The 144,179-nt window shown below is 38.9% G+C and overlaps 9 protein-coding genes across 10 annotated transcripts; 4 read left to right on the plus strand and 5 right to left on the minus strand.

The window, feature by feature from the left end:
* Positions 1–21,050: 21,050 nt before the first annotated feature.
* On the minus strand, positions 21,051–27,025 carry LOC128378717 (NACHT, LRR and PYD domains-containing protein 3-like). The gene is made up of 7 exons (XM_053338297.1): positions 26,708–27,025; positions 26,545–26,601; positions 23,366–24,847; positions 22,696–22,915; positions 22,411–22,584; positions 22,226–22,272; positions 21,051–21,817 (listed from the first exon to the last, which is right to left on the minus strand). The coding sequence occupies exons 1-7, from the start codon at positions 26,910–26,912 to the stop codon at positions 21,279–21,281; spliced, it is 2,724 nt and encodes a 907-aa protein (XP_053194272.1). The 5' UTR covers positions 26,913–27,025; the 3' UTR covers positions 21,051–21,278.
* A 1,697-nt stretch (positions 27,026–28,722) lies between these two features.
* LOC128378966 (uncharacterized) lies at positions 28,723–32,523 on the minus strand. 2 transcript variants are annotated; one of them, XM_053338555.1, is made up of 6 exons: positions 32,449–32,523; positions 32,109–32,283; positions 31,599–31,793; positions 31,316–31,450; positions 30,768–30,923; positions 28,723–29,568 (listed from the first exon to the last, which is right to left on the minus strand). In XM_053338555.1, exons 1-6 carry the CDS (start codon positions 32,511–32,513, stop codon positions 29,326–29,328), a joined length of 969 nt encoding a protein of 322 aa, XP_053194530.1. In that variant the 5' UTR covers positions 32,514–32,523; the 3' UTR covers positions 28,723–29,325. The 2 variants fall into 2 exon arrangements, with proteins under 2 accessions (XP_053194530.1, XP_053194529.1); XM_053338554.1 differs by having other exon boundaries at positions 31,536–31,793.
* Positions 32,524–37,096: 4,573 nt separating this feature from the next.
* Positions 37,097–45,707, minus strand: LOC128378719 (growth hormone secretagogue receptor type 1-like). The gene is made up of 5 exons (XM_053338299.1): positions 45,572–45,707; positions 44,998–45,173; positions 38,723–39,524; positions 37,891–37,965; positions 37,097–37,314 (listed from the first exon to the last, which is right to left on the minus strand). Exons 1-5 carry the CDS (start codon positions 45,705–45,707, stop codon positions 37,097–37,099), a joined length of 1,407 nt encoding a protein of 468 aa, XP_053194274.1.
* Positions 45,708–49,695: 3,988 nt separating this feature from the next.
* Positions 49,696–52,982, minus strand: LOC128378890 (enoyl-CoA delta isomerase 1, mitochondrial-like). Its single transcript, XM_053338463.1, has 7 exons — positions 52,940–52,982; positions 51,593–51,703; positions 50,881–51,008; positions 50,652–50,798; positions 50,435–50,556; positions 50,136–50,314; positions 49,696–50,030 (listed from the first exon to the last, which is right to left on the minus strand). Exons 1-7 carry the CDS (start codon positions 52,980–52,982, stop codon positions 49,864–49,866), a joined length of 897 nt encoding a protein of 298 aa, XP_053194438.1. The 3' UTR covers positions 49,696–49,863.
* Positions 52,983–54,112: 1,130 nt separating this feature from the next.
* LOC128379138 (enoyl-CoA delta isomerase 1, mitochondrial-like) lies at positions 54,113–58,191 on the plus strand. The gene is made up of 7 exons (XM_053338768.1): positions 54,113–54,174; positions 55,321–55,431; positions 56,043–56,170; positions 56,253–56,399; positions 56,495–56,616; positions 56,736–56,914; positions 57,036–58,191. Exons 1-7 carry the CDS (start codon positions 54,132–54,134, stop codon positions 57,200–57,202), a joined length of 897 nt encoding a protein of 298 aa, XP_053194743.1. The 5' UTR covers positions 54,113–54,131; the 3' UTR covers positions 57,203–58,191.
* Positions 58,192–58,861: 670 nt separating this feature from the next.
* On the minus strand, positions 58,862–63,025 carry dnase1 (deoxyribonuclease I). The gene is made up of 9 exons (XM_053338302.1): positions 63,015–63,025; positions 62,058–62,196; positions 61,332–61,420; positions 61,076–61,162; positions 60,302–60,417; positions 60,024–60,136; positions 59,691–59,845; positions 59,471–59,564; positions 58,862–58,915 (listed from the first exon to the last, which is right to left on the minus strand). The coding sequence occupies exons 2-9, from the start codon at positions 62,193–62,195 to the stop codon at positions 58,862–58,864; spliced, it is 846 nt and encodes a 281-aa protein (XP_053194277.1). The 5' UTR covers position 62,196; positions 63,015–63,025.
* Positions 63,026–65,255: 2,230 nt separating this feature from the next.
* On the plus strand, positions 65,256–71,460 carry nat15 (N-acetyltransferase 15 (GCN5-related, putative)). Its single transcript, XM_053338190.1, has 7 exons — positions 65,256–65,447; positions 67,741–67,856; positions 67,955–68,084; positions 68,804–68,900; positions 69,030–69,264; positions 69,361–69,526; positions 69,617–71,460. Exons 2-6 carry the CDS (start codon positions 67,747–67,749, stop codon positions 69,515–69,517), a joined length of 729 nt encoding a protein of 242 aa, XP_053194165.1. The 5' UTR covers positions 65,256–65,447; positions 67,741–67,746; the 3' UTR covers positions 69,518–69,526; positions 69,617–71,460.
* Positions 71,461–75,076: 3,616 nt separating this feature from the next.
* carhsp1 (calcium regulated heat stable protein 1) lies at positions 75,077–101,437 on the plus strand. The gene is made up of 5 exons (XM_053338457.1): positions 75,077–75,238; positions 95,412–95,613; positions 96,880–96,988; positions 98,540–98,662; positions 100,546–101,437. The coding sequence occupies exons 2-5, from the start codon at positions 95,514–95,516 to the stop codon at positions 100,706–100,708; spliced, it is 495 nt and encodes a 164-aa protein (XP_053194432.1). The 5' UTR covers positions 75,077–75,238; positions 95,412–95,513; the 3' UTR covers positions 100,709–101,437.
* A 6,235-nt stretch (positions 101,438–107,672) lies between these two features.
* LOC128378523 (neurabin-2-like) lies at positions 107,673–140,552 on the plus strand. The gene is made up of 15 exons (XM_053338083.1): positions 107,673–107,728; positions 115,297–115,701; positions 116,256–116,482; positions 116,719–117,057; positions 117,203–117,877; positions 131,087–131,219; positions 131,780–131,900; positions 133,278–133,382; positions 133,707–133,842; positions 136,848–136,991; positions 137,440–137,493; positions 137,680–137,811; positions 137,978–138,075; positions 138,161–138,257; positions 139,784–140,552. The coding sequence occupies exons 2-15, from the start codon at positions 115,383–115,385 to the stop codon at positions 139,835–139,837; spliced, it is 2,634 nt and encodes an 877-aa protein (XP_053194058.1). The 5' UTR covers positions 107,673–107,728; positions 115,297–115,382; the 3' UTR covers positions 139,838–140,552.
* Positions 140,553–144,179: the final 3,627 nt, after the last annotated feature.

Below are 144,179 nucleotides of genomic sequence, written 5' to 3' on the forward strand. Positions count from 1 at the left end.
TCTTAAATATGACTGAACATTATCAGTAACAATAGTGACGGACAGGCAGTAACGACAGTGATTTGCAGCAGTCATCTTCACGTCGGTTTGTGTGAAACTCTTCATCCTGTTGATCGATGACGTGGGATCATACAGCAGGATCACTGAGACCATGATTATTGATTAGAACATTTTATAACTGAGGCAGAGCTTTGATTATGATGGATATGGTGATGATTTATTTGTCTGTTTTCATCTTTAGTAAGAGTCGGATTTCCACTCCTCTTCCATATCTGGAAGAAAAGAAGAATATGAGCAAAATATTACATTTAGGAGTTGGAGGTATGGAAGTAGAAATTCCTCTGCATGTCCAAATTCATCAATTTCAAATTCAAAATTCATCAAATTCAATGATTTCATTCATTTATTCATCAAGTATGTGTGGTTTCCTTTTCTTGCCACATATTCGCACAACTTTCAAATGAAACTCTGAAGTGGAAGAATTGAACACAATAGCACAGATTATGTGACTACAAAAATGGTTAAGTAGCCTATTTTATAACATAATGCAACTTTTTTTTAACACTTTTGATCATAACATAAATAGTATAACTAAGCAGAAAAAGCATTAAACCAGAAAAACGGACTCATTACCTTCACCTAAACTCCTTCTGCCCATGAGTCCAACAAACATCTCCCCTTTATTTCCTTGAGTTATGGAGAAGAAATACAGTCATGAGAGAAATCACATTATCATAAAGTTGGTGGTAATAGCAACAATAACAAAAACGCAAGACAACACTTCTTCTTCTTTATGGTGTGATTATACTCACTTTTCCTGCCCAGTCTCACAGGTTGAGACGCCCCTGAAATAAAGGAGGAAGAAAAAGAAATGTTGTAGTGATATTGGAAGAGCACAGCAGGGGAGCTATGAGTGTCAAGATAGGAGTATTATACTGGAGATTGAAAATATACAATCTGATCATTCATTTTAAAACCGCAAAGCACAATAATGTGTTTGGGTATTTGTTTGTATACCCGAGCTTCTGCCCATCAGGCCGTGGAACTGCTGTGCTTTGGACCGCTTGATGAGGTCTGCCAGCCGGATGGATAGTCCTCTGTCTAGTGGGTAGCCCTACACACACACACACACACACACAAGGCAGGAATGTAAGACCTTCACTGTACTGTACTGCTTGACTGGAATAGCTGGAGCTGTCTGTGGTGCTGAAACCATGCAGAGCTCATTATGTGAAAAACGATCCAATGAAAGGAGAGTGTAAATGAAAGTTCACTTTGCACAATCCTGTAAATTTATCTCCAACTCATTTATTTTCAACTAAAGATTTAAAGGTTCCGTAATCACAATATCATCACTCTCTACATCTCATGTTCTGTTTGAAAATCCTGGAGACCCCCAACCCTCTTTAACAGTGATTCATTTCCTTCTATCAGCTTGATACTTCATGACTTTTTTTAATTTCCTGAGGATTTCTCATGAACATGATTTGGAGCTGATGGCATGTTTAAGAAAATGGTGTATCACTTCTATCAGCTGTAAAACATGGTTAAACACAATGTATTTTAGTATTATTTATATCAGTGATTGGTGTTGACAGTACCAACCTCCTAAAACCCAAATATGTCAGCTTCAATTTCTGTTGTTGAATTTGTATAACTCTCTGAGGTCTAGAGCATAGTGTGCTTTTATTTGTCTGTGAATGACTTTTTTGCCAAAAAAGATATAATATAGATCGTCAAGAATAACCAATGTAAAATATAAAATGTGAAATATTTCCTCACCACACATTAAAAACAATGTTATGGTTTTGTCATTACATTTGCGGTTTGTGGCTATGAAAAGGGTTATCACTTCAATATTTTTCTCTATATTGGATTTTAATAACAGCCAAATGAAGAGTGTAATAAACTTATGACCTCCAGTCAATACAGCTGTGCTGACTGGGTGCCTCTCTTCATGGTGCTGACAGCTTTAACAAAAACATACAAAAGATAAAAAGATAAAAATGGGTCTCTTTGTCTTTTTGGAGATTTAACTAAAATCTAAATATTTCTTCAGTTTCAGAATCATCAAATATTATTGTGAGTAAAAGTCCCAGCTATGATTTAGTGGAATAGTAGAGTAAAAGCCACATTAGAGGAGCTAGAAAGCAACATAAAATGACTATAAATGTGCTATTATGTTCTGCTTTAAGTCTCATTCAGAGTTTGGTTTGATTATGAAACCATTTTCATTCAAATGTACGACCTGTCCACCTTTATTCCCTGTGGATCCTTTTAAAAGACATGGAAAAACACTTCTCTACGATATAGATAAAACTCAATAAAGCTCCTTAAAATCATCTTTACTTTATCTATTTACTTTACCTGCCAGTTCTCCACAGCAAAGACCGCACCGTCCTCTTCTTCATTGGAGAGAGGGCTTCCCAGCGCGCCGAAAACCTGCACGAACACGACCACCAACAACACAACTACAAACTTCAGAGCCTCCATCGTCACCTTTAAAAAAAAATGCCCAAAATCAAAGCTGAGGATGGTCAAGAAGAACCTTCCCGATACGGACGCATACAGGAGCCAAGTCACTTCAAACCAAAAGACTGTTTGGTTGTAGGTGGTTTTCTGCACTTTTACGCGCTGGTCCTGACTCAAGCTTCTGCGTTTGCTCTTTTAAAGTCTCTACTTGCTCCTCCCCAATTCCTCCAACATCATATTGAATAGAATACATCCCGCAGGTTATTTTTGTCTCAGTCAGACTTGATGTGCGTAACCAGTGAGTAAACTCCACCTTATCTTACGCCAGCTGACCACTTCTCAAAGTGTGAAGGATGGATGTGTTGATTTGATTGTTTCTGTTACTCACGTGTGATTTGAGTTTGATTCATGAGCTCATTAAGCAGCAATTATGGTATGAATGAACAGAGTGGAGCGTGAAAAGTGGATGTATGATATCTTAGATTTAGGTGTTGGTTGGATTATTCCTATCAATAGTTTACTCGACCTGATGATCTGGCAACCATAAACTTCCAACGGTGTTATTATGCATTATTGACTATAGCAACAGTAATTTCATTTCATATTATAGTAATTTCCAGGCATTAGGTGTTGTTAGCTGATGTATGATTGTTGCTCAGACTTGCTGTTTAATTTAATACTGTTGATGAGTTACAGAGCAGCACATTACCTACAGGTTTCTACACATTTATTGTGACAGTCTCCAATTAAAATAAATATTATTTTTACTGACGTGAGCAAGGACACAGTACAAAATACTTTTAACATATTTGTCATTCCTTGTAGAAATTGAATTACATAAATTTGCTCGACCACTAACTTTGAATACAATACACACAAAAAGACTAAAACGCTAAATAAAATGACAAACCTCAACTCTACTCTACAAAGATTCATAGATGAGAATCCATACTTGTTGGAAATGTTTTGTTCTCATTTATTATTTTTAAAATGTTCACATTTTGGTCTCAGATTTATAGTTAAGTCAATACAATCAATACAATAAAAAAAGTAAAAGTCAGGCTCTTATATGTTTGTGCCCACATGTTCCTATGAAAGACCACAACACGTAACAAGTGCACATACACAATTCATTAAAACCAAACGTACGCTTTAACCCCAGTGTGTGCTTGAGTTATCAGGTCAATGAACCAAAAGGAAGGAGCAAAAAGTAGCCACAGGCAGAAGACATGACATGCTTTATTTTATCAGTTGTACACCACAATACGCCAAACCAAATCACAAATAAACACTGGCATGGTTATATTTTCAATTTCAGGCCTGCCTTCAAACCTGAACCAGATCACAATCATGTTTCCTGTCGTCTTTATGGTTTGTGTCACCTTGTCCAGGTGCAATTTGATTTGCGACGGTGATATATTCCTGCTTTGTTTGTGTGACTCTGCAGGTGGGTGGTGTAGATGAATTTATACTTTAAATGATCACTGCAGCGACAGCCTCTAACCGGAATTTATCTCTCTCTTGCACGCTTTTTTCTTTGGACACACAAACACCTGGAATAAATTACATTGCATTTTATATTTTTGGTATTTCCAATATCTCCAGACTCGTGCAATTAATAAAACTGTGGATTTCCTGGGTTGTAAAAACTGTAATAGTCACCCGTGACTCATAGGTCATACAGCGCCTATAAAAAGGTATCCAACCCCTCCCATAGAAGGTTTCATGTTTCATTGTTTGACAAAATTGAATCAAAGTGGATTTAATGTGGTTTCTTGACACTAATCAACAGAAAGAGACCCTTCTAATGTCAATGAGAACAGACCTCAACAAATCTGATGATCTAAAGTTATAAATATCAAATACCAAATGCTTGTTTGCATCAGTCCTACAAACCTGAATCATGCCTGGTGTTGTCAGTTGGTTTCAGAAGTCTCATAATTAGTTGACTGGACATCTCCAGTGTACAGTCTTACTTACTTTTTCAAGCAAGACATGGAGCCCAAGCGCAAAGCCCAAAGCTCCACAGGAATTAGGGCTGGGACTACCGTGTCCGGGAGGTGCGAACCAACATTACAACATGTGAAACACTTTTACAAAGCTTGAGATAAATTTACATTTTGGAAAACATTTTTACATATCATAAAACAAAATTACATTACCATAACACTTTTACAAGTCCCGAAACAAATGTACAAATATCAACCGAAAGGGAATGTACCAACTTTAGGGGTTGAACCGTTTTGTGGCAAACACCGACCACATGAAAAACAAAACCGTGTTAAGCGGCTCATACGTTGTCCACAAAACGGGCAAAACATCACTCGATCGCTGTCCCATCTTGGCTCACCATGAACTCTACCGAAGACAACAACAGCTCGTATTGGCTGCTCCCCGTTATCACTTCCGGTTCAACCCCAGAGTTGGTACATTCCCTTTTCGGTTGATATTTGTAAATTTGTTTCAGGACGCCGCTTGTAAATTTGTTTTGCCGTTTGTGCCCATGACTCCGCCTCATGCCCATATAAGTAGAATTCATGTTTTTATTTTTCCCTGCATGCACCTGAAATTTTCAAGATGGCACTGCCCAGAGCCGAATCTGTTGGCTTCCGAGCAGCAGTCCACAAACCAATGGGTGACATCACGGATGTTACATCCATTTCTTTTATACAGTCTATGGTTGGTATCGGTATCACTTTAAGGGTACTTGGATTGGTACTAGTAGTATAATTTTTTAAACAACACCCAGCGCTAACAGCAATGCCTGCGAAACAACGTCTAAAGGTCCATTCAACCATTGACACATCAGTATGAGTGTTTGACACATGGATGCTCCAATCACAGAAGAGAAGAGGTAGAATCGTTTGTACCTTTGCATCAACATTATTTCTAAGAGCCCATCCATGCTGCCTCAAACCACACAAACACACTCCTTCCTTCGATTAGTCCTTTTATAACAGCTGTCCAGAGATTAGCCTTGCGGACACTTAACCTTTATCAAGGGATGGTCACAAGGGAGTTTACTGAGCTTTTCCAAAAGACTGAATTCCTCCTGAAGACAGATGAAGGGAATTAACCCTGGGTTCCATACAGATGCAGATTAGAATATGCTTCACAGAAGTGCAACACACACCCATGCATATATACACAACACACCCTGATTCATACCTCAGTGCACAATCAAGCTCTGCATGTATATTTCAGAGAGATAATGACAAGCTTGAAGCATCCAAATAGAGCTTTCCCTAGATCATCTGCTCCACTTGTAATGTACTGACAACCTGCTGTTCAGCCTTTCTATCACCATCTCATTCAAGTATTCTTTGTAACATGTAGTGTGCTGAAACTGATTGTTCTCACTATGAAGTTGTTCTGCACGTGTTGCTGGTGTTTTTCACCTCATCAAACACTGTCTTAGCACAACTTGTAAGGACATACTGTTATACTTATATCATGTTTAATGTGGTGCATGTGTCAAATGTATTTTTTTGTCAAAGCACATCATCTCATAGTCTACTTTAATGAAAAATAACACCCTGCAGCAAATTGGAGCAACATACATCAGGAGTCTCATCAATATGTTTTATTCATGCGTACCTGCTCATTCACTTCAGGGTCATGGAGCTGACCCTCAATCAGTCGTCTTTAAACTTTGGCATCCATTACTGACCAGTAATTTACATATCTACTTTTCTATTCTAATGACAGTGGTTGTTACACATTTGATCGGAGCTATACTAGCTGCAATCAGGCTTCTTTGACAATCAGGACCTATTGACAATAAAAGACAAAGAAACCTATTTTCCTGCTGATATAAAGCCAGTGCTAGTCCGAGAAGAGTCTTTATGAAATTGTCTTTAGGCTCAAACCTTTTTCTTTTGTTAAATCTTTTTATGTTTGAACAAAAAATCATATCAAATATCAATCAAATGTTTATATGTGCCTGTTTGGTCATTTCTGGGCATCATATGGGTGTGCTTATGGGAGGAATGGCGCAGCTGATGCAGATTAGCAATTTTGGTGCTTATTTTGGCATGAAACTGTGTTTGCGATAAAACCTGCTCAGACCACCGCCTCTTGCACACAGATACAGGGAAATATTCGTGGCCTCAGAGTCTTTCAGTTTGCAAAACATTTTTTTTATTTACTGCAGATTGACTAACAAATTGACAAACTGATTTCTTAATTAGGACTCTTACCAATAATATCATCCACGAGTGTAATACAGTGACATGGAGTTTGGAAATATGTTATGTTGTCACTGAGCTTCCCACAACTTGTAAAAAAGTATTTTACCATGTTTAATATAATATTCAGTTTACAAAAACTGATGTGTAGTTAAAATTTGCATTTGTAAACAAATGAGATAGACCATGCACACTTTTGATGTTGATTATTGATGATATTATTTCCTTTGGACAGAGAGATGCTAGGTATTTCCTCTTGTTTCCAGTCTTAATGCTAAACTAAGCTAACCACCTGCTAGCTGTAGCTAAATATTTGCTGCAGTTAGAAAGCAAACAGTTGAGCTATTCTTTTAAGGGTATAATACAAATGATGAGAATGATTAAGACATGGATATAAATCTGCAGAATCAGGTATTACACACATTCACTTTTTAGCTATATGATCACAATCTTGGAAAGCTGTTCATAACTACAGTAATGTTTTCATTCAGACAATGCACACTCTACAGTATTGCTTCATGCTAGTGTTGTGTGTCGTTCGCGAACGTGTCGTTCGAACGAACAAATCTTTTGAGTGAACGAAGTGAACTGAATCACTTCATGAATTGTTTCGTTCCTTTCTCAGTTCAGTTCAGTTGAGCTCAGCCGCGAGCATGGCTGCCGGTCGGGAGTGGAACTGCCGCGACTCACTCACTCGTTCACTGCGAACGAATCACTCAGTGAACGACAACACTTTGACTGACTCTGAGTGATTCTGTTTCCCCTTCGCGGGGATACGCTTTCATGCCAATAGCATCAATTTCTCCAAGCTAACGGCTAACGAAAACAAACACACACACACGCCCCCATCCCCATTATCGTAATGGACTTAGGCACACATAAAGTAATGAGAGGAGAGGAGAGGATGATGTTAGCGGTACAGGTACTGAACGTCCCTTAGTCAGTGAGTGACTGACACAGCGCCACTTTCAGCACAGTACGTGAACGAGATTCATGTCCTTAGCATGTCGTTCAATGATTCGTTCGCGAACGTGATTCGCCGTCATTCAGTTCATGATTCAGCCCACTTTCAGCACAGTACGGGAACGAGATTCACGTCCTCAGCATGTCGTTCAATGAATCGTTCGCGAACGAATCACGTTCGCGAACTGCTGAAAGTGGCGCTGTGTCAGTCACTCACTGACTCAGGGCACTGAGGGCTGAGGAGTTGATTCACGTTCAGTACATGTACTGCTAACATTAGCGCTGTGTTGCTAACATCAGTGTAGCATCATGTTATGTTATTTTATTGTGCACAGAGGACACTTTCACTGTGTAATATTTTTAGTGCATGTATAAGCAGCGCTGCGTCTCCCGCTTGTATAATATAGTCCTTGAACGCACCGTCCCTCAGTAAGTGAACGTGAAACTCAGGGCTGAATCATGAACTGAATGACGGATTATTTGGCTGTTTATCTGTTCAGGGAGTTGGAGAGCACTGAACGATTCGGTGAACGAATCTTTTGAACGAATCATTTTAATGAACGGATTCTAAAGATTCAGTACAGTAAAAAGAACTGCCGTTCACATCACTACTTCATGCCATTTGCAAGTAGAAAATTAGATTAGATTAGATTAAAAGTGTCAAACAGCATGAATGTAGTTTTTTGGCGTTGTGTCAAATACCTGCACTGTGCTCAGACTGGAGATGGCTTGCCTTGAAATGATTCTGGACTGTTCATGGATCATGCATCACAGAACAAAATGACCAAGTCATTATCTCAGTTATGTTTAACCATTCTACCATGATGACCAAGTGACTCACATAATTGTTGAAATGAATGTTCATTTTGAGAATGATGTCAGTACCACTCAATGAAATAGTATAGAACATGGTTTGAGGATATACATTGATAATAATATAACAGATATATATATTTGAATATTTTAAATGTATATAAATTGATCTGTATTATTATTATTACATTTTTTTTCTGATAAAGTAGGTTGAAGTATCTTTAATGATTGGAATTTTTGGGAAGTTTTTCCTGTTGCATTTCATTGATGTAAGGGTTGAAAAGACACTGAATATAATCGATCTTGAATAATAATAAAAAAAACACAGTAGATGTAGTCGATCAGCAGAAAAACAGGAATATTAGAAATAAAATAACTTCCAAAATCCAACTAAATTAAACTAAACTTCCACATCAGGGAGCAGGGAGGGTGCACACCTCTGGCCAAAGGCTGCTTAACCTTTTAAACATAGTATCTTTAAAAGATCATTTCATTTAAAGATACTATGTTTAAAATTTAACAATGACCAACTCTAGTACACATATTTAACTTAATATATGTTCCTAAGAATCATTAGAAACCTACACTCGACTGTTCCTTTTGAAGTTCTGTTGCTGTTGCCTATCAACGAAACACCAAGGAAAGAGGATGTGCACCTGATGACCTCAGTGAAGCGTTAACCTCTACCCCTACTCAAGGAATGACTGCCAATTACAGTACGGGATTGTAAAACCAAGTCCTATGAGCTCAACTATTTGGCAGAATTGCAGCAATTCCTGAGAAAATTGTAAACATTTTAAAACATGCCCATTGTCAAAAAATCCTGGATGCACATAAAAACCAATCGTGTTGGTGCACTCCAGTTTCCTTCTGGTAACTGTAACCATCTCTCTCCCTTCATTTCCTGTCATCTCCACACTGTCCCAACAATAAAGACATAAAATATGTAATACTCCACCAGATTTAATCAAATATTATTATTATATTTACAAAATATCCTGCCAGGGCATTAGCAACCATGAGGACATGGAGGTCATGTCTCCAGAATTTGGAGGTTTTACCTTGGAAGTAATACAGTGAACAACTTAAACTTAGTGACTATTTTTAGGCTGATACTACTACTTTACTACTTTTTACGGTCATTACAAAGGGTATTAATTCATCACAACAGAGGATTCAAAACCACTTTGGGAAATAAAATTGTAATCATTTCTCTAGGACTTTTAATAATTTAATCTGGTACTCATTTAGGCTAACTAATAACCTGCACCAATAACCCATGTGGTATTAAAATGAGGTATGTGTAAGTAATGGGTGTGAAATTTTTTTTTTTTTTTTTAAAAGGGACACTTAAAAGTCATCTCTGAATAATTAAGTCACTAGTGGTCAAAGCATTAGTGCAGGAAGGGGGGTGCTGCCTGGGCTGCAGCGCTCCTTATCAGAGCGTCAGCTCCTCCTGCACAGTTTGACACATTTAGCTCTGATGCACATACATAGCAAAATCTCAGTCATACAAAACTCTCCCAGGTTAGACCTGGGAAACTGGAAAGGTTTCTTTTAGACTCATTAGTGCTCTTTTCCATTGGTCATTGACACACAAGTTTTAACCAATCTCAGGAATCTGACTAAAGTACCATCTAAACTCAGTCATGGTTTCACCATGTATAATGCTCTAATAAGTGCTAACAAAAACAACATATATGAATAAATCTGAAGGTGACTGGTCAAACAGAACGTTGCTACGGTAGTAATGTGCCCATTGACCTAGAAACAGTCCTATTGTCACTGGCCATATAAATCAACTCCAATTAGAGTTTGTTTCTCTATTATCCTTATGTAGCATGACTTATTTCTACTCACACCAGAATATTGTGCATGCCTGGGTCAAAGGTGGACAAAACCACTTTGAAACCCTTGACAACCCTTGGTGTTTGGAAGAACACATTAAGTGAACGCACACCCAAAGTAAGTTTACATGAGTCTTTGGCATGTTCAATGGCAGGAGACATTAATAAAAAGGCAGTATTAGCCCAGTGCATCTCTCTGATCAGCTCTCTCAGGGACCATATCGATGCCACTTGGTGGTCATCAATACCTACCAAGAAAACTACCTACAGCTTCCATTTCAGCAGCTGTTTGCCAATGAACGTCTCAAGGGAGAACTTTGAGAGCATATTAGACCATTAACACTGCTGGGTTTCATATCTGCACTGATTTAAGCCCCTCTGCATTGACTCTCAGATAAAACATATTACTTTCTAGATATTTTTCAAGTCTTAGGGTGGGAAAGACATTTAGATATCTACAACGCATTATGACTCATTTGGATATAAAAACTTAAATTAACATCCTACAAGTTAAGAAACTCTGAGTTATAATCACTGGAGAGTCATCACATGTTCCTTTGAAAACCACAGATACGATTGCGGGCTGGCTGCCCTAAGCCATGGGAGAGATTTGGCAAGATGAGCTGCGTAAGATGAGAAACGTGGATTTTGACTGAGGGTATATTTCTTAAAGGCATGATTTGGGCTCAGGGTTTTCCCTGACAACATATTAGATCTGACATTATCTTGATGGCATCAGCCAAGAATGCAGCAAGAGTAATCAAGGATGCCACTAGGGTAAAAGTCAGCACAAAGAATTTGTTTCATGCAGGCTTTAAATGTCTGTTGTGATTGCATATTAAATTGAATTTATATCTAGTAAGTATCTTAATAATATTATTTGCTATTATTTTTTAAATCTCTACATTTAACTTCGGTTCCAACACAAACTCTGAATTGTTTCAAACACAAACCTTTTTCTCCCTCTTTTTAGCTTCCAGTCAATGCTTTTGTTTGTCATTGCTTTTGTTTTTTACAGCGACTCCGGTGAGCCATATGCAGACAAAGACAAAGCTAATCTTAAATCCAGTTAACCACCAAGGGAGCCTTTTTGCTAAAGAAAATAGGTGACATCACTCTGGCTGTCACTACTTTCTCCAGGGATAAGCAAGGACAACGCACCTGGTGGTGTGCAAACACACTGCAATATTTATTTAATCCATTTAATGATCATTTCTTTTTACTTTTTCCTTCCATGTCCTCACGACTCTAGTTTTTGGAAGGTGCAGAAGCTGCCAAGAAAAAAGTGTTAATGAGTGTTAATCACTTAATACTGATATAATGATGATACCCAGATGAAAAAGAGAAGGGAAAAATGCAGTTAAAGAAACAACTTAAACATGCAACAGATTAACACATGGAAAAAACTTAGCAACAACAACGGTTACAGAACAGACAGTTGTTTATGGGCATGCAGGACAAGCTGACATTAGCTGGCACTTGTTGGCAAGGTAGAAAAAAATGTTTCAAATAAAGCTCAGAACAGGTTGAAGCCCCCGCTTTTGACTTGTAGGGAGCATTTCTATATTTGTTTACCTTGAGTTTTGGATCATGTTTTAACATGTTTAACATAAATTATAAGTGTATAAATAACAGAAAACCAGAAAAAGCATAACATGTTCCCTTTAAAAATCTGGCAACTGACTGTTCATTAAACCATACCCACGTTAGCAACTTTTACTACATCCATCTTTCCATGGCACACATGCAGTTTATAACAGTGGCATATATATACAAAGATATTCTACAATAATTTCGAAACAGTGCTTCTTCAATCTTAAACAGTAGTTTAACAAAAGCAGGCTTTTCATTTCAAGCTGACATCCACCAGTTTTGGAATGACAGCTGCTACTGATTTTATCAGCTGTAGCTAGCTGGTGTAAAATGCTAAATGCTAAACACTAAAACTCTGAGAGGTGGTTGAAACCTCCATATCCAGCATTTTATTGTTTCCAGCTGATTCATTTTAAAACAAGAAAAGGGTCTTAAAAATGTGCTTCATGACTGAATACAGTATATTGTGCTAAAAGATCAAAGCTAAAGCTGCATGTCCCAGGCAAAAAGTTACTATCCTCACAAGCTGATGATTGATGTAGAGGACATGGAAATAAAGGAGCAGCACTGTTCATGTATTTAAGGGTTGATCAAGCCCTAGCGCAGTATTAAAAATAAAAAATAACAACGAACACAGCAGTTAGATTTCTGCTTTAATGTGTGTATTTTCAAACAGTATGCTTCACTTTTACAAGTGAAAAGGAAAATGTAATACTGTTTAATTTTGATAACAGAGATGCTAACTCTAAGCTTATTTTTCTAATTAGCTAACGGCATGTGTCTTACCTTTTGAAAACAGCACTGGGGAAAGCTAGTTAAGCTGATGTTTGTAGCTTACGTTAGCTTACGAAGGCTAACACACTTTTGTTCTTGTTTTTGTCTCTTGTGGTTGCCGTTAGACAGACAAGCTAATGTTTGTAGCTTATGTTAGAACAGGCAAACACGCACTTCTGTTCTTGTGTTTTTTCTCTTGCTGTTGTGTTCCACGCTCTAACATGAAGTTTGACAGGCCAGATGGTAAACTATCATTAAAGTTTTATTTTTTTATTTTTTTAATGAATTGTTCACTGGATTTATGCTTGTAAAGCCAGATGTGTTCCGTCAACAAATTCCATTTGGACCAGCTCATGACTTTAGTGGGATGCCGTCCTCCACCTTTCCCCAAAATGCTCCACTGTATTCCATATGACACAAAGACACAGTGGTATAACCACCCTGTCAGCCACACTGTATATGAGTAGTGGCGGGTAAAAATTGAAAAGGAGCCATTTAATCTCAGGTCCAGAATTGGGGCGACAAGAGACAGCTTCGTCTGAGGCTGCCAATCATTTTACTACAGGTCCAATCAGACTGAGATCAGACTCATCTAACCTCTCCCTCATCTCATCTCTCTCTGTCTGTCAGCAAGGTCCAGACCATAGGGAAAGACATTAGGACAAATAATAACAAAGAAAAGTATTCCCACACTTGAATTGCTACTTTGAATTAAACATGGCTTCATACCATGAGGCTACTTTTTGAATGTAGCTTCATATCAGACTACACTAAATATGTCAATTACGCAGGGATCTGTCTTTCTTTGTCAAAAGCTCTCTTTTTCCATCTCCTTGTCCATCATTACTCTGTCTTTTTACTTCTTTTATTTTTACATGTTGGGCCAATACAGCTGGACATTTTAATTGTAAAAAAAATAGGTCTAATTAAGCGGAATCATAAAGTGGAGCCACAGCAGCTGAGCATCCTATTCCCTATTCCCAAAGTGTCTTCAAAGGTCTTGTGGAGTATTATTGCATATGTGGAGAAAAAGTTGTATGAAGCCTTTTTCAGCTCCAGGGGTGGAGACAGTTGGGTCTGATGACAAGTTTGAAAATGGAAAGATTCTAGGAGTGCTTGAGGCTATAGAGGCTCAAGGCTACATTAGATGCTACTGTGAACACACCTAAATCTATACAGTCAAGTGAATTGAGTTGAGTTGTATTGTAATAAAGGGGGCAGGTTCTTGACAAGGAATGCTTAGAATAAAAAAGATCACTTTTGGCTCATGACCATCATAAGTCTTGATGGTGTTATAGGAGTGCAAATGCTAAATAAGTGGAGTATTCTTTTAATCACAGGATTATGCTCTGATCCAAAGCTCCTCCTCTGCACGTCAAGGTGTCCTAAAAGTCCCCCTCCACTCAAAAAAATAGTTTTTAGTCATATACTTTATACTATATACTTACCATTATTAGCAATAAAAATCTGATTTTGCTGTCACATTCTGAGAATCCAAGACCAAGAGTTGTAACAGCAGTATTTCAGCTTTGACATATCATAATAGGAAATAAAGTAAAGTGAAGCATAAGTAAATGAGTTTATACGCCAAGAAGTACACCATAAATTAGACATAATGAGTCTCCAGCCACGCTATCAGCTCTGTGAGGCTGAGCTTTGAGCTAAAACACCAGCATACTGAAATGATGAGATGATTTTAATATCTAGACATTATACTAAAAAACACAGATGTGGTTTATTGTGATATTCTCTGTGTAGCCACTTTTAAATTATTTGTATGTGACATTTGTGAGGCTGATTTCAAAGAGAAAACAGTAAATACATGTTTGAGGCTGCATTTTCCTTGAACAGTTATCAAAAATCTCTTTACCAGCCAGTTAAACATGGTCTGTAATTTAACTAGATTTCTGGCTGCTGAACAACTCATACTATACCACTGTGGCTCAGGCAGTGTTTAAAAATTAGTTACCTGATTCTTATTACATCTTAGGTGTTTTTTCCATCCTGTTGTTTTCTTCTCTTGTCAGAAACTAAAGCATTATAGTTTCACATGCATTATTGCAAAGCTAGAAAAACTGTCTGTCAGGTTATGAAATGTCAGCAAAAACAGCTATTGTTCCCTCAAGTATGTAACTTCATGTATGTTTATACATGCATGTGACAATATGTGCATACTAGCTATCGCAGTTTTTCAACCCAGAAGCACTGAATCCATATCGTATTAATTTGCTCCATATGTTATGGGTCTCTGCTGAAATACTGCAGGTAATGAATACTGCTTGTAAACATGACTGGATGCTTTCCCCCTCTTCATAATTAGATCACTCAATCATTTGCTGCAGAGACTTTTGCCTTGCTGGGGGCTTTGTGTGTGTGTTATAGAGAGCAGAGACAGAGGTGTGTGTGTGCAGTGTACTTAAAGGTCTATGTTGTATGAGAGTACTTCTGTGTGCACAAAGGTGTGTGTATTTAGCATGTGCATCTGTGCAGACAACGTGTTGGGGTGTATGTAATGTGAAATGTTTTGTGGCTTGTTCAATGTAGCTTAGTATTGAGATGTGTATTGAATGTGTGCCAGAAGGCGAGATACACGCCGCTAATTTCCCCATCGTGACCTGGGATCACTTGTATGGAACTAATGCTGCTTTGTTTTTGCTAATTGCACTCAGCATTAGTCAGAGTTTCTACACAGGAGAAAGACTAAACGAACAAGTGATTACATGCATATTTTTTTTCAAGTTCAAAGAGCATTACTTTGTATGACCTGCTCAACAATCAACCTCACCGCTTTCAAACATTACAGCAGTAAATGTCCACAACAGTGGCAGTTCTAGCTTGTGCAGCGCCCTGGGCCCCTTTTCAGCCCACCCCCCAAATATATATATATATATAGATAGATAGATAGATAGATAGATAGATAGATAGATAGATAGATAGATAGATAGATAGATAATCATATAAAATCATAAAAATCACAAATGCCAAAAATGAAGTATGAAGTACAGAAAAAATCTAGTACTATATTAAATTAAAATAAAATAAAGTATCAGATTATCAAGAATTATAATTCACCCTACCACTTCGTCCAAGCACGTCATCATTTGTTTTTCATCTTATTGAGAACCAAATAAGAAGATTGATACCACTCTGTTTGTACGGTAAATACATATTGCAATCAGCATCTGGTTAGCTTAGCATAAAGATTGGAAACAGGAGGAACAGCTAGCCTGGCTCCATCCAAAGGTAGCAAAATCTGCCTTCTATCATCGCTGAAGCTCACAAATAAACATGTTATATTTAGTTTGTCAAATATGTACTAAAAATGCTGAGAACACTTGTTAGGAAACCAGCAGAGACCCCCAGAACAAGACACCTGTAAAATAGACAATCTGTTTCCTTCTCTGTACAGTCTTCGTGCTAAGCTTAGCTAACTAGCAGCTGGCTCCAGCTTCATATTCAACATAGAAAGAAAATAAGTGTATATCCCTAAATGTTGAACCGAACACACACACACACACACACACACACACACACACACACACACACACACACACACACACACACACACACACACACACAGTGTTCATGCCCTGCATCATATCCCACTCAATGTGTGCTAACTAATACCCTTTATAATAACCAGATGACTGTTTGGTGAACAACTGCCCTGCACACTGTCATTATAATTACTATTAATGAATAAGAAAGTCCAGACTGACAGCATTTGATTGATTGTATTTTCCAAGTCATACTCACAAAGGTTCTGGAGGAGGATGGAAGTGTTATTTATATTGTGAATTATAAAGTGTACGGTGGTAGAGAGATTGGATTTATCAGGGAAATTGAAAATGCACACAGCTGTATCAACAATGGAGAAAGGAAGGTAAGGAAAGACTGGTGAGTGAGTGATGAGTAAATGTGTTCTGCAGATATGTTGTACACCAGATTGGCTTATCATGTCTGTTCCCAAGTGAGTGAATGGAACAAAATGAAGTGGCCCTTAAGTGTCTTGAATGTAACAATGGTGCATGGAACTAGAGAAGAAAGGGATATTTTTACTCCCCACTTAAAAACTCATTTCATAATTGTAGTATATCTGCTGTTGAAGCACCAGGGCTAAAGGTGCAATGGTAAAAGGATAAAAAAGAATATTTGTACCGTAGGAGCATTACAGTTGTTGATGCTTCGTTTGGGTGTTACTTAGGTGATGCCAGGGTGCAATATGGAGGTGTGGGAGGTCATAAATGTCACCAGTCATGTATTCAAATAAGGAAGCAAAAAAAGCCTTAAACACAACCAATCACACATAAAGTTGTTATCGGGAATGAAAGAGCAAATAGTTGCCCCTTCACACATCTTTTACTCTTTCTGTTACTTAGTCTGTTTGGTATTCGCTAATATCTAAACACTCCACTTTTTACCAGAGCTTTTTCACTGGAAATAGCTGCCTGCTGTGCCTGTAAAAAGGGGTTACATGTTGGACAGACTACCAAAGATGAAAATCATTATTTGTGGGTTTATCACTAAACCTTTCATATCAGACATACACTACTGATGCCTTGTTTGGATTTTTTTTTTAAATGCTGATTACTGCCGCTTTAAAGATTCCAGACATGTTTTAAGACATAAAATACTCTGATTTGAATAATTTCTGTCTGATATGGTTTCTAATACAAAACAAAATTAATCATTTTGTTTGTATATGAATATGCAAATATTGTTCATTTCAAATGTGCTGGACACAAGATGTCTCCTACCTCACTGTAAAGTCCATTTTCAGTGTATGTGCACTGGAGGCTGTAAGTTTCTTCATCACATTTGTGTAAATTGTATAAACTATATACTACCACGACTGGCTCCAAACTAATTGTGATGTCACAACTAATCTTAACTCAGATGACTGGAAGAAACAGACAAACTTTCTCCCTTCAGCATATGAATGTGAAAACAGTCTTCTAGTGTCAAAGTCTGCACATACATAGTTTTGCACGGTGAAACTCAAACATTGAAGTGAAGCACATTTTTCGAGTGGAAGGGGACTTTGAGGTTCAAGCTTTTGTGTGTATACATTTGATAGTGCACACAGCGACCCTTCCCATTTATGGGGCAGATTCCAAAAAACAGCAAAGCACAGTCATGTTGTGGCAAGCATGCTGATTGTTGCAGGACCAAGATGCAACTCTATACACAGAGTAGCTTCAAACCACCAAATGAGGCGTGCATGGAGAGAAAATAATAATTATTAGATGATTTATATTGGAATTTTTTTTTGGTCAGGGCCACAAGTGGACTACATTAAAAATACCGTTGCTGTTTAGCTAAGCATTAGGTGTATGCGCTCCCACAGTCTTCACACTCTAGTGCTCAGCATAAACCAGTAAATCCCTGCTGTGCTGTTTAGACAAATTGAGACACTGCATCACTCAGTGAAATGATGCTGCTTCATCACATATATGGGGTGAATGCACACCAGTGAGCCATGTACAGAAGAATAGTTTAAAAAACGTAAATATAAAAAAATGTCCTTCTTTTAAATTAAAGCTGTTAAGAAGTCTATGGGTCTGTTCGAAACCGCATACTGTCCTACTACTCGTACTAACTCTGACGTCATTTGAAGTATGTAGTGTGTTTCAACTGCGTAGTATGTGATTTAGAGTATGTGAGAAGTTCCCGGATGGTTTACTAGATTCTCCAGAAATGCGGAGTATGCATCAAGAGCTGACTACTCACACTCATTACCCAAAATGCAACGTAACTTCTGAAAAAAACCCAAAATACAAACGTCACAGATCACTACCTCAGTGGTTTCAAGTTAGCTACAGCGAGGGTATGTTTGCTTCCTGTTTTCAAAATAAAAGCACCAATTCTATCGTTATGGTTTTCTTAATAATAAAAAGGTAACAGGTTTTTTATTTTGTGAAAATGACCGGAAGTATGCAGCTTCGAACACAGCCAAACTCAAGCTCAACTAATTTAGCACCAGCATGGCGGAAGACGAAGGGATTTTACAGCCGGCTCCCGCAGCTTTCAAAGCTGATGTGTGGACGCATTTTGGATTTTCAACTAAGGAAGGCAGTAAAGACTTCGTGAAGAGCCATGCAGTCTGTAAACTCTGCAATGCCAGAATCAAATACTCTGGTAACACGGCAAATTTGCGAGGGCATCTGTCGAGGCATCATGGCGACGTAACATTACCTTCTCAGAACACGCTGTTCCGCCTACGGGACGGGTCGGAGGTTGGGAGGTAGCGACAAGTTCTTCTGAATGTTTTAAACACCAATATATATATATAACATATATATGCATGCTGTGTATTGTTAGAAAGCTTAGATTACCCTGATTCATTCAAGACCACTCACGACTTATGGTTGCTCACAGCCGTAATAGTATTAGCAATTGGCTCGGCTAGCCACTCAGCTAAAGTAAAAACAGCTATAATGCCTACATACATTAAAGTCTTCCCTTTAACCACAACGGTCATCTTATGACACAGGACAGCTCGCCAAGTATCCATTCTTGTGAAATATGAAATCTGTTTCCATTTAACCGAAATACTTTCCTCAATATGTTCATGTATTTAGTCCAACACGTAATGTAACACACGCGGAACAAACCATATACGGTCCCCTTTACGTCATTTCCTGACCTACACGTTCATCTGTGGGACACTCCTCCTGTTTCATACGACACCACATGCCAGCTAATCAGTGCTTAGGATGAGGCAGTACATGCCTCCAAAGCCAATGAGGACATGTGACCGACCGACGACAACGTGGGTTTGATTGAAAGCCATTTGAAATTTTCAGTGAAATGAAGTTGATAACCTTTTAGCCAATAGTCTGAGGTTTCCAACAGTGTATGACACTACACTATCAGGTTTAGTTGTCCATAAACAAATGGCATTATTCACTGCTTGTGAACTTTTTTTTCACGGACATATCTGTTGAAAAATAACAAATCTTGGTCTTTTGACTCCAAATTTGGACTGCATGAAGCCAAGACCTGTGGCTGTGGCCTAATTGTGTCTATATCCCGCTTAGAGGTCCCTCAATGTCTGTACCCATGTAATTGTATAGGCAAACCTATGGGCGAGGAAACAACCCCATTATTATAACCTCTGTATCGCAATATGTATCGTATCGCCAGATTCTTGCCAATACACACCCCGAGTAAGCACAAATATGCCACTAGACTTTAGAAACAAGCCCAAAAACAGCAACCTGTTACAACCAATATTTGTGAGCTACTTTACAGAAAAACAAGGTCAAAATCACCTATAATAAGTGGGCTTAGCAACTGTGGCAGTTGGATCCTGGTCTTCCTGACAAACAGGACCCAGAGGGTGAGGCTCAGTGACATCATTTACTCCCCCATGATGCTTGAGACACACAACACACAGCTCCAACACGTTCATAAAGTTTTCAGATGACACCACCAATTACCACCATCATTTGCCCATACCTTGCCATCACCAGCCCGATCACTGCCATCATGAGAGGCCCAGTGACTGGCATCATTGGCTTACAGAGAGGAAGTAACAGCCAACATAGCGTCAGAACAACAACCTCCATTTCAACATCTGCAAGACCAAGGAGATAGTGTTGGATTTCAGGAAGGTACAGGAACCACACACCTTTCCCTCATTTTAATATATTTCTCTTATTTTTTTAGATATATATTTTCTATTCACTACTTGGAACTAGAACTTGAAGAAGCCAAACTTCACTGACTTCAATGTTGCCACATGCTGTGTGATTGTGACAATAAAACCTCATGAATCTTTAATCTCTTGAATCATTTTAAGAGGTTAATCAAAATATTTTATATATAAAAATGCAGCAAGGAAATAAATATTACTATTGAATGATACTATTGAATTGCTGAATATCTTTAATTAACAAAAATACAATAACATCTTAGATTATTTAGACGTGTTACATAGAAATATATTAGTTTGTATAACTTCCTATTTGTTAACTAATGCTTTATCAATAGTTTTTCAAATATGTATAATTTCACATATTGTTTCACCAGCATTTCAACCCAAACATTCATGGGCATTTTCTTTACCTCTATATTTATTGGCATGCTTCTATTACAGAAGCTCAGGAGCTTGAACAGGTTAACTGTACCATCCAGATTTTAGACCATAGTGCCCTCTCATGGTTGAGAATATCCATTACAACCTGTCACTGTATTTTCACTTCAGAATCAGCACACAGGACCTTAGGAATAAGAGTACACACTGTTACACATATTTTTCAATTAAGAACTGGCAACAGAGTTAATCTTAACTTCTTTCAAAAGTGTATATTTACAGATTTTTACTGTAAACTACAATATGCACTACATAATACTGTGCACTACTGTGTATTGATTGAATAGTAATGAGGACTACAATGATTTTGTTTTTTTATTAAAGCATTGAAATATTGTGTCTTGCCATTAAAAATAAAAAATAAAAAGCAAATAAATGTTGTGCAATGGTCAGCAAAATTACATGGGGAAGGACACAGAACAGTCGAGACAAAATAGGAAACATTTCCAGCAACTACTGACTGCCAGCAACAGCAGTCCACCAATTAAGCCTGAGAGAACCCGTCCTTAGTCAGCACAAGTCCTAAATTCTTCATACAGGTGGCAACTCTTCCTCGTCCATCTGACACAGTGTCATTGAGCTGCCTAACCCTATCCTGAAGCTAGGGTAAAGGGGTTCCGTGAAGTGGGCGTAGAAGGTGTAGAGTTGAATCAGTGTGTCAGACGAGACACTGTAGAAGGACAGAGTGCCAGCAGGCCAGTCCAGATACACTGAGACTCTTTTAGTGTCGAGGGGTTGGAACAACATGTTTGTGATAGCTTTACTGTACAAAGTGTTGTACCCCTCATCACTGCACTTCAGAGTCCAGGACTTTTCATTCCATCCAAGACAGCGGTTAACAGTGTCTCCACTCCTGCTGCTTTCTCTGTAAGTCACCGCAACAAAAATCCTTCCATTCCACTCAACTTCCCAGTAACAGCGGCTGGTCAAACCCTCTCTGCACAGAAGCTGACACCAGCCATCAAACCTTTCAGGGTGATCAGGATATGGCCGTGTCACTGTTCTATTTTTGTCAGACAAGATGAGGCCTCGGTGTGCTGTATTTGGGTCCAGTGTGAGTTCACATGCATCTGATGGAAAGAACCAGTCAACATCAGATTCAGTGTGTGTTCTCTTAATATGACTTTTTTCATATGCACTATTTGAATGTATATTATGTCCCATTCCTGTATTTTGAGTTGAAATAGAAATGTACAGATGGGTGACAAAGAAAAAAATGGAATGAATTTTTCTGTTTTGCTGTGGGGGATTTTTGCTGGCACTAGTCCACTTGTCCCTTTAGAGGGAATAGTGACTGCAAATCAATACTCCAGTAGAGTTCAGAGACTCAATGTCAAAATGCATTGAAGTTGTTTTGGCAGCATGTGGTGATCCAACACCTTATTAAGACACTTTATCTTGTTTGTTCCTTTAATTTGTCCCCAATCTGTATTGCATGCTGCTTTGTTCTTGTGACTTTTATTAAAATATACACTTACACTTCTTCAGACCAGATTTCAAGCGGTGCTCTCCACAATGGTCCACCCTGGAGAAAGACCAGTATTGAAGCAAAGAACATTAATTTTCCATATGCATTTACACATGTTAATATACCTGAATTTGACACAGTGATAGGGGAACGGTATGTAATCTTTCAGCCTTGTTTCAGCTATTATAGCCATACCTGAGAGTGTCCAGTCTCCACTGTGGATCCTGCAATCCAGCAGAAAGCAGGGTCACCCCAGAGTCTCCTGGATGATTGAAGCTCAGGTCCAGCTCTCTCAGGTGGGAGGGGTTGGAGTTCAGAGCTGAGACCAGAGAAGCACAGCCTTCCTCTGCGACCTGACAGCCTGATAGACTACGGAGACAGAGAGAGAGAAAGTTGTATTTTCTCACACTACAAAATTTGTTTTTGCCATTTTTTATCCCAACTTTTCATAATTTATGAAACAAATTCAGGAATTTTGACCTTAGAGTTTCCAGTCTACAGTGTGGACTTGTCAGTCCAGTGGAAATCAGCTTCACCCCTGAATCCTGCAGGTCATTGTTGCTCAGGTCCAGTTCTGCCAGACTGGAGGACTGTGAGCTTAGAGCTGAGGCCAGAGGTTCACAGCTTATCCAGGACAGTTTGCACAAATTCAGCCTTAAAACATGAATGAAAGAACAGAAAGAACATATGAAAATGTTGACTTTTTAATCTAAATGTCATTGTTGTATTACATAATGTAATTTCATGTCATTGTTATGAATTATATAATTTCTAATAATGATAGCATTAATCTGAAAGGCATAATATACTAGTTTTACTTTAATTTGAGATATTATGACTGGGGATATTATTTTGCTGCTCTAATACCATGAGGGCATGCAGTCGTAAGTTTTTTTTTAATTTGACACCATAGATCAAGAATTGATGTATAACAGTAAAGCTGTCAGCTGACATAAAATGCAACTTCCTCACAGTAATCTTGTCACTCATGTGAAGCAGCAAGGGAACCACAAATCAATGTACATTATGAATTCTACACTGTAGTTCAGACTAAGTGGATTGTGTTCAAATTGATTTGAACATATAAGTTAATATATTGAACTAATTTTAGTTTAAATTTGTTCAAATTTAATGTTTTGGAAAAAGTCACAGCCCTTGTTTGTGGTGGTTCCATCTGGGCTCTCTAAGGCTTTATCAATAGCAATCCGATGGACCTCTGTTGCAGATGATTTGCTGGAAAACATCCCCAGACTTTTTGAAGTTGGTTTGGATTCAGCCATCACATTCTTGTTGCTGTTAATGAGTGACAGCTCCACATAAAAAGCAGCCAGAAACTCCTGAATGCTCAGATGGACAAAACTGAACATCCTACCCTTATCCTTGTCCTTCTTCCTCAAGTGCTCTTTCTTAAAGATCTGTGTGAACACCCCAGAGCACACAGACGCTTCACTGAAATCAATACCACTCTCTTTTAGGTCTTTCTCATAGAAGATCAGGTTCCTTTTCTCAAGCTGTTCAAAAGCCAGTTTCGCAAGTGACTGGATGTACTGAATGCTCTTTTTTGTGCCGTACTTCTTTTTTGTTTGTTTGATCTGAAATGCCAGGAATTCAGTGTACATCTCAGTCAGGGTCTTGGGCAGCTCTCCTCTCTCATTGGTTTTCAACACATCCTCCAGAACTGTTGCAGTGATCCAGCAGAAGACTGGGATGTGGCACATAATATGGAGGCTTTGTGATGTCTTGATGTGGGAGATGATTCGGCTGGCGTGCTCATCATGACTGAATCTCTTCCTGAAGTACTCCTCTTTCTGAGGGTCAGTGAAACCTCTCACTTCTGATACCATGTCAACAAACTCAAGAGAGATCTGATTGGCTGCTGCAGGTCGTGTGGTTATCCAGAGACGAGCAGAAGGAAGCAGAGTCCCTTTAATGAGGGTCATAAGCAGTTCTTCTACCCCAGTTGACTTTGTCAAATCGACTGTGTGTTTTTCTTTGGCAGTGAAGTCTAGTTGAAGGCGGTTTTCATCAAGTCCATCCAACACAAACAAAAGTTTAAATTTACTCTTGTCATAGTTAGTGTTCCCTGACTCCTGCAGTGTTGTGAAAATGTAATTAAGAGCCTCTTCTTTGATGTCTTTGGTTTCACTGATGCATTTGTGAATTAGCTTCGCGAGACAAAACTTTCTTCCGTTCAGTAAATTCATTTGGCGGAAAGCGAGTGGGAATATGAGATGTACATCTTGATTGTTTTGTCTCTCAGCCCAGTCAAAGATGAACTTGTGCACAAGGAATGTTTTGCCAATTCCTGCGATCCCATTGGTTAGCACTGTTCTTATGGGTCTGTATTTTCCAGAAGGGTGTTTGAAGATATCACAGGGTTTGATTGATGTTTCTGTTCCCACTGGATTTCTTGATGCCATCTCAATCTGCCTGACCTCATGTTGCCGGTTAATTGTCATGTTGTTTCCATCTGTGATGTAAAGCGGTGTATAAATATCTTCCAGAAGTTTTTTATCCTCCGTATCTGACGGTCCATCTTGCACACATATAAACCGGTTCTGAAGATTAGATTGGAGTATTTGTTGGTATGACGTGATTGGCCGTGGAGGCTTTGGTACTGGCACCATCAAATCTGTGTCGAACAAAGTGACATAAGAGACAAGGCAGCCTGTGGATAAATGTATTAAGATTCAGACAGTTTCATAAATGACTAACCCTTACATGCAAGATGAACCCAACCCTCTTAAAAGCATTTGGTACACTGGAAAAAAGTGGACTTTGTCCACTGAACCTTCTGCTCCATGTAAAAGACTAAAGATGGTGGCAGACAAAAACATCAGATATGTGTGGAGCAATGACTAGAGTGTAACGTTCCTTAAATTCATACATGAAACTAACCAGAGGCGGTTCTGGCTGGTTTTGCGCCCTGGGCGGACCGACTATCGGCGCCCCTCCCTACAAATCCTTCATAACACAAAAATTAAGATAAATAAATGAAATATAGTATGTATGTAAACACCAAAGTAAATTACACACATCCGTCATCATACAAATGAATAAAATAAAATAAACACCCTTTTTACAACTGGCATTAAAATGTTTTCTGGGTGATTAGATGCTATCAGGGAGTGCTTCACCACATGAAAGTGCAGGTGTAAAGTTATTTATTTATTTATTTATTGCATTTTCCAATAACTTACATGTAGCTATAACGGGTCTGTATTAATTTTATAAATATATTATTATTTATTTGGAAGCAGCAGTTTGTGTTGTGTGGCCTGGGCTCATAATCATCACAGGTCAGTCTATCCCCCGCCCCCCTCCCCCCTTGCTTTTCCTCTGAGAGTGAGACTCACTCACAACCTGCTCACAGCCTCTGCAGTCGCAAGTTGACCCCCCCCCCCCCCCCCCCTTTGCCTTTTCTTCTGACACACACAACCTGTATACATGACTCTCAGCAGCAAGTTGACGTGATAGTAGGGGCGCCTCATCGCCCAATGCACCAACTTGATGTGGAAATGAGCGGTATTAGTCTAGAAAACTGGCGATTTTTTTTTGAGGGCGCGCTTTTCTTTTTTTGAGGACGGACTTTTTTTTTTTTTTTTCTTTCTTTTTTTTGAGAGCGCTCGTGCGCCCCCAAGTAGATTGCGCCCTGGGCGGTTGCCCACATTGCCCATAGCAAAAACCGCCACTGAAACTAACATAAATAGCATGTTTCCTACATTGTTTTTTTACTAATGGAGGTCTGACTGACGTCTCTTTTAATTACATCATCTTGTTGCACCATCTTCCTCTGCAATGGTTTAATCGCACTGATCTGCATAATTGTATCACCAACTGTCAGCTTGGTAAGCCTGAGTTTGACAGAGAAGTTTGAACCTCACGATATTAACTCACCATAAAGTCGGCGTGCTTAACAGATCGTCAGTTTCAGAAAGTTTCAAAAATTATTGGACACATGCCCCCCAATTCCGCCATCAGAAAGATAGTTTCAGATAGTTACACTGATTCAACAAAGTCTTTGTTTTGAGGTATATTTGACATCGGGCCTTAAGTTGTTAATAACCAACCCACTGAATATACCTCAATTGCTCTCTTCCACAATATGGCCTTAATGTGCACAATAATAGCCAAAAATAACCAGTCATGCTACTTTATAAAGACACATGGAAAATTACGAGAACATATCAGTTTGTCTTCGCACAAAGCTGCAATGATATGGACTGCCCATATAGTCAAATAACGAAATCAGTCCTTAATCATTATAACGAATGTACTAAGTGGACAATGGCTACAGCAAAAACATGGTTCATCAAACAAAACCTTTACCTTCAGTCTGACTGTCCGCAGAGACAAGGTGAGGAAGGGTGGCCGCCACATCAACTACTGCAACAATGAAAGAGAAAGAACAAGACAAGAATGTTTACAAAAGCTTCAACATAAGTAAACTGATCAAAAACAATTTTACTTTTAATTTCCCATGAGGTAATACCTCTTGGTGCTGAGGTGATGTCTGGTAATTGCTGCACTAGATCATTTCTGTTGATCTTTATGAAAAGCTTCCTTGTCACTTCCAGAGCTCCGTTAAGGCCGTAGAACTGCACCATCTGAACAACTGTGTCCTGCCTGTCTGTCTTCTCCATCCTGGTGGCAGGGATGGCTGGGTAGACTTCAAGATGTGGGATGATTGTGTGCATGATGTCTGCTTGCTGGAGGATCCATTTCAACTGCTTAAATTCCTCCTCCCTCAAATCCTCCAGAGTTCACCAGAGCCTCTCCTTAAGTGAGGTCATTGTCACTTCCCAGTGAATTCAGAGGACATATTTAACCTAATAGACAATTGTGCATGAGTAAATTAGAGAGAATAAGACACATTATGCAAGGTGAGTGAACTAAGTTTTGTGATTACTCTGCTCCTTGTACTTCCTAATTTCCACATTTCCTCAGGAACATTAGAACACAGTGCAAGTTCTTTCTGTTCCTCATTTTGCTTCTCTTTGTTGCCAGTAACTGGAGTGTGCCATCTGATATCAACCACAGCAGAAATTAAAGGAAAAATACAAATAAACTATCAAAAAGATTATTCTACCATGGAACATATCAATTAAACAAAAAAGTCAAAATCTGGAGTATGTGTTTATGTTCAAATGAAACATTTACATTCCAACAATGTAAAAGTGACAAGTGCTGAATCACTGGAAATTAGTCTTAAAAACCTACAGTACATTTAACATCATACACCTTATCCTGCATTTCTATGAAATTGTGGCTACAAGAAAATACATCACCTTGCTTGATTTTACCTCAACTGAGGTTCATGCACAGTCAAAATCCAATACTAGACTCTTCAGGGAGCTATAGCCAGCACCGGACACATCATGAAACCTAGAATAAAAATAAATATCTGATTTATCCCCATCTTTCCCGTTGCCCTCAAAGAGTGACAGGTCTAGGTTTAGAGATGAGCTACAGTACATGAACAAAAGCTTTACAGTAGGGATTTAGTCTTCATGTCCCAAATGAAGAGCTGTATTCTCAAATGGATGCAGCAAACATTTTTGCAGTTTTCCAAGAATACAGATTTTCAAAATATAAATAATATAAACAAAATATTAATAATTTTCTGCACATAGAAAATACAATATTTTCTAATAAAAGTTTAAAAAAAAATACATACCATCTTTACAGAACTTTTCTCCATAAGTCTCTTGACGATGATGATCTGTGGTTAGGTTAGGTCAGGGTAAAACAAATACTGCACTCTGCGCTGTCAGTTTCACAACAGCAGAAGTTTAATAAAGGGAACGAAACTCAGCATTGCACCAAACCAAACGCCTTACTTAAATAGGCAGGCTGTAAAGAAGCATATTCCTGGATTTCGTTAATACTATTTTTGCAGATGTTCATGTTTATTTCCTGCATGTTTTGACAGACAGATGAGTTTTAAACCAGTATTTGGCCACTTGGGAGCAGCAAAAACAAGTTGTGGACGCAACACTGACACATAGTATCATAACACACTAAGTTGATATGCTAAGTGTTTTTAGCTGCTACCACGCCCTCATAAATGTACTATTCAAGTAGAAAAACAATTGTAAAACATATCTAGATCAGCTATGTAATATAATGTGTTGCACCCCAACTTTTTCAGACTGGAGTGAAGACCTGACCTGCATAAGAGTTAGAAAAGTTCAGGAAAGTTCCTCACCTGAATGACTTTTCTCTTAAACTTGCCCCCTTAGTTATTGTTGCTAAGCCTGTCCATTTCCACATGCCATGCACACTGTTTACAACGATAACAGTGGCATTACCATCCAAAATTGTTATCATTCTTATCATCATATCATTTTGGATCCTTGATTTAAGATAGTGGTAGACAAAATCTGACTTATAATGTTTACTGTTGAGGCTGTTAATTTTGTTAGCTAAAATAACTGTTGCTAATGCTAACAGATTTTATCACCTGTAGCTGCGTAGCTTACATACTTAGACAAGCAAGACAGAGGCTTATACATATACACTTTATTGTTTGTATTTTCAGTCAGCAGATTTCACATTTAATGCTTCAACAGAAAGGCGTACCAAACATCTGACATTCATGGATGTTTTTTGGGCTTTGTCCTGAGGATTTACCCAAATGTTCAGCAAATGTAACAATATCTTGTATAAAAAGTTGTGGTGTGGTTGAATTTAAAACATAAACTAAACATAAACTTCTCTGAACTCAATATAGTAAGACAGAACGACTGATGTTAGCCTTAACTCTGTTATGGTAGCAACCAGAACGGGCCTCCACATTATGGAGAAATAATATACAGTGTATGTCCTAGTAATGAACGGACCTTTTTTTTTAATGTAACCATAACCCCAAAATGTTGAAGTATCAATATCTTATTCTTATATTTTAGGTTTTGGAGAGTTTAAAAAAGAAATCATGACCCAAACTCTTCATAGGGTATTGCTAATATTACAGTCACCTGCACAACAAGTGAGCATGTGAAGACATTCAGTTCTGTACCAAGTTACAGTTGCTAAACTATGGTAGGAGAATTGCTGGGATGGGGTTTAGCTGTTCTGGAGAGATAATCAATCATAGCCAGTAACTTGTTTTCAAACCATGCTCTGGACAAAGTGTTCTTGCTGTGCCATTAGAGCTTCATTGTGTTTGTGGGAACTCTGGAAGAACTCTTTTCCCCTTTGCAGGTTCTGGGCTGATAGGAATCTCTCTGCAAGAGCCCGCTGGATTAATTTACCCTCACAGACTTTATGGTGAACCTCGTGGCTTACATTTCTCAAAGGCTCCACTATCAGCGATCCACTGGGGCCAGGGCTCAAGGCTGGCAACACTTTAACCTGTTGACAGAGGGAGGGATTGTGGACTAATGCTCAATTTTTTTGTGCTTCAATGATCACAAATGCAAAATTCTGCTGCTTCAAAATCATTATTGGAAAATTCGGCACACCTTAAAACAAAGCTTAAGTAAACAGACAGTATCAGTTTATTTAGTACAACAACCTATAATGAGGTTCTAACATTTTGGTTTTTTTGAAGGAAGTGTTGATTCTTACTTCACCAATGGGCTTCATTATGCCCAAGTTAACAGTATGGGTCAACATATTATGGACACTGGAAGTGTAATACTATGGCTAAGCATCTCCAGCTCCTCATGGCAAAGTGTCCTTGAGCAAGACAATGAACCGCAATTGTTTCCAATGGTTAGGACAGAGCCTGGCATGGTCAGACTTTTTTCCCTGTCACGTGAAGGTAGGACTGTGTCCGTAAAAAGGCAGATTTGAATTGTAGCTTTAAAAGACCATCTGGCATGACATTATTCAAGCTGCCTTTATTATTTAGTCCGTGTTTATTTTCATTCTGGTCTGCACTCAGAGCTTATACTCATCTTAGAGTTTTTTGGTTTTCGGTTTATTACCTATAAGAGACATTGCATTTGAATTGTACACATTTATACTGTGGCAGTTTTATATGTGCCAGTTTATTATGAAGAGGAATGTGTTTTCTGGGTTTTCTGTCCTGCATTTGGGTGCATCTCCTGCTGCTATACAGACAATCATATGTTTGAAAGGGTAAATGAGAGGCAAATTGTAAAGTGCTCTGGATAAAATCACAATGTCAAGGCAGTTCATACAACTCACAAACTGATTTTTTCTCACCTGTGCTTATAGAGTAGGGCCACTCCTGCTACAGCTGTATATTTCCCATCTGTATAAAGTGTATTTGGAGTAATTGAGTTACTAGTTATCAGTGGCTACATTGTACCACTGCTCCAGTATCAACAGCCTAATGACCTCTGGTGGTCTTTTGAGGTAATGCTCTGTGGAGGTAATTCTCCATAGGTGTCTTTCTAGTTTCGTCCCATCCTGACTTGATTATTACAATTCGCTTTTGACCTGTCTTAGCAAGACATCCCTAAACCGCGTACAAGTGGTCCAAGATGCTTCTGCCAAGCTCCTGAAGCACTTTGTGGATAAACCTTTACTTTCCCCTATTAATAAAATATTTAAAATAGTGTCATAAAAGCAGAAAGCAGTACCGTTTTGAGCAGATACTCTTTGTAGGCCTTGAGCAGAGGGTCAACCTGATGCAGGTACTCCAGACTTAAGTGCTCTCCAGCTGAGGGGTTGGTCAGGCGATTCCAATGGAGGAAGGTGTGGATATGGAGAGCAGCCCCATTCATCCATTGCTTCACCTGCACATAAACAGTAAAATGAATGGCTTACACACCCTCAATCTAACCCTCTTTTTAAGCTTTAACCCTGAGATTACTACAATTTGTTTGGTCAAGTTGAGCCACCCATTCAGCAGATCGAGCACCAGTAACCCAAGTTTAAAGAAAAGATTATCTCCCTTCTTAAACCTCGATGGATTGATGAATTATCACTGAGTTAGTTATCCAAAGGCACCATTTATGATTTATTGGATGTTACAGCAGTTTAACAAAAGACCTGCAGCCAATTAGCAGTGATACTAGAACTTGTGGCATTAATAGTTGCTGTTAAAGAAGCCGTAATAACACACAGACAAGCACCATTGTTAATATTTGTTATTCTGTAGTTGCTTTGTTTCAATGATGAAGCCAACCCCAGCAGAGCTGAGTGCAATCCTCTCCTGTGACACCATTCTCTCATAGAAATACATCAGCTCAGCCCGGAGCTTTCTCTCGTAGTTCTCCAGCAGTGCTACCATCTTGTCCTGGTCATTGGCTGCACCAGGAATCTGCCATGTTAGATGATTGTTAGTTTTAATGATCTGTCCTCAAGACACTAGTTCATCATAAAACATTAAAGTTTATTATTCATACTAAGGAGTGTGCTTGAATAAAGCAATTATTATGGTTACTGCACTGCTTATAGAAGCCAGCCACCTGTTTGAGAAACTCGCTGGCAATGGAGCTGATGTCCGATCCTGGATCAGCCCCAAACATTCTGCGTATGGGATCTGGAGGGTTGGAGTTGGCCTCAGGCCTCCTTAAACCTAAGCCAGTGGTCTGGTGATGGGCTAGCATCTCAAATAAAATAGAGAGGGCCAGGGCGACAACACCCACGCCCCCATAACTAACCTATAACCACACACAGACAGAAAATAGTTATTTGGATATTATTCAAACCATATGTTGTCCATTCAAGACTGTTAAAATACAGTTCATCCATCCAGAACTGGCACCCTATATTTCATTAACATGTTCATCAAACATGGCTGAACATGTGATCTGTTCATTTAACAGTGAACCACATGGCATTCAGCACATAACTCATAAAAATGCTGTCTTATATCAATGTCTACCAAGATCATCTTCATTTCCCTAGATAGTGTCACATGATGGATACAGAGTGTACCAAACTAAACTAAACACTAGTATGATGCGTTCTCTGACCGTCATGTTTCCTCCGAACAAGGTGCTGAGGTCGCTGTTGAAGGCAAACCTCTGCTGCTGAGTCATACCACTCTGCAGGTCTGAGTACTGCTGCTCCAGAGCCCGGGACGAGTTCAGAGACAACATAGTGGCCAGGGAGGCATCCAAGGAGGCATCAGGAACCAGGCCTGCATCACTGGAGAGTCACAGCATTCTATGTTGGACTTATATTGTCACCCAGCTTCCTTGGAACCAGCTTTTATGTTGCTCAGTGAGAAATGTTAGCAACATCTTTTTTTTTCAAGCTGCGCTGAATTTGGAAGACAGAGAAAAAAAGGCAAATTGCTGCTTCTTTGCATACCTGGCAATGTCGTACAGACAGTTTATGGTCTTTGGAGAAACACTGCAGTTTGTTCCCATCTTCATGAATAAACAAGCAGAGTGTGTTCAAGCTTCTGTCTGTTGCTGGGTACAAAGTCTAGATACATGCAGAGAGAATACACAGACATACGTGGCAAACAAGCTGATCAAATACAGAGATGCCCCCATACATGCAAGCTTTCTGCATGTCTTTTGTCTCCTAAAGAAAACTGAACATTTACTGTAGTTTATATTAAACTTTTATTATTATTATGTTATTTTTTTCATCTGTAGTCGGGTAGTGTAGCAGAAGAAACATTTTCAAATGCGATTGGCAAATTTGTATTTGTCATCAGTATCAGTCGCTCTAAATTTGTTGAAAAATGATGTTTGTTGTTGGATAGAGTCCTGAAACAGTTGAAATAGTTAAATTTATTCTCATTTTAATGAATAAAATAAAAACTACATATTGGAAAAATACAGGTGTGTGAAACAGTGGATTCCCCATTGAACAACAATAAAAAAAAACAGGCAGTACACACTCCTTCTATAGGAAATCTAAAAACAACAATCTACTTTTAGGTTAAGATTAGAGAAAGATTACATTCAGCCCACTCTGTTTGTCATTGGAATATAAGGCCTTATAGATATTTGAAGCAAAAATGCAAGTTAGATGCAGGAAGTTCAGAACTTATCACATTTTCCCTCCATATTTTCTCAATGCTGAAGGAAAGGAAATCAGGGAAGGAAGGAGAAAGGGGGAAAATCAGATCATCTATGACACACTGTGTATCCCTCACTAAATAATAATAAATAATTGTAAACTGCAAAAAATGTGTAGTTATTTGTAGTTGTTTAAACAAAAATCTAGTTTAGCTTTTCAGTTTCTAAAATGTTGCTTTGTAACACATTACTTGAGCATAAATCTATATCTGATATGTCTAATAACTGTATAAATAAATTCAGTCAATATGCTGGTTAGCTCTGCTAAGCACGAAGACTTGAAACAGCTGGTGTTGCTCTTCCTGAAGCTATGAAAATTCACCAACTAACCCTAAAGCTCACCCAATAGTGTAAAAACATGTTGTGGTGTTATAGGGGGACTATTTCTTGACTATGGGCGTTCCTGGAGCCTCCACACAATTAGCTAAACACATAACCCTCATAAAATCACAAGATCTCATTTAAAAGCAATAAAAAGCCAGCTGGTTGTTCCCCTGTTTGAACTGATCTCAAACTAAGCTACTAGAAAAAGTAGATTAGTATCAATCTAACTCTGGGCAAGAAAGTAAATAAGCATAAAGAATTTCCCAAAATGTCAAACTGAATTTTTTACAGTTGGCTACACCTGCAGTGAAAATGATTAGCTTGTCCAAAAGGTCATAAGAAATAAATGAGCTTCAGACTGCAGAAGTTGGTTTTAGACTCTGGGTCCACCTAGGAAAAGGTTTTCCTCACTGTGATGAGGTTCCTCCTGTTCATACTAGCAATTAAAAGATCCCCTTCAAATGCATTTTCAGTGAAAATATCATTTACAAGTAGATGTGAAGCTTATATGAGGCTTCAGCAGTCTGAGTTAGTCATATCAAGTAGATATCTGACACATTTACAGTCTTTTTGGCATCAAATTCCCTCTTTGTGTTTCCCTGTTGAGCTGTGGTGGAAGTATAGTAACAAGATAGCTACTTGATTTGACTCATTTGGACAGCTGAAGCTTCATATTAGCTTCAGAAGTTTTTTAATATATTTTTGCACAGAAGGAAGACTGTGGATTTTGTCCTCCATCACTTAAATCGTAAGTGCATTATTAAGGAATCTTCTAATGGTCAGTATCAACAGGAGGAATGATTACAGCAAGAAAAACTAGTTTCAGACACACTTGAAAAACTGGAAACCTGTCCATTAGGCACCAAACCCACTCACTTGCTTCATCTGTGATCAGTGTACCAAAAAACACATACTGTCTTCTGGCTGTCAGCTGTAGTAACTTTGAACAGAAGATGTGAGGCAATGCAAAGTGTATGTTAAGACTTCCAACATTTTATATAAATACATGTCATGCAGAGCTGATAATAATGAAACTAATATGCTTAACTAAACATAAACATAAACAATACTGAAGAGAAAATTACATTGATATTGATTTCCTGACTGCATTCATGTGACAAATACAAATAAAAAAGACAACAGTAAGCAAATTCTATGTTTATAACAACAGCATTTACAAGCTATTAAGCAGCTACAGGAATAGCATGAGCCATATCAACAATATGTGAAACACTATAGATGATTATAGATTCAAACTGAGTACACTAGAAATCTCCCAATAACTTTAATTTTATGCATCTTGCCTTTGGTCATGACTGAATGAGAATCAGGTCTCAGTTTTATAGATGCATAGCTCTAAAAAAAGGCATCATCTCATGGCAGAAACGGCCCGGTTTACAAACACAATCAAATCAATTGTCCCTTGGCCTGAGGCTGGTCTGTCCACCACACTTCAGGAAATCCATTCTGAGGTGTTTCCTGCTGACACTCACAGAGACTAACATGGAGAAAACATAACCTCTGTGGCAGAGGCAATATAACCTCTTATAAAGAAATTTATATCAGTATATGACACATCAGGACATGAAATGTAATACAGACTACATCAAAACACATCAGCCTCTATGAAACTACATGAACCAAAATGATAGCCCTAATCTGTGTGTGTGTGTGTGTGTGTGTGTGTGTGTGTGTGTGTGTGTGTGAGCACATAATTTAAACAGAACACTGTTACCGTATGGAAACTTTACTTACGTACACATATACATTACACACTACCATAAATCTGTGTATTTTTGAGGTGCTCCAAGTGCAGGACACTGTGTTCTGGCTAATTCAAGTCAAGTCTGAAACAAAGAATATAAATATAGATGAAAGTAAGACATGGAAGAACAGGTACATATTGTGTGTGCCTGTGTGTGCACATAATTTTAATCCAAGACACTCTTACCATAACAATATAATATATTGAATATATTATATTAAAATATACACACTCAAATTTAGTTAGGTTTAGGGTTAGGGTTAAAAACACTAAGACATATAGATTTTCACTGAGCTAAAATAACAAAATAAATACAAATAACATGGTAGCCCTACCACCAAATTCAAAACAACCATTTATGTGGTTATATAATTTATTATATAGTTATTAGCCCACAATTATCTTGTAATAGACCGGCTGTGGTCAACAACCAATAGGTGATCATATTTTCTTCTTACATCAGTAAACACAGTATCTATATGTCATACTCTTTAAAGCTCCTACATAACCATAGTCAATCCACACAGGTGTTTGGAGTGTGTTAACCATATGTGTTACAGCACCAAGTGCTCCAATTCCATCATTTCTTCTTTTCACTTCCTGTGTACACCTCAAGTGATGATGGATCATGCACATTGACTTCTGCTGCTTGGAATCAGCCTGAAGCTACATATTATCACATTTCTGACCAGTTATATAATACAATGTACAATGTGATCAACAGAGCTGAATCGTGGTGTTGGTATTGTGTTTTGTTAGGTGTTTGTAACAATTTAATATCATAACAGAAGTTGCCTTAGTGTGGCTGGCTATTCAAACTGTAAATATGCTGATATGGTCATATTTATTCATCCAAACTACACACTGTAGATGTTCATTGAGACTGATTAGGTTAGTTACATTATTCCACACAGTTCAGTTTTCCATAGCGTGGGACAAGCTAATTATATTATAAAATACATGTTACATTTCAGCTGCTCAGACTGTGGTTCCTAAGCAGTGTCCAGGTGTGTAAAAGAAAGGCATACTCTCAGATGTTTGTCTCTAATCTAATGTGTGTGGTGAATGTGGTTGGCTTAGACCGTGCTATGTGACCTCCTCAAATATATAGACCTGTGTTCCCAACTTTGAGAGAACTATAGCAGGCTGTCATTGGACCAAACAGGACATAAACTCCTTCAAACTATAAATCTATTAACTGTGCAATAGTGTATAGAGTGTATGCACCTCGACTGTGCAGGCACGTGCAATTAAGTCTGCAACCACTACTCTTATTCCTATATTTATGACTGCCATTTTCAATTCTCTTTTTTCTATCATAGTGCTTTAATGTGCTTCATTGTATGTTATTTTATGTATATTGTCTGTTGCTGTTTTTATGTGTTATCAGCTGCTGGGGAACGATGATTGATTGATTGACTTTGCAGGTATTTATAATAGCGCATTAAAGTTAAGAGACAAAGCAAATGAAACGAATGGATAAAGCTGCATAAGCTAGTGTCAATAAGTGTATAGATTGTGCTTGATTGACATCTTTCCCAGCTAATTAATCATGCCATGTGATATCCAACAAAACTGATTAGAGGTCTAATTAGTAATTCAAAACACCTGTGTGGGTGTTTAGGACCTTTAATTAGATATGTCACCAGGCTGCAATTTATATGGTCATGGCTTTTGTATTACATCTAATGAGCACTACACATTACCAAAGAAACTATGTTAGGATATTAAGGCATAAACTGTTTTCTTGATTGTTTCCCCTTTTTTGCATGTGTCTCTGTGGACATGTCATGGCATCAATTGTTTGACTGCAGTGTGTGTGCATCCATCTGTGGCCTTACAGAGTGGTGGTGGAGTGCTGTGTCGTGAGTGTGCGCAGGCGGTGAGACGGTGTGTGGGGGTGTGTGTGTATGAGGCTGTGTACAGCGTGTCTATATCTAGCAGACATCAGGTTGTACAGTAAAGGGTTGACGGCAGCACTGAGGCAGAAGAGGACAGAGGACACCAGGTTGAAATACTGAGACAGGTAATACAAAAACAAGTGTGCGTCAGCGTCTGTGTACGTATCGTTGAAGTGTGTGTCATTGTACAGGTCTGTTGGGGTTACATCATACGTGCTCGTGTCTGCAGTGGTAGGTGTGTGTTTGTGTGTGCTTGTCTTTGTGTTTCTATTCTTTGATAATTGCGTGTTAACACGTGTTAGATCATTGTGTGTCTCCATGTGTGTAGTTGTATTTGTGTCTGTTTCAGTGCTTGTGCTTGTGTCTATGTGTTGCCCTCTGGTGTGTGATATAACATGAGAATAGAAGTGTTTGTCTGCGCCCACATCAGTGTGTGTTTCAGCTTCTGTGTCTGCCAACTGTGTGTCTACATCAGTGTGTGTGCTCAGTTTTAATTGGGTCTTCACACAAATATCACACAATGTGTCATCTCTCTCTGTGTGAGCATCTGCTGTCATCTGTCCAGTGGTGGAGAGGGTCTTGAGTTGGTCATCTGAGTGGCTAATGGCTTTAGTGACGTTGTGTATGTTGATATTTCTCTCTGACATCTCCATACTGACATCAGAGAGCATGTTAATGTCTTCATGTGAGTTTGTGTCCGTGTATGTTTCCCGTCTTTCAGTACTACTGCCCAGAGATAGAGAGAATATAGTCCGTCCAACGTGGAAGGGCAACCAGCACAGGACAAACGCCAAGACAATCACTCCTGAGGGACATGAAGAAACAGAGAGACACAGGAGGAGGACATTACAATCAATAATACTGAAGGGGATGAAAGATAGTCCTTCCATTATTAACCATCCTGTTGTCCTCGGTTCAATTTTTTGCCCTGGAAGACAACAGGCGTTAACTCAAAAATTAGGTATAGTTTCTTTAAATTAGGCCTGTTGGCCATAATTTCCAAAAATAAGTGTAAAAGTTGTGGTGATAAGTTAGATGAAGTTGACTAAAAAGGCCTAACACAGAATTGGGTGATAATTTATACCTTATGCTTCACAAACAGTTAAACCAGACCAGGTCAACGGTTGAATGGAAGTGAAAACGGAGGGTCAAGCACAGATTCTGTGATTAAGCAGTGACCTAGTACTGCACTGACATCAGAAAGTACTCTGGGACTATGAGTCTACAAAATACAGCTACAATGATTAGTCAATTAATTGATTAGTTGCCAACTATTTTGATAATCGATCAATTGTCTTAGTGTATTGTCTAGTTTATTTAGTCTTTTGTGACAGTAACCTGGTCTATCTATTGATCTCTCTCTCTTTCTCTCTATGGGTAATGGACGGTTGAGAAAAAAACAAGACATTTGAAGACATCATGCTTTGGGAAAATAGTAATCAACACTTACTCGCATCCCTTAAGTGTAATATTTCATCATGACATGTTTTCTGACTTTTCATTGTATGTTCTTTATTTTTATAATGTTATAAAGTGTGTGTTGGCTGATGTGTGTCTCTCACCTAGCATTTTGACAGTGTGTCGGTGACTCTGGTCTCTACGGCTGCTCTGCGGACGGAGCCACAGCGTCCTTCCAATCAAGCTGTAGACCAGTCCCAGGATGCAGAGTGGTATCAAGAAGTACAAGTTGGAGACAATCATCATGGCCGACAACAGGCCGGAGGAGACGGCGTAATGTGTGCAGCGACACTCCCTCTTGTCAGGCACTTCTCTTCCTCCTCCCTTGTCTTCTTTTAGTGGATTTCCATCAACTTCCATCTTTTCCTCTCTTTCTTCTTGTTCTTCTTCTTTCATCTCTTCATCGCTTTGTTTCCTCTCATCTATTTCTCCTATTTCCACTTTTCTTTCCTCTCTCTCCCCAACCCACTTCAACTCCTCAACTCTTTCACCCCATCCCTTTGTATCGTATTCATCCAACTTCATTCCTCCGTCCATTACATGTCCACTTCCACCTTTCCCTCCACCTGTTATAAATCCTCCCTGTTCTCCTTCCCTGCCTGTCCACCTTCCATCCTCCCTCCATTTGCTGAGTGCTCTCTCCTCTCCCCCAACTTCCTCCACTCCAACCATGATCAATACGGGTGCTGCACTGACAGCCGCACCCAGCCAGAGGCAGCCAATAAGAGTTCTGGTTCTGCGACGTGTCACCAGCGTCTTGGCCGTGATTGGCCAGCAGACCGCCAGGTACCTCTCCAGGGAGAGGAAGGTGATGTGGAGGATGGTGCAGAAGGTGCAGCACTCTGATAAGAACATGGTCAGCTTGCAGGCAAGGTCTCCTAAGGGCCAGGGTGTGGGCCTCCAGAGCTAGCAGAGATGAAGACAGGACAATTATTTTTTACCTCAGACCATTTCCACTTCATGACACATGAATACACAGCTGTCATGAGGAGTGCACCAGTTCTTTACAGTACGTATGCTGTGTTCTGACCTAGCTCCAGGAAGAACTGCATCTCATGCCCAAATGAAGACATTTGTGTTTATTTCAGTATCAGAATCAGGCTAGTTACTAAGTAAGTGTGCACATACAAGGAATTTGCCTTTATGTTGTGGTGCACACCAGTCAAAAATATACACAAAATGAAATAGTCCTAAAAATAGAAAATAGAAAAAAATGTACAATAAAAAAATATGTTGTAAACATTAGCATATTTGCAACTAGGCTTCTGTGCTAACATACACCTCTTAAATTGACAGCAGTTTTGTTGGGTTATAGATTACAATAGAATAAAAGTAAAAAAAATGTACACAAGATGAAGTAGTCCTAAATAATATAACAAACAAAGAAAGAAATTTATAGTAAAAAAATATGTAAAATACATCCTTTCTCAAATATTAGCCGTAAATGTTAGCATAGTTTAGGCTAACGCTAGCTGCTCTGTCCTACTTTTTATTGAATTTGGGGAATTTTACACTCAATCAGCCCGTCGTCCACTATATAAACTAGCATTATATGGTTTAAGCAATAAACCATTACTCTATAATATCTGTCTTGCTCATTAAATAACCAAGATAAGTATTTAGGTAAAGTATATAATATTAGGGGAGCCTGGGTACAGTTGCAACACTTTTTACATTACGCTCAGTTACTCAGAGACTATTTGGACTAGGCCCACCAAACCTTTACATATTAAACTCACACGTCTGCTAATTACCCATACCATTTAAAGATGGTTACATATAACATATCAATCACAATATTGATTTGAATAGAAAAATTTAGATGTTGCAACTGACCCCAAACATGGGGACAGTTGCAACACAAATCAGGGACGGTTGCAACATATTAAAAACACATTCAAGTTAGCTATTAAAACTCAATATTTCAGTGTGAGACAAGAAAAATTGAATAATTTGCTTGGTCCTCCGAGAATACTTTTTTGCTGGTCCAGTACCCTGCAAGCGGTATCTTATTTGATGTCCCGCTTACAAGTCTTTTTTGTAGAACCTGAATAATGTGGTGTGGCATATGTCGAAGGCCTTGGCTACTGCCCTGACTGATTCATCTCTTACAATATCTGAGGCTCATTCCAAAATATTGAGGGGAACCCCTAGTGACTCTCTTCCTCACTCTTGGCATATTGAAAACAAACGGAATACAATTTCTACTTTTAGATTATTTATTTACTATAGGACAACAAATAAATTGACTTTCACAGGAAAATGTATGTGGCTAGTTTGTCCCATAGCACAACAGATAGAACAATAATTTCTGTGTCATCATTCTAGCATGCTTCTGATTGGAGAAATAAGACTTGTTGCAACCGTCCCCAGCTGCAACTGTCCCCAGTCTCCCCTACCGTAATCTTTATTTATTGTGTAATATGTCTATATATCTATGTGTGCTATTGACACTGTGCATTGAGAGATTTTTCTATTGCGGGCAAACAATTTTGAACTAAACCTGCAATATTGACCTAATGTTAAAGAGGTACCATTCTGTCTAATCTGGGGAAAAAACGAATGCGGCTGAACTTTAAAGTCTATGTAAAGTAAGAATAAATATGTGTTCTGAGTTTGACATACCACAGAAAAGTGTGTTGTTCACTACCCTGCCAAATTTCAATGATTAAAAATCGCCACATATATGAAATTAGGCTTCAAAGTTGTGTAAAAAGCAGCCACTTTCTCTGCTCCCAGACGCTGTGGGAGTGCCTGCCGAGTCCACTGAAACCCCGCCCCCTACCAAGTGTCACCTGTCAATCAAAGTCACCACCTCTACCAGAAACATGGATGCTACATCTAAGAGTTTTCTGCTGCTAACTCAGCGGCTAACTTGGTTGCTAGCTCGCTCAGCGGCTAGCTCATCGGCTAACTCGGTGGCTAGCTCGTCTGCTAGCTCGGCGGCTAACTCAGCTAACTGGTTAACTGTAGACTGTAGTAATAGTAGTGTTCACTGAATGTATTTATCTACAGCAGCAGGGGCGGATTTATGCTAGATTTAGACCCGCCCACTAAATCCTGAACACAGAAATCTTGAAACACAGTTTGTGAAGCCCAGCTCCACAATTCAAATTTAAATGGTTGAAATGCTTTTTACACCTTTTTTTAGAAATATATTTATGACCTATTTAATATGTTTAGAAGAAAATGTCTGAATTCACTTTACACAGTCTTTAAAAAAGGAGAAAAAAACTATTGAGGACTGGCGTGTGTATGAACACCAGATCACGAATTGTGGCAGAGATGCCTTCCACCGCCAGATTTGATGATCAGGAAAATAAACTTTCCGGAAATGCATCATTACAACACTGGTAAAACAAGTACCCAGCGGCATTGATCGTTCAGAATGGAGAGGAGGAATTAAGATTTATAAAGGTACAAGAAGCAGAGGTAGAGATGAACAAGAGATTACCACCATCTGAGTCTGCTGCTGCAAATGTTTAACGGACAGCCGGCTACAAGATGAGGGTTTGGATATCCTTTTCTCTCCTCTCTTTTCCTCCTTCCCTTCATATTACTTGCCCAACAGTAGGACATATTGTATGAATTAAGTTTTGGTCCTTTGCTTCCCGACCCCCTTCTCTCTTCCTTTCCTATAGCCTATGGGTTAATAGTATTATTGGCTATATGTTCGGAACTGCGAGCTGTCTGGATGATAGACCAACTGCTCTGAAATAGGCTTCATCTGGGCTGGCATTAGATTTTTTTTTTTTTTCTCTTCTCAGATGGACACAATTAATTGTTATCATTGAAGTTATAAGCTGGCAGTTGTTGGTACTCACATCAGGCATTTATGGGAGGCTTTCTCTTCTACTCCCTTTTTTTTCTTCTGTTTTCTGTTAGTTGTAGGTGGGGGGATTAATCATTTATCTTTTAGTATTTACTTATTTTTCATCTTTTTTTAAAAAATGTTTATGTTATTTATTTTTCATCATTGCTTAGGTTATTTGTAAGTGGGTGGAATATTTATTTATTTTTCAGTAATTATTTAATTTTCATCTTTTTTTCCTGTTTTTTTTTTTTTCTTTTTCTTTTTTTTTCCTGAGGGATATTGGGGGAACAAGGGAGGGTGGGGCCAGTGTTTATCAGTGTCTTGTAATCTAGAATGGACCCCCTGGGGCGTATGTGTTAATGTTTGTTATGTTTATAAGTTGGTCAACACGAGGGAGTTATAATTTGTTTGGTTTGCTTTGTGTGTATTTGTTTGAGTCAAACTTAAATATATATATTCCGTCTTTGTGTTTGTCTTTGTTTCTGTCCTCCTCGTCTTTGATGTCGGTTTGTCTGAGTAAAGGTTCCCTTTCAGTCCTCTCATATCTGTCCGAAACTCGGATATTGTTGTTCATACCGATCAAATAAAATGCTGAAAAACAATGAGTAGGAGAGGCATTTGAATCAACCTATCACAAAGCAGAGGAGTAGGAATTTTAATCAATAAAGTGCTACCATTTAACCTAACATCAAATGTTTCTGATCCAGAAGGTAGGTTTTTAATAATTAAATATGAAATATTCGGGCAAAGATATACATTGATAAATACATACTCCCCTCCTTCATCTAAAATGAAATATCGTAGAACCATTCAAAACTTAATTAATGACTCTCCAATAGGGGTAATTATATTTGCTGGTGATTTAAACCAAGTACTTATGGCAATAGATAGCTCCAACCTTAAGAGGAAGCCCATGGTATTGAAAAAACTCATGAACTTGCTCTCAGTAAATGATCTAATTGAGGTGTGGAAGTTTTTATACCCTAACGGATAGGACTTTACATTTTACTCACATGCCCAAAATAGTTACAGTCAATTAGACTATATCTTCATATCCAAGGCAAATGTTGAGGATATAATTATATCTAAGGTCCATGATATAGTTGTAGCAGACCATGCAGCAGTGACATGTTGCATGTGTCCACCAAAAAACAAGGCGCACTACAGAATCTGGCGAATGAACCGTAAATACTTAAAAGATGATGAATTTATTCAATCTCTAACAAAACACATCAACGAATTCATTGCAGTTAATTTTGTTTTTAGCACTGATGCACCGCCTGTTCATATAATATGGGACACCTTTAAAGCACACATTAGAGGGGTCATAATCTCCTTTGCCTCTAGAAAAAAGACAGAACTAGATAAACATATGTATGAGCTCGAGAGGGTATCAAGTATCAGGTATAAATAAACCCGGATTGGCTAAAGAAATTACGGTTACTGAAATCAAAGAAGCAATAGAAAGTTTCCCAAAAGGTAAGGGACCAGGTATGGACGGGATGCCAAGTGAGTTTTATCAAACATAAGCCCTCTATTTCTTGAGGTCATAAAATATGCCAGTACCATTGGCCCAAAAGATTAGTCAGTCAGAAAAGGTAAGCAGTACAACCGTAGGAAGGGAGTGTTATAAACTTAGTTTGTATGCAGATGACCTTATGATGTATTTAACTAACAGTGAAAAATCTATTTCTTACTTAATTGAAATTATAGAACAGTTCTCATAAATATCAGGATATAAAATAAACATAGATAAAACAGAAATGTGAAAAGAGAAAAATGAAAGCGTGGATGTGGATTTATAAAACTGGTTGAAAGAGAATGTTGTGGCGTGCAATTCATGTTAAGTGTCATACGTTGGGGAGAATGAGTTGTGTGAATGTTTTGATATGCATGTGTTACGCTTATGTGTTTGTATTTGTGTTAGTGTTATGTGTGGGGAGAATGAGTTGTGGGAATGTATGAAAGGTATGTGTGCACTTTGGGGAGGTTGAGAAGCAATGAATTTTGGGGCACACATGCTATTTCCATTTGTTTTGTTTTGTTTTGTTTTCATTGAATGTGAAAAATGTACTGATATGAGCATGTGATCTCTGAAATCGACATAAAAGCAAATAAAAATAATTATTAAAAAAAAAAGATACCAGAAAATGTTTTATTATTATTACCTGAATCCTTCAACAAAAGTCCACTGTAAAATATGGCCTATATTATACAGTGTTACCTATTTTTCTACTCAAACTGAAATATCATGTATTTCCCATGCCATTATAAAGAGGAAATATCAGAAGAAGGATGTAAGAACACTCTGGGTATGACATGACCATTGAGTGTAATAGAGCAAAACTTAATTTGGCAGCAGAGACCACCCTGAGGGAAAGGCAGCGAGGGCTTGTTTAAACCACTACTGGAACATACTACTATTCTCAACAGGAAGCAAATGCATCATGCCCACCCTCTTCTTTAACTGCACCTTGAGGCAGAGCAAAACATCAGATACACAGTATGAGGCTCAAATCATATTGTATACCATGACAAAATGCATGCATTAAAAAAAAGCTGTACCTTATACAGATCCAGAGGCAGCAGCAGGAGTATCAACAGATCACTGACAGCCATGCTGCTCAAGTAGAGGTAGGTAGAGCTTCTCATGTGTGGACGGAGCCAAACCACCAGAATTGTTAGTATATTTCCCAGAAGGCCGAGGAGCATCAGTGGAATGTAAATGATAGTCACGCACACTAGAAAATGACAGCATTGATATGTTGTTTCAGAACCACTTTGTATGTATATGTCAGCCAAGATAGGAAAATAAAGAATGACAAGTTTGGAAGGTTAGATCACAGATATCAGTAATACTGCACCATGCACCCATAAATACTAGCACAGCTAAAGGAATATTTTGACATTTTGAGAAATTAGCATTCCTGAGAGTTACTAGAAAACATCGAGCTAGTGTTAGTTTCATATTTATATACAGATATGACAGTAGGATTTGGGTCAGTGACAAGTAAGAGTTGTCAAGATGAGCAATTCAGAAATAGCTTGGTGCAGCTTTAAATGTCCATTTAAGTTCCATTTACACAACATGGTCATACATTAGTACTTTTTTTCCAATCATTTTAGTTTTTTTACCCACCCAACTCAATGAATCCAAACACAGGTTCCTCCCAGTGGCACTCATTGTTCAAGCAGTCCTCCAGATAGCCTGATGCTATGCCACAGTTTTCATCTTCACAGCCGCTGCCCAGGTCTCCCAGCTCCGTTAAATCCATGATGACACAGGGTGAGGTTGGGGGGAAAAAAGTAACAGTGGAGAAAGCAGCGGGGGAGAAGCAAGTGTCCCCCAGGTTACAGGGCGTAGAAGTGACGCACACTGATGGATTTCCTATAGGGTTCGATCACAGTTAAACTGAACAGGATGGTGAGGGTGGAGAAGGGTTTAAGAGACAGAACAAAAGAAAAAAAAACTATATTACAAGATATGCCACACACAAATGCATGCAATATAGACTGTACCTATATGAATAAACACACATGCAAAAAAGATGTGTACATTATAACAGAAAAATTTCTATTACTGATGCTAATTGTTTTCATTGAACACTTAATGCTATTATTCATGCTGTCAACGATATGACTGCTATTCAACCCCTGAAAATCAACCTGTATTGATATCAAGAAACTGCATTGAAGCTGCTATACCCATATGAATGCATGAATATTGAATTGCAATACATTTTATGTCAATTCCTCAATGGTTTCAAACCTTTGCAGATAACTAACTTAGTTCTTATTTCCATCACTAAAGCCATCATCATCATTGTTAACATGACCAATGAAAATTTCATCCTTATCGTTATCATCTCCAACCACAAAAGCACAAACAGTACTCAGACCTGTACATTAGTCTTTGCAAATTAAAAAATACACTTATGCACAAAGAAAAACATGAACTTTAACTTAAGGTAAAATAAGATACTTACTGATTTAGAGGAGCATCGGTCCCCAGTGCGTCTCTGCAGACACTCACTTGTGCTTTGGCCGTAGCTTACAGTACACACCTACTGTATGAAATCTCTCTCTTTCACTTTATCTCTCTGTCTCTCTCTCCTCATCTGTACCCGTCTGTGCAACATTGTCATGTTATACATCCTGCCATTTTAAATTTAGAGAAGTTCCCCAATAGACAAGTTAATTACAAATTCCTACAAAAAGACTTTTCAGCTAGCTCATTTCTTTTTCATAATGAGACATTTATGTTAGACCCCCACAATGATTCAGATGTATGCTTACTTGTCATTCCTGAAACATAATATGATTTCCAAACACACTTTGTTATGGCTTTTATGGCTAGTGACAATTTGCATAGCCTGTGTATCAATTTCCTTATCTTTCATTTGAATGCTTGTAACTAGAGAAGAAGAAAGAATCTGGAATTAGTTAAAAATGTTCATGATAAAAAGTCAGACTTGCTGTTTTATCCCATCTTATATGAATTCAGTTTCAATTTTTGGACACCCCCTTTTCTGCACAATGGACTCCCCCAACATGCTGCTTCAGTACCAAATGCATCAAAGCAATTAAGTAAGATGGATTTGCTGTTTCATTGTTGTAGTTCTTTAATATACAGTATAGTATATTGTAATATGGATAATTTTCAGATCCTTAAGTAGGTTTACTATGATTAAAAAGTATCAAATGTAAAAAGTAATTACATAGGTTAGATAGTGGTGCATTACTGTTTATTCTATTACATATAATTATAGGTTTTTGGTTTTTTCTGAGAGGGTTTCTCTTTTAGTTTGTGAAATATTAGACAATTATAGATAATTTTGGACAACATTAATTTTTGAAGCTAACTGAAAAGTGTAAAGGATCAATTTGTCTTTAAATCTGCAAGAAAACAATACCTGTAATAACAGTTTTTTTTTTATCTGTGAAGAACTTTGTTCTGATCCCCCAACACACCTGCTGTGGTGGAATTGAAAGAGCTCTATAAAGTGGTGACTGATGTCCGCAACGGCTGGAAAACCAAAGTGAATACTCACTTCAACACACACACACACACACACACACACACACACACACACACACACACACACACACACACACACACACACAAATGTTCAGCTATGGTTCAGTGGAGCAAAAGGTGGAGCACAAAAGGTAATTAATTTGTCTGAGTTTGAGATGGGGGTTGACAGTGATTGAACCTTCACGCTCTCCCTGCAGGACATTGTACTGCTGGGCGACTTCAACGCAGGCTGTAGTTATGTTTCAGGCTCTGACTGGCATCAAATCCCCATCTACACTGACAAGAGTTTCCACTGGCTGATCCCTGATGACGCCGACACCACAGTGTCACACACTAACTGCCCTTACGACAGGTACACAAACACACGCTGATGTATTGTGCACATTTCCATGTCCATTATGGAAGTTTGAGTATATACACAAAGATATATAACATTACAAGAAAATCACCAAAAGTATTAATTCCACCCTTCTTCCTGTGTGTGCAGGATTGTGGTGACTACTGACATGATGAGGGGAGTGGAACCTGGCAGTGCTGAGGTCTACAACTACATGACGGACTTGAAGCTCAGCCACCCTCTGGTAATCGTTATCTACCATACAATTCATTTTAACTGCAAGGTACAATATCTTATTTTTGCTTGACCACCAGTATTTGATGTTGTCACTTTGCAGCAGTGATGTAGAGGGGTACTCAGGGCGTGGTAAGTGTGCCCTGACAGCACTGTTGGGTGTGATTACAAGTGCATCAAACAGCATCTTAGAAATCTTTTCAGCTTGGTGTGAAGTTACTCTTCAGGATACCAATGGTCATTCATGATTTTTAAAACATATAAAGCAAGCAAAATTCACAAATTAAGTCTTCTATTTAGAAAAAGGTATGCTTTGGTAAATGAACAACAATGATGTGATAGTTTTCCATGATTTGTAGTTAGTAGGCAATGGGCTAAGCAAAACCACCAGTATACTTTATACAGTCCTGTAGTGATGTTGGAGCAAATATTCTGTTGATCTGTTAAGGTTTTATAATGCATGATTAAAACATATTGTACAAGGACAATACCTATTATTAACTATGCCAAAAAGAAACTTCTCAGAAGCCTCCAGGCTGAATCTGACAATGATTATGGTGTGAATTATAAGACCAAAATAAAACATCTGCCAAATTATATCATGTGCATTGTTTAAATCTAAACATAAAAAACAGTAAGGAACAAGGACTCATGATCTATACAGCTGGGTGTTACAACTACTCTGGGACAAGGTTTCTGAAGGGACAGGTGATACTAGTAGAGCAGCAGTTATGGACTCTGTTAGCTCCTAACCTGTTAAGGGTACCTGAGTCAAAAGCCAGACTATATTTCTCAGTGAGACCCAGAGGATGAGAATATTTTAATACAACTGACATACTAGCAAAAAGTAAAAAAGTAAAACTTAAATTCACATTTAGTCATACCAATAAATCCACTGACCAATTGAATGCACCCATTTATTTTATTTTAGAAACAGTCAGAAAAAGTGAATATACACAAATCTGTTAAAATGACAAAATGCTTTGCTCACAATGGGCTGTTCAAATGCACTAAGTGTACTTTCATTAGTTGTTATGGCTTTCTAAGGTACAGTAAGGCTAGGCACTTTAATGGTGAGGCTTTGCTGTCTCTGTCACTGACCTAAACATGGCTGTCCAATCAAATGTAGAAGGCTGCATGGTCACCTGTATGAATTTTCTCACATGTTGAGGTGGGGTGTGTGGGGCTGTAGTAAGAGTGATAGTGTCATGGGAGTGTTTTTCTTTTTGTTTAATACCATGCTATGTTATGCTAACTAGCGCTACACCGCAACACATATTGCTGCTCCAGGGGAGGATTCTGATGTTTATACTAAATCTTTTAGAATAATATCAACGTGCATATTTTAAGCCTATGCCAATTTAATTTCAAATAATTTACTTCTCTTTAACACTAATCACTGATGACTTCATTGGCAAAGATCAATATTATAGCTTGGGGGAAAAAACACAGCCAAGAACAAAACATCCAAAATCCCACTAATTGAGAAGTTAGCTTATGCTAACTAGCCATAACTAGCTAATCTGCCTCTTACCATCATAAACTGCATTATTTACTTTGTGAGAACTGAAAGCCTCTACTGAAATGATTTATTCTTCTCAAAATAAGAGAAAAGTTTGAACATTTCTTGATGTTACTGGAAAGTTCCTGGAAAGTAAGATAGAAAACTATTTTTGTCATTGAATCATTGCTGTTGATCTTGGATGTGTTCTCCCCAAGCTAGTTTCGTCACATAGGGTTATTAAAAATGATGGCAGGTGTGTTTTCAACTATTCACAAAGTCTGACATGTGTAGGTCATTTTATATGTTTGCCTGTCTCCTCTAGCCCTTTCTCTTTTTAAGCATCTCCACATATACACGAAGCGATTTCTGAATGGAGTCTTTGGTGATGAAGCTGATAAAGTTTTGGATGTCAGCCTCTCTGTTGGACGTTAGCTTGTCAATGGTTGGCTTCCTCATCATGGACTTGGTGATCTGTCTGGCGTGGTCTGTGAAAGTGAACAGATGAACAGTTACCTAACCAATTCCAACAGTGGAGTCCAGGCACCTCCAGTGGCCTCAATAACTCCCGATACACTATCTTGGATATATACCTGGAATGGCCAGCCACTTGGTCATGGTTTGTGTGGCTGTGGTCAAGACCTGGTCTTCTGGTACCAGTTTATCTACCAGGCCTATCTTCAGGGCCTCTGAAGAGTTGTAGAGCAGTCCAAGCTCCAGGGCCATCTCTGTGGTCCTGTGACCCACTGTATTAACCATGGTGTCCTTAAACCTGCAGACAGTGCAAGTGTTCAATCCAGTGACACAACAGGTGAAACGGTAACTTATACTATCATCATGTACTTCACAGCCACAACTGCCATGGGGGGTTGACATTCTCTTAGTTCCTTACCAAAAAGGTGCCACGATGCCAAGCTGCGTCTCATTAAGGCCGATGCTGTAACGCGGGTTGTCCGCCATTATCCTGTAGTCACATGTCAGAGACATCAGACATCCACCGGCAGGACAGGTACCCTGTGAAGGAAGCAACAAGAGATCAAATCTCTTCTTTGTTCTAATCAAAATGTTGGTGCTACAGATGGAAATGTAAAATCTTGTTTCATACGTACGTTGATTGCAGCTATAGTGATCATGTTGGAGCTGTAGAGTTTCAGCCACATCTCTTGAACAGCTCTATAGAATTCTTCACAGCTCTCAGGACTCTTCCCGTACATCTCCATGATGTCCAGCCCGGCTGAGAACACCTTGGGTTGGCTCTGATCACAAACGCATACAAATGTATTTAAAAATGTTTCATAGACTCTGGCAGTAACCACAAACAATGAGGTTCTACTGTACCGAGGTGATGATGAGGCCTCGGCAGCTCTTATCCATCTCCAGCTTCTCCAAGTTAACACAAAACTCTGTGAGGAAATCTAAACTCATGCTGTTGACAGGTGGACTCTGCAGGCGCATCACTGCGACACCTACAGAGAGACAGAAAAGCTGATCATTTACCTGAATTCAATGAAAAGAAGTGATATTTCAAAACCCAAACATAGTTCATTTATAATCATTTTAGGCCAATGACAGTTTTCAAATTCATTCCTTCATGGTATAATCAAAACTCCTCTATATTGACCTGATGTCTTCATAGATGTAGTATAATGTCTCTTTCTGCAGCAATAGGTCCATCAGTAAGAGCAAGTATCATGTCAGATGTTCTACTTTGCCTTTTTACTCCCATGAATGAAACTCAATATTTTCTCCAGAATCACATTAAAAATTATGCCGCCTTCTTTTCATAGTTAGACTTTTTACTTCATAAAATATGAGGAAGTTTATGGATGGTAGTTTGACATTGATCAGGAAGAATCATGATGAGTATAACATGTTGTTGGAGTTAGGGCTGTGAAAATGAACATTTTACAATTTACTATGTGCTCCTGTGGTAGGCTACAAATAAATCCCCCCTCCTCAGTGTTTTTTTTAACCTCCCTTTGTTTGTTTGTGCTGGCTACAACAAGTTTTAAAGTACACATTAAAACTTATAACCGTCATGTGTACTTACCTGCGCTATGGTCAAAATCCACCTTTATTTTAGGTGAGGTGGAGTTGTTCCTCCTCTGAGTGACACATACTCTGCCATGACTGTTGCAGGGGGACAGCTGGGAAAGAAGAGCTGCATACACAGACACACACACACACACACAGTTTCACAGTTTGTATTAGGGTCTTTAAAAAAATAGTACATATCCACTTTCAAGATTTTAAACTAAAATGTTTTTTTACAACTCTTAATCAGACGAGAACTATATTTAAATACAACTAGTCATTTCTTCAGTAGTAATTAATATGTGACAACGATTCAGGATTTGAAAATTCATTTTAAAAGTAAGGGAAAAAACTTTGACCTGTGTGCTGTGGTCTTTTTTTTTTTTAGTTGAAAAACTTTAATCAAGAGTTCAGCTTTGTCTCTAGCATGAAGGGTTCATTAATAGTTACTGGAGCGCAATTTTCAATTTCAACCACTAGGAGGTGTTGTTGAAATAGAACCTGATGCCCAAGTGAATCCTGCACCAGCTAGTTTGGCTCAGTAATAAATTAAGTTAGCATTTATCCTCCTTTGATAACATTAAAAGTAAAGTTAGATTTGTTATCAGTTTCCTGGCTCATTTTTTAAAAAAAGACTAGAGAATAAGCGAGAGAGAGAGCATGTGAGAGAGGGGGGGGGGTGAATAGAGAGAGGGAGCAGCAGTAGCGAGAACAAAGCAGTGAATCAGAGAAATAAAATGTTATTTTTAGACTGATTAAAGCACAAATAAATATGGCCACACCTCTATGCAACCCTGCTGGACGGTGCCACATTTCGGGATTTGGTGTGAATGTAGCCTTACATGCAAGATAGTTGTATGAATGGTACTAAAACAATTTACTTTGCTTCACCATATGGATATTACAGTTATTAATCTTACATATCTATACACAGCTCACTTGCTTCCAAAATTAAAGAAAATCAGCAGTTGGTGGTGCTCATGGTAAATGCAGTTTTCATTCTGAGAAACACTACTACTTTTTCTCCACACATACACTACGAGTAGTTCCTTGTAGTGACTTTAAGTTCAAAATTTCACTCTTATAAGTTAAATGAATTCTGGTATTAAAAGTCAAATGACAGTCAAGTGAGCTGTCAAATGAGTTTGAAAAAATCTATAGCTTATTAACATGAATTTCAAATGTTATTTTCTTATGTCTGGATGTCTTGTGAGCGCATTACTGCCAACAAAACTAAACATAGAAGAATTATGGGTGCAGAATAAGCAAATGCTCAGAAACACTGTTGAAACGAAGGTGAATAAACACGCATATAACCAAGTCACCTCTCCGCAATGTACGGTTAATGCACAAACAGACAAACCTGATAAAGCACTCTTATTCCTCACAGCTGCTCTCAATGCCATCTTGTCTCGTCTGATTGTGATGATCGACTACTATTTCCGCGATGGGATGACGTCAGCACGGAGGCAGGCCCACTAGTGATGTGTCATACGCAAAAGCCGCTGCTTTGTAGTGAATCAGAAGAGCCGGCCCCCATCATACCATTATGTGAAAACAGAGAGGGGGACGCTCCACTGCGAGTCAGACAGCAAACAGTAGTGAGGACAGTGAGTGAGTGCGTTGCTTTGGTTCTGGTTCTGTTTTGTTCTGGTTCTGTTCTGTGGATTTGTTTGCAGTTTTTTGTTAATTTGTGCAATAAAAAAGTTTGATTAAAATATTAAACAAGAATGGTTTTGTAACAGAATAACTGCACAACATTAGGCAATTATATGGTTGCTTCGTTTTTGCGAAGTGAAGGTAAAATAAAGGGCTACAAAAGATCCTAAATCCTAAATTAAGAGCCGTTAGGGAGTCGAAAGAGCCGGCTCTTCTTTAGGAGCCAAGCCAAAAGACCCGGCTCTCTGAAAAGAGCCGAACTTCCCGTCACTACTTAGCAGTGCTCAGCCCCAGCATAGACATATGGCGCTTTTCCACTACACAGTTCCAGCTCGACTCGGCTCGACTCGACTCAGTTTCCACTAGGGATAGTACCTGATACCTGGTACTTTTTTAGTACCTGCTCTGCTGAGGTTCCAAGCGAGTGAGCCGATTCTAAATGTGACGTCAACAGACCGGTCACTGATTGGTCAGAAGAGTTGTTGCTGGAAGAGTCATGAGCCGTCCCACACAAAAATTATTGTAAATCAAGAATCAAGGTAAAATCTAGGGCTACAAAAGATCCCAAATCCTAAATAAAGAGCCGTTCAGGAGTCGAAAGAGCCGGCTCTTCTTTGGGAGCAGAGCCATAAGAGCCAGCTCTCTGAAAAGAGCCGAACTTCCGGTCACTACTGCTGAGCAGCGAAAGGAAATAACTGGGAGCCGGCTCTTCTGATTCACTACAATTCAGCGGCTCTCTTTTTATTTATTTATTTTTATTTTATTTTCAAAAAGTAAAGTAGCGGCTCTCAGAGCCGCATCTTTTGCTTATGACACATCACTAGTGGGCCTGCCCCCGTGATGACGTCATCCCATCACGGAAATAGTAGTCGGTCATCACAATCAGACGAGACAAGATGGCATTGAGGGCAGCAGTGAGGAATAAGAGTGCTTTATCAGGTTTGTCTGGTTGTGCATTAACCGTGCATTGCGGAGAGGTGACTTGGTTATATACGTGTTTATTCACCTTCGTTTCAACGGTGTTTCTGAGCATTTGCAGGCTAGTCGGTGGCTAACTGTTAGCTGAACTGTCTCTACTGAAACTGGGACAAAGGTCGCAGTGGGTCGTTTTTAACCCTAGTGGTGTGCTGCTGCTGGCTAATTCTGCACACATCATTGATAATGCACTCACAAGACATCCAGACATAAGAACATAACCTTGCAGTTCATGTTAATAAGCTACAGATTTCATTTGATTTCAAATGAGATTCAAACTCATTTGACAGCGCACTTGACTGTCATTTGACTTTTAATACCAGAATTCATTCAACTTATAAGAGTGAAATTTTGAACTTAAAGTCACTACAAGGAACTACTCGTAGTGTATGTGTGGAGAAAAAGTAGTAGTGTTTCCCAGAATGAAAACTGCATTTACCATGAGCACCACCAACTGCTGACTTTCTTTAGTTTTGGAAGCAAGTGAGCTGTGTATAGATATGTAAGATTAATAACTGTAATATCCATATGGTGAAGCAAAGTAAATTGTTTTAGTACCATTCATACAACTATCTTGCATGTAAGGCTACATTCACACCAAATCCTGAAATGTGGTACCGTCCAGCAGGGTTGCGTAAAGGTGTGGCCATATTTATTTGTGCTTTAATCAGTCTAAAAATAACATTTTATTTCTCTGATTCACTGCTTTGTTCTCGCTACTGCTGCTCCCTCTCTTCATTAACTCCCCTCCTCTCTCACATGCTCTCTCTCACTTATTCTCTAGGGTTTTTTTTTTAATGAGCCAGGAAACTGATAACAAATCTAACTTTACTTTTAATGTTATCAAAGGATGAGAAATGCTTACTTAATTTATTACTGAGCCAAACTACCTGGTGCAGGATTCACTTGTGCATCAGGTTCCACTTCAACAAAGTGGAGGTGGTTTACAAAAACTTAGAGCTCCTCCTAGTGGCTGAAATTGAAAATTGCGCTGCAGTAGCTAATTAAGAGTTGTAAAAAGATAACATTTTAGTTAAAAATCTTGAAAGGCGATATGTACTAATTTTTCAAAGACACTAATAGAAACTGTGTGTGTGTCTGTGTATGCAGCTCTTCTTTCCCAGCTGTCCCCCTGCAGCAGTCATGGCAGAGTGTGTGTCACTCAGAGGAGGAACAACTCCACCTCACCCAAAATAAAGGTGGATTTTGACCAGAGTGCAGGTAAGTACACATGACGGTTATAAGTTTTAATGTGTACTTTAAAACTAGTTGTAGCTAGCACAAACAAACAAAGGGAGGTTAAAAAAAACACTGAGGAGGGGGGATTTATTTGTAGCCTACTACAGCAGCACATAGTAAATTGTAAAATGTTCATTTTCACAGCCCTAACTCCAACAACATGTTATACTCATCATGATTCTTCCTGATCAATGTCAAACTACCATCCATAAACTTCCTCATATTGTATGAAGTAAAAAGTCTAACTATGAAAAGAAGGCAGCATAATTTTTAATGTGATTCTGGAAAAAATATTGAGTTTTATTCATGGGAGTTTAATATCCTTCAGGTAAAAAGGCAAAGTGGAACATCTGACATGATACTTGCTCTTACTGATGGACCTATTGCTGCAGAAAGGGACATTATACTACATCTATGAAGACATCAGGTCAATATAGAGGAGTTTTGGTTATACCATGAAGGAACGACAGTCTCTTCAATTTGAAAACTGTCATTGGCCTAAAATGATTATAAATTAACTATGTTTGGGTTTTGAAGTATCACTTTTTTTCAGTGAATTCAGGTAAATGATCAGCTTTTCTGTCTCTCTGTAGGTGTCGCAGTGATGCGCCTGCAGAGTCCACCGGTCAACAGCATGAGTTTAGATTTCCTCACAGAGTTGTGCATTAACTTGGAGAAGCTGGAGATGGATAAGAGCTGCCGAGGCCTCATCATCACCTCGGTACAGTAAAACCTCATTGTTTGTGGTTACTGCCAGAGTCTATGAAACATTTTTAAATACATTTGTATGTGTTTGTGATCAGAGCCAACCCAAGGTGTTCTCAGCCGGGCTGGACATCATGGAGATGTACGGGAAGAGTCCTGAGAGCTGTGGAGAATTCTGGAGAGCTGTTCAAGAGATGTGGCTGAAACTCTACAGCTCCAACATGATCACTATAGCTGCAATCAACGTACGTATGAAGCAAGATTTTACATTTCCATCTGTAGCACCAACATTTTGATTAGAACAAAGAAGAGACTTGATCTCTTGTTGCTTCCTTCACAGGGTTCCAGTCCTGCTGGTGGATGTCTGATGTCTCTGACATGTGACTACAGGATAATGGCGGACAACCCGCGTTACAGCATCGGCCTTAATGAGACGCAGCTTGGCATCGTGGCACCTTTTTGGTAAGGAACTAAGAGAATGTCAACCCCCATGACAGTTGTGGCTGTGAAGTACATGATGATAGTATAAGTTACCATTTCACCTGTTGTGTCACTGGATTGAACACTTGCACTGTCTGCAGGTTTAAGGACACCATGGTTAATACAGTGGGTCACAGGACCACAGAGATGGCCCTGGAGCTTGGATTGCTCTACAACTCTTCAGAGGCCCTGAAGATAGGCCTGGTAGACAAACTGGTACCAGAAGACCAGGTCTTGACCACAGCCACACAAACCATGACCAAGTGGCTGGCCATTCCAGGTATATATCCAAGATACTCTAAATTGCCTGAAGTGTATCGGGAGTTATTGAGGCCACTGGAGGTGCCTGGACTCCACTGTTGGAATTGGTTAGGTAACTGTTCATCTGTTCACTTTCACAGACCACGCCAGACAGATCACCAAGTCCATGATGAGGAAGCCAACCATCGACAAGCTAACGTCCAACAGAGAGGCTGACATCCAAAACTTTGTCAGCTTCATCACCAAAGACTCCATTCAGAAATCGCTTCGTGTATATCTGGAGATGCTTAAAAAGAGAAAGGGCTAGAGAAGACAGACAAACATATAAAATGACCTACACATGTCAGACTTTGTGAATAGTTGAAAACACACCTGCCATCATTTTTAATAACCCTATGTGACGAAACTAGCTTGGGGAGAACACATCCAAGATCAACAGCAATGATTCAATGACAAAAAATATTTTTCGATCTCACTTTCCAGGAACTTAAGTTGAAAAGTAACACCAAGAAATGTTCAAACTTTTCTCTTATTTTGAGAAGAATAAATAATTTCAGTAGAATGTTCACCTTGTTGCTGTCCTCGTTTCTCAGGCTTTCAGTTCTCACAAAGTAAATAATGCAGTTTATGATGGCAGGCAGATTTATCACTCAAAATGCAGCTATGGCTAGTTAACATAAGCTAATTCCTCAGCTAGTGGGATTTTGGATGTTTTGTTCTTGGCTGTGTTTTTTCCCCCAAGCTATAATATTTTTCTTATTTGCCAATGAAGTCATCAGTATTTAGTGTTATAGAGAAGTAAATGATTTGAAATTAAATTGGCATAGGCTTAAAATATGCACGTTGATATTATTCTAAAAGATTTAGTATAAACATCAGAATCCTCCCCAGTAGCAATATGTGTTGCGGTGTAGCGCTAGTCATCATAACATAGTATGGTATTAAACAAAAAAAAAAGACACTCCCCACACTCTTTAAATGCCAAGTATCACTCTTACTGCAGCCCCACACACACCACCTCAACATGTGAGAAAATTCGTACAGGTGACAGGTGTGCCATGCCCTCATATGGCTTCTACATTTGATTGGACAGCCATATTTTGGTCAGTGACAGAGACAACAAAGCCTCACTATTAAAGTGCCTAGCCTTACTGTACCTTAAAAAGCCATAACAAATAATGAAAGTACGCTCAGTGCATTTGAACAGCCCATTGTGAGCAAAGCCTTTTGTCATCTTAACAGATTTGTGTATATTCACTTTTTTTGACTGTTTCTAAAATAAAATAAATGGGTGCATTCAATTGGTCAGTGGATTTATTGGTGTGAATTTAAGTTTTACTTTTTTACTTTTTGCTAGTATGTTAGGTGTATTAAAATATTCTCATCCTCTGGGTCTCACTGAGAAATAACTGCATAACTGCTACTCTACTAGTATCAAGTGTCCCTTTAGAAACATTGTCCCAGAGTCCGCTGTCAGAGGTTGATGATTTTCAGCTTGTAGTTTGGCTGTAGGGATGGCAGTGTCACTCCAGGCTGAAATATCTCAACAAATTTCAGATAGATTGTGTTGAAATGTTGTGCAGACCTGAATGGCACTCAGTGGATGAAACTTACAGCGTTTGGTGATCTTTTGACTTTTCCTCTAGCGCCACCATGGGGTTGATATTTATGTTTTTCGTGAAATAACAACAGATATTGGATGGATGACTATTGCTACACATGTTCAGGAGGAATTTTATAACCTTGCCGACATTCCTAATGGCATGAGTATTACATTTACATTTTTTAACCTAAATGGGCAGGCAGCTTATATAGTTGTGGCAGTTAAATTACCCCTGAACTTCCCTTGTAGTTGTAACACCCAGCTGTATAGATCATGAGTCCTTGTTCCTTACTGTTTTTTATGTTTAAATTTAAACAATGCACATGATATAATTTGGCAGATGTTTTATTTTGGTCTTATAATTCACACCGTAATCATTGTCACATCCACAGGGTAATGGTCACTGACAGCCAGTGCCTGAGAGAGAGAGAAAAAACATTGTTTCTTTCAGGCATAGTTAATAATAGGTATTTTCCTTGTACAATAGCCTATGTTTTAATCATGCATTATAAAACCTTAACAGATCAACAGAATATTTGCTCCAACATCACTACAGGACTGTATAAAGTATACTGGTGGTTTTGCTTAGCCCATTGCCTACTAACTACAAATCATGGAAAACTATCACATCATTGTTGTTCATTTACCAAAGCATACCTTTTTCTAAATAGAAGACTTAACTTGTGAATTTTGCTTGCTTAAATATGTTTTAAAAATCATGAATGACCATTGGTATGGCTCCTGAAGAGTAACTTCACACCAAGCTGAAAAGCAACATTTCTAAGATGCTGTTTTGTTCAGTTTGATGCACTTGTAATCACACCCAACAGTGCTGTCAGGGTGCACTTACCACACCCTGAGTACCCCTCTACATCACTGCTGCAAGGTGGCAACATCAAATACTGGTGGTCAAGCAAAAATAAGATGTTGTACCTTGCAGTTAAAATGAATTGTATGGTAGATAACGATTACCAGAGGGTGGCTGAGCTTCAAGTCCGTCATGTAGTTGTAGACCTTAGCACTGCCAGGTTTCACTCCCCTCATCATGTCAGTGGTCACCACAATCCTGCATACACAGGAAGAAGGGTACTTTTGGTGATTTTCTTGTAATGTTGTATATCTTAGTGTATATACTCAAACTTCCATAATGGACATGGAAATGTGCACAATACTTCAGTGTGTGTTTGTGTACCTGTCGTAAGGGCAGTTAGTGTGTGACACTGTGGTGTCGGCGTCATCAGGGATCAGCCAGTGGAAACTCTTGTCAGTGTAGATGGGGATTTGATGCCAGTCAGAGCCTGAAACATAACTGCAGCCTGCGTTGAAGTCGCCCAGCAGTACAATGTCCTGCAGGGAGAGCGTGAAGGTTCAATCACTGTCAACCCCCATCTCAAACTCAGACAAATTAATTATCCTTTGTGCTCCACCTTTTGCTCCACTGAACCATAGCTGAATATTTGTGTGTGTGTGTGTGTGTGTGTGTGTGTGTGTGTGTGTGTGTGTGTGTGTGTGGAAGTGTATTCACATTGGTTTTCCAGCGGTTGCGGACATCAAGCACCACTTTATAGAGCTCTTTCAATTCCCCCACAGCAGCGCTTGGAGAGGTGTGTTGGGGGATCAGAACAAAGTTCTTCACAACTATAAAACAAGAGGGAGAGATGAAGAGAGGGATGTCTGAAGGAGAGTCAAGTTGAACCAATGTGTAACAACCTTATGTAAGTTGGAGGGAGAGCTTTAACAGTACTATGACATAAATCTTAATATTGTCATTTTTATTGTCATTCAAACTCTTCCATAGCCTACCAGTTTTTTTGGAGGAGAACATGACAACAAAGGGCTCTCTGTTGAAGGTGTCAGTTCCAGAGGACTCAGAGCCATCATCATAGGTGTAGTTTTTAGCCACAGACACTTCCTGCTCCCTGGAGAGAGAAAATACTCTTTACTGTGTTGTTGTGCTCGTTTTCTTTTAAAAGTAAGGAGTTGCTCTTTAGGATGAAGTTACTGTAATTCTTGCTGCATGCTTATTCCCTATAAAGCTTTACTTTTGAAGAGGTTTTTTAAGTGAGTGAGGTCCATATCTCAGACTCAGCCATCCACATAATTACTTGTCCACTTTCTAAAAGTCATTTGTATCACTTTCAATGAATGGAAGTATATTAGTCCAATGCCCTCATGTGACCACTAGAGGGCCACTGTAGGTATGAATTTTTTTATTTATTTAAAAGTTATAATTAACATTGCTTTAATACTAGTAAACCCTAAACACAATGCATTTTGTGCATTTTATGATTCAAACGTAGTATTAGTAAAATAAAGTACTATTTTTGACACAAAAAGTATACAATATACTGCATGTTTTCCATCTAATAATGCAATTTGGTGATACAAAATGCTGACCAAATATAACATTACATTTTGTGTCATCGCATGTGACCTCCATAAATCTGAACCTTTAGTTGGTTTGGTTTCCTGCTCTTGCTCATAAGAAAGTCAGATAAAAAGACACTGGGCAGAACTCAATTAAATCAAAACTTCACTCTTCATGAACAGTGGGTTTCTCCTAACTTATTTGTGTACCTGTAGAGGAAGAGATATCTCTCCTTGTAGGTGCTGCGACCCAGAGGCTCACTGACGATGTGATTGTACTTGTTCTTGGAAGAACCGCTGGGAAAACACACACACACACACACACACACACACACACACACACACACATAGATAGAGCATCACTGTATTTACCTTATATGATAATGTGACTTTATGAGCTTTCCACGTATCTACAAACATTAATTATGTCAGTATATGTGTATATATATATATATGTCATCCTAACTCGTTGACATGCTCCATGAGTCTTTTGGTTGCTGAGAGGTCACTGTCTCTGACCTCCTGGATCAGAATGATGTCATAGCGGTGGACAATCTACAATGGATTCAATAACACAAAAAATCACATTCAAAAGGCATAAATGTACTTTTTATATACTTGGCACTTTGTAGTGAAGTTTGTTAAAGTATAGTTATGTGGATGCTGTTTTCCAGTATAACTGCATAGTCAAAATATTATTAGCATATTACCGTTTTTGGGGCGTAAAGGGGCACTCCGCCAGTTTTACTAATGAAGGCCAGTGGTGATTATGAGGAGTACAACTCAGCTTTATAATGTTTTCTATGGCTCTGAAGGAGCTTGATAGAGTCTGTAAAAATAACCCTGCGGATGTCACAGCGATGTCATCAGGGTCATTGGGCAAACTCAGATTACATTTGTGGAGAAGCCCTGTAATTTCCAAATCCCTCTAAACAAGACAGTATTCTAACTCAATTCAATGGTATAGCTATATTTCTATTGTGCTGCTTACACATTACAATAGAAGGGAAGGCCAAACAAAATGTTGTGTGATTTTGCATGTTAATGACAAACATATTGAACAATGCAAATTAAACCTTGTGGTATTCAAATTAGCAGCCTTCAAAACATACTATGTTCTTATTTGTAAATGGGTGATGAAATGTAAATAAAGAGGGAAAGTTGTAAAGTGTAAAACAGTGGCATTTCAGACCGTGCTGATGATGTTCATCAGAGTCTTGTTGGAGGATTTCGTGTCCCCAAAAGACTTGATGTTGAAGGCTCCGAGCAGCAGAGAGGTAGAGACATGCAGTAGGGCCAAAACGAGACCCAAAGTACACACCAAACGCATCCTGGGCCAAAGACATACGATAAAAAAACAAAATAAAGAGTCTAAAGTAGACTAAATATATATTTTTTATACATAAGGGGTGTTGATCAGGCATCATAGTTATTATGGCACATTATGTTTATAATCCAAAATCTTGATTGTGACATATTAACATTATAACAGAAATAACAGTTGAATCTACAGTTATGTGTCACATGACCCTAACAGGTCTTACTGTGGGAGTGAGAGAAGGTCATAACACCTGCACCTCTGAACACATGAAAACAACCCATATTCATGGCAGTTAATCTGATTATAAGTCTTATAAGAATGTACTGTTTGATGTGATGCTCTCTACAGATGAATGATAACATAATCCTCCAGTAGGACATTATGTTATCATGTTACCCTAGTTACACTGTCCTAGAGCTGGTGAGAAAGTGACTCTTGGGCAAAGGTTATAAAATATGGAAATTAAGAGCAAAAGTTGTAGTTTACTCACACACACGCTGTTGTTATGTGTTCCATTTTGTCAGCCAGAAAAAAAGAAATCTTGCATTACTGCTACATATATAGTATTTGCCTTCAAAGAAACATGGCATGACAATAAAAGCAGACCCGGTCATGCTGGATTACAACTACTGTGAATAGTGTTACAAAGCCTGCAAGAGCTGGAATTCTCAGCAACAACAAGCTGGCTTGTAGCACTGCTGTCCTGAATATTTCATCCATATTAACTGTAACAAAAACTCTTATCTTCACTCACAGTGTAAGCTTTGTTCTGCTCAGCTTGGGTCTAGTGTTTTTGCAGTAAAAAGAGAGTGAGACGTGCATAGCTACCTGCTTCTGTAAGTCTGTGTTGGGAAGGAGAAGGAGCACAGAGACTTGCTTGTGTGAATCCCAGGAGTCCCCACTACAGCTTTTGAGCAGAACTGATAGCGTCTCTTGTGAAGTTTTTATTTACCTGCAGGTGCATGTGACTGGATTAGAGGAGGGGTGCTGTGTATGTGGTACAGGTGGTAGGTGGTAGGTGGGTCCCTGCTTTGATCCAAGCTGAAATATTATTGGATGTGTTTTTATTAAATTTTGCACGAACATTCATGATCCCCTGATGATAAATCCTAATGACTTTTGGTGATCCCCTCACTTCTTTTTTTTTTTTAATCTAGTGCCACCATGAGGTTCACATTTGTGACTTTGAGGGAAATATCTCAACTATTTTTTCTTCAAATTTGATACAAACATGTGCGTGATCTCTAACTTTTCATTTAATGCCAGATTTTGAATTATTAAGTACAACTTTGGATTATGACCAAATACCTAATTAGCAAAGTCAGCAGGCTAACACGCTAAACCAAGATGGTGAATATGGTAAACATTACAACTTCTAAATATCAGCATGTTAGCATAGTCATTGTGGGCAAGCTTCACTGTGCCAATATACACACTGAATCAATAACCACATACGTGTTTATGAATTTAAAGTCGGGTAATGATTAATAAGGTGACAGTGATAATGTGTGATGTTTACACTGCTTACTATCATGATGTATCTGGAAGTGTATCTTGCAGAGGACTTGGTTTGAAATATATTTGTATAATATATTATATATTAATGTAATACTATAATACTAATACCCTACTATTTATGAGAAATAAATTATACAATTTGTAGTGCAATCACAATTTTTTAAGATCAGTTAACTCTTTCTAGTGGTTACCTCTTGAAGTAGAGTATGTGGGTGATCAACAGATGCTATTTTTAATTGCAGTGTTGGCAGTGACGATGAGAAGGCAACAGATGGCATGAAAACATGATAAAGACATAAGTTCATTTACGGTCATGTGTGATGGGAGAAAACAACATGTGCTTCCATGACGTTAACAAAGGCTTGATGGTCAACTTTACACAATCAAGACATTCACATGTATTTTCTGAATGATTAAAGGAGCTCAGGTCAGTGAATATGATTCAAAATGTCTTATCCAAAAGGACATACACTAGTTAAAATAATTCTGTGACACAATGTTCTGTACTGAATCTGTTAAGATGTTTCTAGATTGATTCATTTAGTGTAAAAGAAAGGCAGATACTTTTCATACTGATATTGATTTACTGTTTTAATGATCGATTGCTCTCCATCAGTAATGAAAAAGTATTAAGGAAGTGTTTATTTTCCGTTTTTATGTGCGTGAAGTCACTATGTGATGGAAATAGAAGTGAGCACAGTGAGAGAAACTCTAGGTGGTGTAGCATATTGCACAAATGTATAACGTACTATGTGCCCATGCCTCTTTCTTTAAGAATCTCACTCTATGTCTCAGATTCCCATTCAGACAACCATCATTCATCCACTGAATCTTTTTTCTTTTCATACCATATATTTTCTGCAGATGTGTATCATTTTGTGATTTGTATATTTCATTGAAGGAGTTAGAATTCATTATCATTAAGTCCATTAATTATGCTGCTTTGGTTTATGTCAAATGCCATTTTAAAGGCTGAAAAACTACCTCCATAAGGCCCAAATAATAATTTCACAAAATAAAATGCCCAGGCTTCTAATGTAACCCTATGACACTCAATGTGTCTTATCTTATCTTACTTGTGTTATACATCTTATCTTTTATTATCTTATTGAAACCATTTAAAGGCAAAGTTATTTTTTGTTCAGACAAAATTATATAAAAATGAACATTGCCAAAGTAAGAATAAGTCAACATGAAAGTTCTTCATTAACCTTGGAAACTGCAAAAACAATTAAAAACAGACTTTAATACTAGGCTGGGTGAGAAGCATAAAGAATACTGACACTTCAGAGCTTGTGCTTTTCTTTTATAAAACATATATAAATAAATATATGGGTGGAATCAGTGAGCGCTAGCTAAACAATAATGATAGTTTTTAGACGGCAGTATAAGTGAGTACTCTCTAATCTGTAGTTTACACTTTATCCCGGTAGGTGGCAGTAAAACACTAAAATGTTTGACCGGCCAATCACAGGAAGGCCACACTTCAACTGTGACGTCATTGCGTAGCGTTCATGGTAGCGTTCCACAAACAGGAAGAAAACATCCAGCTGTTATCAAAGCAGCAAGAGAGAGCGCTCTGGCTAGCATAGCTTAGCTGTATGACATAGTAATGAAACGGCCTTGAGAGTTGGGAATAAGCTTGTGCTTTATCATGTTGTGTCCGGAGTTGTGACTGTGAAGATTCATACCTAAGGAATATAATTCTCCTCGACTTTCCTCCGGTGCGAGTGTTGAAACAAGGTACGTTAACGTAGCAACAGAGCGTTAGCCGCTTTTAGCCTGTGTGCTAATTAACAGGCAGCTGTAATACCTGGCTTATAACAACCTACTTTATTATTCACTGCGTTTTCTTCCGGATTTATGTGACCAGCCACACCGTAAGCTTTAGAATTGAATGGCAAGTTTAAATATATGAAAAGTATGTTACGTTTCTGTCAACGTCCCCTTTAGAAGAGGGATCATTTAATGAATCGTTTTGTTCTTGTAAACATTACATAGTTTTTGAGCAGTCATTCGAGGTTATGAGATGCGAATTATTAGTACTAACACCAACATACCGACACTCATTGAATTCCAAAAAAAATAATGTTAGAAAGAGAACGTAAGTGTGAAAGTGGAAATCCCCTTTGGCAGAGAATGAGACATGTGTTTTAACACACTATTTCCTTTGATGTGTCACAGTGTGGGATGGATAAGTAAATCATTTATTAAAAATGTATTTTTATTTGTAAAAGGAAGAAGGAATTGTGACTTATCATTCGTGTTTGACTTAATGTCTGTTGAAAGGATGGCTATATAAGGGCTTTTCACACTGCATATTCCTATCCCACAGCTGAGAGATGATCCTAGGATAACTCAACCCCTTTTCACTGAGACACACACACACAGTCTCATTCAAACACGCACACACGCTTAACCCAGAGTTCGTCTAAGCCCATGGCTGTAGGATTCACACTGCACTTCTAAAAAACCCTGGGTTAAATGTCTGTATGATATTTAAGATCCCACAATGGAGAAATTGACATTATTGCAGCAACAAAGTGGACAATAAAAATAGGAGAGCGCCAATTTAAAAAAAGAATAAAGAGCAATGAACAAATAAATAATAAACAATAAAAACAATAGTTGTAAAATGATATAGTAAAAGACTCAGATTTGTTGCGTACAATGTAATCTCTGTGTTTGAGCCTGACACTGAGCATCCTCTAGACTCTATTCTCATCATTGTGCAACAGCAGAGCGAGCATTTGCCAGCAGCAGTAATGACAACAAACAAAAAACTATTATGTAGGGCCAGTATGTTGAGAACTGAGAAGAGGCTGCTTTTCCTTGTTATACATGCTAGTACAGTCAATTGTCAACTGTTCTCTTTGTGTTTTGGAGAGTTGGTTGGAATAAAGAAGATATTTGAAGATATCACATTGGTGAAACATATGGTGTTTCTGAAGTTTTACTAGTCAAAATTCAATTTATTCAATTTTTTAAAAAAAGCTGAAGATTGATTGATAATGAAAATAGTCCCAAACAGAATTGCTGGGTATCGTTACTCTCTACCTTTAAGGTATCGACCGAAATATATTGATACCAAGTAGGGGTGTGTCCAAAAAATAGATCTATCAATTAATATCGATTTTCTATTTAAAAATCGATTCAAAATTCTGTGAATGGATTTTTTCAGAGAGAATAGATGGAAGCATGAAATTTAAAATAATAATTATTATTTGAGAGTTAACAACTTTGTCTTGTATTTGAATTGACATGCTTATCCATAATCTTTATGTGCATTTTTTGAAAATCATTGGTTACATGATGACAACATAATTCAAAGTGACATGATTTAAAATGCCACTGGTCTTAAGGGTAAATACACATAGATGCTATCATGCTAGATCCCAGTGTTGGATCAGGCTCATGATTTAACTTTACTCTTCAAGAATTTGGTGTCCACACATGATTGCGTTTTAAAAATATTGTCTGACTTACAAAACAGAAACTCTGGGAACATAAAATTGAATTGAATCGAATTGAATCGGATCGGATCGGGACCCTGTGAATCGGAATTGAATCGATTCAGGAAATCATTGACAATACCCGACCCTAATACCAAGTAATATCAAAACGTCTCCTGTCAAACGATACCTACAATTGATGACTATTTGTATGGATCTGCTCACAGCCAATCAACACAAGCATTCTTCAATTTAATGTGACATGTGATTGTCCCACTGCCCCATCTGTGGTTGTGAAGTTGTGGTAAATTTGAATTAGCATGCCTAGCAGTTCAGCAGCCAAGATGTCACCTAAACGCTCTAAAGTGTGTTTACACTACATGCCTGTTACACTGAATAAAAGCAAGTGCACACAATGAGGAAAGGGTATTGAATGAAGTACTCAGTTGTTATCAGTATCATTTTCAGGGTACTTGGTTTGGTACTGGTATGGTCATTTTTGATATGATACCCAGAACTACCAAACAGAATTATCAGCATTGCAGCTCACTATTAATAGTTGGTTGTTGTGTTGGTCCCTACAGGTGTGAATGAGTGACGTGGTGCCTCCCACAGCTCTCAGTGAAGTCCAGCTCCGGTTCCTCTGTCACGATGACATAGAGAGTGTCAAACTGCTCTGTGGTGATTGGTTCCCAATCGAGTAAGAATCGGTTTTAAGCATCGTAGGACATCTCAATCCACTGTTTAAATGTGTTTGGTGTATTTTGGTGCTAATTTGTCTCGACCCTTTGACACCAGGTACCCAGACTCATGGTATCAGGACATCACCTCCAACAAAAAGTTCTTCTCCCTCGCTGCCACCTTCAGGGGGGGCATCGTGGGAATGATTGTGGCCGAGATCAAAGGCCGGACCAAAGTACACAAAGAGGTAAAATGTTCAGCCCTGCCTGTATAAACTGTATTCTGTGTTCTTCTTGGTGTCACTGAGTTTAGTGTAGTTCATCCACTCTCACTTACATTTCATAAGTGGAACATTGACATCGTACATTCTGTTTTTAGTCCGCTAATTAGACGAACCAGATGCCCTTGACTGAGTAAGCCTCTGTCATTACACTAAGAAATAAGATGAACATCAAGATGGCAGAGGAAATCTTGAAAGAACTCATTTTTCCTTTATATCAGCTTACGATAACAACAGTCAGTGTGAGGTGCTTGTATAGCATAATTAGTGTCTCAAGAGGATATTTGGCAGATGTACTGTTATTCCACTGGACTGCTATCAGAGATCCCCTCCTCTCACTTAAGTTTATAGTTTTTATAAGATGATCTCTCAGTGGATGGAGCATCTGCTGTTGAAATGTATTTGCCTTTATAATGAGATTTGCATTTTGGAAGCTGCCTCCTAAGTAGATAATTTGCCTATGCATGAGGACTGTGTAACAAGCTGATCCCTGAAGGAGTGCACTGAACATGTTCAGAGTGGAACCAAATTACACAGCTGAAAGATCCATTTAAGTGATGTTTTTCAAATTGTGTTGTGGATGGGAAAATAATGTATTGTATGTTTATTGAAAATGGGCCTTAATCCTTAATTTGCTGTCTGTCTATGTCTATGTGTGTGTGTGTGTGTGTGTGTGTGTGTGTTAGGATGGAGACATCCTGGCCTCCAGTTTTCCTGTGGACACACAGGTAGCCTACATCCTCAGCTTGGGAGTGGTCAAAGAGTTCAGAAAACATGGCATAGGTAGGTTCCCATCTCTCAGGAGCTCTCACACACATTACATTTTCTTCTCTTCACTGACTTGATATTTATCCAAAACTTGGTAAACATGGTAAACTCTTCCTAACTATCTCAATCCATGCGACCACTCAGGCTCCTTACTGCTGGACAGTCTGAAGGAGCACATCTCTACGACAGCCCAGGACCACTGTAAGGCCATTTACCTGCACGTCCTCACCACTAACAACACTGCCATCCACTTCTATGAGAACAGGGACTTCAGACAGCACCACTACCTGCCCTACTACTACTCCATACGAGGGGTCCTCAAAGATGGATTCACCTATGTGCTCTACATCAATGGGGGCCATCCACCTTGGACGATATTATATCCTTTTGTTGTAGAAGGAACATGGGTTAGGGTTAGGACAGGTAGGTGGGTAGAAATGTGGTGTGGTCATGTTTCCTTAACGCATTGTCCCACTGACTATATCCAGCACATCGGTTCAACCCTGGCCAGCTTGAGCCCCTGCTCCATCCCACAGAGGCTGTACCGGCAGGCCCAGTCCCTGCTGCGCTCCCTGCTTCCCTGGTCCAACATCGCCTCCAAGACTGGCATACAGTACAGCCGAACAATGTGACACAGCACGGTGGGTGGAGTCACCTTCAAAGCTTCTACATGCCACCTCTTCTGTGTAGCCGCGCCTATAAACAGATTGTCTCTCCTTTATCTTTTTCAGGAGCACAAGTGTTCCGTTTCTCATCAGTCTTCCCCTGAGCACACAAAGATGTACACGCACACCCACATCCTGTACGGCTCTCCGCACCCTGTATTGGTCACAGGACTCAGGTTCAACCTGTGTTTGACCGTTCACATATCCGATTATTATTATTAGACACACGTTTGGCACTGTTTCACACAAGATCCTGGTTTGCAGCTGTAGTTCTGTACCCAGCTGTTACACAGGGTTGTATCATAACATCATCAGGAGTGCAATGTTGTGTTTACACCAACAATTCAGCAAAACTGACACCATGGGATCATTTCTTTTGGTTATTTAGTAATTGTACTATCCCATATATACTACACTATCCCATAACTACCGTTAGTTACCTGTGTTTACCCAGTCGTACCAAAGCTGAGCAGCGTCAGACCCACTTTCAACCCAGGCAGCAGAGCTGAGTGGAGGACCATGTTGACCCAGATACACAGAACGGCAAACACAGGTTGTTAGTACGGTGTGAAAGGGGTGTTACACTCACACACACACCCCCACACACACACACATTCATACACACACTGGGAACCCGATAGAGACTAAAGGTTCATGCCTATATTCCTCCCTTCATCCTGTCCACCACTGTCACAGAGACTATGTATACTGTTTGTATATTATATATACTAAACTAATATATGAATTTCTCTTAATATGTATGTGTATTCTATGCTGTTGATAGACCTAGTTGGATGATAAATCATCCTTTTTCCCTTTTTGTGTATCAACTGAATTCAGACTCTGAGTCAATTCCAGTTTGTAAAATAGACTGAGGGCGCAATTTGCATTCAATTGGACTGTGAAGCATTTAAAAATGTTGAAAGGCTAATAATTTAGACTGAAGCTAATTATACAGAGGAAACTCTGAGACACAATGTAGATTGGTGATATTTTCAGTAGCAACTTGAATTTTAAAACAAAAGATTTTTCCCATTTGAGAATGTATGATATTATCTGATTTGCAGGGTGCAATACATGAAAGTACAGGAAACTACAGTAGTGACATCAGCACACAAACATATGGGCATGTTGTAGTTTAGTAGTCAGTCAGTACTGCAACAGCTTTACAGGCTTTCCACATGTTATGCAGTTCTATTTTTAAGTCTTAACTCTATGTGAAATGGCCTTTCTACATTGTTTCAAACTGTTGCCCCTGTATAGTTCATAAGAGTAAGGGAGTCCTTATTTTAGAGGTTTTAAATGGTGACTGGCTGTAGGACTGTCTCTCTGCTCCATGGCTGTAAAATTGCTGCTAATGTAGAGAAATATCCATTTGTTTTTGTCCAGATTTTAAAATATGGCACAGATTAGATTTTAATGACCGCTTATAGAAGAGATAAGAACACAAACGCAACACACCTTGCGTGTCTGCTTGTATGGGTGCACATGTGTATGCGTTGATGCATACAGGGTCCAAAAAATAGCACTTAGCGAGTGCCAAAATGTTGGTCAGATCAGTCTACGGAAGACAAAACGAGTCAAGTTCAGCCAACATCTTTGTCAGTGAGTGACACTGTATTTTCTCTATTTTATTGCATTCTGTTGCACTTCACTGGCAAGGGTGACTCTGTGTGAAAAATGTACGCTCATTGTTAAAAGGTGAAATTTTCTGGGTATACCAGCCCTGGGCAGGTGACTCAGAAGAAAGTTTCTGACATTGTGTTTGCAATAAACTTCATTTGACTGATTGTAGAGACAGAGTCAGTCGGGCAGCCCCTACTGTGTGACTATTTTACATTGTCCTCAAAATTTCATTGTGATATGTCATATTACATTGTCATAAACCTGAGCCTTGTTTTCAATCACAATACGCAATGGTATCAAGTCTTCATTGCCCTTTAAAATAGCTCTCAATGATTCCCTTAAAAGCCCGAACCTCTGGTGCCTCACTGACATGACTGCAGTGTGAGCATCCTGCTAAAACAATACAAGAACTTTAACACTTGTCACTTTTAGGAAATGACTCTGCTGCTGTCCAGCAGTCATCAGCAATGTTCTTAACATTCCTTTACAGAGGGAACATACTGTAATGCTAGCCAGCTCAGCACAGGACACAGGAATCAGGGGAAGGTGATCAGATAAACATTTTGCTACACACTACTGCAGCTGTGTTAGGTTTCTGTCTGGAGCCACATTGAACATGAATGATTCATGTTTCTCAGAAATCCTAAATCCTTAATCCTTTAGGTGATTTCCTAACTTTTCCTTTAGCGCCACCATCAGGTTCACATTTATGGTTTTGGGTAAACTTTCTTGACAATTATTGAGCAGATTACTATTAAATTTCATGCAGATATTCATGTTCTCATTAGGAGGAATTGTAGTCATTTTGGTGATCTATTAACTTTTTTTCTCTAGTGACATCAAAAGGTCAAACTTTCTATTTGTCCAATATTTTGGTTTACGATTGTCGGCCAACAGTACAGCACAGTTAAGAAAACAGCTTTAAAATTATAGATGCATAATGATTTATATGAACTTGTACACAATACATGTGAGTACATTAATATTAATTAGCTAAACTAAGACTAAGACTTACTTAGGTTGAAGTTGGGCAACTTTTCTGTAGGAATGATTTGGAAATGAAGACATTTGTGAAATACGCTCCAAGGTACCCCAACTGTTTAAAGATGTGATGATCACAGAAGTGGTTATAACATTACTCTTACCATTGAGAGCCAATATCACTGAGTTCCACCATGTTGTCTAAATTTACAACCAGCTTTTCAAAACTGACTTTCATTAATTAGAACACACTACAAACACACAATTTGGTCCTAAATTAAGAAATGAAGGCCTTTTAAGGGATGCTTTTAATATTTTCGGTCCATTTTAACAGGATTTTTACCCCCTAACAATCCATTAAACCATAAAACAAATCTTGAAAAAATGAATTTCAATACATTCATTTATCCACTAACTATTCCCTTAAAAGTCCATAAAAAAGACCTTAATTCTATCTTTATTAATGGGTGATACACCGTGTATTTCTAGACCTGGACATCTATAATATGTTTCAGCTTTTAAGATAACCCTGATAATAAATGACCTACATATAACCAAACACACAGTTATCTTAGTTAATACAAGACATATGTATGCAGTCATGTATACAGAAACACTGAGTCAATACTGACATGCAACTATATTTTATTATATATAAACAACACACAAAAAACTAATCATAATGCTAACTTTAAGATGTCAAACAGAGGCTAACAACCAGAGGCTCTAAACCAAAGGCTTTAAATCACTGAACAATCAATCATCAATATGAGTGTATATTGCATTATATTTCTACCACCATGACAAAAAAGAAATTGCTATTTTTTTGCTGTCATTTTAACCATAGATATGTCAGCGTATCTTACCATTTAACAGATTGTTTTGAGCCAGCATCGTTTACCCGCAAATGTCTGAAAATGTGTCTTACAGTGAGGCGATTTCACTATATCAGGCCCTCACAGCTGTTGATGCCATCTTCTTGGTTGGCACATCATTATTTCCTGCTAGAAAAAGCACCACAGATAAGTAAACAATTACTGATTTAAAAAAAAAATCATTGCAAATACTTCCTCAAAGGTCAGTCATGTTGGTGTGAGTATCAGTAGAGCCCTTTCATAGAATGGGTCATCTTTTGTCCTCCGTATCGCAGGAAAAAACTATACTTGCTTGAAATATTCTAATATAATGAATTAGTGTCTTATGGGTGGTTTTGTTTTGTATCACTAATATGTTTTTCTAATGTTTCACCTGCTTCACAGCTGCACAGGAAGTCTTTCTCTTTGTCAGTACAGTTTTTCTTTTTTCTGACTCATACGCAGTTTAAGCAAGGATTTGGTCTTTTATAGCTCTCTTAGTTTTCATAAGTTACTTTATGCTGATGCCAGAGCAGACAGATGCTGCCATCTATAAAACAACCATATGTGATTCTCCCTTTTACCAGTGTGCTCTGCTCCCACCTCTGCTCTTTATGTTTCCTCATGGCGTTGTGCAAAAAGGATCAGTAGTCTGTGTTGGTAATAGGAGTGACTGAATGAAATGAGATTAGTTATTACACACTATCTAGTTGCATTATTCTACCAATGTTGCAAATGGGCAATGTATTTCATCAGTATCCCAATTATATAGAATTGAGACTTCATAATGTAACCCACAAAGCATTCAGTGTAAATCCATTAAAGCGTGCTTTATACTGAAATTAGTCAGCAGAAATCCAGTGCCATGTTTTTAAGATTAGATTAAAAATGCAGTTATGTCTCCCTCTGCTGAATGTGAGGAGGTGCTTCACATGAACCATGGCCTCTTCCCAGTTCAACCAGTGTATTTCCCAGGTTGTATTTGACAGCCCATTCACAGGCAATTTTGTAACAAGGTTCAACAATCATTGTTTTTGATCGTCTGCTAGATGACGTGATTGTTCAGTGTGTAGTTGCAGGTGCCACACACACACACAAACTGTCTAGGAGATAGTAGATAATTAACACATATAAAAGGAACTCCTGTGTATATAGAAGTAACCATCACTCAAAAAACCGAGAGGGTTGTTTGACAAAATTTACTACTGTACTGAAAGGACTTCCAAATTCTTTAAAGACTCAAATAAATAAGGACAAATACTAGCCATTTCATACATTTGCATTTATATTGGAGCTCCAAATGACACATCTCCTTGTTCATTTTGTACGACACGAGAAAAGACATAATTTTCCATGAAAATATAGGCTACAGTGTACTTGCACAATGTAACTTCAATAGACAAAAACAAATATAATTGAAAACAGTTTTTCATCATGCAGCAGACAGAAGAGTTCAAGGATGAACATTAACCTGCACAATGAAGCTCAAACATCTAAGTAAAGTAACAGTAAGTCAAATGTGAATGGAAGGTGTCTAAATTTCACTTTGTCCAGTACTTGACAAACATTTCCATCAGCCTCAGTTGTACTTTGTTTAGTTCTAATTAAAATATTTCAGCATGCTAACACTCTAAACAAAGATGAACATGGTAAACATTATACCTGCTAAACCTGCCTAGCATTGTCATATGAAGGAACATGCTAGCATGCTGACTTTAATACTTTAAGCTCAAAGTACAGCATCTAAAAGCTGCTATCCATGGCTGTATGCTACATTTTTAGTCATGTTATTTATCTATTTATTTATTTATTTAGTCAACATCCTCCATTTTTCTTTCATACCAGAAGTGGGCTTCCATAAAATCATTCAGCATCCAACTGCCAGCAATTATGGTTGTAAAGGAGTCTGCGGTTTATATTTACGGTACATCGTGTTTTTTGAGGGAGCACTGTGGCGTCCATTACGGTAACAAGATAATGGAAGACGTCACTGTTTAATCAGGCACGCCCATTCAGAAACAGAGAGAGAGGGAGGGAGGGAGAGAGAGATAGTACTTACACCGCTTTCACTCTTGGACACTGAACATTATACCTGTCACGTCGTGAACTGCGGAGGAAGAAACAAAACGCTACAAAAACTTCGCTTAAAAGTTTGATTTTTTTTTTGTCTGGTTGGACGCGTTTTCTTTGGCGCCACAGCATCCTGCAGTGTGAAGTAAACGGAAAGGTGAGTGTGTGCTGCACCTAAGCTATTTTATTTTATAAGCAGTCGTCAATTTGGAGGAGAAGTCACCTTCAGTCAAGAGATACAATATAGTCTACTCTGTGGCAAAAGTAGGAAGCGAGGTTATCACTTGTTTTGTCTTTTTCAACTTAATACTTAGAAGTTAAGTGAGTTCCATATTCGTTTCTTTCCATTGCAAATTGTCTTTTCCTGGCGTTCATTTCCTTTTGGAGGAGGGGGCGAGAAAGCAAAGGGGACACCAGCCAACAACAACAACAACAACACCACACACAAACACACATACACACATAGAGAATATGTGCGTGTATACTCTGTGTCATCCAATTACCTCTTCACACAAGTGACAGAGGGAGGAGGAGAGAGGAGAGCGTTCATTCACTGATTTCAAAGCACAGACCTCTCATTCTGACTTAATGAGGTGCTGGGAGATGAGCTTCTGTGGGCGCTAAGAGCTGTGGGATATGTTGCCCAAAGTGTGTGTGTGTGTGTGTGTGTGTGTGTGTGTGTGTGTGTGTGTGTGTGTGTTTGTTTGAGTCCTGATTCAGGCCTGTTGTTGGTTGAAACAAAGAAACATCAGCTGATGTGGTGGGCAAAAGGGATGAGTGTCAATGAGTGTCAGTCAGTTTGTTTTGTGTGTGTCTTGTAAAGGAAAAGGAAAAACAAACTCCCGGATTTCTAATGAAGGGTGGTGACACCGCTTTACTCAGGATGTGGTTGGCAATAATGGTTGTTTCTCAGATCTACACACTGACTGCTTTACCAGTCAGAATACATAATCAGATCTGCATGTTTCAGCTTGCTCTGGGGTATTTATGAGACTATAAGTGAAGTCTCCTTTTATGTCTTATAAAAGCTACACTTATATTTCCATGCAGGTATTCAGTGGATGTTTTACTCTAATAGACGCACATGGCCTTGGTCCATTTTGCTGTTATGTGTTGTAACTTCTCAAATGTAGACACATGACATCAAACAGTGAAACACTCAATTTTATATGAGAGAAATTTAAAAAAAACAGAGCATATCATGACAGTTATCAGAGCAGCAAATGCCTAATAATACATTTTAAAAAATCTCCAGAAATGACTAATGAATCATCATTTTAACGAAGGAGAAGCAAAACCCCCTGTGTATCATTCTGAGATATTTCTCTTGTTATGCCACACAGCTACTCACTGTCAGTATCACATCCAGTTTAATAATGAGTCTCAGCACACACACAGAGGAAAGTCATTTGCTGTCATTTGTTTGCAAGACATAAACCTGATTATGTGCAGACTGCTACTGGCTAGCCGACCCAGTGAGTAGGGTCACACTATGTAGAAAGTGTTCAGTTGATGTCCAGCACTTCAGCTCTTGTGAACACAATTGATAGTAATTAGAGTCATTTACAGTGAGTCCTTCACTACATGACAGCCAGGAACAGCTCGCCACCTGAAGTCAACACAGCCCTGTAAACTGCAGCAAATGAATATAGTGGCTAATAATTACAAGATTCTAGATCTGTCATGTGATGCACACTGGTCCAAAAAGCCTTTTTTGCATACACAGTCATTGGAAAATGAGTGTGCAGTGTGTGCTCTGTGATCAGCATCTGGGTCATTTCTTTACAGCTTTTTTTTTTTTGCTTCACTGAGCAACTTTCATATGATTGAGTGCCATCTTTGTGTCCAGTGTTGAGTTTTTCATAATACATACATGTAGTGTAACTAATCACCTCACAGTTAACAGGACTGTTGTGACACAAAACAGCTAATGTATACTACCAACTTTGTCACTTTTGGACTAAAAATAACCTTTTTGTGCATATTGTAATAATTTGACTCTACATTTGAGATATTTTACTCCTTGTGCAAAAAGTAAAAAATGACAATTGGAGATATTATCAGAGAGTCACCTGGTTTTCAACCATGACAGATCATTGCATCCCAAAAAAAAGAAACGGATAAGAGCAAGGACTTCTGTCCAGGTTTACCCATTTCAGCACTGAAGAATCACGCAGGGAGAAATTCTTTAATCCTATAAAACAGGATGAGATGTCAGTTCCAGTGAATGACAAAAACTGGCAGAGGCAGGTGAAATACATTCTGGGACATGTAGGAAAATACAGTTCAGACTAGTGTTTCCAAACCTTTTGGGCTTATTATGACCCCCTTAAAACTACAGAGTTATCCCTTCCTCCATATGTGTCCTGAAGTCATGAAATGGGTCAATGATTACAAAAACATTTTGAAAGATTAACGTGACACTGTGTAGTAAAATATATTTATTTTCACTTTTCCTGTCCTGTCAATCATCTTGCAATCCCAAAAGTTTATCTTGCAGACATTTTGGGGTCCTCCAACCCTAGGTTGGGAACCACAGTTTGTGGCCATATAATGCACTGCAGTTTGTCTATCTTGCAGGTTTTTTTAGGTGGCATTTTTCTACATGGTATTTTTTCCTCATATTTTGCCAACGAGTAAATACAGAAAGCATTCAATTAATTGCAGACTAATTGATGATGGATCATGCAGCCGTCATGACTCAGCAGAAAATCAGGTGAGGCAAAGGAATCATCACAAGACCACGAGCACACAGCAACCACGTCTTCCTATTTGTCCATTCCATCATAAACGCTTGTTTTCAGGTCATATGTTGTGCTGTCAACTGTGCTGTTCTGCCACTTTAAAGGCACGCTACGCTTTTTACATTTTTATATGGCCGTGCCTCTTTACAGCTGTGCATTGTAGAGACTGAGCTTGTTTCGAAGGCCTTGCATGGTTTTGTGCAATATGATCCTGCTGTAATAGTCCCTTGTGAGCACTGGCTGTAGGCAATAAAACAGTGATAATGATAGAGCCACCGTGGTTTGAGGGGGAGGGGGAGGGGGAGAGGTGAGAAATGTTTGACAGAGAGCTGCTGAGTCGGAGGAGAAGTTCCAGCATAAACAACTGAACAGGTAGGCAAAGAGGTTTAATGAATAAATAAGGCAGAGCGAGGAAGAGACTAAAGCATGTGGACAGGACATCTGAATATTTGTCTAATTATTCTTGGATTGTATTTCTAAACCAGGGATTCACTCCCATTCCGCCACAAGACCATTAGTAAGCACTTATGTCGACATGACTGGCAGTCAGTTTCAGTTCATCTCAAAGGTGCTGAATGAAGTTTAGTCAAATTCATCCACTCCTAAATCATTTCTTTTTGATGCAGTTGCCACAGAGGTCGAAGCATAATTATTAAAATATAATTGAATGCTGCTGTATAAAGATTTTACTTAATTGGAGTTAAGAGTCCAAGATCATGTCTTTAAATGACTCGATTTGCCAGAAAACTTTCCATTTATAATGTGAACCAGAGACAAGCAAACGGCACACTGTTGAATGTGTTACAAGGTAATGTTAAACAGTTTTTGCTTTAAAAATGACCTAAATTATTAGTAAAATAGTGCCCAATGAATTTTCTGTCAATCAATTAATCAGCTCTAAAAGCAACGATGGATAAAAGCACATGAGTGTTTGATTGTAAAAGCCTGGGTGTTCTTGGCTCATAACAAAATTGAAATGGCAGTTTAAAGAATAAATGTGTAAAGATAAAAATGAGTGAGTTATTGTGGCCTGTTAACCTTCACTCACCTCTGTAAACTCTGTGTGTGGACATCTGCACACGTTCATTACCTGCTGTTTGCCTTAGTGGCAAATCCCACTCTCACTGACTGAAATATGAATAGAATGGCTCTTGGAGGCGTATCTGTGCTTATCACCACATCGCTCAAGGTTATACTTCAGGGAACATGCGTAACTACGGATCATCGACAAGCGAGGTCAAGTTGTGCTCAACCGGTATTGTAAAGTCATAACTCTCTGACAGTTCTCTTTGTTTTCAGTGAAGCACCTCGTTGACATTTCTGGGTTCTTTTTTAGTGTCATTGTACTGCAGAAAATCATATAGCTGGTCAGTAATCACATATCTCCCACACTCTCTGCCATGTTATTAAACTACTAAGTGCATTACTCATATATGATGCTGAAGCCTGGAGACTTCTTCTCTTCTTTCCCAGCATTTGGACTGATTTATGCAGTGAGAGAACAGTTTCTGCAGTGAGACACAAAGTACACTGTTGTTTTCCCTACAAGTAAAAAAGAACCCTGCTCATCTGTCCTCATAAATAACTTTGGAGACTTATTCATTTTAGCTTTCATTGGACAGTAAATATTATTTTGGTTAATAGGATGCACAGCTGTGTATTTGGCATTTACAGTTTGCCTCCTTTTTAAAGGTGCAGTGTATAGAATGTAGTGATCTCTGGCAGAAAGGACTAGGCAGAATAATATATTTATAAGTATGTTTTTTATTAGTGTATACCTGGAAACAAGAATTATGTTTTTGTTACCTATGAATGAACCCTTTATATTTACATAGGGAGTGGGTACTCTTCCACAGAATGGACAAACCAAACAAAGTCTCTAGAGAGGGACTTTCACATTTTTGGGGGAATTTTACAGCTTCCGTGTATTGTAGCAACATTACAATGATGATTCAAAGGAGATGGGGAGGGGTATTCGATTGCAATCTGCTACCTCAGTGCTAGATGCCACTAAATTCTACACACTGCACCTTTTTAAAGAGTAAAACACACCAGTTGTGTCTTTTATCTAACTTCTCATAGACTTTCACACATCTCCAATTACAGTGTCAAACCAGTCCCCAACCATCACAGCCAACAAAATCAGCTTTATCTAAGTTATTTCCACTATCAACATTAAAGTGTATCCTCCACTGGCCACATCGTGTCATGTGATTACTCCACATTTCCGAAATGCTCCATAAAGAATTTTTTCTTTTCCCGTAGACCTAATAGCAGACACAGTTGGAACAGGAATTTAGGTCAGCAGCTGTGTCTTCAGTTGAGACACTGTAGTTATCCACAGGAACTCATTTATTTTTACCTTTAAGCTCCTGCCACATTTGTCAAGTGTGACATCTCGCTTATGAGCAAAACTTCTGACTTGTCGCCCTGAGGTGTGTTGCTGTACCAATAGAGGTGTTGAATTACATTGCGAGGAAAAGACGTGCAAATATATCTACATGTAGTTTCCCGAGAATTGAGCCAGGGTGATGGTGCTCCTGATAGTGCAAGATCATACAGGACACACACAAGATCAGATTTCATAGTTTATATGTGGGCTGTGTGGGAGATCATTGTATTTGTTTGCTGTAGCAAGCACAGTACAGACCAGTACACACAACAAGCCAGTTGATGTTGGACCAAAGTTTTTACTAAAAGCATCTTATCCCAGTGAACTGAGATGCTACACAGTATCGTAGTTGATATCTTGTGCTGTGTCTCAAATCTCACACTTCTGTACTTGTACTTAATATTTTGAATCTGTAATAATTTGGTACAACACATGCTAATGCGAATGCTAATGTTAACTTTCTCGTGCTAGCTTGCTAACTAGCTAGTTGCGAGTGCTAGATGACGGTGTTTGATTTGAGACAACACCAACCTGTCAAAATGTTCACTACACAAGTAAGTACATAGTGTACATAGTGAACAATACAGAAGTGTAGTAACAGGAGTATATGATTTGAGCACAGCATTGGAGTTAGTACAGTTACCAGCAAAAAGTCTTCAAGAAGTGACTAATCAGAACTTGTGTCTGAAATCCAAACAATGTCCTGAACAACAGCAACATCCGGTCAGTTTAGAGAAAGCTTTTATTCGGTGGTGACCTAATGCTTTTCTAAATCTGTTCGATGCTTGAAGTTGATGATGACATTTTTGTATGGTGGCCAGATAAAATAAATCCTTTTAAAGTTTTTGCTCTTTGTCCTCAGTCTCTGCAGTGATGGGTGCACAGCATATGAACTGTGGCTTACATTTGGGTTGAAGGTTTTTTTCAGCATACATACACCAAAGGTGTGTAATGAAAGTGGTCTAACATTTGTTGATGTAGGCTATCATAGGAAGTGGTCATAGTTCAGTTCGGTCCACAGGATGAGTCACCCCCCTGACTGTGAACACTAATTTCCCTGCCAGTTTGCATCAGATTTTACATTAGTTGTAAGGTTACGAAGATAAAAATGTTCAATACAAAAGGGCCAGAAGTAATCCTAGTTCACTTTTTTTTTTACACCTTTCTGAGTTCTGAATGACTTTCACAGAATTGCTTGAGGAACAGTTGGTGGTTAAATTGCTGGTTGTGTCCATCACGTACTTATTCCATTATCCCCACCAGCAACTATAACAGGTCACCCTGACACAGACTTGAGTCCAGATGGAGTAAAATCAAATATTTCACAACCCATCTTTTTTTTTTTTGGCAATTGTGAAATGCAGTAAAGCACGTTTTTTAAAGTGAAAGGTTAAATTGACATAGGGACACTTTGAATTTCTTAATTTTTGGTCAGTTGAGTTTAAAGGTGGTACTGTACAAGTCTGTGTTTTAAGCCCTTTATGCTTTAAAAAAACAACAACTAAATTGCACTTTCCAAACCACTTGTATCTTGTCTCATTTTTGGCCAACGCAATATGGAGGAGAAGAAAGGAGTCATTGTGATCCAGTGCCTGATGGGAAGCTCGGTTGTTGATGCTGCTGTAACAAGCACACCATTGAGTAAGAATGAAGGGACTCTCTCTATCTCTTTCCCTCTTTCTCATCTTTTCTCTCTGTCTTCCCCTCTTTCTTTGCCTCAGCTCTGTGTTCTCAATTTCACTCTCCAATTATTTCTATGTGGTCCTTCTTCCCACAGACCACCAGGTTCACATGTGCTTGTCAAGCTAACGTTATTGTTACTGTTAGCAAACTAACTATTAGCCTAAGCAAACTTTATCACCCATATTTAACCTGTATTATGTCAAATCCAAAATGCTTGGGTGTAATGTGTTAACTTACTTAATTAGTTCCTCATTATTGTTAGTAAAGAGAGAAATAATAGCCTAGTTGAAAGTACATGTAACAGATCAGGACAATTAATTTTAGGAATGCTATCTGTTGGAATACAAGGAAACAACCTTTTGTGCTTACTCAATGATAATTTTGAGAATGAAAAAGAATATACTTAATTGTTTTGGTGAAAGGAGAATTATTGCAAAAAGTGCCTGGCTGAGGTGGAAATGTTGCAATTTTAATAAAAAGAGGATGTGATAAAGTTTAAAAGGTTTTCCACATTGCTTTTCCACCTGTATGTAAAATGTAACTAAACTACAGGTGATGTGGAAAATATGGATATGGGAAAATGGGTTCATAAAAATTTGAATACAAATTAGCCACAGTGAAACTTACAGATTGATGGGATTGCAGTGGAAGCGGGACAGAAGATGGAATTTTCTTGTCATTTTCAGGTTGAGTGGTCTCATCTCAAGCGTAATGCTGCCTCGTTTGTCGGGTGTAGTGCATGTAGTGCTTTTAACGGCTCTGTAACTGCCTCAGTTTCACCATGTAATGCAGTGTAATATTATGATAGACGCAATCCTGTAAAACACCAGACACACACCCTTTCATGACCACAGCTGAGTGGTTGCTACTACGGAGAAGCCTGTATTTCTTCCAGCAAGTAGACTTATTGAAATGAATGACTTCAATTTCAATTTTTGCCATCAAAGTACCTCAATCTTTTCTTATTATAATTTTCACTTGAATTTCAGTCTGGTGTCAGCTTCGGTCCTCTGCTTGACTTTCTTTTGGTTTTTCCTCAAACATCCCCACCTGAGCATGAATAATTTAACCATTTGCCTAAACTACTACCAACTTGTAAAAACCCAAATTTTTATTTTTTTCCCCTTCATAGCAGTATAACGCAGAGAAGCGTCCTGTCATTGGCACCTAAGTTGAATCACATCTTGTAGCATGGTCAATTTGATTCCTACATTACGGCATTTGTAGCCTATGTGTCATATGGCACCTCTGCTCTTTTCCTCTGAAGCTTAATAGTTATCAAACCACTTCCACACTACCCAAGACCTTTTTTTTTTTTCTTTTTTTGGAAGCCACTTTGCCAGCAGCAATACAATAATCCTATAACAAGATTAAGCATCTACAGCCACATCAGCATCTATTTTAACCAATATGATGCTGCAAGTCATTAGAATTTATCCAGAAGGGACCTTTTTAGAATCTGTGGTTCATTTTACAGCATTACATTAAGTAGTTGTCCAGATATTGTCAAGATGTTGTCAGCTTTGTTGTGGCGCTAGAAGGAAAGTCAGTAGGATTCATCCCGCAATCATTATCCATCCAATAGTTAGTAATAGATATTCTGACTATGGACCAAAGTGGTGATCCTGTAAAACAGACCGAAGACTAAAAAAAATCCTGCAGTGGCTCCAAAACCGCCAAATCACACCCACACCATTTCCCTTCTCTAATGATTGCACAGGAAAAGAAGTGGCAGCTTCCCTTTCCCCACTGAAACCAGGAAGTGGTGATCATCAACTTTAGTTGTGACACCCTGAGGAGAGGGTGGAACTGTCAGAATTAAGAAAAGGAAAAGATGGATGACAGTAGAAGGAGAAAATTTAAAATATACAGTGCATGCATCTCATATCATGCATGTTACATCTCATTTTGTCTTTGCAGGTATCTAAAGTAAACTATTATTAAATGACGTTGCTCCCAACAAGGCTGTAAATAATTGTTCAATAATGGTATGGAGGGTAACTGCATAATATTTTACAATGCTCCACCAATAGTGTTATGCAGAAAGACAGGATTAAAACAGGATGTAGCTGATAATGGACGGCTATTATGAATTTCAGCTTTAAGACACCGAACTGGTTGAAGGCCAGTGTGTTGAGGGGCTTGTGTGTGTCAAAACATTAATTATTTTTTTGCTTTGTGTTAAATAGGGTGAAAGGGGGTTTAATTTCCATGAACTCAAAGGTTAATAACAAAAGATGAGGTAAAAGTAATTTGATCAAAGGCTTTGACTCCTCATTTACTTTACATTCATATGAATAAAACATCCCAAATTCAAATGAACTACCCCTTTTGATTTTTATGTATGAGATAAATCCACCATCCACAGATCACACAGACCAAGCACTTAACGCTCATGGAACTTGATTTAAAATAGTTTGTTTAAAAATAATTTAAAGTATATTGATGGAAAAACAGGAAGCATTTAAATATCTGAAAAAAACATGCTTAGTTATTATTCATCAGTGTGACGTCATTAGTGTAACTGTCATTAGGTTTTGATTCAGATGTTTGATTCCAATGCTTCAAACCAGTGAGAACAAACACAACACCAGAAATCATTCATGTGAACTATCCAAAAGAGTTCTAACTTTGGTGTATTTTTATGTGTTCACACAGGACCCCATCATTTATAATAAGAAACAGATTGTGAAAATAGGTTTTCAAGCCCTTTGGTTACCCATACAATGCAGTTACCTGCAGAGCACTACACGGGCCGGCTCCACTTTTCATATTTCTGAATGATTGTGTCATCTAGCCACACTGAAATCTACTGACAAATGCCTTCTAGCTGTCCCGAAATCAAGGCTTCATTGTATGGGTTGCCATAGAATTTTGACCAGACATTCATGGTCCCCAGAGGATGAATCTCTATGTCCCTAAGATTTCTCTAAAGCTATTAGATGTATTGGCATGAAACCTGGGCTGTGTCCAAAATTACTCCCTATTTACCACTATATAGAGTTCTTAAATATTTCACTATGGAACGAAAAAAGTAGTGTCCATGTCCATGTACACTACTTTCTGCTAAAAATCCCACAATGCAATGCTCCACATTTTAAAGACATGACACCTACCAACACCTCAACAGCTGATGGTGGTGATACAAAATGGCAACAATTAATTAATGTCCAAAATCTTTTTTGCTGCTAACTATTTAGGAAACTATTCATTGTCTATTATATAGGGAGTAGTGAATGAGTGATTTTGGATATAGCCCTGGTGTAAACATTCATGCTCCCCTCTGGATGAATTGTTGTCATTTTAGTGATGCCTCAACTTTTCATCTAGCATCATCATCAGGTCAAAATTTCAACTTGTCCAATTCTTTATTTTATAACTGACTAAAATTGAAAATCAAATATATTCTCATCATCCTCAATTGTATTTTGTCTAAGGCCAATTAGCAAATGTTTGCCAATGTTAGCATTCTAACATGCTAAATTAAGCTGGTGAACATGATAAACATTGCACCTGCTTAGCATCAGCGTATTAAAGATATTTTACATCAATAAAGAGGATGCAGTCTTGTGTATCAGTGACTGACTGAAGTGGATAATAGTTCAGTGGAAGACAGTTGATGACGCTTGTAACACGTCACATGAAAAATAAGTAAGATGTCAATTCGATCCCCATTTATTTGTTCTATGACACCAGTGCTCCTCACCTCAGGTCCAGAGGAGGAGTCTCCTGGTATGAATGCTGATGTACATTCAGCTGTCATGAATGTGTGCATTATTGAAATATGGGAGATGATGCACTGACGCACATTGATGGGTGAGTCATGAAATTGTAGGATAAGGACCACTTCAAACACACACACACACACACACACACACAACACATTTGGCCTTGCACACAACCATACACACACCCACCCACACTGACTTCCAAGCACACAAAGAGCGTAATATAATAGGCTGTCTGTGTTTAAGGTTAATGCTTCCTCCCTTCAGTGCTCTCAACACGTTCTGCATAAATCCTCTAAAGCAGCTTCTCTCATTCATTGTGTCAGCGCATAAAGCTCTTCAATAACATGCCTGAAGCACCTAACAACATCTGTCCATATTCTACTTTTTTCTCCAACTACTCAACAAAGAACACAGCTTTGAATGGCGATCGTCAGTTAAGAAGGCTTTAAATTCTCTCCCTTGACCAAAAATGATAACACCACTAGCTGTCTTTGTGCTGAGCAAAGCAACTCAGGTAGTTAGTTACAGATGTTTTAGTAGCATCAATTCTTCAATTGTTACTTTTAAGAACCATCTTTCCCTCACATTTTAGCTATTAAAGCAGGTATATTTCTATATTTTATAATATCTGAGACTGCACAGAAACATTTTTACTGCAATAAGCTATCAAATGGATCCTTTATCTGTTTTTACAGTTAGAAGTAAATATCCACTTACGCTAAACTAACCAACAGTATTTGGTCATTTAGTTTAATGTTGGCAGAATGTTTTGTCATTTTAGGGTTAGTGTGTTCTTTTCCGTGAACTGTAATGTAAAATGTCAGGTCAGATGTGTCAACCATATATTTCTTCTCTTCCACTTTTCAATCTAAACCAGGCGGGGTGTTCCGGTCCTCTGAAATGAGGCCAACGCGGAAGTAACTTAGAACTGCATTCTATCAAAAGGCCACCAGGGTGCGACCGTTTTGTGTTCAAAAGGACTTCCATCTCTATACAAGTCAATGGACAATTCACCAATTTCTCACTTAATTTCTAACCTCAGTAAACGTTTTCAAAATGTGTTTATGGTCTCAATCGCTAGTTTAAAGCCTTCCTCAATGCAGTATGATGTTCATTTGTGAAATTTTGGCCTCCCTGATTTTATATTTGACGATAAAGCAGGGTATGCATTGGGGCATGGCTACGTCGTGGTTGATTGACCAATGTCCTCCAGATCCAGCCCTCGTAACCTCCCCGCTCTGCCGTTAGCTCCGCCCATGACTCCGCCTCATGCCCATATTAGAATCCATGTTCTTTTTTTCCCGGCATGCACCTGAAATTTTCAAGATGGTGCTGCCTAGAGTCGAAACTATTGGCCTCCGAGCAGCAGTCTACAAACCAATGGGTGACGTCACGGATATTACATCCATTTCTTTTATACAGTTTATGATCTAAACAAGTTAGCTTACACTTAAGTTAGCTTGCTAATATCTAACCTAAGTGTAAGCTAACATGATAGTTCTGCTTGGTAGTTATTTAGTAACAAATAATCGTTATATATGTATCTATTTGTGGTACTTTACCACCTGCCACTAAGATAAAGACTTTTCTTTTCTGACATCTTTAAACAATTACATCTCACTGCTACGTGCAGCCTTTAAGACATACTTAACAATAATTTAACCTTGAGTTTTAGAAACAAAGAAAGTTACCTGGAGAAAGTTTTTGCTCACAGTAAAACTCTTCCACTACAGGGGAGAGTTCCACCAACATGTAATTATTGGAGACTTTCCACTAACCCTCTCTTAATTCCATTGTTCATATTCAGCTTTCTTTTCTTGTGTTGCCTTTGTGTTATCTCATCCTTGTTGACATTTCATTGCCATTCTGTTTTCTCACGGTGGGAGAAGGAAACTGGGGAAACGTGAGAAATACTGAGAGAGACAGCAGACAGAGAATGAAAGACACTTGAGGAGGAGGTGAAGAGATAGAGGGAAGAGATGAAAAAGACATTGATCTTGTCAAAAATTTCAGTTCCTTTTTAAGGTCACCCTGTCTGCTCTATTTCTGCTTTTTTTTTCTCACCACTTAAACACATTCACTTCTTTGCTAGTCTGTTCTCTGTGTTGGTTTGACCTGATGAAATACTCTCAGCACATTTGGATAGCCTGTTGTGCATCTACTAGCATTTTCAGTTTGATTGTCAGCAGTGATGATGGCTGTGATGTGACTATTGTGTGTTTTTCCCTTCTTCTTCCTTCAATGGATAAAAAGCAGTTTGATAATATATGTGGTCAGGTGACATTCCTTCATGAATGGACATTGCCATAAAAGCTTTTTGTGAGTTGAATTTTCACACTTTTTTTTTTTTTTTTACCCCTTTTGTTCTGTGATCACACAAGTTTATAGATCAGGCTAGTTTTAATGAGAACTCTTTTTTTTTTTCAAGAGATGCCACCTGACAAAGCATAGGCTAACATAAGCATGAGTTGCAAGCTGAATATCTGCAGTTTTTCCTTTTCATAAATTACTTAATAGAATATCTTAACATTTTAGACTCTTAGACTAAACAAGCAACTTGAAGAATTTTATATTTTTATATTTACTTACTTTACTTCATAGACTGAATGATTAATTAAGTGAAAACTCAGCTGATTAATCAATAATGAAAGTAATCGTTAGTTGCAACTGTAATATAAAGCCATGCTATCAAGTCTCGGAGGCTATAACAAGGTTTAAGCTTAATGCTAATGTCAGTGTGCTAATTTGATGACAAAGCTAACATGGAGGTATAATGTTAACCATATTAACCTTCCTTGTTTAGCACTAAGCATGCTAACTTTAGCTCATTAGCGTTGAACACATGGGAATTCGGTGGAAGTAAATTCTCACCAGTCTCTGTGTGTTCAGGACAGCAAATAAACCAACAAGGCAGAATTTTATTACCTCATAACTCTGTAGTACAAAGTGGTAACATAATTTTAGCATGTCGATGACAACCACTATAAAGTTGAGGTTAATTCTTCTGTGATTCTAGCTTTAGAGGAATGGATTTAATGTTGCATTGGGTGTAAGGCTCAACTCTACACCAGTGAATACAGTAGATTTATAAAACGTGTTATCCTGACTGTGGCCGTGCAGTACAATCGGAACAATGGCCTCATGAGTAATGTATTGCTTCAGCAAAGCTGTGTGTGTGTGTGTGTGTGTTGAGAGCTGATGTGTGCATGTATATATGCGCGTGTGTGTTGTGCCCCACTGGTCTGGTATTTGCTGCATCAGCAAGGTCTCTGGGTGGATTGGTGGACAGAGAGCAGTATCATGGAAAATTCCATAGGACACAAGTATAATCGAGTGTGTGTATGTATGTGTAATTCAGGTATTCCTTATGTTATGGGGACATAAATCTGTTTACACAGTCATGTTGTTGGGACCTGCCTACCTTATGGGTAAATCATTACATATAGGCTTTTTTTAAGTTGAGGTGGTAGTTAGAATATGTCTCCAGGAAACAAATTTAAGTCAATGTAATGTCCTCTGAAGTGATGGAAACAGGACTCTGCATATGTGTGTATGAAAAGACGCCAATGCTGTGTTTATATAAAAGGAAATAAAAAGAAAATAATCATTTTTTTCGGTGGTTGCCAAAGCCCCAGATCCACTCTTAATAGTTCTTCAGTATTCTACAACTAACATTACAGCACAAGCAGTCAAACAGCTCCAGCCTGATTTTTTTTCCTAGAGCTACTTTTTTCAGCCATACATGGCTCTGGGCCTGTTGGTGGACTGGTTGGTCAGTCAGTCAGTCAGTCAGTCAGTCCACCGCTTTGATCCAGACTGAAATATCTCACCACCACTGGAAACTCTAGATTGCCATGAAACTTTGTACACACAGTTCAGACTGTCATGGTCCCCAGAGGGTGAAGGCTTTTTCCATTGTTTTTTAAAAATACTTATTAGCAAACGTAACCATGCCAACATGCTTAACACAGATGTATAACCTTGTTAACATTATACCAGCTAAACATCAGCATCGTACCATTCTGACATTAGGCTGATCAAAGCACTACATTCTCATGGTCTTGTCACATAATATTTTTATCTAATAATCACATTGCATTTTTCTTATTGTTTGACTTAGAGATAATATCAACATTTATGAAATGGAACATGAAGTTATTAAATCAAAGCCGAGGCATAAATGTTATTTAATTTACTAACCACGAATCATATCTCTGTTTGTGTTTGTCATCTTTAATTCACCAGTTGTCTCCTCTTGTCTACCTGTCCTCTGCCTTCCGCTAGATTGTCTTGACATCCGTTTATGCAACAAGAGCAGTTTCATGAAGGAAGTTCATGACTGTGTTTGTGTATCACTGGTACAGAGACAGAAATGGAAAGTGTGTAATCTATCAGTACCCAGATCGTCATAAGGTGTTTAAATTAATCAAATCTGGTCTGACTTAACATTTCCATTTTAGGGGTTTTTAAAGACTTCTAACAGATTCTGGTGGCACACAAGTTGTAGGATGTTTATTCCTTTTTGCAGGGAAATTTTATTTTTTGCATTTTGTGACTCAAAAAATGAATAATTAGTCTACTTTGTACATGAGGATTCAAGGTTAGGTTTTTTTTTTAGATTTTTTCTAATTGATTTTTTCAATTATTAACTATTTTCATAATTAAAATTTGATTTTGAGTCATATCAATTTTAAGAAATGCCAAAATTCTCTGGTTCCAGATTCTTTAATGTGAATATATCTGGTTTCTTTAGTGTTTTGTGACCATAAACTGAACATCTTTGTGTTGTGAACTGTTGGTTGGGACAAAACAAGACATTTGAGGTTATTGTTTTACATTGTTCTACCCAAGAGAATTAGACAATCTATATATCTATCTATTTGTATAAGTTCTACAGTGTGTTCTATTATGTTATACCCAAGAGAATTAAACCACAATTCTTGCATCAACAGAGCAATTGCGGTTTGAAGATTCCTAGAGATTATTGTGTGTGTTTAGTATGTGTATGTTTGTGCCTATGGCAAAGCTGCTCTGCCTGTGTGTACATATGGATATACATCTTTTACTTCCACAAACACACACAGGCATGTTTATCACATCTGCCCTCCTTTATAGTCTCTCTGTCCATATCTTCAGCTTCTCACACCCCTCCTCTTTTATCTCCCCCTCTTTTCCCTCATCTTTCATTTTACACTTCTAGTGACTCAGCATTATTTCGGCATGTTTGTGCATGTTACTTTGACACCTCGCTGCAAGCTGCTTCCTCTTATCAAATCCTCTTTTCCTCTGTGTTAAAGCAAATATTTTGGATATATGAACCACTAAATCTAATTTTCTCAAAGACACTTGAGCCGATAGATGTTTGTTCTTTTAGGCTTTCAGTTACAGGATAGTCTTTCGAGCCACAGTAAACTGTATTGTGTGCTGTCCTGCATTGTTAGACTTTATATTGCGGTGTCGGCCAACATCTGCTGGAAGGATTGGCATCAAATCTTGTACAGACACTGATTTTGGTGATCCCTCGACTTTTCTCCAAGCTCCAACACGAGAATCAGATTTGTGGTTTTGAGTGAGATGTCTCAACAGCTAATGTATGAATTGTTATGACATGTAGTGCAGAAACATCCTCAGGATTCATTGTAGTAACTTTGGCGATGTCCTGACTTTTAATGTAGCACCATCATCTGGTCAAAGCTTTCATTTGTCATATTTGGTTTATGACATGAAAAATGTATATCACTGTTTCCAAGAGTCCAAAGTGACGTCCTTAAATGTCTTATTTTGCTCCAACCAACACAAAGATATTGTGTTTACTGTCATAGAAGACTAAAGAAACCAGAACATAGTCACATTTGAGAAGCTGGGACAGAATTGATTGATTATCACAATAGTTGGTGATTGATTTTGTGCTAGTAGACAAATCAGTAAATTGAACAATTGTTGCAGCTCTACAAATAACAAAACTAATCACAATATCAACAGCCCATTAGGCTCAGGTATACTTTGCGCTTAGTGCTAATTAGCGTATTTTAGCGTGCTAATTAGCGTATTTTAGCATGCTAATATTAGCATGCGTGTACTAATAGCATGAGTGTACACTCAACTAAGATGGTGAGCATGGGAAACAGTATACTGCCTTAATATCAGTATGTTAGCATTGTCGTTGTTGTGCTGCGCTCTGTTTTCCTCGGAAGTTGGAAGTCGGAGCTGGGAATGACCCTAACCCTAACCCGTTGCACCCAAGTTTGAATCATTCCAGTTTAGTCAGAAAGCCAGTTCCAGCCAGGTTAGGCACTGATAGCATACCAGTTGATAAAAATGCATTTTGCTTAATTTTGTACATACAATTACCGTTGCTACATGTCCACAGATAGAAGTTGGACAGTGCTGTGTGTACAACTGATTCAATGAGACATAAATAAGACAAAACTGCTAAAAACAGGATATTACTACAACTTTATCATCATTGTTGCATGAGGCAGCCATCTTGGATCTTGTGTTAGGGGCTGGTGAGGTTCATTCGACTTTCCGAGACAGAAATCCGACTTCAGGGGCATTCCAGTTGAAATTTCCATCTGGTAACTTGGAAATTACAACTTCTGAGTATAATTGGAACGCACCATAAGATGTTGCACACAGAAAACAGTATACCTCCTTAATATCAGCACGTTAGCATCCTTAATATCAGCACGTTAGCATTGTCCATGTTAGCATGTTGGTGTTAGCATTCAGCTGAAAGACCCTCACAGACCTCGTAACTTTTAGGCTTTGAAAAACACTTTGTCTTGGCAACAATACTGAAAGAGCAATGAAATAATGTCACTTTTTCTGACGTTAATAGCAGCTAGCTGTAATTGTTACAGTAGAAGGAGAATTTCAACAACATTTCAATACTCCTCCACCTACTGCAGTGGAAACACACAGCAAAGTGACATGTTTCTCCAGCAGCGAGGAGAAAGTAAGCTAATATAATCATTATGAATATCATCATAATAAAACTTTGCTCTGCCTTTTGGGCAGTGTTTATAGCTCAAATATGCTGCAACACTATGTTTTTCCTCATTATCCTTTATTGAGTTTGAGCAGGTGGAAGGAAACTGAGAGTGTGGAAACTACAGTAGGAGGTTTGTTCCAAAACACAGTCCAGACCAGAAAATGAGAGAAAGGACTGCAGTATTTGCTGAATGATCCACACACAGCACATAACATACGCATGGTCAACAACATAGTCATTTGTGCTATAGGGAAGTAGGAATTGGACTTATTTTTCCCTATAGGTAGTTTTGCATGACTTTGACATTAGTCCAAAGCACTATCATAATAGTTTAAATCATTTTTTAAGCAAAAAGGTTAAAAGTTCACTCATTCTATATTCTCAAGTGTGACAGTTTGCTGCTTTTTCTTGCCTTATATGACAGCAAATGCTTTCTTTGGATTTGGAGTGTTGGATAAACACATTATGTAAATACATCATCTTGATTTCTAGGCCATTTTTCATTCTTTTTTGATGTTTCAGAGAAAACGATCTAATTCAATGAGAAAATAATAGTTTAATTATATAGTAATGGAAAATAAGTGAATGTGGTCGTGGTGCAGTTGCCAGCAGGAAATTGTTTTCTAAAATTCCCATTTGTTGCATTCAAAGGATGCTTGGACATCCAAGAATTTAAGTACACAGTATAATGCATTATATGCAGCCATTCTTTACTCATTGATCTCTTGTCCAAACATTCACACTGCTTTCATCTGCAATATGACACAACAACAACTTCAATACAAATGCCATGAAATATTCAAAGACAGCTCAAGTTTTCAGTTTTGGCAAGGTTCAAGTTGATTCTCCTACAATTTTGCTGATAAGCTGAAAGTAGCAGGTACAAAATCTATAAAGTCAGCAGTAATGTAGAGTGCAGTGTATAGAATTCATTGTTAGTTACACCATCGTCCCTTTTTTAAAAGTAGCATACAGTTAAGAGTAAGACCTCAGGCTAAATCTGCTCTCACCTTATCATGTTTTCCAAGACTTTCTGTGAGCATTATCTCCTGCTTATCTTCTGCCACCTTTCTCCACCCCCCCCCCCCCCAGACTCCCTCTCTCCCTTCCTGCTGCTATTTTCTCTTTGTCTCTCCTCTTTTACTTACCCTCCAATTATTTTAGCATCATGCCCAATTTAAAAAGAATATCTATAGTCTGTGTTTCAGTTGAGTCACATCCCCATCAGTTGGCCGATTTTGTGTTGTGTGCAATGTGTGTGTGTGTGTCTGGTCTGTCATAGGTTACTTTCGGGAACCACACTTTAAGACAGTTAATTGGGGCCAGCTTGTCCAAAAAGCTGTGTCCTCAGTTGGGAAAATGCTAATATTTGAGTCAGTGGTTAAGATGAAGGTAAGGGTTAGGTTTTGGCAAACAGTGGTTATAATTGGGGTACGTGTCCTGGAAATGAATACAAGTCTATGCAATGTCCCCAAAAGTGACTTAGGACAACGTGTGTGTGTGTGCGTGGTTCATCCTCCAGCCGGAAGCGTGCTGTCCAGAGAGCCTGTGATCACATTAACTTCATGTCTATTGGGTTAGGACAGTTCAGACGCTCTGTGCTTTGAAACAGTAAAATGCTGTGTGTGCTGTGTGTGCTGAGCTAACCTTCCACAGTAAGTACACAAACACAGCTTAGAAAAACTCCTCACCTGAAAGTACTTACAACACCTCCAGATGAAACCCAATCATCTGCAGGACCTGCGTACGGAGACAGGACGGAGCAGGAGTTTGTGTCATCATCCATCCATCATCTCTCATTTTCTAGTAATTCTGTTTGGCCTGTCAGATTTGTTTTGTTTTTTTTTACAGCGAAACATCTCAGCACTTGTTTTCATTTCTTCAGTCTTCACTTCTTCATCCACGTCCTTGGATGACAAACAGATTCCATAGAGCTAGATCTGCCATCTGCCTTTTTATTCTTTTTTATCGTGACTGAATCTTTTGTCAGCGCTGCTTTCTGTCCTTCCCGTCTGCACCCACTGGAAGTTACTGAAGTTCTCTTTCAGGAAATAATCTTTATAAATATGTTCCTGCGCAAACTTTATCGTCACTTCAAGCTCAACGTTAAAAAAACGACGGATACATCAGGTTTAAAGACAGTAACTGTACACAGCATGCATAGTGTCTTTAAATGTAAAAAACTAAAGGGCCACTCAGTCAATTTTTGTATTGTGCATACACATCAATAGGGGACATAAACTCACAAGCTCATATCTGCAATAGTCTTAAATCCAGTTATAGAAACCTGCAGTCCCAAAGCTCACTGTGCTCATTTCCCTTAATTATATTTATCTAGTACCCCCCCCCCACCACCACCACCACCCTCCCCTTATTATTTTTTCTCTCCATAGCTCTCTTATTATCATAATAATAATAATAATAATAATAATATGGCAGTAATGGAAGAGACAAATCAATGGAGGTTTTCTTTTCTCCCTTTCCTCTAATTGGTTGTCATAGCCGCTTATGTAATGCCACATGATGTAAGGCTTGGGACCGAGGTGAATGAGGGGCACTGTTCACCTTCTCTTCTCGAGTAGCAGCGGTGTCGGCCTGTCCTCAAATTGGCGTTGCCACAGTAACGACGGTTCTGAGAAAAGTCACTGATGGGCGAGGGAGGGATGATGCCCTTTGAGAGACTGCAAAACAAACATGTTTCGTAGATGTGTGTGTGTGTGTGTGTGTGTGTGTGTTCTTGTGTATTGTGTTTAACAAATTCTCCCCTGTCCTCCTTCTCTCCCCAGGTGTTTTTACAACCTCTGCTGTGCTGCTGTGCTCCCCCCCTATCAGGTGCCCCCGCTTTATCCCTCCCTCCTCTCCACCCTTTCGACTCCACCTCTTCCACCATGTCCTCTCAGGCCACGCCCATCCACGGGGCAAGATCAACTACCCCTCCGTTAACCTCCGGGGGATCCCGAGCTCCTTCCACTTCTCCACTGTCAACAGGTAACAGCCCTTTTTTTTTTTTTTTACAGGTGCTCTGATTGGCTTACAGCATTTTAAAGGTATAGTTCAGCATTTTGATCAATGTTCTCACATTCACATTCCCACTGAGAGCTCAAGGAAAAGACCAATACCACTCTTCTGTATGTAGGTATGTTAAATATGAGCAATTTTTTGGAACATTTTTTTCTGAAGTGCTTCTGAGTTACCTCTCAATAATTTCTGCACTCCCTTTCATCTGCAGCAGTTAGTGTGTTGGTCCAGTCCTTGACAGATTTATAATACACTGCCAGATAAGGTTAACACTCTGCAGATACAGAGAGAAGAGTTGATCTGTCACTATGCATGATACGGTTAAACTCTTGACAGTAAACATCCATTGGCTGTCACCACAGCAGCTGCCCTGCCTGGCTGTGGCTGTGATTGTGTGGACACAGTCATTGCTCCGGCTACAGATACAGTTGTGGCTGCAGTAGCAATACTTTGCCTATACTATTCCCTACTCCTATTAACATTAACCAAGAAAGGATTGTAATTCAGGATTTGAATCCAGTGCTTCTATCAGATATGACATATTTATTATGATACACCTCAGGGGGTCAACACAGCCAGCACAGCACTCGCTCAACCCCTGCATGTAGTGTCACACCCATTAAAAAGCAGTGAGTCACAGCTGTGGTCATTATAACAATTATGCAGCCATGGCAGCAGCATCATAGCGTAGACGTAGAGTACTAAATACACCAGCTTCTGCCTCTGCTGTGGTTGCAGTGATACAGAGTCGCCACGGCTGATGATACACCCACTCACGCTGTGGTCACAACCAGAGGATGTAACTGATACATGATGCATGAATCATAATAACTCAACTTTAATGAAGGCTTTCACACAGTTTTAAGGAAGTGAAAGGACGTGAGAGTGTGCTTTGACACATTTTATGATGATGATCTTTGGTCTCTACATGATGTAACTTCAGAATAATGAGACTTACGAAAGTATTGAGCCTCGTTTTTGGCACGGCGTAATTCTGTTGAGAGAGAATAAAGGGGAAAAACACAATATTATGTCATCATATATTTCCTTAAATACAAATATTATACTAAACAAAGACAATTATGATGTAAAATATATATATATATATGTGTGTGTATATATATATATATATATATATATATATACACATATATACTGGTCTAGGCATACACTGTACTAGCAGGGCTGTCTGTTGTGTCATTTGTCACATTGTAACACACTGTTTTGTCCCATCAGAGTCCCTGCGGCCTCCTGCCTATAGACACAGAGACCGCTCCCCCTCCCCCATGAGAGGCTACCTCATCCCCAGCCCACTGCCCACACGCAGAAACAGGACCTGCTCAGCGTAAGGACACACACACACACACACTCACACACACACACACACACACACACACACACACACTCACACTCACACACACACACATATCAGATCATGGTCACTTTTGAGGAAGTTACATAGACGTATTCTTTTCCTGGATACTTACCCTACCCCCAAATGAATGAATTGGTCCTAAGTTTGAAATTTGTCACCAAAAGTAGACACACAGGATAAAAAGTCCTTCTGATGCAGTGGAGCAAGATTAATATTATCTGGTTGAAATTCTCATGTTGAATTTCAAGTTAAAAGCACAACTGAAGCTCTCATAAACCTTCCCACTGAAGTTGGACTTGTCCTGATCGGTTTCTGCTGATCTCTGCTGAACACTGCAACCTGATCAGCTTACAGAGACAAAAAGACCCAACAGGCACAACTCGTCAAAGCCTGTTAGTTTAGTTAAGTATGTTGAGAACTTCTGTTGTTGTCGTCAGATCAAGAGGTGAACTATGTAGCACCCAACATGTTAGAACAGCTCCTTTTTCATCTCCTCCTGATATAGTATTCCAAGTAAAAATATTTGTTGTGTTGTGGTTGATAGATGATGAAGGAGGAGGTAGGAATGGTAAGAAAAGAGTTATTGGAAGACTTGGAGCTCTGCATATTCACATACATATCTACACATATACACACCTGGCCAATCAGTAGGTAAAGTAAAAATCAAGTGATGTCAACCATTTTTCATTGAGCCATTTAATGGATTGACATTCTGTAATAGACCTCAGAATAGATACTGTAATAGACCTTTTTCACAGAAGATATTTTTACATGTGACAGCAGGAAGAGCACAGGTGTAAATTGTTGACTTTATATTGGATGGATTCCATTTTGCTGCTTTGGTTTCAGTCACACTGCTGTGATTCACTGGGACATTAATGTTGGTTTTGAAAGAATGAAGCCTTAGCTTAACGCTCTAACAATTCTTCTGAATCCACATCAAAAAAATCCACAGGACCATTTTCAGTTTACTTTAAAACAAAAAGCAATTGTTCTTCTTCCAAAATTATTATTGATACAAACAAAAATCATTATATATAATACAAATGAAGTTTTTAAGCTATCCACATACATTTTAAGTATAAAGAATTAAACAATAAACATTTACATTACTGCAAATACAGTATGTACTATAATGACATCAACGTGTAAATATTCCTTTTGATTTCTTTTAAATCAGCTGTTTTACATTATAGCATACTAATAAATCAAACATATACAGATTGCATTTAGGCTCCTACAACAAGAATAGATTAATAGTTCATATTATTGTATTTAAATTGGGATAACTTCCTTTTGTATGTAAACCCTACATTATAAATCTCTTTTGTATACAGTCAAATCATTGCAAGTGTTTTGGGTGATCACAGGAAGAGAAAGCAAAATTGAACCTGCCAGCCAATCAAAATGCTGTATTTTCAGTAACTGGTGGTGGTGGATCAGGAGTTCTATTGGGTTGGCCGCTCTTCATCACTGACATTTTGTTTGGTCTCTCTTCCTCTCCCTCCATCCACTGTGCAGGACGGCTCGAGCAGCAGAGGGTCCCACGTATATTGGGGTGTGTAAATATTTCTCCCGCTCCAAAGGCCATGGCTTCATCACGCCATCCGACGGAAGCAAAGACATCTTCGTTCACATCTCAGAGTAAGTGTGTGTGTGTGTGTGTGTGTGTGTGTGTGTGTGTGTGTGTGTGTGTGTGTGCGCACTCACACACAAAGGTTCAGTGATGCTGTTCTATGGGTAAAACTTGACGGTGAGTGTTTGCTTTTTCTCATAGTCTGTGATGAAGGGTGTGCGTGAGTGAGAGAGAGAGTACGGTTTTGGTTTTAATCACTGATATCAAACCATGACAGGGCTCTGTGTAGGAGTAGGGGGAAAAGTATACACACACACACACACACATACACACACACACACACATTGACACACGGGGACGGCAGTAGCTGGTGAAGTGTGTAGGAGGACAACAGAATATCTGATGACCTTCACCACAGTGCCTTTTGTTATCACCCACAGGCTTAAAATACAGAGACGTCAGCCGTGTTTACACACACTCACACTTAAACATCTGCACACACACACACACACAAAACAGTGCAGCACAGTGTATAAAGTCTAACAGGATGCTATAAAATAATTCACTAATTCTTCCTCTGAGAGTCTCTTTTCATCCTTCATCTTGGTAAAACTGGAAAGAACTACAGTGCCAAAACATAATTGCTTCTTCCTCCCTCTCTTTCATTTGGCAAACAGCTGTATTGTGAATTATAGCCCACATCTGGAGCAGCAGAGGCCAGCATATCCTGACTTTTAGTCTCCCGTGTGGGTCGAGCTCCAGCACTGCTGGACCCTCCAATTTCCATCATGCATCTGAACAGCATGTTTCATGGAGAAATAATGGAAAAATAACTTGGATGACATCATCGGGGTTGTTTATATTCAACCTTTAAAAAGCTCCCTCTGTGTCACACTTCTTGCGTAAAATTGGTTGAATGCCCCTTTAAAGCAGCTCATCTGTTTCTGTACTTTCTGTTTCTAATGGAGCTAATTAACAAGTATAAAACTTGGATTTCATTTTGGCTCGTAAAAGCTTCCAGTTAAACTGTGCTGCTACACTGAGACGATGATGACATCACTATTTTATGAGGGTTAAGTTTGCCACACAACACCCCCAAAAAACATGAGTGCTGTGTTTTTAGTTTTATCCATGCTGGAGACCATTTATGAAAAGTAGTGACAAACAGAGAAAGGACAGAACAGAGGGGAAATAAAGATGTATTTTCATATTTAGCCAACATAAAATGGATGTACTGTTCTGTTTTGATGTGTTTTAACCTCAGAGGTGGTCATGTGAGACAAAGTGACCTCTCCATGTGTAATTACTTGCGGTTAAACTGCAAAAAAACATGTTAGGCACAACAGAACAGTGTGTTGTTTTTGAAATTCAAGTGTGTCTTATTGGCTGTTCAGTGATGTGTTTCGGTTGTGAATGTGTGCCTGTAAAGCCTGACTGATATATCGGACAGCCGATGTCACAGATATATCTGTACCAGTGAATATGTTGTCCGATATGTGCCGATAGTTTTATTCATTTATTTTTGAAGTTATACATGCAGCATTTTATCTATATTTGATTTTGATAGTTTAATATATGTATGTTTTTTTTTGTTCTGTTAGTTAGTTAGTTTGTATTCATAGCTAATTATAATGATTTAATTACCAGTGGTGACTGTTTCATCAGTCATTTTATACAATAAAGTTTATTGTTAGACTGTAAAATTCTGTACATAGCATTATCAGCCAATAGATCGATATCGGAATTTCTTTTGCGCCCTAATATCAGTATCGGCATTGGCCCCTAAAATCCAGTATCATCAGGTTCTAATGTGGTGAAGACAGATAGACCAGATATCAACCTCACAGTTAACAAGCAACACCAACACCAAGTAAACAGTGAGCCAGTTCTATACATAACTACACCTAGACTTCCTCTGTTTAATCATTTTTAACTTTTGACTCTCTTTCAGCGTTGAGGGTGAGTACGTGCCGGTGGAAGGCGACGAGGTGAGCTACAAGGTGTGCTCCATCCCTCCCAAAAACGAGAAGATCCAGGCGGTGGAGGTGACCATCACCCATCTCAAACCGGGAACCAAACACGAGACCTGGACAGGACACGTCATCACCAGCTAAATGCGGAGTCTCGCAAGGAAAGGGGATGAAAGGGGGCAGGGGGGTCAACGAAGCCAGCGGGTGGGGAAGGGAAAAGATGGAAGAAATGGGGAGGGGACGGAAGGGTGGATGGAAAATAGGGATCGTTACCAGGTTTAACACTCCGAGGCAGCTGGGATACGTCATGAAGAGACTCGGCTGATGTAGATGTGTGAATCAGAAGGTTGGAGGCTTCCTCTGTCCTTCATGGGAAATGGGCGACTATATTTTGTAAAATCATACAGTTGCTTTCACTGGTATATGACTAGACTTATGATTAAAAGTGGAATATGTTTATCATAGACTTATAACATTAGGTTTCTTTGCTTTGATTTTTTTTTTTTAGAAACCCTGCGTTGACATTTGATCATACATCGTTGGTGAGGTAATTCATTTCAGTTGCAATAATTTGCGTTCAGGAGAGTTTTGCATTACAATAAATATGTTCAGTTCCACTTTGCAGCCTTTGAGATTAACAAAGTAATGTGGGGAGTGTTGAAGAAACCATGCAGGAAGGGAAAGTTCCGCCCCCACATTGCAGGCACTCCATGTTACATTGTTTTGCACCATGGGGTTATCTTTCAGGTATACACAATGTGTGCCTACTTCTACCCAGAGAACTTACAGCTCTGTTTGTGCCTACTTATATCATCTATCATCTGTATTTGATCATGTTTGGGTGACAATATGAGTGAATTAAAGCATTTTCATCTGCTACATCTGAGTGGATTGTGTTTTCTTCTATATTTGGATAAAAGTCTTTGGAAAACTCTAAACCCTAAGGTGCACCAGTGGCTCCAAAACGTTGTAGCCAGTCTGTTTTTGTGGCATAAATTCTTGTAGTTTTTCCCATGCCATTTTTTTTTTTTTTTTTTACTATTTTTACTTTCTCAGAAAATAATGTTTTTGTGTCACTCCTCAAACTTTCCAAGTGGGTAAAAAATGACTTGAATGTATTTCCTATGGAGAGGAAGTAGCATCAACATTCTGCTACTACTACAGAAGCTAGCACAATTTTTACATTTGATACGTTAAATATCTATAGTTTTGTTTATATGTTTTATTATTAAGTTAGTGTTACTTTTTTACATATTGTTTACACATTATATCACAATTCTTTAAAGATAACCAGCTATTAAAGTCACATTAGCATACTTTTAGCTAGCTAGCATGACTGAGCAGTAGTTGAAGGTGTGTTAGCTTAACCTGTTAAGCCCTAGCCATATTTTCGGAAAAAACGCCTAAAAAGACATACCCAAAGTAAATGAAGAATTGCTTCACAATTAAAAGGTTCATATGCATTCCCTTGGTGTCTGGGGACATCTAGGGACCTCAGGGAATCTATTCCCAGTGTCAGAAATAGTGTGTCTGTTATTATACCTGAGTAAATTGGAGTAAAACAAAGGAGAAATGTGAAATTTCTATCCTCGCCTAGTTTTTTTTTTTATTTGATAGAGGATAACACCATGCTAACAATAATTCCATGCACACAGATGCCACTGATCACCTTCAGCAACTCCTTGACTACACATTTACCAAATTTGATAGAATTTGAGCAAAGGGCAAAGCCTCCACAAAGGTTTTAGTAAGGATAGGACTAGGCGGACATTCATTTGGCACTATTTGGCACAGTTTGGCACCAAAGTGTGCCAAATAGGTTATTTGCCACTTCCAAAGGAAACTGGCTGAAAAATACAACTTATGTCCATTACAGGAGTCTATTACCATTTACTGGAGCTTTTGGATATGAAATTTACCTTGTGGCCCATTGTGCACAGTATAAAATCAATTTTTAAACAAACAAAACAACTAAATTGTATAATTTTGTCTCCAAATGGAGTAATTTTATTGATAACAATTATGTAAAACTTGTAAAAGTATTTTTCACAAGACAAAACACCAATGAAAATCCTGTAAACTATGTACAAATATAAAAAATATATAAGACCAATAAATAAGAATAAAACAATGAATGGACTGTACTTATATAGCTGGGGCAGGAACGGGGGCTGGGGCAGGAACGGGGGCTGGGGCAGGGAAGGGTGACACTCTTGTTGTAGATGCAGAGGCTCTCTGAACTGTGTATCATGTATCTTGAGGAAGCAGAACCACGCCTTGTCTTCCTTGCCTGTGGCAACTCCTCATCTTCATCATCCTCGCTAGAAAGAGGAGATGTCGCTTCAGCTGGAGGGCTGGGGGGCTGTAGTGCTGCTGGTGCCAGATGGACCTGGGGTCTCCTCCAGTTGGTCATCCTCTTGGCTTTGGGGACAAATGGAGATAAATGATGAGAATCATTCCACATACATCTACCCAATTCATCATAACCTGTTTAGCCTAAAGAGATCAATCTTGAGCTACTATGTACAAATAGTGATTGCAGCACAAATAATGGAAAAAAAAAAACATACAAGCAGGTTGGTGAAATGAAATCAAAAATATAATAATAGTGTAATGATAATAGTGTAATGATAATAGTAAGAAAAAATCACTAACATGAAATCAAACAGTAAAATATCAGATTTGGTGAAAGGTCAGGTTTGAAACCCCCCGCCATCTTGTTGCTTGTCCCTTTACACAGATCAGCTGTTTAGAGTGAGCGTGTAGGTGAAATAAAACGAATGTTTTTAGGCTATCTGATAATAGTAACAACATCACTAACATTAAATAAATAAGTACAATATCAGATTTTGTGAAAAACATGCCAACAAAATGCATATATAACTTTATACACGCATATATGTACAAAAGAAAACAAAACCTCAAAGTAGGCGCCGCCATTTTGTGGCTCGTCCCTTTACACAGATCAGCTGACGCTATTGTTTGAAAAGGTGAAATAAAAACCAAAACAGTCGCTATTGTCTGCAAAATTGCCAACATGTACTGCAAAGTTGTTCAAAATGTATAAGAAACACAATAACTTACTCATAGACTGGATCCCTGCTCAGCAGAAAATGTGTGTCCTCCTCTTCATCATATTCAGCATTGCTGCTATCAGAGGAGTCTGCTACCTCGACATCACTCCTGTTCTGGATTTCGTCCAAGGCCTCCAGTATTGTAATCCGTTTTGTTTTTGCTTCTCAGACGTTGTAAAACTGGCTAAATGTCTTCAAAATACAACGGTTGAATGCGCTCGCGCGTAATGTGCGTAAAGATCGCTAGTATCAACACTGGTTACGCATGGAGAGACTGACGGATATTACCCGGTTTACTTTTGGTCTCATAGGAGTGTGAGATCTCGTTGGAAAGCTCGCGAGATGTAGAATATCACTGCAGTGTCATTGAGTCTGAAATACCAACACACGACCCGTAGGTGGAAGCAAAAGACCGTGTATGAAATCGAGCAGCGAGAATGCTGTATCTACAATATAGGCCACCATGGCGTCTATTTTGATCGGAGAACTGTACAGATAGACTCAAAATGACCAAGACATGGTAAGGAAACAATATATATCGCTGTTGATGACATTTGCTTTGTTATTTTATGGAATATTGAGACATAAACACAGAATTTCACATTTTGACGATAAAATGCTGAATTTTGCTGCGTCTTTGTTACGGGGCTGAAACGAGCTGGTTAGGTCGGATTATGTTTTGCTTGGTATCAGCAGAAAGATGAGCTTCTCTAGTTTAATTTGACACCTAACATGACTGAGTTGAGCAAGCAGATATATGTGTACTACTGCGTTTCATTTCGGCTGTCCCTTATATTCACAGAGCTGTTATTTTTTTAGTTGTTTGTTTAAATTATTGCCAAACAAACTGTGTTTGAGAAAAATACACTTGGACTGTTGTTTTGGTAGACTTGAAGCCTCATCTTTTGGAAACATTTGAAGAAAAAGAACACCACAGTGTTTTATTAACTTTTTACAGGCAGTAAACAATTGTATCGCTCGCTCGACCCGGTACCGGGTCGGTCGGGTCTAACAGTAACATATTTTAGAGAGATGGACTACCACTATACTATTTGCTATTTCATACATATACTTTAATCCATCGATTTGTTGATGACATACTGTTATCAATTGCAGTTGTGTGTAGACTTGTATATATTGATGTGTTGTGTATTTCTTAATGTAGTGTTACCATGGTAACACTATACTGTAAATGAGTATAATGTACTCATTTACCATTAGTACACTGGATTAGGAATCAGTGATGGGTTACAATATGAAATCTCAGATGAAAATGACAGTGACTATCAGTAATAACTCTTCAGTTAACTAAGAAGCATGTCACACCACTACACATGAGGAGTCAACTGGAATGCTGACACCCCCCTCTCCATCCCCCAGTCAACCCAGTTCAAACCACAACATAGGAAAAGAAGAAAACCTGGTCAAGTGAAAAGCATTGGATAAGTAAATCACAGGTAACCTATTTATTTATTCAAAGCACTTTGTCATAATATTAAAATTATGATGAATAATTTAGCTTCACTGAAATTCAGTGTCACACAGCAGGCTTGATGTAGTGCTGTCAATATAAACATCAATCTGCTGCCCTCCACTGTCCATATTCATCTACTACAGCTTCACAAACACTTTTTTTCCCCAGTCCACAGTCCATCTTTTTCTCCATGTTCTCTTCCTCCCTTTATTAAAGTGCAGTATAACATTAACACTTCTATGGAAGCAAGACTAAATTGTGTTCATGAATATCAGTGCACATTTCTACAGAAATGGCTGGTGTTAGACCAGTTCATTGATCCACAGAGGTAGAGATGTCTAGATGGACATCTAGAAGGAGAACTGCAGAATCATTGTTGGGATGGCTGCTGCTTCATTACTAACAGTGATATTGTTAATAGTAGTACATTGCTGTTGCTGGATTTGCCTGCAGAAATAAATAGATAAATAGAAATATAGTATATGGTTCTAACTTTACAATACTTAACAATTGACACCTCTATAGAATGATACTAGTCTGTAGTATCTGTAATATTCTCCTTGTTGATTGTGGTTATATAATCTAGAGAACAATTATCATTTTAACTACTTTCTTTTTTTTTTGTACACTCCACATACCAGTGGTCAAGTTCATACTGACTTACCACTTTTGAAGAAAAATTTCCAAAACACACACATATTTATAGAAATTATGGTCAATAGGCCTCATTTTAAGAAACTATACCTCATTTTAGAGATAACAGCTGTTGTCCTCTTGGGTCAAAACTGACCCTGAGGACAATAGGAGGGTTAAAAACAGATGCAGTTAACAGCATGTTAAACTGTGTATCTCTGTTACTTTCTGCTGTTTGCCATGGAAACTCATAGTGTCATCATTTATTTAAATAGTGTGCCAATTCTGTTACATTTGCGTAGGAGAAAATATTGTGTCAGGTTGAGTGAGATATAAGAATGTAAGAATGAGAGAAAATAAACCTGGTTTAAATCAGAGGTTAGTACATAGGTTTAACTGGGCAATAATTCACGGTTTGCTATTGTCTTGTTATTTTTTTTAAATGCATTTAAGAGCTAAATTGATTCATAACACCATTTAGGATTGTATCTGAGGACAGATGTTCTTTTTTTTTACTGTTAGTAAGTTAAAGCTAACTGAATTCCGGCTTATTTTAATCCTCATTTGGCTAAAAATGACTGTAATGTGATTATATGTTCTGTTTTGCATATGAGAGATTAGAGAGGCACTTTAGCTTATCCACACATCATAAACTGCAGCCTGCTTTATTTATGCTTGATTGAAAGATAGTTTTTATTGCCTTGGAAAGAAATATCATCACCACATCATTTCTGTTAGACTGACATATCTACTCTCATCCTACAGGCTGAAACAGTGAAATTAAAACAGTGTTAGAATTCACACATTTCAGTTTCATTTCTGACACTTTATTTCAACAGCATGCACTGTTCAAACTGCGCAGTAAAACCATGATGTTAATGCCTCTCTTCATGTAGGGGCGGTATTAGATAGAACAAGGTTGTAGTCATTAGGATTTACAGCTTTCATTTTATTTTAAGGAGATTTGTGACAAATGATGTTAAAGTTTTAATGTTAAGTTTTAAAAAAAATCAGCTTTTAGCCTGGGTTAAATATTTTTGCAGGTGGGTAATGTGACTATTTGCCTACAAGTGGTTGAAATGTGTTATTGTCTTATGTTTCAGCTCATTGACAGACAATGCAGTAAGGATTAAAAAAATAATAAAAGCTGTCTACACTGATTCGAACAGCATTACGGTGCAAGTAACTAAGCATATTTACTCGAGTAGTTCTACTTCTTAGTCCACTACATTAACCAGTGGTGTAGCTGTATATTGCCTTTAGCTAATTTGACCAGTAGATGTCATTGAATCTCCATGTTGTATCTGCAGGGTCGCTTGAAAGCTGTCAAACAGCCTGTCCAAGTCAGTCAGCCGTCAAAACAAGTGAGCAGGCTGTTGAAACAGTGACTAACAGGCTGCTCGATAGATTATGTGAGGCAAACTGGTCGTTGCTGCTGGCTTATTTCCATAACAACACTTAATGACATCCTACAGTCAGTGTGTCCTACAGGAGACAAGTCAATGAAATCTGAGGTCATATGTTAAATGTTGTTGAGCATCTGAGGGCAGAAAAAATTGTAATACATCTGGTAGGAAAGAGGATGGAGGGAAGAGAGGATTCAAGGAATAGTGTGTAGAAAGAGTGAGGAAAGAAAGAAAGATAGGCGAGGAAAAGGGTGTAGAGGAGGAGGAGGAATAGAGATGTAAGATATAATTAAGATATGAAGGGGGTTGCAGAGAGGGGAAACATGCATCTTAAGGAAAGGGAAGAACGAGAGAAAGGATGCAGAGGAGTGAGGGTGAGGAGGAGAGAGAGAGAGAGTGAGGGATGGAGGAAAACAGATGATGGGAGGAGGGAGGAGGGGGAGGAGCAGAGGAGAGGCAGGCAGTCTGTTCGCTCGCAGGAGGAATCAGCAGCAGCAGCAGCAGCAGCAGGACAATGGACTGTGTTCACAACGGATCCTAACGGCACCGGGCTGCTTCTGACAAACTGGAAAATCAGGTAGGACTAACGGAGTGAAGCGGCGCTCACAGTCTCAGGTGTTTCGGGCTTTGACACAGTTCAGAGTGCGTTAAAAAAAATCTGTCGTTTGTCTGTGAAAGAGGAGAGGCTGCAGGAAGGAAGCGACGCAGCGCAGCAGACAGACACCCAGCAGGGCCCGCCAGCCGTCTGCCTCTGGGTCCTAAACCTGCAGGGGACACGTTATAACAGAGACTCCACTATGACTGTTCACTGTTAATGTCGGTATTTGCAGTTTTGTAAACGATGTGATAGCAGAAAAAGACATCCGGAATGCGGGAACCCCTTTCTCTCTGCTCTTTTAAGAGCGTCACGCCAAACTCCGTTATAAAACCTGCTATTTTTAATATCTGTGTTCACCTGCGGAGAAAAACACTCTAAAGATAGCGAATTAAGACTTGTTGTGATCCATGGAGGCCTTCTTGCATATTCGGCGTTGAAGTGATTTATCAAATCCATCTCAGTTAAATTAAAATCCAATTTTGAATCGTGAACACCGCGCACGTCGCCTTCTGCTAAGCCGTATTTTGGCGGAAGAGGAATACGCGGCCAACAGGCAATCCACAAATAATTGTTGCTATTTCACCTGTACACAAGGCTGCACTGTGTATTATTTGCACGCCGAATTAATAAGTGACATACAATGATTCGCAGTAGCTGTTAAAACATATTTGGTTACGCTTATAATTAGCTAGAAAAGCAACGCGGCAATAATGTCTATATTTTTGAATGGAAGTTAGGAGCGAGCAGCATATGTCGGGTATGCCAACAAAGCTTCTTTCTAGCCAGCAGCAGCAGCAGCGGCAGCAGCATGCAGTGTGCGTCTGCCAGGCCTGGGAGTTTCCTTCACAGATGCAGGGATTGTCGTGTGAATAGATGGAGTCATTGTAGTTGCCATAATGTGCCTTCTGTTGAATATTGTGTGTGACGCACATAGACACGCAGTGATATAGAGATGCTGTGCAGGCATGGAGACTTATATTAGTCATGTCTGTAGGGTTATCTACACCAGTGGCTGCAGTGTCTGTGTTGACAATACTGATGAATATGCACACACACACACACACACACACACACACACACACACACACACACAATGACAGGTGTTAGAGTCCAGACCAGTTAAACACAACGATGAGACAAGGTCATTTTTGCTATATCTACTCAAATGCTTCACACATGTCATTGAGAAAAACACAGGTTAGGCTGTTTGTATGTAGTGTGGCCTGCATTTAGTGAAGGGAGAGGCTGTTCAAGGGCCTCCTACCAATAGATTATTAATCAATATTTACCTCCATATGCTGAGAATTATTATTGCAGTTGGGATCTGTCATATTTATGGTTACAGCAGGTGGATTACTGGCAGCTTTACTATTTATCAGGGAGATTTGTGTAAATTAAGCTGGAAAAAATACACATTTTTCACATATGGATTTAATATGAAATGAATCAGATTAGTTTATGTGAAATCCAGATTTTAATAAAGCAGAATCATCCTTTTTAGTTTGTTATGTTATGTTTTTTGGTCAGGTGAGATGGTGAGATGCCATTCAAATGCATGAAAATGTCTCCATCCTCAAACAAGAGAAGTGTGGTGCAGCAATTTATTGGGAGTGTGAGAGCGTAATCCCAACCAAATGGCAGGAAGCGACCCAAAACGGCACTGGATTATGTGCAGCAGGAGACATACGCAGTGAGAAATGAAGTTTTTTTTGGCCGGTGCTCGTATTGTATTTAGCTGTTTTTTCATTGATTAGGAGAAGAGGCGGATCGTCTGTCATGCTGAGATGAAGTCATGGAGTCCTGAGAGATTTAGTTTGTCTAGTTTGTGCATTTCTGCTGTGTGTTTATCAGTTAGACCAAGAGCCATCAGATTGAACTTAACTATAAAAGGACAAAGGCCAAGAGCTGTTTTAGTTTAGTGTGTGTGTGTGTGTGTGTGTGTGTGTGTGTGTGTGTGTGTGCGTGTGTGCGGGTGTCTGTCTTTTATAGAGGCGTCTGTAAAGGTTATTTGCTTTACATTGGATTTGCTCACTTAAGTTCACATGATCTCTGTGTGAGAATCTACTATTTGGCAAGACAGTGTCACAAGACACACTTTGATTGCAGTGTGATTGTGGTGTGTGTGTGTGTGTGTATGTGTGTGTGTGTGTGTGTGTGTGTGTGTGTGTGTCACCGTGGTCAGCAATGCCATCTGGAGTCAGTGTGTGGAGCCAGGCAGGAACATAAACGGCCTTTTCTACTTTGTGTGAAAGTGGAAACAACAGTGTACGAGTTTAGAGTCTTTTATTCTGCAATCAATTTCTCAATAGTGTCCTGTTTGTTAGTGTTGCCATGGAGAAGGACGTAAACTACCAGACAAGCAGCAACACTATCCACCATGTTTTATCCACTTTCATTTCAGATGCTTATTTCTGCAGCTGTCGTACTGACGAACAGTTGATTGTTAATGTCATTTTTTTAAAGCCCACATGCCAAACATGTCTTAGTTCCAGGGTCTTAGTCGTGAGGATTTACTGTTTGTTGGACAAAACGAGGAATTTGAAGACGTCACTTTGGGCTCTGGTAAATCGACTTTTTCTGACATTTTAAAGACCAAAACATTATCAGTTGATCAAGAAAATGTAATATATATCATAAATAATACTTATAAATAATATTATTCATTATAAATAGTGGATAGTTCAAAGATGCACTCCAGAGATTTTACGCAAGAAGATTAGTTTTCTTGTTACAGGGAGTACTACATAATCTGTCCTTAAAGGGAGCTCTCTATTGTTTGAGAAAATGACCCTGATGATGTCATCAAGGTTATCTCGCATTGGGCTGGAGATTTTATTATTCATTAGATTGATTATGGAAAGTCTACATTACAAACTTGAGCTGTAGAGTTTAAAAGACATTGATTATATGGTGTACTTAAGACACTATTGAGTTGCACTATGTGAAATGTAGGATCCAATGTTTTTGGAGCTTGACCTGTGGGTCTAATAGGGGCTAAAAGTGGTCATATCTCAACTTCTTCTGCCTCAGTTTTCACCATTCTTGTTCAAATCTGTTTCTTGGGAGTCTATGCTAACTACTTAATATTTGAAGTATGTCTTTAACAGCAAAATGTGCAGAATAGAAGGTTGTATTGGACATTGTAATACAGCCACATCATTGTAATATAGCCACATCATGGGGCGGCTTTAACACTGACACAACCACAGGTCTGAAAGCTATTGGAAAATGTCACTGTCATGTACCAATTTGTTGTGGGCAAACTGTGGTCAACTTGTAAATATCTGACTTTATGAGTTGATGAGGACCAACCAAACATACCATTAATTTATGATGACATCATGCGATGCTGTCGTGAGGCACCACCATGTAGGTCTCTTTGGTCTGAACCAGAGTGGAAAATGTGACTGTAGTTTTGCTCATTTTGCCTCAAAGAGACAACTTGAAAGAGGAGGCTGTACTTCAAATTAGTGTTTGTTCTGTATTGAGGAGTGTCCAAATAGTAAAGGGAAGTGCATGTTGTGTCATTTTGACAATTTAATTCAAATGGCAGTCTGGATCCTCGCGCCTCAGCTGTGAATTTTCACACAAGTCCCACACTTTGAGTCTGTTGAGGAAAATGAGATGTGTCTCTGGCTCTGTTCACATTTGATTATCCAAGTTACATAACCGTTTATTTTTCATTTCACCTTTAAAGTAAACCATTGTTCTATTATTGACCAAGTTACGTAGCCCTGCTTGCTGTGGAGTTCGGCTCACCTGTTGGCAGTGAAGTATGAATTAGTCAGGTGGTTCTCTTTGTTTTTGTGACCTTATGCTAATTATACTTATTGCCATAGACTATATGGTTATTATTGTTGTTATGAGTAGTGCTCCATTAAAAGGATAGTTTGGCATTTGCTGTCTTACCTTACAGTTAGATGAGAAGATGCCACTGTCAAGTCTGTTTGATAAATATAAGTTATCACCAATGGTCAGCTTAGCATAAAGACAAACATCTAGCCGGGCTCTGTTCAAAGGTAACAAAATGTGCCTGCAAGTACCCTTTTAAAGCTCACTAATAATGGAGGTTTATCTTCGTCATGAGGTTGCCAGTCAACTAGTGGCAACTCCAGGAATATACGCTGCCCGCCCAAGAACTGAACCTTAAACCTTCTGTAAAGGGGCCCCTCATGGTACGGTGTTGTCTCCTTTTCTGTTGACCCTGTACATTGGACTCCAGATATAACCTGGGTACCTGTCACCTTCAGATGTTCTCAGATGGTACATCCATCATAGGATGTGTATCAGAAGATTATGAACAGGAATACAGGGAGCTTATCAATGTAACGACTGGTATGAGCTCAGTCACCTTCACTAAAACGCAGACAAGACAAAGGAGATGTTGATCAACTCTCATAAGAAGATGGCTAGCCTAGACTACATCGGTGAACATCTAGGATATTGAGATGGTTGATGTTCACCTCAACAATAGTCTGGACTGGTTGGACAACATAAATGTCCTGTACAAAAAACGGGACCAAGTTGTCTCGGTATGCTGTGTAGACTGAGGTCCCTTGGAGTCAGCAGAACGCCGTTAAGAACTTTTTATGACACTGTGATGTCATGTGGTGGCATTAGCCGTCTTTTATGCGGTGGTCTGCTATGGAGATGGAAGCATGGAAAGGGACAGAAAAATACCCAATAATGTGGTTAGCTCTGTCCTGGACTGTCCTCTAGATTTCATAGTGGTGAGAGGAGGATGTTAGCTAAGCTGTCGTCAGTCTTTGACAATGCTTTTCATCTTCTACATGAGATTGGGGGGCGGGGGGGGGGGGGGGGGCTTTAAGCAGCATTTTCAGCAAGAGACTGCTACACACACAGTGTAAGAAGAGCACTACTGCAGGTCCTTTGTCCCATGTTCATTTGTGAGCCAAGCTAGATGTTTCCCCCTGTGTTTCCAATGTGTGCTAAGCTAACCAAATGCTACCTGTAGCTTCTTATGAGAGTGGTATCAATCTTTTTATCTACCTCTTGGCAAGAAAGTAAAAAAAAGCTCATATGTTTTTTTCGCTAAGCTTGCTTTCTTGAGTTTTTCTGTTGTCTCAAACGTTGTGGTGAGGTCACATTTTACTATCTATCTTATCTGCATTTGCTCATATTTATCTATTGAAGTGTTTCCGCAGGTGTCAAGGTGCTAAATTATTATGGTATGTTTGGTGTCATTGCTAATTTGCTGTCGTAAGTTTCAGAATTAGAACTCAGGGCTGATGAAACCATCAGGCGTTACTCCAGCGCAGAGTGACAGCACAAACTGCAAACGCAATCAGCCTGTAAATTAGATTGTGATCATGAGAAAACACTTTGATATCTGGGGACCAGGGGAGTGTTCTCTACTCAGCCGCTCAGTTTGTCACACAAAAAACAGCGAGTTTGGTTTTCAGAGCTGCAAAATGAAGACACGCGAGGTCAGAGTATGTCATTATTTTAATTGGATTATTCTGACGACTCCATGTGGGCATTATGAAGTACACAGTGAGATGACTGTTAGGCTATATGATGCCCATTTATTGCTTGTATATTTGTTTTTGGTCAAAGTTTAAACCCACAGTGTGTTCTCCTGCAGTCTCATACAAAGGCCTCAACGTCTGTTATCATTCACATTTGAGAAGCTGGAGTTAGTTTTGTTTAAAGATGACTAGTTATAAATAGTTTAAGTCAAATTGCTGCATTGAATAACACAGTACATCATTTGAAATAACATGTTTTATTTTTCATAGTAACTGCAGTGGCTCAATGTGAATATTGGATGTGGAGTACTGTATGTTCTTGACTACAGCTGGAACAATTAATCCATTAGTAGACTGATGGAAAACAAATTGGTAGCAATCATGAGAAGCAGTTCATCATTTCATGCGTATAATAAAGCAAAAATGGCAGACATTGATTGGGTTCAACCTCTTCAGTGTGAGGAACTTGCTGTTTTCTCAGTTTTGTATCACTGTTAAGTGAATATTGTTGGGTTGTGGACTGTTCCAGACAAAACCAGACATTTGAAGATGTAAGCTTAGGTTTCAGGAACTAAAGGCATTTTTATTGTTTTACTGAAAATTAGTTTATTATGAAATTGATAGTTAGTTTACTTGACTGCCAGCAAATGAATATTATTTTGACCATAATCAAAAAAGCCAAATGGGTCCCATTACATTATAATAATATGAATTAGATGCATGGTCAATGTCACAGCAGCACTTTGTTCAGAACAGAGAGCAGTCGTTTAAGTCTGTCTGTGATAAACATCACTGGTAAGAACAAGTTAATAACAGTTCTTGTGTCAGTGTGACCTCTGACCTGAACCAGCAGTCTTCTTTTCTCTTCTGATTGGTTTCTAATAGGGTCACAACTAACACTTGTCTACATGATTGATGATCATTTTTAGAACTGATTAGTTTGGTTTGGTTCTAAATACAGAAGGTGATGTCTTCAGATAGCTTGTTTGCCCAAACAACAGTCCAAAGTCCATACACAATTATGTATAATTATATAGAAATAAAAGCAGCAATAAAAAAGCAACATTTGAGAAGCTGGAGCTAGCAAGTGATTTGCATTTTTATCTTGATTAAAGACTTAAAGCATTTAATTGATCCTCTAACTTGTTGTCAGTTCATTTTCTGTTGGTCAACTAATCGATTAACCAATTATTATTTAATTATTATTCATTCTATCATTTCTGCAGTACAATCAACTAGTTTTTTACACTTTAAAACCTTAAAAACAACAGATATTCAATGTTTCCAGTTTTACAAAAGTTAAAATTAACATGTTTATTTCAGTTTCATAACATTTGAAAAAAATATGTAGTAGACGAGCACATATGGAATAAAAAAAACAGGTGCTGGACAAAATAACTAAATCTGTAACAGCAGAAAAAAGTCTGAAGAATGAATCGTCACTTGTGATATCTCATTAAATTATACCTGCATTGGGCGCTAAAGTGTGCAGACCAGGGTTATTATAGTTTTGAAATTTTCTTTTTTCTTTTTATTTAGTTTTTTTATTTCAGTTTAGTTTCAGTGAGTTTAACATGTGATGTAGTAGTTTTAGTTTAGTTTTTATTTTGAGGAATTGACTAGTTTCAGTTTAGCTTTGATTTAGTTTTAGTTTTAGTCTTAGTCTTAGTTTTAGTTTTTCAGGTATTAATAGAAAGCCTTGATTTGTAGGAGCTGAAAAGGATGAAAGAATGTGTGACACCAAATATGGTTTATCATCAACTCCTTTTTAATTTCATTCTTTAACCACGAAGATGAACTTTCAAATTTGTGGGATTTTTCCCTTTTAGTTGCATCCCACAAATGTTCCCATCAGTCCTCATCATTATACAGTGCATATATATACATATATATATATATATATATACAGGAGAAAACAAAGCTGAATTTATCTGCTAAGTTTCAAGACACTACTTCAGGTCATAGTAACTCATCTGTGGTATTTGTTATCATTCATTTAGCTTTCACAGAAACGATACATATAAAGCATTAATCTCTCTTTCTCTTTGTGTGATCCAGGAGGTGAATATCAAACAGCTCCAGGATGCTGCCACCTTCCTTCCTGCTGACCTGCTGTTCACCAGAGGGCATTTGATTTACCAAACATGATGAAGACTGAGCCCCCGTCGGCCACGGGGAGCAACGGGGCCTCTGGTGGGAGCAGCGGAGGAAGCGGGAGCTCGAATCTGCGGAGTCCCTCGCCGCACCGCAACGCCTACGAGGCAGGGCTGGCGGCGCTGAAGAAGGCCACCGACCACCTCAACAATGCCGCCAATGGAGGTTCTGACCCCACCACAAAGCCCGCGCCTCTGCCCCGCCCAACCGGGAGGGGCCGGCGATATGGCTCAAACGTTCACCGCATCAAGAACATGTTTATGCAGATGCAGTCTCCTGGTGATGAGGAGGACGGAGCCAAAATGATCGGTAAGGCATTTCCCCGCTTAAAGTTTTGGTCCAAGCCTTTAAAATAAATTATAATGATGCATTTAAAATGATGATGATGATGATGATGATGACAATGATAATGATTATGATACCACCAAACAGTAATTGTCCAATCATAACTTAGTAACCATAACTAGGTACAGCTGGATTTTTAAGCTTCCTCCAGTAGTCTTGCTAACTAGCTTACCATAATAACATTTTCAAGGCAAGAGTTAGCTGATCATTAGCTAACTACATTATTTTGTGTGTGCTTTATTGGATTTGAGGAAATCTAGTAGACTCTACTCTTACATCTTTAAATTGCTTTGTTCTTAAAATAGTTTGGAATAGTAACTTAAAAGGAAAGTGTCTGTGTCTACAACACTGTAAACTATAAATAAAGAAAAGTCAATGAGGAAAAAGTCAAGTTTATTGTAGTTTTGGCCATCATTTCTCTCCATTACGTTACAATTTTACTCCCTAGAATAATTTGGTCCAACAGGACAATACACACAACCAAACCTCTCTCTTTCCTTTTTTTTTCTCTCAATAAGATTCACCATTGACATTCCTGTCATTGTCAGATAAAGATCAGGCGGTGAAATTGTCTCTGCCGAGGGCGTCAACCCTCAATGAGGACGTTGACCACAGCGCCCTACTTAAACACGGAGGCACAGTCTCAGAGAGGGTTAACCGTTTTGACTCCAAAGCAGGAGGAGATGGCGGGGGCTTCTCCAAGCTCCAGGAGACCAGGAGGATCTTTGAACAGCGCACTCTACAGGTCAGAAACATCATGTTTTACTTTGTTTGTTTGATGTTTAGCAGTCCGAGCAGCATGAATCCATTTGTCAGTCAATCAATCGGTTGCTCAATTGTTCACGTTGATCCAAACTGAACTATCTCAACAACATTTTGATTGGTCCCTAGAGGATGATTGTGTTCATTTTCGTGATTCTGTTTTTTGTTGTAAGTCTAAACCTTTTTGGCCATTTGACTGATTGTGTTTGCTTCCTACAGGAGAAGCAAGCGGCCACCAACCGGATCTTGCTGAAGAAGGAGCGGGCGTCAGGTTTCCAGGACAGCCGCCTGGATGTTGTGGCTCGATTTAACGGTTCCACAGAGGCTCTGGACCGGCTGGACGACCCCCCTGTTCCAGCTCCCGCTACTCTCCCTGCTGCTGCAGCTGCAGCTGCAATGGGGCCTGATGATGCCGTCAGCCCCACCGTGAGCCAGCTCAGTGCTGTGTTTGAGAAGGGTGAACTACAAAACAACCTCTACCTCCCCAAACGCCGGTCAGGACCTGCCCTGGCACCAAAACCCAAACCTCCAGCAAGAGCTGACGCAGGCGGGAGGAAGGTGAGAAGAATTTGCTTATGTGAGGGAAAAGTCCCTTGAAAAATGCAGGAAATCACAAACTGTGATAAAAGGAAAGGAAGCTGGTTGAAGGAAAGTGTGTGAACCCAAAACTATAATGATTAGATTATCTCTCTTTCTCCCTCAGGCAAAGGCGGTCCCTCCAAGTAAGGAGGACCGAGAGGAGGTGACCGCAGGAGTTGTGAGCACCCAGGCAGCAGATCTTCCAGATGTGAGCATAGGAGGAGTGACAAGCGAAGAGAAGGAGGCGTACGGACTGTCAGGAGACAAGCCCTCCTCATCTTCCTCAGTGGCTGTCTCTTCCTCTTCAGAGGCTAAATCAGAATCAGAGGCCCAGCCAGCAGCGACCGAAGCCAGGGGCTCAAGTACGGTGGCAGCCCCAGACCGGCAAGCTGCAGAGCAGGACAGCTCCACCGGGGGTTCTGATGCTGGAGCCAGGCTGGTGCAGGCCGTGGTTCATGCCTCATTGGAAAATGGAGAAAAAGAGCCTCCAAGTTCCTCCCCCTCCTCAGATGAGAAAGGAACAGACTCTGACAGGAGGGATGAGGAAGAGGAAGAGGAGAACGATGACGACGGCTCGAGGAAGGAGGATTACTCTGAGGGGGATCTGGTGGATATCAGTGCTTACAGCGGGATCGGGGAGGAAGATTCTGGGGGTAGCCAGTTGGACGATGAGGAGGACGAGGAAGATGAGGAGGTGTACCAGCCGGAGAGCAGCTGCTCCGAAATCGCTGGCCTTCCAGAGGAAGAGGAGCCGGTCCCAGCCAATAGGAAGATTAAATTCAGCACTGAGCCAATTAGGGTGAGTTAGTTTTCAACACTCAATTAATATCACTTAATATCTCAAAATTGTCACCATCACACACATTAGAGAAAGTGATATGAACTTTTATGTGGCACCAATCTATTATGGAAAGAAAGTGTTGGGTTTGTCGCTTTCAAAGTTTCCTAGGTGATGTTGGATGTATTGGAGCCTGTATTGAAAGAGTCCTTCTTGAGGCACTCCCTCTGTGCCAAGACCAAATTAAAATACTGCCAGTCAACGGTCATTAACGGTATCACAATTCACCTGATTAGATTTTTACATTTGTAATTGTGTACATGGATTGGAAATTTGGCGGCTGATGGTGGCATTGGAGGAAAGGCCGAAGAGCCACCAGATGTTACGTTGACTTCAAGCAGCACTAATGACTATTTTCAGATTAACAGTGGATGAAATTACTATATATCTCATCTTATTGTTTCGATTGACTCTCACAGCTCTCACTAATCTAATTTCAAGCAGTTAGCAGCTAAAGACGCAGATATTTCATTCAGGAGTTCGTGGAGAGCAAAAGAGAGCCAAAGAAATACCAAACATTGGACTTTCATTCATAGAGTGTCCAGAAATGTTACTCTAAATTGATGCTAATGTTGCTCCATGACCGTGGAATGTGTAAATAGGAAACCGTTTGCTACCATTTGCCAACTTTCCTATGTCAGCGTTGTGTTTGCAACTTGTTCTACTGCCAGCAAGCAGCCAAAAAAACTGAATGCAGGTTTAAATCCACACCTTGATCCTGTGAAATGATGTAGTCTGTAATGACATGACTATGTTATACTAATTCAAGCAATGGATAGACGCTATGTGGTTAATTAAATAAATAAATCAGGGGGAAAAGAAGATGAAAGCATTTAGTGAACGCCCTCATAAAGATGTACGTGTATGATTGAGTGTGTGTGTGTGTGTGTGTGTGTGTGTGCGTGTGCGTGTGCGTGTGCGTGTGTGTGTGTGTGTGTGTGCGTGTATGTGTGTGTGTGTGTGTGTGTGTGTGTGTGTGTGTGTCTTCTGTTATCTATCCACTCTACCATGTAAACTAAAGTGAAAATGAAGAGAGTAAGGAAGTGTTTGAAAAGATTCATTGACTTCCTCCTTTAATGTCACATGCATCCACACAGACGCACATATGGGTTTCTGGGGGAATTTCACTCTTTGATTTCACCACAGTATTTCCTGCTGACTCCAGCTCAATCCATGTGTGTGTGTGTGTGTGCATGTGTATGTGTGTTAACATAGATCTTGATTTAAAAGAAGCTCTTTTTCTATAATGAAGTAACATGCTCACTTCTCCTGCAACCCCCCCTCCACCCTCCTCTCACTGCGGCAGTCAGCTCGTACAGTGGTTTGCGAAATACATCCCAACACGCCATATATGGAGCCGTCACATGAGAGAGACCATTGAATGGCATCAAATGTATCTGTCACATGTAATCATATATGGTAAAATCACAGTGGAATGGCAAGGTGGACCACTGAAGGGACCAGTCTTTGCAGGGTATATCGGTCCAGTTTGATGCCGTTTCTATACCAGGCAGTGATGTTTCCTCTCAGGATACCCTTGATAGTGCAGGAGTAGAAATTCCTCAGTATTTGAGGGTATAGCTGGAATTTCCTCTAGTATCTGAGATGAAACAGTCTGTGTCTTGCCTTTCCCACCATTAAGTCAGTTGGCAGCGCCCAGGTCAGGCCCTCAATGATGTGGACCACGGTACGTCAAACTGTCCTACCTCTCCACTGAGGATCTATTGATATTAAAAAGGGCGTAGGTCCTTCCCTACTTCTTCCCAAAGTCCACTATCAGCTCCTGAGTCTTGCAGACGTTCAAGAATAGGTTGTTGTCCTAACCAGCAGGTCAAGCCCTCTACTTCCTTTAGGTAGGCCTTTTCATATGGTACAACATAATAATATAGCCTTTAAAAGACAAGGGAAGAATATGAAATAAGATAGAAAAGTCTTGGTATAGAAACACAGGATGTTGAGGCAGAATTGAATGTGGTCAGGCAGGACAAAGACTGCATAATGGACATTGATGGTATTCACTGAGGATCACTTTTCCTGCTTCATATGTCTAAACACGCAGGCAGTTGAGGATCATGAGCAGGAACATGTTTTATTTCAGGCCAGGCGTAAGGTCAAAAAGCAATTCTTTTCATTTCCTTGGACCTTGAAACATTTAACCACTGACCTCTTTGGCCGCAGTGGAGCTATAAGTAGGGTTGTGGCCTGAGGCAGTCTTGTTTACTACTGCAACAGTCAGCTGCCTAGTGAATCATGTTATAGTAGCTGATGTTCAACCAGCTGTTCTCAGAATCGGAAAACCTTTTAGTTTAATATCATAAAACACATAAATGTTTATTTAAGTTTAATCCTGGTGGCTTACCCTAACCCTGACATAACCACTGCTTGCCTAACCCTAAACTTAACCTAACCCTAACCATAACCATAACCACTACTTGAACTTGAACATTGCTAACTAACTTTTGCACTACTTGAACTTAACCCTAGCCTTAAACAAAACCACTCCTGGCCTAGCACTAATTTTACCCATAACCACTACTTCCCTAACCCAACCCTAACCCTAACCTTTACCACTGACCCAAAAACTAGAGTTTTACACTATTGTCCCCAGTAACACATGCCATCCCAAGTCAACTGGTCTCAAGTCTGGTTTGTGTCCCTGAAAGTGACTTAAGTCATACACACCCACAAAATCACTACACTTTTCCTAATGTGATATCTTCTAATCACTATGGTACACCGCATCTGGTGTTGACAAAGTAAAGCATATGGAATTGTATGTCTTGTCACACACGTACATCTTTCATACAAAGAACACACTGACAAAAAGACAAATATTGGCTATATGAAGCCCAAAATGTGCTTTACACTTCATATAAATATGCTTAATTTTGACTTAAACAAATACTATATTAATTGGTGACAAAGTTCTAGTATTGGTTGATATGACATATAAGTCTTAATGATTTAGCTGTTTGCTGGCTGCTGCTTTGAAATCACCTTTGAATCAGAATCAGAATCAGAATCAACTTTATTGTCATTATGCAGTAAAACAATATTTGCTTGTGCAGCCTCTAAAAACAATGCCCACACTCACACACTCTCACACATAATTAAGTGCATCAGAAACACATGATTAGCACAGTAACAGTAATTGTCCCGCCTAATCCTGCTACGCCATTTACTGCACTGTCCCAAATTAGATAAGTTTTTTTGCAGAGGCACATTAAAAGATTAAACTTCCTCATTTTAAACAACCCTCTTGGACACTTGAGTATAGTTTTCTGGGTTTACGTGGTGCACGTGAAAACACCATCAAGTCTCTTGTTCTTACTGTGTATGGTCAGTGCTTCCCAAAGCAATGTAGACACACAATCAAATCTTCAAGTGTTTACATTCTTAAGTGGAGATAGTGTGGCCGCGCCTCTGGAGTATAGATGGCATGACGGGTCTTCAGGGTAAAAGCTCAGAGACAGAGCTCAGAGGAGGGTGTTTCTGTGCAGTAGGGGGGGAAGTACAAGTCAATGCAGGTGCATCCATATCTTTTGGGGAGGTAATCAGAGAGAGAGCGGGTACCCAGCTCCATAAATAGAAAATCAGCCAAAAATCAATAGATGTATAGGAAACCCTGGAATATGCAGGCCCAGTATTGGGTAGAAAAGTCATTGCCACAGTATCATAATGGCTTCTAACATATGCAGATTTTCAGGGTTCAGTAAAATTACTATTTCCAAAGGTTTTTTACCGCACGCCACACTTTCATAGACATGGAGTTACAGTGTCCCGACATGTCCTTTACAAACTGTGTGGAAAAGCATGGGCACTTTCAAAATAATAGTTGGCAGGTGATTGGTGGAACAATCTGTCTATCACTGTGTTACCTTACGGGAGGCAGCTAGATTCATGAGATCGTTATCAAGATCGAACCAAGACAACAAAAATGGACACAAGACCGTGTGCCAGACCCGACCTGAGCTGCACAGACTCAAGAACCTATAGCTCAAAAACCTCCATAAAAATGACGCATACCTAAGTCAGGGTATAATTGAAAAAATTATGATACCATAACAATCCGAGTACCCTTAAAGTGATACTGATACCAACTGAGTACATCTTTCGATACCCATCATATGAATAGAAGCATTAAATTAAACCACAGACAGGTTGTTGCGAAGAACGCTTGTGTTGATTGGCTGAGAGCATGTCCATACAAATAGTCATATTTTCTAACTCTGGGTACAAAAATGATCGAATGCAGGTATCGTTTGATGGGAGACTTCTTGGTATCGATTTATTTCAGTCCTACATATACCTTGCTAGTCACAGAGAACACAGCTGAAAGTAAAAACATTACAGCTGTTTAATTGATATATAGTGTTTGTATTACACGTTTTAATGACGAAAGTGAAATTATTGTACATAGGGTATAGACACAGGGTGCTAAAATAATCCTTCGACATGCTGAAATCTAATTTAAATAGCTAGAGTCATTTTGTTAGCGTGTCAGCCCTCGGTTGCATATTATGGAACTGATTGTTTTCCCCTCTGGTGGGTGAGGTTTACAGGGTATGACATGTCGCGCTCAGTCTCTACACGAACCACAACACCAAATATAATGTAGCCCTACGCTAAATAACTGAGGAACTTGTGTTACGTGTCAGACAAACATGCCAACAAACCACAAATAAAGAAGTAAATAGTTCATCCGACAATAAAGAATGACTGGTTCAGCTTTTATTCAGCTCAGTTAGTAAAAGAAATGACTAAATATGATCTCACAGCCTTTTCAACAATAACAATAACAGCAACAGCAGCAGGAATAAGAATACTAATAATTACAATGTAGGGCATGTTATTTATTCATGTGGTCCAGAGAGGCACATCAGCTAAAGAGGGCAAATGGGCCACAGCTTGAACCACTGCAGCCACTGTACAACACTCAGTTTGTGAGTATGACCATCAAAAAGCTTCCAGTCTGCTCCCAACAGTAGACACACCGCTTCCTATTTGCCAGCTTGTTAGTATGGCAGGGATGTCATGAAATAAACAGACCTGGACTGGAGTTGGAGTGTGACAGCATGAGAACTGTTTCATGACTGCAGGTAAAACCAAAAGTATCAGACTATAGATAATAGATTGCATCATCCTGCAATTATATTTTAATGGAAGATGGGTTACATCAGATGTTTTCAAAGTGGGAGGGGTGGCTCAGTGAATGGAAGTGAATCATTTTCACGTTAGTTATTACATTAGTTGTCAAAGGGAGTCTAAATGTGTGTGATTTGGTTAAAGAGAAAGTTCAGAGATATAGTAGTTTTGGAGAATTTTGCCACATTTTCCACTTTCCCAGTCAGAAACTAATAAATGCCTTCAGACCAACCCCTGCATTATGATACTAATATATTATCATTATATCAGTGGTCTTCAAATCTACAAATGACAATAATATCGTTTATTGCGATTATTTCCAAGACAATATATCGTCCAACAAAGTAGTTATCGTGACAGACCTACTTAAGCTACCTTGGCTTAACCCTTTATAGGACACTCATTGAAAGGAAGGGAGGAAGGAAGGAAAGGAAGGAGGGAGGAAGGAAAGGAAGGAAGGACAGAGGAAGGAAGGAAGGAAGGAAGGAAAGGAAGGAAGGACGGAGGATAGAAGGAAGGAAGGAAGGTAGGGGGGAGGAAAGAAAGAGAGAAGGAGGGAGGGAGGAAGGGAAGAAAGAAGGAAGGAAGGAAGAAGAAAGGGGGATGGAGGAAGGAAAGAAGGAAGGGAGGAGAGAAGGAGGGAGGGAGGAAGAACAGATGGAAGTAAGGAAAGGAAGGAAGGAAGGATCGAGGAAGGATGGATGGAAGGAAGGAAGGAAGGGAGGGAGGAGAGAAGGAGTGAGGGAGAAAGGAAGGAAGGAAGGAAGGAAAGAAGGAAGGAAGGAAGGAAGGAAGGATATTTTGAGATATTTACAGAAGTTACCAAATATAATTATTTGCCCAATAAAGGGTTAATTGTTGAGTATCTATGGGATCAAATAACATAATCATGATCTTATAGGCATCTAAGAATTGAATGAAGCTAAGCAAGTAAACTTAGGGATGAGGGGTTACATCCAATTGGCATCCATCAAGGATTCAAGGTGACAACTGGTAGCGTGAACGGTTGACAGTACAGTGGCAGTATGAACAGTAAGTTGTCGTACATGTTTACAGGTGTTCTGCTGCTGGGAACAAAGAGCCAGTCAAGAGACAGGCTGTCTGGGCATGTTGAGTGTTTACTTAATTTCACAACTGGTTTGTAATTGTTGTTCTACATCATGAGCTAATTCATAAAGTAGATGTCAGCCAGGAGAGCTCAACACCTTCTCTAATACCCCATTCATCTCCAACCTGCCTCCCCCACAATGTCATTTCAGCATTTTACCTCCTCATTTGATCTTCCAACATAAATGTGGTTTCAGCACTGTTGAGCCGCTTATTTGGAATTTGTGGATGAGCTTTCGTCGAAGCATGAACACAACATAGGGCTTGTAAATGGTTAATCACAGGGTGTAAAAAGTGTAGCGAGGTTGTCCTGCACCTCACTTTAATTCTCACACACACACACACACACACACACACACACACACACACACACATACACACACACTGAATTTATCTGTGCTGCGCTGCATACAAGGCTACCTCTGTAAGTCTGTTAAAAGTAGCTGGAATGTAGCTGGGTGTGTTTGCTTTTGCTTGAAAACATACACTGGTACGCACACACACACACACATACACACACACATTGAGGAAGCTGGTAGATAAGAATCACAGAGCTTTGTTTGGGAGAAAAAAACTCACCTGGTGTGTCTTTCTCAGTGTCATTATAGGTCTGTTGGGAGTAGTTTTGGCTTCTGTTCATCTCCAGCATGAACAAAAATACCTTCATAATGTCACCAGAAAAGATGCAACCAGAAGGAGCTGTGTTTATATTGCTCACTTATGCTCACTGTCGTATCACTAATTCAAATTGATTAAATCTGGTGGCAATTATTTATTTGTTTTAAGCACTTTCATGGTTCACTCGCCGGTCACTCGCTCACAGTGCTGTGATATGGTGTGTTTTTAATGGATTGGGCATTTTTGCACCTGTTGCACCCAGAGCGAACACATTACCAGCGAGTGATTGAGTTTTAGATTTTAATTTGCGGAATAATCATAATTCTTTGCAGCACTGCCAGGACGATTTCTGCATCTGATAAAAAGCGAGAGTTGGTAATGTAATATAAGCAGATTCAAACTGTCATGTGGTAAGCATCTTATACCACCGTGATGCCCGAAATTCAAAAATTGTCCCTTCAAATTCTATCTTCACCTGGGAACTGGACTACAAATCCCACCAGTGTCCATAGATGAGCAGTGAGAAGGTTTCCTTTGCCAGCTGCTCCCTGGCTCAATGTTAAGCTTCAGCACAGTCAAATTATAAGTCAGTAGAGTGCCAACACCCAGATACTTGTCTCCACCGCATATGACTCAACCTGCATTTTCTTGTCATCCATCTGTCAGAACTTTATATTAACTGGCGCTCATGTCTTCGTGTGGGCTTGCGTTCCAGGTTTGTGACATGCACAGATGTGTAACTACAAGCATTTTAAAATATTTTCTGAGGTATTTTTTCCAGTGTTTTTTGGTCCAGTTGGCAAATAGGCTCAAATTCAAATCCTTGTAGACCAGGGAGTCCACAAGGATGTGCACAACAACTAGTCCAACCTTTACCTGGTGAGACTGTTGGTTGCTCACATAGCTTACCTCTACTTAACTTAACAGTGGAATCTACAGGAATGAAGATGTCATTTTGAAACGAAGAAGCACCAAAACCTAGATATATGTCAGGTGCTCTGCCCCACATATATGGTACACAATTACAGATTGCGTGGCCACTGTGAAATCTAAAACTGACTAAGCCATTGACGAAATACAAATCTTAGTGAGCTGCAAAAACACGCTGACCATGCAGACCTGTAGAACACAGAGAACACAAACACACTTCTTAGCTGGCAGACTTAAGTGGAGATAAAGCTGCATATCTGTCCTCACTGAACAGGTGATTACGTTAATCGATAGTGGTCGATTATTTTGTTGCCAGTTGGCTAATCCATTAATTGTTCTAGCCCTACACATGAGTAACTGTTCTGGGCGAGGGTTAGGTGAGAAGATTGATACCACTGTCACTTGTCTAGGGTATGTAGCTAGAAGCAGGGAAACCGTTAGCATGTCGAAAGGTAGCAAGATACCCCAAACCAGTAGTTCTAAAGCTCACAAATTAAGTCATATCTTGTTTGTTCAATCCGTACAAAGGCCAAAGAGTGAAAGCAACATTTATTTTGCTTATGGACAGAGCCAGGCTTGCGTGTTACGCTCTATTTTTATGCTAAGACTAGCTACTTAGCTGCCAATCAGAGCTACATTAGCCTACCACATGTGGTTCTTTTGTTTTCACTGTGTACATTTGTGTTTCGTGCTAGTAAAGCCTGACAGACAAGAGGCTCTATTAGCGTCATTACCCCAAATCTTGATCCAGTTATCTATCAGACATTTCAGCCGGCTGAAATGACTCAGGCTAATTCACTATTCAGCCTAGGTGGATTAGCAGCGAGTGCTGAATGCAGTGTGTCATCCTGTGCTTCATAATGTATATTTCATGTAGGTTTTTACTTTAGTATTTTTTGAGCAAACGTGATGTAGCTATAGGTTGCTATCATGTGAATAGTAAAGTCACCCATCTTGCTTGGTGGCAAAGGTGAATTAGCCCACAGCTCTATAATTAAAGTAACATTTCAGCATTTTGGGAAATACTCCTTTACCCAGAGACACATAAGAAGATTAATCCAATTCTCTGTAAAGTGAATATGGAGCTGTAGCCTGCAACTAATTATCTTAGCTTAGCATAAAGACTATCAACAGTAATCCGTACAAAAACGTCTTAAAAGTCTTTAAAAAACATGGCATGGGGGCAGGGAGTTAAGTTTTTATACTATGTTAAGCTAAGCTAACCAGCTGTTATCTCTAGTTTTATATTGAATGGACATGAAAGTGGTATTGATCACCAAGTAAACACATTTCCCAAAATGTCGAACTGAACCTTTTAAATCATAGGACCTCATGGGGTCATACTAGGAGCTAGAATCTATTCAGCCAGAGCCTGGGTGCCCTGATTACATTTTAACGGACAACAATTAGACTGTTTTTCCTGCATACCAACTATCACTGTGAAGAACTGGAAATTGTTTGGTATGTTGGGTTGTAATTTAACCATTGGACAAAACAAAACCTGTGGCAACAAACCCAGCACCAGAAGAGAAGAGCCATGGTGTTGAAGGCTCACCCTGACTTGGCTTGTGGAGACTGTCATTTAAAAGGTGTTATTGTCAGTCAAAAGCAGGGGGGTTGTTGTGCCCTGTATTTGCTTCTGTCCAGGCGTCTTGGGTAAAGAAGGATACAGAGGGCTAAGATAGAGCTACCCTGTGTTGTGTGTCTTACGTTCTTTTAGAGCATTTACAATATATGATAACAGTAATAACATTAAAACGTCAAATAAAACAAATAACTAGCAGACATGTATGACAAGAGTAGGACTGGGTATGATTTTAAAAAATTCAATACCAGTACCAATCCAAGTACCCTTATGATGATACTGATACCAAATGAGCACTTCATTTGATACCCATCATGTGAATAGAAGCATTAAATTAAACCACAGATGGGTTGTAGCTGCTGTGGCAGTAGGCCAATCACATGTCACATTACATTGAAGAAAGCTTGAGTTGATTGACCATGAGCAAGTCCATACAAATAGTCATATTTTCTAGCCTTGGTTACAAAAAGGATTGATTATAGGTATTGTTTGATGGGAGACATTTTGATACTACTTGGTATCGATTATTTCGGTCAATACCTTTTAAAGGTATCGATTACTGATGCCAAATTTAAAGAAAGCAATAAATATCAACCATGTGTATGAATCAACCAAAGCAGGAACACTGTACAACAATCATATCATCCAGCAGACACTTACAATGATCCTCTGACACGTACCTGTCCAATTTCAATACCTGCAGTAATTTAGTGCGAAATGCTAATTTGCCAAACTCTGTATTGATCTGAGGAGTTTCAAGTGATATAAATTCCTGTGAGCGTGTTTGATGACAGATGGATTAGAGTTTTAAGTGGAGGTGGGCGGGTAAATTGCCAAGCAAAGCCTTATAAACAAAAAGGAGGCAGTGTCTTTCCCCTTTCTATCATTGAGAGAAGACCATCCCACATTCTTGTATGGTGATGAATTTGAAAACCATCCCAACTAATAAAAACATAGCATGCATAAACAGAATATCCCCATAATTTAACACTGACATTATAGTCGATTGAGCAATTACCACTTTGTTTTCTAAAGAGAAGCATGACCAGATCAGCACATTAACGGCACCAAACTAAAATGAGTATTATTGTTGCAGTTTAAAGTTGACTGAGCTGAAAAAGTCCTGCTTTTCTCTGTTTTATTTCATTTCATTTATGATTGTTTAATTATAAAAACATTAACTTTGGCCACTTGATACTCCTTTTATTGTCAGCTATTGTCATGCCAATGCTGAATTATGAGTGCTGCAGATACTTTCTACTTTACGCACATCCTCTAGTCTGCTGGAATGTTCATTCTGAAAAGTTCCAGTTATGAAGATATGAACAGTAAAAAAAGACACTGACCACTATTGGCTATGAAGTGTATGAGTAACCTTTTAAAGGATAGGTTCACAGCTTGTCTTTAAAAAACAGCCGGTGTCCATATGAACATCGGAAGTAATGCTGTAATCATTCCTCCTGTTCATACTTACTATTAAAAGATCATGAGCTTTCCATGTTTTTTCAGCATCAAATTCCCTCTGTGTTTTTATCTGCTGAGCTGTAGTGGAAGTATTGTAACAAAAAAGGGGACTTAAAAAAAAGACTGTAACGTTGAAAGATATCTGCTTGATTTGACCCATTTGGACAGCTGAGGCTTCACATTAGCTTCAGATAAACTTGAATTGGATGGACTGTTGCTTTTATCTCCCATCACTTACATTATAAGTGCATTATGAAGGGATCTTCTAATGGTCAGTATGAACAAGAGGAATGATTACAGCAAGAAAAACACATTTCAATGTTCATTTGGCCTCCTGACTGTTAAAAAATGTGAACACTTCCCTTTTAAGAGAAAAGAAGTGATCACAAGATTAATCATATGGATGCTCGGAGCAGGAACACGCAATCAGAGACGAGCATTAGCCCTGAATTGGCTGTATTGTTCATTCTTTTTAAAAATCTGTTCATTTTACTCAGTTAACGTGAATTTAATAACAATCATGGATATATAAATATGGATGGAATAGTAGGAAATTGGCTGAAATGGGAAACAAAACTGTAGCAGGAAAGAAACTGTGCTTCTGTTAGGTAGGAGGAGGAACAGAGAGAAAACATAAGTACCGTATACAAATAAGTACTACATTGACTCATTATGAATAGCTGTATATATATTTATTGAATTCCAGTGATTGGTATATTAGATTAAATCCTATTGATTCATCTATACGAGATACCTCGGATTACTAATGTTGTAAATCATTAATGTGTACACACTGACATTGATTATCAATGTTGACCTTCTTGGGCACATACCTGATAAAGATTTAAAGGTGCACTCCACTGATTTTACATATCAGTGTCAATTTACTAGTCTTGATGAATGTTATCTCAGCTAGAGGACGTTTATCTAGTCGGAGAAGATAACCATGATGACGTCATAGTGATGTCATGGGAGTTATCTCAGAGCAGTCATGGAGACTGCAAATGAGGAAGTGTGAGTTACAAACTGGAAGTGTGGACTTTCAAAGAGGAGAGTCTAATGAAAGTGATATCAAACTGCATTATGGGAGTTGTAGGATGCAGCATTTTTGGAGCTTGCTGAAACTAAAGAATAAAAATGATTTTTGGCAACACACCTGATAAATATTGGAATGTACATATATTTCTTTGTGGCTTTGGTAAAGTATAAAAACCTCAAGAAACCTACTTTTTGTTATATTTTGGTTAACACTTTATTACGATAATATGAATAAAATGTATCTTAATCTGTGAGTTTAACCAATCAGCACGGCGTAACTCAGTGTAAAGAGTACATTTCACCATCTCAGTGCATTAGTGGTTAATATTTGTATAGTACCTCAGCTGTTGTTTTTTGTGTGTGTTGTTTTGACATTTCTGTTGAAAAGTAGACATCGTATGTTCATGATGTCTACAGGGAACACTCTGAAGCCACATACACACACACACACACACACACAAACTGATGCAGCTTTAAAGTTACTCAACAGGAAGGAAACGTGACAACAGGAAGCAGTTTAACAATCACGCCCTCTAACCCTGTGTGTGTGTGTGTGTGTGTGTGTGTGTGTGTGTGTGTGTGTGTGTGTGTGTGTGTGTATTGGTCTTCTACATTTAGGGGATGTAAATAATACTGCAACAAGCACCTCCTACACATGAAGGCCTTTGGTTGTGTTTCTCTCTGTATATCTATAATACACTCATATTAGCATTTCTACCAGACGGGGACAGAGAGAGAGAGAAAGAGTAAGCGAGGGAGCGAGTCTGTGGTAGTGCCAAATTCACGCTGGGAAAGCCTGTAGCTACCATGGAAACGAAACCACGTGATCACAGAGATGGTCACTGGGGAGACAGATGCTGCTGACCTTTTAGAAAAGGGGGGAGGGGTGTGATAGAGAGCAGAATAAGAGATGGGAAAATACATCGAGAGACGTGTTCCCACACTTCAGAGCTGGTTAATTACAGGTCACTCACTGGCTGGCAAGGACTAATGAAGAACCTCATTGGATAAGCCAATGTAGTCACTGTCGAACTGAATTTCATAATACTCATATTTGTGTAGTGAAATATATGTTTGAATATATTTGAATATGAATATTAGGTTGAATATGTCTTGGGTGGATGTCCCTGACAACAGGGTTTCTGAGGCCTTTATGATGGTGTTCCTCAGGGAACCATCATGGTGCCCCTGTTTTATATTTATAACATCTTATTCAAAGACATGAGCCACACGCAGCTAGAAAAAGAAGGCCTTCTGACCTTTGACCTTTGCTCTGTCTGTAGGTCTTCACCACCTACTCTAACGAAGATTACGACCGACGTAACGACGATGTCGACCCCATGGCAGCCTCCGCCGAGTACGAGCTGGAGAAAAGAGTGGAGAAGCTGGACCTATTTCCTGTCGAGCTGGAGAAAGGTACACACGCTTCTTTCCAATCATTGAGAGTCACTCAGTCAAGCCTCTTATGTAACCACACACACACACACACACACACACTCGCACATGTCCACACAATAGCTGACAGGGTGCTAGAAACAGACACATACACTGTCTGCCTGCTAACAACTCCATTATCCCCTTATGGGATTAAATTTAGCGCGGATTAGCCTAATTAGCGGGCAGTAATTCTGGAGGTAATGGATTTGAACCAGCAACCATCCGTGACGGCTGCTCTCAAAACAGCAGTATAGCTATAATGAATAATGTTCCGTTTTTGAAGAATTGAATTTAGATTAATGTTTTATTTGTTTGACTGACACGCAGGATGTAACATTATGGATACACTGAAATGATATCAATGCTCTAAGCAGTTTATATTGATGATACTCTACTAAGATACATGATTATCAGAACAATGAAGGATGGACTACTGTGGATTTTTATATAATGATGCCATAAAGCATAACATTCACATCACAACATCAATATTTTCATTTTTAATATTTACATCATATGTTTGTCTTTCTGTATCTCAGACAGTGATGGTCTGGGTATCAGCATCATAGGCATGGGTGCAGGAGCTGATATGGGTCTGGAGAAACTGGGAATCTTCGTGAAGACGGTCACTGATAACGGAGCGGCACAGAGAGACGGCAGGTACGCTGTCCACCTGTCTGTTATCTTCATTTTGTGAGGTAGCATTGCAATATGTGAGAAAAGCCACTGCAAAATCAAATGTTTTTGGTTCCAACAATCAGAAAAACACTCCTGGAGGAACTGCTTTATGCCTGAGACATGAGAGGAGCGTTTGTCTGTTAGGTAATGATGTGCTGAGATCTACCAACCAGGCTCCAAATCTGACAGAAAAACAAAACATATGCTAAAAGAAAAGTTCGACATTTTGGGAGATACACTTATTTGTTTTCTTGCCGAGAGTGATATAAGAAGATCTGTATCAAATATGTCTTTGTGTTACATTTGGAGCTGAAAACATGTTTAGCTTAGCATAAACTGACAACCTGGAGGCAGGAGAGATTCCCAAGGGACCGCTTCAGTCTGCAGGGTGGAGGCAACTGAAAGAACTGATACTGTTAGTTTTTGGTAATGTTCTTGTTTAGTTGGGCTATTTTTGTAACCTTCCTTTTTTTCAGGGGAGTTTCTCTGAGAGTAATGTTCTCTTTTTGAAGAACATCCTGATTCACACAGTTACACATTCACACCTGGAAGCTGCCCAGCACAATCACAGTCTGCCGGCCACTAAGCAGCTCCACTGACTTGCTCTCTAGGTCACCTCAGTGGTGGTTATGAAGGAGAGGCGAAAGCTGCCTTTTCACTTTCCGCACCCAGATTTATCCTGTCGATGTGGCTACCGAACTGGCGACCCTCTATTCACAAGCTTTTTTAACCTGTAGGCCACCACTGCCCCACAAGTGCCATGTATTAAGAAAAATAATGGGATGCAGCCCCCTCCATTCATTCCTATGACGTTATTTTCAAACGTCACCAGACATGAAAACGCTATTGGGTTGTTTTTGTGTCCTTTTGTAGCCGAGCTGGTTGAAAGCAGAAAGCTGCCCAAAGAAAAATACATGAAAGTGAAAACAGTGCAGTTCCAGTGCCAAGTTATATATGCTGCACAACAACACCCAGGTGCGGTGTGCACAGCTTCCTGTAGTCATGGCAGTGAGGTTGCTAGGTTATGCTTGTACCTGTACCAAAAACCGTAACCAGTGACCATGTCTGGCAAGGCAAGGCAAGGCAGTTTTATTTATATAGCGCATTTCATACACACATGGCAACTCAATGTGCTATCCCATGGCAACACTACAGTCAGAGATTTTTGACATTAAGTGCTGGGCAGAGGGATACACTGTTTGTCATGAAAGAAAGCAAATAAATGACCCATCCAATAGTCTAATATTTATATTGGTCTCTAAATCTAGGTGCCTATATGATGCTTTATTTCTGTCTTAATCATACATTCATATTTGTCTTATTATCACATATATTCTCTCTGTGTGTGTATGTGTACAGGATCCAGGTGAATGATCTGATAGTGGAGGTTGATGGGACAAGCCTGGTTGGTGTTACTCAGAGCTTTGCTGCATCTGTCCTCCGCAACACCACAGGCACCGTCAGGTCTGTTACACACACACACACTCACTCACTCTCCCTGTTTTTGCAGATTTGTAATAAACATATTTTTCAGGGTTTTAGTTGGTATGTGCTGCAGGTTTGTGTTGGGTGCATTTTATGTTTTCAGGCTTGCAGTTGGTGTGGTGTGGTTTGATTTTTTTTTTCTCCTGGTTTGCGTGTGGTGCATTTTGAATCCTTTTCATGTTTTCAATTCGTGTGTGTGTGTGAGTGTGAGAGAGAATGCATGTCTTGAGGTTTGCAGTTGCTGTGTGTCTGGATTTGACTATTTTCAGATTTATTATCGGTGACTGTTGAATGTGCTTCCAGGTTTGTGATTGGCCGGGAGAAACCGGGGGAGCAGAGCGAAGTGGCTCAGCTGATCCAGCAGACTCTGGAACAGGAGAGATGGCAGAGAGAGATGATGGAGCAGAGATACAAACAGTACATGGATGATGATGAAGAGGTACGTACAACACTTAACTATACAGTACCCACAAACATACACAAGAATGGAAGAGTGACTGGAGGTGTCCATCCTTCACTTTTGCCCCTTAAAGGGTAACTCCACTATATTTTAGTCTGGACCTTATTTTTCCTTCTTTTCTTGTCTAAGTGACGTATGGGGATAACAGACTTTGAAATTGGTCCAGTATTGAGTGAGATTGACTCAGTTTGCAGACGTAAAATAGGCTGCAATTTAGTCCTTAGGGGCAATTGTGCACCGTCAATATACGTCAACTGAAATAGCTTATTTTTGCCACTGTCAGGCTCAGGTTGTTATTATAAGTGAACCTGAGTCTGAGCCTATCAGAGGCAAAAACAAGGACTTTTACTGGATGTACATTGATGGTACACAATAGCCCCAAAGGATTATGGTGGTGATAAAGCTGTTTTTTTATGCTGCATTTATCACCCCCAGAACATCTTCAGCTTATTTTGCTGTTTCCCAAACATGCAGCACTGCACACAGGCTGGGAGCTTTTGTTAGCTGCAGAAAATCAAAAGAGGGAGGATTTAGAGAGAGTCAACAAGAGCGAGATGAGCAGATTAAGAGAGAAGTAGGAGAGAGGAGGGTGACATTGTGTGTGTGTGTGTGTGTGTGTGTGTGTGTGTGTGTGTGTGTGTGTGTGTGTGTGTATACAGTGTGTGTGTGACAAAATGTCGGTCTGTGTGCCACCACGTGGCCTATGGTTTCACACTTAGCCCACCTTCTCCATCTTGTGGTCATAGAGGGGACCACAACAGCAACCATTATTTAAATTGCTAGTGTGTTGTGTCAATAAAAGCAAATTGCAATTAACCATTTAGAATATATGTAATTACTCCAGGGAACGCTGGAATCAATAGGCTGAATGTAAATTCACCCTGTAATTACAGCATAACTAGACAGTCAGTGAATTAGATGGTCCACTGTGATTAAACTGGTGACTGAAAGTTGCCATCATTCCTCATCTCCAGTGCTGTAGCTACCACATAAGACACAAAGATCATGTCCTCAGTAATATATATGGAAATGTACTGGTTTATAAAGACATAAGGAGTAGTTTATAATCTACAGATAAAACACATGCTTCCAAATGTTGTGTTTTTAAGGCTGATTCTAATCTAATCTAATTTTCAAACTAAATGTGACTGTTTTAGGCAGTAATCTGAATATTTTAAAGTCCAATCAAAGTCATTTTCGACCAGAATTACAATTCTGGCACAAGACCAAAATGTGGTGAGATAAAACGGACAGAAAATCTGATCAAACAGGTAAAGATTAATTTTCTTCTTAAACACGCAGAAAATAGCATAGAGTTTGGTTTGTGGTTTGTCAGTCATTTCTTATATGGATGTGGTTCTGCCAGGGAACTAAAATCCTGACTATAGCCCTGCTCATCACTCATTCCAATGAGGATTTCCAACACCAGTGTATCTAGATAAATCAACAGACACACACTTCCTGAGCTTTGTTGCAGAATTTCCACAAGAGCCCATGATAGGAATTCCTCAAACTATATAATATTATCATGCTCAAGAATCTCAATTTAAGCAGATGATGAAATTGGTGAATTCAGTGAATAAAAGTGAGCAATTGACATATTCTGACAAAATTTAGGTCCTAATATGGGTTGCTAGTATGGGTTGCAATGAACCCTACAATTCCCATAATGCAACTCAATACTTTTGTTATTAATACTTTAGTTTTTTGTTAAGCCACCTTGCCTGGTAAATACCAACCTCTTTCAAACACCAGGCCCTACTTTGAAATACAGATTTTCTATTAAAACGTGTAGTTTTCAAATCCAGGCTTATATAACCCCTGATATAACTGTGATGACATCATCAGACATCAGGCGGACATTTCCTGAACTCGTAATATTTCTGTGTGGCAGATCAGAAGAGCCAAACGTTCAGGATATTAAGGCAGACAGCAGCACTGCTCTGGTTTGATGTAGCTTAATAATAAATGTCAGAAAGTGTGCTTGTCTCAGTGTGAGAGTAGAAAATGTAACGAGAGCTGAAGATACATTGTGATCATTACATCATAGAGATATATAAAGTGCAGTGCTACATTTTAGTTAATGCATTTTTGATAGTTGCTGTAAACCTGAAAAGACATTGCAGACCTGTGTTAATGTGAAGCTAATTTCCCTTTGTAATGTATAAGAAGACAAATGATTAGCAGACTTTATTGATTGGGTTAATCCTTTTAGTGGAAGACAGGCAGTTACAGGCAGTGGCTGCATTCAGTTTCAGAGGGTTGAGTCTGAACTGTCAGACTGCCAGCAAGAGCTTGTTTCTTTCACTTAATTTGTAATTTCATACTTACAGCATGTGGTCCGCTCCCGGCTAGCTGCCATTTATACCATTTTATATGACATACTCCTCCAAATAAAATTATACAGCAACTTATCAAGGAGAGAAAGGACTGGAACTAGGAGTCTGTGTTTTGTTTGGTATCAATCTGATCTGTAAGTAACAATTTAAAGGAAAAGTTTGGTCAATTTTGACTGGAAACAGCTAGCTGGCTCTGTCTTACAGTAATGAAATCCACCTAGCAACATCGCTAAAGCTCACAAAGCAGTGCATCCTTCCCCCTAAAACTACACCATAGTGTTTTTACAGTCATGTTTTTGTATAGATAAAATAAACAAGATTTAATGTGTTGTAGTTAGTTTTAGAGGCTAGGCAGATGTTATCTTTAGACAGAGTCAGCCTAGCTGTTTCCCCCTGTTTTCAGTCTGTGTGCTAAGCTAAGGTAACAGGCTGCTGGTGGTAGCTTCATATTTAGCGTACAGATATGAAAGTGGTGTCAATCTGAACATCTCATTATCAGCAAGAAAGCGAATTAGCGTATTTTCCAATGTGTTTAACTCTTCCTTAAACTCAGCTCCACTCCCCCAACAGACAAATACAATATGTGTCATGTTTTTCAATTATTAATGGTTCTTTTTATTCCTTTCCTTTTCCGTTAACCTGCAGACAGGAGAATATGCAACAGACGAGGAGGAGGAAATGAGTCCTGTGTTTCCAAACTCCATTGAGGTTTTCGACCTGGCAGAGAACCAGGACATGTTGTCCCCTGTGGAGCTGGACCCTGAGAAGCTGACCCATAAATTCAAGGAGGTAAATCCTTAAATGAATCTATGTACCCATCGCTCATGCATCTTGATATGGAGTAAATAGAGATTTGAAAAATTATGTGAGAATATTTTCAGTTGTATCCGTTTTTTGTGTTTTCGTCTCTAAAGGAAATAACCGTAAATCAGCAAAAACATAATGTGGTTACATTAGCTTTGACGTCCTGCCTAGCATTATATACTTAAGCCAAAACACACAAAAGCCAAAGTTCTTCACCATCTGTGAAGACATTTTCAATTTTGTCAGTCTTTTGTGTTTTCGTCTCTAAAGGAAATAACCGTAAACCAGCAGAAAACATAATGTTGTTACGTTAGCTTCCACCTCCGGCCTAGACTATGCTACTATGTTACAAAAGCCAGACTTCTCCACAATCTTTAAAATAACGCAGTATTTAAAACTATATTTTATTTCTATACTCTCTGTCTTCCTGTAGCTCCAGATTAAACATGCAGTGACCCAGGCAGAGATCCAGCTGCTAAAGAGGAAGGTGAGACCACATTACTTTCAGTCACTTCTTAACACGCAGATATTAAACACATTACAGTATCCAGGTTATACTGCAGAGGAAAATGTACACCAGGATAGTATCAGTTATTTTGCTTTCTGAACAATGACTTAACTCTACTTCCCACGTACCACCCCCTCTCTCCCACAATGCCCCCCTCACCTCCAGCTGGCTCATGCAGAGCAGGATAAGTTACGTTGGCGGATGGAGCGTGCTCAGTTGGAGCAAAACATCCGGGACAGTAAAGAGAGGATGGAGAAACTGGAGGGATACTGGATGGAGGCACAGTCCCTATGTAAGGTAATGTTGATTTAGAGAATAAGCAATTTTATAGGCAAGGACGCAACAATCAGACATGAATGGAGGAATGGATGGAGTATTCTTGTCTCATTATTTGATAGCTTAAACAACTACCAAAACTAGTACTTTTCATTTATTGACTCTGTGTGTGTCTGTGTGTTTTCAGGCCGTGGATGAACACCTGAAAGAAACCCAGGCTCAGTACCAAACCCTAGAGAGGAAATACTGCAAAGCCAAGAGACTGATTAAAGAATACCAGCAAAAGTAAGGAAGGAGGGATGAAATCAAGGTTAGAAGGAAGGAGTAAATACACAGTTTTAATGTGTATGTGTCTGTGTGTGTGTTGCAGGGAAATCGAGTACCTAAAGAAGGAGACAGCTCAGCGTCGAGCACAAGAGGAGAGCGAGGCAACACACAAAGAGGAGACGGACAACCTGCAGGAAAAGGTAAAGAAAAATACATTACCATGCTAGTCTCAAGTAAAGAGTGCAGTGTCAGCTCTTCAAGCAGAAAACAGAGCTGTATATGAGAACGCAAATGTCTGCATTATTTGGACCGGACATTAAACAGACTTCATCATACCAGCTCCCTCGTACTAAGTCTGTGTAATGTTCGATTGAGCCCATTTATGAATAGAGAATTCAATCAAAGCACCTCATGGGCTTGTTTCTCGCTGTGCTGCTGAATTATTTTATTATTTTTTATTATTGCATTATTATGATTATCATGAGCCAGTTCCTAGCCTCAAGACTGAAAAAAGGTGACTGTAGACATGTCCCTTAGCTCTGAGACTTCATGTCTGATGATCTGAGACTTGCAGAATCAGTAACGTTTTTTAATTAACTTTTCAATAACTTTTTTAATTAACTTTTTATTAACTTTACTTTAATGAACGGCACCCCATTTTTATTTTTATTTTCTTTTAATATAGTTATCTTGTTTTGATATGCAATGCAATTTTCTCTCTTGAAAGATGCTGTATGTTTATTATTGATATTATGACCCCTATTGGGGGTAACAAGAACTCTGCTCTTAGTGGGATATGACAATGGAAACAAGAAATTAAGATAGTTTTTTAAAATTGTGGTCCTAATATTCTGTGAAAAATGTCTCCCTGTATATTGTACTATAAGAATACAGTCCTAAGGGCACACTCACACTAGGAAATCGTACCAAGCCCAAGCACGTTTGCCCCCTAAAGTCTGGATTATTTGGCTAGTGTGAGTGCAAGTGTACCATGCTTGAGTATGGCAACATTAGCTAAACCTTGGTCATTTCAAGCAACACTGAATGCAACAAGGAGACATTTATGGGTTCCCAATCCGACCATTCTTTGTATATTGTTTTATCATTATTAAGGCAAAAGAACTCAATTTATGTCCATCGACATTATAATGAATAGGCTATAGACTTAATATTAGTTTACATCCAGCGTGCTGCGTGGACTTCATTACATCTGCTGCACAGCTGCTACCACAATTATGAGTTTATTGTCTGTGACTGTGACCCTCATAAAAGTAATATTTTACAAATCTGCATTATGTAAACGAAATTCGTTAAAGTAAGTCATTTGGCGACTTCTAAATTATTCAGTTAATGAACACACATGAACACACACCTGTGCATGTTTTATGAGAGTAAACTGTATATGTTTTTGCGCAACGCATGTGTCGGAGGCAACCGTGCTTGAGTACACTTGGGTTTTGAGGTAATGTGAGTGCGGGCCAGCGGGGGACAGGGGAGGGGGGACATTCGTGCTACAGCACGGTATGGAACAACTGGCCCTAGTGTGAGTGTACCCTAAGTCTGTTTTAAAAAGTCAAAAGAAAAGGAAAGATGCTTCTTATATTTTGAGAACAAGAAAATGGCACAAATTGTGATTAGATTGGGTAGATTAGAGCATAACATAGTATTTCAATACTTGTTTTGTATAGTAAAATGTTAGTTACCCTCCACTGTGTTGTTTCCACAGATTACAGACTTGGAGACCAAAGTGGATGCCCTGAAAACCCCCAACCCCTCCTAGACTGCTGCTACTTCCTACCTCCTGTCTGTGACTGGAAGAGGTGGAGCTCTGCCTTCATTCTGACCGGGGCTGTATTTTACTCCAATCAACCCATTTACTGCACGGACGGGTAGCGGGTGGGTGGCGGGGGGTGGGGGGGAGAATAACAAGGATGACAATGATAAGCGAGAGGAAGAGGAGTGTGACATACAAAGCGGAAAGAAGCAACCTCTCATCTGACATCTGCCAGTCGCTTAGAGCTCCGTCAGTCAAATAACCAATCCCAGAATGCACCCTCTGTAATACCCAGAATCCTCCTAGTGTGTCTTCCTGGCAACCAGCTTGGCAATCAACACAGAAAAACCACATTGAAGATCCTGTAATTTATTTATGGATGATTGCTTGTCCTCTCCTCATCAACTGTATCTTACCGGGAGTCTATTATCAATTCAAATTTATTTTAAAAAAAGCGCTTTTAACGAACAGGCTCATCACAAAGTGCTTTATAGAGTGACAGAGGGCATAAATGTAGAGAAAAAACGAGTAACAAGAACAAGAATGGACAAAGGTTATTTGATTGTCGTTATACTACTTTTTAACAAGGTGGTTGATGAACCATCTCTTTTATGGAACTGGATCCTTATGGAGAGGACAGATCTACAAGGAGAAGTGGCCACCTCATTTTATTTCAAGACTCGACACAAATTTCGAAGTGGAGACTCGATAGTAACACATAACAACAAAAACTTGGAAAGAAGAAGGGCCTCCCTGATAGTTACGTAATAAAAACTATCAAACAAGATGGCAGACAAATTTCTGATTGGTGACAAAAACTGTGAAATAATACCCAATCTTTGGTTTCTTTTCTAGCCTAACTTCTCTGTGAGCAATGGAAGGAATGGGGCAGAAATGTGCATTTGGGGTTTGAACGTTGATGGCATATTGTTTGTATATATTCTATACGTCTATTTAAAAGTATTTCAGTGGCTTAAGCAATTGAATGGGTCAGGTGGCTGAGAGTAAGGCAGTGCAATGAGTAAATGGCATCGTCTTACTGTGGAGAATGGAGGGGTTCACTTGTCCAGATTTGGTCTGTTTCATCTCTTTTTCTATCAACATCAATGGCAAACAGGGTGTTAATAGTCTAATATGTGCTTATAGAGCTTCTAATTGTGTATATTTGTTGGTGTTGTACTATCTGTGTGTTGACATGCACACCATTATCCTGTTATTCAGGATGGTCATGTACTATATTCCTAAGTTGGTGCAGAGAAACATTATAGAAATTGGATCTCAGAATCACAAAAAACTGAATATACTAGCTTGAATATAACTATATTCCACAGCTTCCACTTGTACTCACTAACTGAGTGCAGTCAGTTAATTCCAGCTGTGATATGTACTGCAGGATCTCCTAAGGTGCACTTTGTAGTGTCAGTTGTTCAATCATTTCTTGGAGGCAGAGCTACTTAAGAAATAATCTCATCGGTCGAGGAAAACATTAGCGAGAACTAAAAATTGGCTAACAATATTGGATTTTTGAGGCTGATATATATATTAGAGAGTTTTAAAAATCTGCTCACAAAATATTTACATAAATACATAACTTATTAACATAAATTATTTCTGAAATACATTTAAATTTAAAGATTTTTGACCAGTGCTCTCTGCTGGACAAATGATTTAATGGCAACAATGTTTCGAAATGACCTCAAAAATATCTTTGGCATTTCTGTACCTCAATTTTCTGTTATTTACCAGCTAATATTGGCCTGTGGATGTAAAGAAAGATCATAATAATTTAAAAAAATGTATGAACAACCTAAAAGTAAGTTGGAAATCAATTTAACCAGTCTTTAATACCCATTGTTGAAATTTAAATACTACTGAATCAAGCAAATGAAATCTTTGAAAGCCAAATTTAGAGGTCTGATCAATTCATTTGAAACATTTAGATTTTTATATCAGACTTTTTAAACTTTTTAAAATTGGACATATCATAATTTGTGCATCTTCCAGAAAAAACAACTTCAAATTAAGTTTATAACATTGTTTAACTTGAAATTTCAACATGTGGTTCCATTGCTCATACAATTTAAATTATTTTGACCTTTCTTTACTTCCACATTGACTTCAACCAGTCTTACTTACCTGTACTCATACATGTATACTAATTTAGCATGCTTACTTCTAAAAGAGTGAAATGCAGTTGGTATGAATGAAAGAACAAGATGTTGCCAATTCTATTTTAACACAGAATAATTTTTATGAATGTTTTTATCAATACTTCAATCAGTATTTGTCTTTTCTAGCTAGCTAGTATAGCCTTTTTATGCTAACGTAGCAGGATGATTTTGCCTCTTAAGAAATGTTTGCGTAACTAGACCGTACCATGTCTATGAGGTACAGTGTTATTCAGAAAATTGTGTGCATGTAAACACACTCCACATCTCTTAGTAGAAGAAGAGTAGAAGGTCCCAGTGCCAGTATTATGACTTTAGAAAAGAAAGTTAGTGATTCATGCCTCACAGTCAAAATGTGGGTTGAATACAAAAGTGTTGCTGTGGTCATTAAAAGTCAGACAAGTTTGTGGATCCCAAGAACCACTAGAGGTGCATCAGGTTCAGCCAACAAAGAAGTAGTTAATTTTTAAAATGTCTTTCAAGCAATGATGAGGCGGCTTCTTTGGTTAGATAAAGTTGCAAGCCTTTTTTTAGTCAAATAATAAGTGCTTTTGGATTTTTCTTTGGATCTAATCTTCCCATCTCTGGTATTCTACCAGAGATAGGAAGAGAAGCCACTTGTTAGATGGTCCTTAAGAGTTTTCCTGTTGGTTAATAAAAAGTCATCCTAATTTGTCAGTGGAAATGTTAGTGATAAAGCACTTCAGCACATTGTGCTAGTGGGTTTGTGCTGGCATTTTGCTCATTCAGGACATCAGGACTCTTAAACACATGGGAAAAGGGAATGGACAAATTGGCTGTTAGGACTGAACCTGTGACACTGTGGTAACAGTAGTCTCCATGTTTATACAATACAGTTGTAATCCAGTGATGATGATGATGGCAGTTTGATGTTTCAAATATGAGGTTAGTTTTTGCATGTGGATGGCAAAATGGTGCTCAGTAAGACAGCGTTCACACACAATTAACTTACAAAGTATTGAATAGGCAAATGTAATTTTGCTGCTCAAGTGTTGTCATTCACCTTGGTGATAATTGTGAGTTCATGTATGCGTTTATAGAGATATTACAGCTTGCTGGCAAGCTCTGATTAGATTGCATTAATTGAGCATATGAATCAGGAAAGACAGTAATTAGGCCACTGTTCTTATTTTTCCCTGTTGTAAGTCATAGAGAAGCTCAGAATGGCCAAAATATACTTCCTCCCACCTGGCGCTTTGTGGTCTTCAAGTTAAAAGGTGTTGTTGAATGAATTGAGTTTGAACATAAACAAAATCATGTTTTGCTGCGCATAAGACAATGTGTTATATGTTAGCCATGGTAGTAGTGGCATTGGTCTGTCTTGATCCACAGCATTGGTCCAAACTGAAATATCTCAACAACTATTGGGTGGATGCAATGACATTTTGTACAGACATTCATGGTCCCTAGATGATGTATCATAAAGGCTTTAGTGATCCTCTTAACCTCTCATCTAGAGCCATCATCAGGTGCAAATTTAGATTTGTCCAATATTGTGGTTTGTAAGCAAACAACCTTAGCTGTAATTTGTATGTAGGGTTTAGTTCATGCTAGCATGCTAACATACTACTCTACTGGAAAAACCAGCATAGACCAGTAAACTTGCACAGTGAATAAGGTCAACTTTAAACCTGCTGAACATCAGCATGTTAGCATACTGATGTTAGCATTTAGCTCAACGAACTGCTGTATCAAAGTACAGCCTCACAGAGCTGCTACTGTGGCTGTAGTCTTGTTAACATATTAATATTGACAGTGTTCTGTTTGTCATCCTGCAAACACACAATACTTTTCACAAATCACAAATATGTGAAGCAGTTCTGCTTTTCATCAAAATTACAATCAAGTGTTGCACTTTCAAGCTTACAAATCACTAGGTAGAATCATGACCCCCAGCAGCTGATCCTGGTTCAATGTGTTACAGTACCTGAACATGTTGACATGTCTTTATTAGGTTTTATTACCTTTTATTAAATTAGATATTTGCTCTTGCGTTTCCTAAAGACAGTTTACTTCATACACCGAACAATCTGAATCCGCACCAGCTCAAGACCTCGACCTGACCTACAGGCAGTATGTATTAGATATGTATTCAAAGAGATTCAAGGCTTTAAATGATGAATGGGAGTCAAGTTACGCAACTAAACACAGCAACTGCT

The sequence above is a fragment of the Scomber japonicus genome, chromosome 18 (assembly GCF_027409825.1).
Source record: "Scomber japonicus isolate fScoJap1 chromosome 18, fScoJap1.pri, whole genome shotgun sequence".
NCBI lineage: Eukaryota > Metazoa > Chordata > Actinopteri > Scombriformes > Scombridae > Scomber > Scomber japonicus.

Bases quoted from the DNA above. Each gene is read 5' to 3' on its own strand.
- LOC128378717 (XM_053338297.1), bottom strand. From the start codon at position 26,912: ATGCACACAATCATCCCACATCTTGAAGTCTACCCAGCCATCCCTGCC. The intron at 26,602-26,707 runs GTATTACCTCAT...TCATTGTTGCAG, and splicing joins CATCACCTCAGCACCAAGAG to TAGTTGATGTGGCGGCCACC. The intron at 22,585-22,695 runs GTCAAAATTCCT...CTGTCTCCGTAG, and splicing joins TGTAGACTGGAAACTCTAAG to TCTATCAGGCTGTCAGGTCG.
- LOC128378966 (XM_053338554.1), bottom strand. From the start codon at position 32,513: ATGAAGATGGGAACAAACTGCAGTGTTTCTCCAAAGACCATAAACTGT. The intron at 31,794-32,108 runs GTCAGAGAACGC...GTGTGGTTATAG, and splicing joins TGTTCGGAGGAAACATGACG to GTTAGTTATGGGGGCGTGGG. The intron at 29,569-30,767 runs GTACTGCTTTCT...CTCTGTCAACAG, and splicing joins AAGAGTATCTGCTCAAAACG to GTTAAAGTGTTGCCAGCCTT.
- LOC128378719 (XM_053338299.1), bottom strand. From the start codon at position 45,707: ATGGATTTAACGGAGCTGGGAGACCTGGGCAGCGGCTGTGAAGATGAA. The intron at 45,174-45,571 runs GTGGGTAAAAAA...GTCATTTTCTAG, and splicing joins GTTTGGATTCATTGAGTTGG to TGTGCGTGACTATCATTTAC. The intron at 37,966-38,722 runs GTGAGAGACACA...CATGTCCCTCAG, and splicing joins ACACACTGTCAAAATGCTAG to GAGTGATTGTCTTGGCGTTT.
- LOC128378890 (XM_053338463.1), bottom strand. From the start codon at position 52,982: ATGGCATTGAGAGCAGCTGTGAGGAATAAGAGTGCTTTATCAG. The intron at 51,704-52,939 runs GTTTGTCTGTTT...CTGTGTATGCAG, and splicing joins GAATAAGAGTGCTTTATCAG to CTCTTCTTTCCCAGCTGTCC. The intron at 50,315-50,434 runs GTAAGGAACTAA...CACTGTCTGCAG, and splicing joins GGCATCGTGGCACCTTTTTG to GTTTAAGGACACCATGGTTA.
- LOC128379138 (XM_053338768.1), top strand. From the start codon at position 54,132: ATGGCATTGAGGGCAGCAGTGAGGAATAAGAGTGCTTTATCAG. The intron at 56,171-56,252 runs GTACAGTAAAAC...GTTTGTGATCAG, and splicing joins GAGGCCTCATCATCACCTCG to AGCCAACCCAAGGTGTTCTC. The intron at 56,915-57,035 runs GTATATATCCAA...TCACTTTCACAG, and splicing joins CAAGTGGCTGGCCATTCCAG to ACCACGCCAGACAGATCACC.
- dnase1 (XM_053338302.1), bottom strand. From the start codon at position 62,195: ATGCGTTTGGTGTGTACTTTGGGTCTCGTTTTGGCCCTACTGCATGTC. The intron at 60,137-60,301 runs GTAGGCTATGGA...CTTGTTTTATAG, and splicing joins GTTCTCCTCCAAAAAAACTG to TTGTGAAGAACTTTGTTCTG. The intron at 59,846-60,023 runs GTGAATACACTT...CTCTCCCTGCAG, and splicing joins GCAACCGCTGGAAAACCAAT to GACATTGTACTGCTGGGCGA.
- nat15 (XM_053338190.1), top strand. From the start codon at position 67,747: ATGAGTGACGTGGTGCCTCCCACAGCTCTCAGTGAAGTCCAGCTCCGG. The intron at 68,901-69,029 runs GTAGGTTCCCAT...GCGACCACTCAG, and splicing joins GTTCAGAAAACATGGCATAG to GCTCCTTACTGCTGGACAGT. The intron at 69,265-69,360 runs ATATCCTTTTGT...GCATTGTCCCAC, and splicing joins CATCCACCTTGGACGATATT to TGACTATATCCAGCACATCG.
- carhsp1 (XM_053338457.1), top strand. From the start codon at position 95,514: ATGTCCTCTCAGGCCACGCCCATCCACGGGGCAAGATCAACTACCCCT. The intron at 95,614-96,879 runs GTAACAGCCCTT...TTGTCCCATCAG, and splicing joins CACTTCTCCACTGTCAACAG to AGTCCCTGCGGCCTCCTGCC. The intron at 96,989-98,539 runs GTAAGGACACAC...TCCACTGTGCAG, and splicing joins AGAAACAGGACCTGCTCAGC to GACGGCTCGAGCAGCAGAGG.
- LOC128378523 (XM_053338083.1), top strand. From the start codon at position 115,383: ATGATGAAGACTGAGCCCCCGTCGGCCACGGGGAGCAACGGGGCCTCT. The intron at 133,383-133,706 runs GTCTGTTACACA...ATGTGCTTCCAG, and splicing joins AACACCACAGGCACCGTCAG to GTTTGTGATTGGCCGGGAGA. The intron at 136,992-137,439 runs GTAAATCCTTAA...GTCTTCCTGTAG, and splicing joins TGACCCATAAATTCAAGGAG to CTCCAGATTAAACATGCAGT.